This window comes from Plecotus auritus (genome assembly GCF_963455305.1).
Source record: "Plecotus auritus genome assembly, chromosome: 5".
Taxonomy (NCBI): domain Eukaryota; kingdom Metazoa; phylum Chordata; class Mammalia; order Chiroptera; family Vespertilionidae; genus Plecotus; species Plecotus auritus.
The window spans coordinates 104,543,931-104,687,751 of NC_137776.1; the positions used below are offsets into that span (position 1 = coordinate 104,543,931).

General features: G+C 46.1%; 1 protein-coding gene and 1 pseudogene across 4 annotated transcripts; one reads left to right on the top strand and one right to left on the bottom strand.

The window, feature by feature from the left end:
* Positions 1-5,458: 5,458 nt before the first annotated feature.
* On the top strand, positions 5,459-93,011 carry SPTLC1 (serine palmitoyltransferase long chain base subunit 1). Of its 3 annotated transcripts, none has more exons than XM_080670701.1 (15): positions 5,459-5,584; positions 7,976-8,083; positions 10,735-10,829; positions 24,203-24,296; positions 25,012-25,084; positions 41,566-41,698; positions 60,302-60,431; positions 65,949-66,038; positions 74,180-74,287; positions 74,770-74,865; positions 75,116-75,212; positions 76,874-76,928; positions 86,852-86,969; positions 89,423-89,496; positions 90,888-93,011. In XM_080670701.1, the coding sequence occupies exons 1-15, from the start codon at positions 5,528-5,530 to the stop codon at positions 90,979-90,981; spliced, it is 1,422 nt and encodes a 473-aa protein (XP_080526827.1). In that variant the 5' UTR covers positions 5,459-5,527; the 3' UTR covers positions 90,982-93,011. The 3 variants fall into 3 exon arrangements, 2 of the variants coding, with proteins under 2 accessions (XP_080526827.1, XP_080526828.1); XM_080670702.1 differs by having other exon boundaries at positions 5,507-5,875; XR_013960713.1 differs by lacking the exon at positions 60,302-60,431 and having other exon boundaries at positions 5,472-5,584.
* On the bottom strand, positions 20,599-22,922 carry LOC308249540 (annotated as a pseudogene). The gene is made up of 2 exons: positions 22,879-22,922; positions 20,599-22,080 (listed from the first exon to the last, which is right to left on the bottom strand). The product of its transcript is annotated as an uncharacterized misc_RNA (transcript).
* Positions 93,012-143,821: the final 50,810 nt, after the last annotated feature.

The window sequence follows — 143,821 nt, forward strand, 5'->3', positions numbered from 1 at the left end:
GTGCTGGGGTTAGGTTAGGTTTAGGGCTAGCATTAGGATTAGCATTAAGATTAGGGCTATGGAGAGAGACAAAATGGCGGCGGAATAGACGGACGTGTCCTGAGCCTTGTCCCAGAGCAAATAGAGGGAGCAGCTGAAATGAGTGGAATCCAGCCCGAATTGGCGAAGGAGGCGCAGCTGGTGAGACAGTTTGCAGCTGGGAAGGGCAGAGATGCCCCTGATAAAGGTAAAATCAAAGATCTAGGCAGTAGAATCTGCCGGACCTCTGTGCCCAGAAGGTCAGGGAAAAACTACATGGTGCCCAGCCGCGTCCCTGAGGACAGGCAAAGCGTCTGACTGAAAAAAAAAAAAAAGGGTCCACGGGACTGCGGGAGGTAGGGGATTTTAGACCTTGGAGTCTGGATTTGGGATCTGAGCTCAAAGACAGCCCTGAAGAGCTGCCAGACCGCGCAGTGCCAGCAAGAGAGGAACTTGCAGAGACTCGGTCCCTCCTCGCACTGGGGCCTGTGCCTTTCTCCACTGAACCTAGTTCGTAGGACCTTTAGGATACAGACACTTACCTGTGGCTGAGGTGCTGAAGAAGGGGTGGGGTTGGGGAATCTGGGGAGAGTAGGCAGCGGACAGTCCAGGAGAGGTGGAAGCGAGTCTGGTGCTGATTCATATCTAAGCCCCAGTCGCCATTTTCTCCTGAGAGATAGCCCCTCCCTCCAGTCTCTAGGCAACCAATATAGCCACACCCAGATCCCACCCTGAATAACACCATGGAATCTGAATACTCCCTGAGGCCATAGGATCTGCCCTAAAGAGAAATCTTTAGAAGCTAGGCACCTCAATTACACGGCTACACTGACAGGGCCCTTCAGAGTGATTCAGTGTGCCTCGCTGGCAAACTTACCGTGGGAGCTCCTGTGAGCTGCCACTGGGAGTAAGCGCCTATCCATCACAGTTGCAGCAGCGAAAGCTGAGTCTGCCCACCCCATAACTACAGAACTCTGGGCATCACAGTCACACCTTTCCAGAGTGCAGGCCCCCTGAGCCACATCACCCAGACAGACAGTTCCTTGGTGCCACTGTGAGTCCCCACTGGGCATGCGTGATTTCAATTAAGGGTGCAAGACAGCAAAAATTGGGATACTCCCCTCCACAGCTGCTGACTTCTAGACACCACAGTTGTGCCTCTCAAGCTCGCAGGCCTACATCAAGAGAACCCAAATAGCTCCAGTAGGGAGCTACACTAGATTACCAAGCCCAGGAGAACTGAGAGATTACACCAGTAGCATCATCACCAAAAGAACCTGGGTAGCAAAGCCATTGGATCTACAATTAAAACATTACAGGAAAACATGGGGAAACAAAAAAGCAACTCCAAAAGGAAAGAAAAAGAGGAATCACCAGAAAGGGAGTTAAATGAAATTGAGGCTAGCAGCTTAACAGAGAAAGAATTCAGAGTAATGGTTATAAGGATGTTTAAACGAATGGATGACAAATACACACAACTCAATTACAAATACACACAACTCAATGAGAACTATAAGGAGCTGAATGAGAATGTCACCAACATGAAAAGAAACCAAGAGGAGATGAAGAACGACATAGCTGCAATAAAGAACACATTGGAAGGCTTAAACAGTAGACTAGAAGAGGCTGAGAACCGCATCAGCGAATTAGAAGACAAGCAAGACACCCATGAAAAACACACATGGTGTCTAAATAAGACAAAGGAAAATCGTTTGGGCAAAAATAAAAAGGATCCCAAATCAATTATATAGAAAAGATTCCTTTATTAACTTTTGGTCTAGAATATGTTTATATATTTTCAGAAAACAACTCCAAGACCATGTAGATTCCTGCAACAGAGAGGAATTGACAGGTCTGCTCCAACCACGAAGACAAGAGGAGAAACAGTCCAGAGATGGAAGATGCTGACGATGCCTTGCCACGCTAGCAGTCAGCAGCTGTGCAACGCAGCAGGTTGCCTAGGACCAAACCAGAGAGGGTCGGACCTGCATTGCCACCATGTGCCCACCATCCAGATATCATTGCTGACATGTACACATAAGGAACTGTTTGACATTGAAATGGGGACTCAGAACTGTTGGACATTGAAATTGGGACTCAAACATTTTTTGCTATTATATGTTTATTTCTAGTCTGCAGAGGCAAGATTTTTTAAAGGAAAGAAATGGGGAAAAAATAGATACAGAGGCAAAGAAGCATTGAACAGACTGACAAACTACAGTGGGAAGGCAGGGGAGGTTGGGGGGGCGGGCTGTAAGAGATCAACTGAAGGACTTGTACGCATGCGTATAAGCATAACCAATGGATACAAGACACTGGGGCGGGGGGCGGGCAGGTAAAGGCATGTACTGGTGGGTAGGGGAGGCTGGGGGGAGGTCAATGGGGAAAAAAAGGAGACATGTACTACTATTTGTAATACTTCAAACAATTAAAAAAAGAATACAAAAATTAAAAAAAAATTAGGGCTATGTTCATTTTTAGGGTTAGTGTTAAGTTTAGGGCTAGAGCTAAAACTAGGGTTAGTGTTTAGGGCTAGTTTTAAGGGTAGGGCTAGGACTAGGGCTAGGGCTAGGATTAGTGTTAGGTTTTATGGTTGGATTAGGTTTAGGGTTATAGCTGGGCTTAAAGTTATGGTTAGTGTTATGTTTAGGTTAGGTATAGGGTTAATATTAGTGCTAGGGCTATTGTTATGGTTAGGGTTAGGGTTAGGGCTAGGAATAGGGTTAGAGCTAGGGCTAGGGCACCTGTTAATGAAAGGGTTAGGGTTTTGCTACATTTAGGGTTAAGTTTAGGATCAGGGTTAGTGTTTTGGTGAGGGTCAGGGCTGGGGTTAGGGCTAGGGTTAGGGTTAGAATTAGGGGTAGGGATAGGGCTTGTGTTAGGCTTAGGGCTAAGGTGAGGGATAGTGTTAGGGTCAGCATCTGGTTCCTTGTCTGCACATTGGAATCTCCTGGTGAGGTAAGGTTAGGGTTAGAGCTAGGGATAGGATTAGGGTTAGGGTTAGGTTAGTGTCAGAGTTAGGGCTAGGTTTTAGGGTTGGGTTAAGTTTAGGGTTTGCGTTGGGGTGAGGCCTAGTGTTAGGGTTAGGGTTAGTGTTATAGCTAAGACTAGCCCTAGGGTTAAGGCTAGGTTTAGGGCTAGGGTTATGATTAGGGCTACAGCTAGGGTTAAGGTTAGGTTTAGGATTAGGGTTTGGGTTTGGGCTAGGGTTAGGGTTAGAGTTAGGTTTAGGGCTAGGATTAGGGTTAGGACCAGGGTTAGGGTTAGGGTTAGGCTAGGGTTCAGGTTAAGGTTATTTTAACATTAGAATTAGGGTTAGGGTTAGGGCTAGGGTTAGGATGAGGGCGAGGTGGAGGATGAGGGCAAGAGTGAGGGCGAGGGTTATTGTTTACAATAAAAAAGTGCTGTAATCTGAACCTGACATCTTTGGAGGGGTGAGAGGGCATGTCAGGCCTTATAAACATGGTGACAGAAAGTAACCACACGGTGGTTAGTCTAGTCCCAGACATTTATCTTTTTTTTTTTATAATATATTTTTTATTGATTTTTTACATAGAGGAAGGGAGAGGAATAGAGAGTTAGAAACATCAATGAGAGAGAAACATCAATCAGCTGCCTCCTGCACACCCCGTACTGGGGATGTGCCCGCAACCAAGGTACATGCCCTTGACCGGAATCGAACCTGGGACCCTTCAGTCCGCAGGCCAATGCTCTATCCACTGAGCCAAACCGGTTAGGGCCATTTATCCTTCTTGATAACGACAAATTTTTAGCTTAAGTGAGTCCTGTCTATTCTCTTTTCATCTAGGACCGTGGTCTGCAAACTGCGGCTCACAAGCCACATGCGGCTCTTTGGCTCCTTGAGTGTGGCTCTTCCACAAAATACCACGGCCTGGGCAAGTCTATTTTGAAAAAGTGGCATTAGAAGAAGTTTAAGTTTAAAAAATTTGGCTCTCAAAAGAAATTTCAATCGTTGTACTGTTGATATTTGGCTCTCTTGACTAATGAGTTTGCCAATCACTGATCTAGGATAACAAATCTTTGAAATGTCAGTAACTTTCTTTTCTAGAGCCCTAGAAGGCACAACCATCAGCACAAGAGCACAAGTTTTCTCATTGTTACCTTGCCTGCATACCATCTCTATTTATTATTAACTCGAGGCCTGGTGCATGAAATTCGTGCACTGGGAGGGGTTGTCCTTCAGCCCAGCCTGCACCGTCTCCAATCTGGGACCCCTCGGGGGATGTCTGACTGCCGGTTTAGCCCCCTAACTGCTCCCCTGCTAGCCCAATCACCCCAACTGCCCTCCCCTGCTGGCCATCTTGTGACAATGTGGGGGCGGCCATCTTGTGATGATGTGGGGGCAGACATGGTGTGACTATGGGGGGGTGGCCATCTTGTGACATGAGGGTGTGAGGGTCAATTTGCATATTACCTCTTTATTATATAGGATTATATAGGATGCTGATTGTTAACTCCCTTCACCTACCAATGTAAAAGTATGTGTCTCCATTTTACTTTTTTTAAAATATATTTTTATTGATTTCAGAGAGGAAGGGAGAGAGATAGAAACATTAATGATGAGAGAGAATCATTGATTGGCTGCCTCCTGCAAGCCCCCCACTGGGGATCGAGCCTGCAACCTGGGCATGTGCCCCTGACTGGAATTGAACCTGGGACCCTTCAGTCCGCAAGCTGACGCTCTAACCACCGAGCCAAACCGGCTAGGGCTCCATTTTATTTTTGATCCAATCCTAGAGATTAACCCTCCTGCCTTCTCCAGTCTCAGTCATCTACAGCCAGTGGATTTCACCTAACCTTTCTCAATCCCCTTTGATTCCAATTTATAAAATGAGCGGCAAAACTGCCATCCTCTGGAACGTTTTCTCAATCTGCGAGATTGTTCTGGGCATGTCTTCAATATTTTGGCTCAAATAAACTCATAAAATTTTCTGTATGTTGGACTTTCTTTCGAGGGACACTGAAGACACTGGAAGGTTCCACACCTACTTCCATGCAATACTGCAAAGCCCTAGTCCGCGCGACACCCAGTAAGCACCATGGAAGAGTTAGCTATTTTAATTCATATTTCTGTATTTTGAATGATAATACATTCTGGGATTACTTACGTAATTTAAAAGTAAAGATCATGGTTTTCAATCACATTAGTAACACTCCTAGCACTCAAATGCATGCCGAGGGCAAGGGCCGTGTATTTAATCCCTCCGCTCGGACAGCCCAGCAAGGGGCCTGGCACGAAGCGGTGCATAGGAACCCGGGTCCCCAGAAGCAGCGTGCGGTTCCCCCTTCCCGCGGCTGCCAGACCCTAAAGCCCGCCCACCGGAGTCCAGGCCTCTCCTTCAGCAACCCCGGCCGCCCAGTGCGCACGCAGGAGGGGCGGTGCCCAGCCTCGGCCGCCCCGCCCCAGACTCTCAACGTCACTAGTCGGAGCCGCGCAGTTTGACGTCCCTGAGACCCGCCTTCCGGAAGGAAGCCCGAGCGGCTGACGATGGCGACCGCCGCGGAGCAGTGGGTCCTGGTGGAGATGGTACAGGCGCTCTACGAGGTGAGCGTGGCTGTCCGAGTGCCCGCGACACACCCGGCCCGGGAAGTGGCGACGCGTGTGGGCTTGTGGTCAGAGGCCTGGGCGGGACTGACTCGGCCTCGTCGTAACGTGGCGTCCGGGCTGGAAGGGCTCGTGGGCGCACACGGTCCAGCGGCGGAGAGAGGCGAGGAACCGAGTGCCTAGGTTTGAGCTCCGAGGGCGCGGAGCCCTCTCGGTCCTGTCCGGGCAGGACCGGAAGGCGTGGGAGGAGTCCGGGGGAGAGGTGTCCTCAGAGGCCCGAGTTGGCTCCTGGTAAGCGGAAGGGCGCAGTCTGGAAGGTCCCTGGGAAGTCAGGTCTTGGGGACTGCGGAGCAGGAAAAAGGGGGGAGAATTGTGATAAGTTGAAGTTTGTTTTTATCGGGGCATGAGGTTAGAAAAGAAGCCGAATGATTTAGGATTTAGGAATATGAAATGCACGTAGTTTGTCATTCTTTCTTATACGTCTCATTTTCTCTCTTGTCAATAGACAAGGCTAGCTATTTCAAATATGTTAGATAACGTGAAATCACAATGTCAGTCTTAGAGAATGTTTGTTCATTTGACATAAATTTAACCGAGCTTCACCGCAGTGTCCAATAGAACTTCTGTTTCTAACCATATGTGGCCATTAGACACTTGAACTGTGTCTAGTGCGACTGAGGAACTAAATTTGTTAAGTTAATTTAGATGTATCATTAAATAATTACCTGGTGACTTCGTGGCCCTGGTTTTGGACAGCACAGATCAAGACGCTGGGACTAGTGCCTTGAACAAACAGGCAAACATGTAGAGCTCAGAGTCATTTAAAGTGAATCTCAGTTTTCCTTTGACAATTTTTTGGAGCTTAACATTACTGCTTAGTGGCATGGGTGATGATGGTGTCTACCATCGCAAGGCTTATCAGGCCTTGATGAAAAGCAGTTGACAGCAGATGTGGCATAATTGATGACAAAACAGATTCATTATAGTAAAATAAGAGCTACTAAAATTTAATGTTTATTTTTGTATAAATGAATAATTTTTGTTTTCTATTTTTGCTCTCTTCTTGAAAATTGCATAACTGACCAAGAGTGACACTTGGGAGAAATCTCCCTGAATGTAACATTTCCAGGAAAGGAAGCTGCACTTGTGGATTTTATTAATTCACTAGACAATTAGTATCTCAGTTTTTCTTAGTATTCTTTCTTTGTGGAGTGGGATGTTTAGTGACTTGGGCAGATGTTTGCCTACTAGAATCCAATTACTGAGGAAACCAAACGGATATTTAGACTAGAGTCCTTATTCTTAAGAGAATTATATTAAAGGGGGATTGGCATATTTTAAAAAATCATCTTAAAGAGATTTCTGTTCTTGCTCCCAATTTCTGTATACTTGGTATGTAGAATTTGAGGAGTCTTGTGTAGTGCACCCAAAAAAGAAATAATAGTGTGTGTATGTGTACCAAAATCTATAATTTGAAAGTTATTTGTACATTGACCTGAAAATTTACAAACAAATTTTTCAGCAGTTTTCTGATCTCCACATTCTGGATTTTTTTAAACTGTGATGATTCATCATCACGTCTTTCTAATGTTTGAAAATAATTTGTGTTTACATTTCTAAATACCTCTTTTAAATTTTCCAATGACAAACTATGGGAGTAGAGCACCCTGTAACTGCCTGGGGTTTAGTTGATATGTGGACTCTTCCACATGCACTTTGTGTGTCTAGTTGGACAGCAGTTAGAAGTCACCTTGAGCTTTTTCCTGAAAAAAGGCTGACATGGATAATTTCATTAAGATATCTTTATGCCTGTTGATATGGAAAATACTACAATTTTGGGGGAACTACAATAGAAAAAAGACCTGCTATCCCTTCAAGCATTTATAAAGTCTTTTTTATTCTGCATGTTAGAAGGAGAATTTAAAGGGGCTATCAGAAGAATACAAAAAAAAAATGTAGTAAGATGTGCAGAAATGTGGAAACTGATTTCCAAATAATTTTGTTACCTCACACATGGTAGAAGGGGTTAAAGAAGGCTTGTGAAGCTGTGATATGTTTGTTACAGTCATTTCCCAGGTAAAACTTTAAATTACCTCTAGGATCTCATAATTGATGTTGTTTGACATGTTGGGATTCTGTGTCAGATTTATTTTAAAGAGTTTTTTTTCTAATGATATTTTAAAGCTATAATACTAGAGATTTTTTTTATGTGTAGAGGAAATTGCCTATTAGAAATGGGAAAAGCAATGAGTAGAAATGAAAGGAGCTTTGAAAGTAAATTTTAAAAAGTAACAGGTTAAAGGTCATAGGAGGCAGTATTTGCAGGTGCATTACATTTTATATGCAGGTTTTACAAGTGTTCATTTCACTTCTCTTTTTATTCACTCTTAGGCTCCTGCTTACCATCTTATTTTAGAAGGAATTCTCATACTCTGGATAATCAGACTTCTTTTCTCTAAAACTTACAAATTGCAAGAGCGATCTGATCTTACAGACAAGGTAAGAAATTAAATCTCTGTTTTATTATCTGATGTATGATGATAGTTGCTACATCTTTCCCGAAAGGATTTGTGGTAAAGTGTTTTCTGTGCTGCAAGAAAACCAAGGGAGATGGAATACGGGACAGGCAAACTATGAGAAAGGCAGGTGCCTACCCAGAGGAGTAGCCTGTTACAGACTTCCTTACTTACTAGGCACAAGCAGCAGCCTTAAGAGTAGGTGAGGAAAGGGAAGCACAGGTAGCTACTGGATTTTGCCGTTTCCAAATGCAGGGTTACATGAGTTGTCGGGAAAAGCCCCCCTGTTTCTGAAGTCTGTGAAAGTTTTCCCTGTGGTCTTCATAAAGAAAATTGAGTTGGAAAGAATCCTCCTCACCCCCCACTCTCCACCTCCCCACCCCACATTGAATTTTGATGTGTTCTGTATGGTAAGGGACCCAGCTCAAGCCCAAGCCAGGTGAACCTTAGAAAGCAGAAGTGCCTACACTAGAGGAACTAAGGTGCTGCCAATGCAGTCCATTGGTATGAGGGACAGGGTAGGAGCACTTAGTGACTCTGCCTCAGTGTGAGGGAGGAAGAACAGTTTTGATTGCAGCATAGTTTTTGTCACTTGGATTGTTGTGCCAGGTGCTTGGGAGGCAGGGATTGGGAGAGATGTTTTCCCACAAAAGTCTCTGAAAGTTTGGTTCACAGGAAGCATTGAGTGCAGCACAAAGATGAAGCACTGGGCCTTTCCCTACTTCCTGGAGCCTCCCAGGAGGAAATGCAGTGGGGTGGAATTGCTACAGCAATGTGCAATTGCTGCCCTGGTTTTCCTGACCAGCTGCTGCTGTCCTAATCATTCATATTAAACTGTCCCCTGGGGAACATGCAGCATATGTTTTTAGGGCAGAATGTTCTGGCAGTCTGGGTAAAGCAGAATAAAGAGATGTCTCATTGCATGATTGTAACCCTTAATATGCCGGTGCATATTTGAACCCCTATTTGGAGGAATACCCTAAACTTGACCACAGATCTCTCCCTTTCCTCCGTCCCTCTTAATGAATACTTTGTGGGATTATCATGCCACAGAACGAACACTCTTTCTATAGCATTGCAGTAAGACTAGGCCCTGCAGGCCAGAAGTCCTTCCTATGCTTTTCCCTTTGATATTTAGGAACTTCTTGTGGCCGTGAAACAGATTTCTAGCCCAACTTTTTAAAGGGTTTGATTAATCCAAATATTCTTAGTTTTAGTTTAAACATATCAATCCACACATATATACATTTTTTTTAAAAAAGAGCGATAGGTAAACATCTATAATAATAAAAGCGTAATGTGCTAATTAGACTAGATGTCCTTCCGGATGACCTTCCTGACAAAGCCGGGGCTGCGAGGGAAGCCCGGGTCCTGGGTGCCTGCCGGTGGCCGGTGGAAAGCCCGGGTCCTGGGTGCCAGAGGGAAGCCGATGCCGGCAGCTGGGGGAAGGAAGGCCTACCCTTGCATGCATTTTGTGCATCGGGCCTCTAGTAGTTTTAGAAAAATCCTCTGAAAGCAGACTTAGCAAGAACAAAATTTAGTGATCACTGACATTGGACCCTCCCAGCAGTGGGAGGAAGAAACTGAGTGCTGTGAGTGAGAAGTGTCCTTCTCAGTTGGATAGACCTACAGAGGCTCTGAATGGCAGGGCGTGGTGAGTGCATTCTCACATCTCTGCACGCAGCAAGGGGACAGTGTGCGTGGCATGTACTACACTGGGCTGCTGTTCTCTTCCAGGAGGTCATTGGCAGAAACAGATGAGACATTTATTGGTTGATTTATTCAGCCAGTATTTTTGAGTGCCTGAAAATCAGGTGAATATGCTTTTGGTCTTGCTCTGGAGTTGCTTAACAGGAGAAAAATGCACAGAAGCATTTATTGGAAATTTGAGACTAGAACTACTGGGAGAGGGTCTATTTGCGAGGCAAGGATTGCCGTGGCCACCATGTTAATTTAGGGGCCTCATCTCATTCTGTACATCCAGACACATTTTCAAAATTACCTTTTTTTCTGATTCATAAAAGGATAAGAAACACAAAATAGTCAAAATACTTATAATGCATAAAGTAACAGATACAAGGAATAAAGTAGCTTTTTATGAGAAATTCCAAACAAAATCCCATTACAATAATTACAACAGTTTTTTTTCTGTATTTTAGCTACACCTGAATCCCTGCAGATGGCTTGTAGGAACAGTGCTTGGTGATCTGGTTGATCCCTTCCCATGATGGCCACCTCCATCAGCACTTCTGGTGTGGCTTTCTGTCTTGTCTTGGGATAGAGGCTGAGCTGACCTAGCAGAAATTATGCTTCTCACCTTTGTATTGTATACTTCCTTTTTGTTCCACAATCAGAATAAGTTGTACTTTGCATGGTGAAAATTTTGACTATAGAAATAAAGTTTCTTAAATTTTTCAGTCACCCACAAAACTACTTGGAAAAAAGTATTTCGCCTATGATGTGAGGAGGTTAAGTGCCCAAAACTCAAAAGTGATTCTGTTTCATTTCTAACTACAACTAGACCTCTGGTTCTAGCAGTGTGTTCATTATGATGGTTCCATTACAACAAACAGTACTGCTGGAGTCACTGTCAGTAACTAGCATTGTGCTGTCTTAACACCTTTTCACTTGTAGGAAAAAGAAGAATTGATTGAAGAGTGGCAACCAGAACCTCTTGTTCCTCCTATCTCAAAAGACCATCCTGCTCTCAACTACAACATTGTTTCAGGGTAAATCACTTTGCTACTGTTTCTGTGGGTAAGCTCAGCAAAGTATACAGTAGTTTAATGCTATTCCTTTTTTACCTGAAATAAAACATTTAGAAATGTCTGCAGATCAGAAACTACCTGCTTTAATTCCCAATATAAAACTTTCTTTAGGAATGGTTTTGGCATTTTTTGTAGTCTCCAATTTGGGCATTACAGTTTGTCCCTTTTTCTAAAAAAAAATGTATTTTTCAAAGTAATACATGCACATGATAATATGTAAAGTGGTCAGACACACTTAAAATGAAAAGCAGCACTCCATTCTTCCCACCTGGTTTGTTTCTGATTTTAGGTCTGTTGCAGGTTTCCTCCATATAAGCTATTAACAGTATGCTGACACTACTACTACTTGATTAACGGTGGAAAACACCTATGGACTCACAGTATGAATTATGAAACTTCAGCTCACTTATCCTACCTCTCTTCTTGCTTCCAGTGTCTGATCTGTTTTTATTATTCTTCTGTTGGTTATCTTTGCTTTTTGTATGTGCTTTTCTAAATTATTTTAAAAATATAGACACATATGTATTAATCATCCAGAATTAATAGGCATTTTGCTATCTTGAAATCTATTTTTAAAAAGAAAGAAACCATTACAAATATAGCTAAAGAAACTTTCCCATATATCACTTACACTTGCCTCCCACACAATATCACCACTATCTTTTACATTAGAATGATTGTTTTATGTGTTTTTATTGCACGCTTAGGTACTTTCTCAATATCTGGTGATCCTTATCATCTTTTTTATTTTCAATATGCAGAATGTTTCATTGTAATTAATAGCATAATATAGTCTTCAAAAACCATGCACAAAACAACATGATATTTTGTTATTGATAAGTTTAGAGTTTTCAACTTATGCAATACCTCTTTACATTCAATACTGAGTTGACACAAGAGTAAGTGATTTACTTAACTTGGATAATTTTTTTAATTTTAGTAACAGCCTTATTGCAATATCCATATACCATTAAATTCACCCTTTTAAGGTACACCATTAAATGGGTTTTAGTATATTCACAGAGTTGTGCAACTATTGCCACCATCCAACTTCAGAATTTTCATCACCCCAAAAAGAAATTCCACACCCATTAGCAGTTATTCCCCATTCCCTCTACTCCTCAGCCCCTGGCAACTACTAATTTACTTTCTCTGTGGATTTGCCTATTCTGGGCATTTCATATCAAAGGAATCATTCAGTATGTGGCCTTTTGTATCTGCCTTCTTTCCTGGAGCCTAATATTTTCAAGGCTCATCCATGTTGTAGCATGTGTCAGTGTTTCATTCATTTTTATGGATAGAGAACATCCCACTCTGGATAGATCACATGGTGTTTACACATTCTTCAGTTGGTGGACATTAGGGTTGTTTCCACTTGGGAGTACATGAAAAAAGAAAATACATATAAATATATATATTTATGTTCAAATATTTGTGTATACATTTTTATGTGGACATGTTTCATTTCTCTTGGGTATATACCTAAGAGTGGAATTGTTAATCATATAGGAACTCATTTTGAGAAACCACCAAACTGTTTTCCAAACTGGCTGAATCATTTTACATCCCATCGGTAGTATATGAGAACTCCACTTTCTCCACATCCTGGCCAACCCTTATTTTCTGTCTTTTTAATTATAGCCTTCCTAGTAGGTGGGAAGTAGTATACCAAATGGCTAATGTTATTGAGTGTCTTTTCATGTGGTTATTGGCCATTTTCATGTATCTTCTTTGGGGAATAGTCTACTCAGTTATTAGTCTTTTTATCATTGAGTTGTAAGAGTTCTTTATATATTTGGGATACTAGGCCCTTATCAGATATATGACTTGTAAAATTTTTGTCCCATTCTCTAGGTTTTTGTATCTATTCTCTTCTAGTGTACTTTGAAGCACAAATGTTTTTAATTTTTTAAAGATATATTTTTATTGATTTCAGAGAGGAAGGGAGAGGGAGAGAGAGATAGAAACATCAATGATAAAAGAGAATCATTGATTGGCTGCCTCCTACTGGGATTCAAGCCTGCAACCCAGGAATGTGCCCTGACCAGGAATCGAATCGTGACCTCCTGATTCATAGGTCGACGGTCAACCACTGGGCCACACCGGCCCGACAAATGTTTTTTATTTTAATGAAGTCCAGTTTATCTCTTTATACTCTTGCTGCTTGTGCTTTTGTGTTATATCTAAAAATCTTTGCCCCGTCCAACATTATGAAGATTTACTCCTTTGCGTTTTTTAAGAGTTTATAGTTTCTGCTCTTAAATTAGGTCAGTGATTTATTTTGAGTTAATTTTTATAATGCTGTGAGGTAGGGATTCATCTCCATTCTTTTACATGTGTATACCCAGTTGTCCCAGCACCATTTGTTGAAAAGACTATTCTTTCCCTATTGAATTGTCTTGGTACTCTGATGAAAATCCATTTTTAAGACTGAGACACTGAAATGCTAATTCGAAGCCCTGTGTCAATGGGCTGGGCTTCCTGACTGATAGTGGGCATCAATTTCAATTTAGGATAATCAGACAAGGACCTGTCCATTTATTTGAGGGGATTCCAGATTCAGTATTTTCTGCTTTTCATCTCTTTGAATTTCACCACAAAGGAGTACTCCCGTGTGTTGGGATGGGGGTGGGGTGGTCTTAGGGGGTGCCCTTTATAAGCCTGATTTCCAGCCCTCTGGGAGCTGAGTTGGAGGATGGAGGAGGGCTCAGTGTCCCATTTTTATTTTGGTAAATTTATACTGATTTCTGTTTTCAGAGTGGCACTGTCCCCTCACTGGTCCTTAGGAATTTTAGTTTATATTCAGCATTTCCAGAGTAAATCTCCTGCCTTCCTGCAGGACCAGAAGGGGACCTAAGGAAATGACTCCTTATGAAGGGTTCCAAGCTGGGCTCCTGAGTCCCCCACCTGTTCTCCCCTCTCCCAGGAAGCTCTGTCCCCAGCCTGGGAGCATTTTCAGGTCTGCTGCAGGCTTTTCCCTGCCAGCACACTCATGCTCAGCTTTCGCACCCTTAGCTTTCTGTCTGGTCTCTTTGTTTTACCAAATACAACTTACCCATCTGCTCTCTAGTTTCCCACATTTTGTTACTGTCATCGCCTTTGCCTGCTCTTGGTAAGGTCAAGTATTTTAGACTTTTGTAGGCATTTCTGTGAGTGGATAGGTTTTTCTATTAGGAAGTAATCCTTACATTCCTAGAATAAATCCTATTTAAGGATGACTGTGGTTTTTATAAACTGCAGGATTTGTTTTGCTAATATTTGGGATTTTTAATGTCTATGTTGACAAATGAGTTTAGTCTCTTATCTTCTTTTCCCTTACTGTGCTGGTCCAGTTTTGGTATCAAAGATATATGTTAGTCTTATCATTTTCCTAGCAACAGTATGAATTTCATACGTATGTACTTCTGTTAAGCACAGATTTTTAATCGATTTCATTGTCTTCAAAGACTTTGTAAAGCTATTCAGGTTTCCTTCTTAAGTTTTGCTTACCATCATTTAGTCATTGTCCATTTCTTGAGTTTTCAAATGTTTTGGCATGAGTAGTTTGTAGGTTTCTTCTGGGCACATATATAAAAAATGTATTCATAACACTTTATTATACATACACTAGAGGCCCAGTGCACAACATTCGTGCACGGGACGGGGGGCGGGGGGGAGGGCGTTCCCACAGCCTGGCCTGCGCCCTCTTGCAGTCCGGGACCCCTCAGGGGATGTCCATGTGCTGGCAGTCAGACATTCCCCGAGGAGTCTTTAGTGCTGCTGCTGAGGTGGGAGAGGCTCTGCCGCTGCACTCACCAGCGGTGAGCCCAGCTTCTGGCTGAGTGGTGCTTCCCCTGTGGGAGTGCACTGACCACCAGAGGGCAGCTTCTATGTTGAGTGTCTGCCCCCTGGTGGCCAGTGTGCACCATAGCGACTGGTCGTTCCACCATTCGATGGATTTGCATATTAGGGTTTTGTTATGTAGGATAGAGAATGACACATTTGTGGGGCTCATGTCTCCACTACGAGCATTATGTGTCTCCTTCTTCCTCACTCATTCTCCAGAGGTTTACTTCTGGTTTGTTTTCTCCATGGCATGCCTTTCTTGGAGACACAGGCGTAAGTTACCCCTTTGCTCAGCTCCACTCTTGTCAGCACCCACCTGAGGCAGTGGTCTTGTTTGCTTCGTTCTCTACTTCCTCTGTCCCTGGTGTCTGCCTCCACTCTCCTCTTCACTAAGACCCCACTGTAATACTTTATCACGCTTTCTGTCAGCATTTTGGTGTGACACATTTCTGTGGTATTAAAATGATACATTTTATATTTATATTGTTGGTTTAAAACACATTTTTTTGTGTGTTTTTTTTGTTTTGACGTTTAATAATAAATCTTTATTGTTCAGATTATTACAGGTGTTCCTCTTTTTTTCCCACATAGCTCCCCTCCACCTGATTCCCCACCCCACCCCATGCCCTTACCCCCCGCCACTGTCTTCATCCATAGGTGTAAGATTTTTGTCCAATCTCTTCCCGCACCCCTCACACCCCCTTCCCCCTGAGAATTGTCAGTCCACTCCCTTTCTATGCCCTGATTCTATTATATTCACCAGTCCATTCTGTTCTTCAGATTTTTTATTCACTTGATTTTTAGATTCACTTGTTGGTAGGTATGTATTTGATGTCATTTTGTTGTTCATAATTTTTATCTTTACCTTTTTCTTCTTCTTCCTCTTCTTAAAGAATACCCTTCAGCATTTCATGTAATCCTGGTTTGGTGGTGATGAACTCCTTTAGCTTTTTCTTGTCTGTGAAGCTCTTTATCTGACCTTCAACTCTGAATGATAGCTTTGCTGGGTAGAGTAATCTTGGTTGTAGGTTCTTGCTGTTCATCACTTTGAATATTTCTTGCCACTCCCTTCTGGCCTGCATAGTTTCTGCCGAGAAATCAGCTGACAGTCATATGGGTGCTCCCTTGTAGGTAACTAACCGTTTTTCTCTTGCTGCTTTCAAGATTCTCTCTTTGTCTTTTGCCCTTGGCGTTTTAATTATGATGTGTCTTGGTGTGGTCCTCTTTGGATTCCTCTTGTATGGGGTTCTGTGTGCTTCCTGAACTTGTAAGTCTATTTCTTTCACCAGGTAGGGAAAGTTTTCTGTCATTATTTCTTCTAATAGGTTTTCAATAATTTGCTCTCTGTCTTCTTCTGGCACCCCAAAAATTCGGATGTTGGTACGCTTAAAGTTGTCCCAGAGGCTCCTTACACTATCTTCATATTTTTGGATTCTTTTTTCTTTTTGTTTTTCTGGTTGGGTGTTTTTTGTTTCCTCATATTTCAGATCTTTGGTTTGATTCTTGGGGTACGTTGATCTACAGTTGAGTTTCTGTATATTCTTTATTTCAGACAGTATATGCTTAATTTCTGACTGGTCCTTTTCCATTTTTTGGCATTCTCATTAAGATCCTTAAAGGTCTCACTAAGTTCCTCAGAGGTTTTTAGAAGATTCTTGAGTAACCTTATAAATGTGGTTCTGAACTCTATGTCGTCCAGTAGTTTGCTTTCCTCCATTTCTTTCATTCGTGACATGTTTCTTTGTCTCCGCATTTTGCTGCTTGTATTGATGGAGTGGCTTTGTGTGGTAGGTGACCTATAGGGGCCAGTAGCTCAGCCTCCCCAGTCACCTGAGGTGGACGCCTTTGGTACACCCCTTTGTGGGCTGAGTGCAAAGTCTTGGTGTAGTTAAGCCTTGATTGCTGTTGGTACACTGGGAGGAATTGACCTCCAGGCCAATTGGCTGTGAGGACCCGCTGTGTCTATAATGGAAGAACTGCTGTGCTGGAGACACACCTATGGTGCAGGACTTGTTTCAGTGGGGCTTCGGTGCTCACTGAGTCTGCCTCTTGAATGTGTCACTTATGGATGTGAGGAGTTAAAATCTGGTGTCTCACACTGACCACTAGGTACACTGGCTTCTGGATCTCCAATGGGGTGCAGGTCAGCTACTGTCTGAGGCCACCCAGCAGGCGCTACAGCGAGAACTACAGTTTTCTCCTCTTTGCTTGGGGTTTGGAGGTTTTGGAGCTGTCTGACCTGGGCTGCAAGTTTGCTAGGTTAAGTTGTGATAGGGCAGGTCATTCATATGCTAAAGCCGCTGCTTGGAGCTTTGGTGGGTTTGTAGATGGGGCGGGGCGGGGCGGGGTCTCAGGGCGTGACTAGGCTAGGGCGTGGCAAACAGGGATGGCTGCCAGTTAGCCGGCTCTGTGTCTCCCACCATGTCCCCGCGTCCCACGCCCCAGCACAGTAAACAATTATTCCTGCGCGCAGCCCTGCAAGCAAGCCACCCTCACTTTCCGACCCCAGGGCAAACAGTCCAGCTTCTCCCCATAGGAGTTTGGGTCCCCCATGTCTCCCCAGAAACTGGAGTTTGGAGTAATCGGGAGCTTGTGTCCCTTCGGGTTGAAAAAAGCAACGCTCCCAGTCGCCTGTCACCAGCCCGATTCACCCGCCTCCATACCTCAGCTTTTCAGCACTTGTGCACCTCTCAATGCTCTTTTCTCTTTCCTTCTAGTTGTAGAACTTCCACTCAGCCAGCTTTCCTGTGGTTCTGGGTGATAGACGTTTTGTCTTTTAGTTGTAGTTTTGAAATTGTTGTGCGAGGCAGCAGTTTAGGTGTTTACCTACGCTGCCATCTTGGATCCTCTCCTTAAAACACATTCTTAATGTCTTATGAATGTATGTTTTTAGTTTTGTGCTCCAGACTATTCTGACATTTTATTTTGTTTTTTGTTAATCCTCACCTGAGGATATTTTTCCACTGACTTTTAGAGAGAGTGGAAGGGAGGGGGAGAGATGGAGAGAAACATGGATGTGAGAGGGACACATCGATTGGTTGCCTCCTGCATGCACCCCGACTAGGGCTGGGGAACTTGCGACCAAGGTACATGCCCTTGACTGGAATCAAACCCAGGTGGGACCCTTCAGTCTGAGGGCTGATGCTCTATCCACTGAGCCAAAGTGGCTAGGGCTGTATTCTGACTTTTTGCAAGATTTCTGCTCAACATTTTTCAACAAATGCCTACTATGTTTAAGGAATGTGCTGAGCACATTGGTAATACAGCATTTGCTGGCATTGCGTGGTCTGAGGAAATAGGGAAGCAAGGCATACAGAGGTGGGGGTGCCGGGGTCCTTCTTGTCATTTCTTCTGACTGTTGCATCTTCTGTTGTGTATGGTAACTGAGTTCTAAAATGCCATCTTGGGGAGAAAGATGCTATAAAAAAAAGCCTGTGTTAATGTCCCCTTGCAGACCTGTTTGATCCCTCCATTGTGATCGGCCCATGGACGCTCCGCTGTGTTAGTCTATGGGGATTCAGTTTCCTCACCACCTGGGTTGGTTGCATTGGTTTATTTTGCATTTCTCTGATTATTTGAGCCTTTGAGTATTTACCAGCTGCTGGAGTTTTGCTTTTCTATGAATGCCTCTTGATACCTTTTACATCTTTCTGCTAATCTCCAGTATGTCTTTTGATTAACAAGAGTCCCATAAACTGTGTGGATTCTAATCCTTAGTCAGTTTTTTTAAAATATGTTTTTATTGATTTGAGAGAGAGAGAGGGAAGGAGAGAGAGAGAGAGAGAAACATCACCGATCGGCTGCCTCCTGCATGCCCTCCACTGGGATGGAACCCGCAACCCAGGCATGTACCCTGACCGGGAATTGAACTGGTGACCTCTTGGTTCATGGGTTGACAATCACTGAGCCACACCAACCAGGCTTTGGTCAGTTTTGATGTGGCATTTTATTTCACTGATTATAAAATGCACTTTTTTTTTTCCTTCTATTTTAAGATCTCTGAATTGGGGGTGAATCATACAGCAGCTGCAAGTCATTGTCAGCCAAGGGGGCTGGGGCGGGGGGCTGTCACTGCCTGTGTACCAGTGAACTAGGTCCTGACTGTGTTTACTGCCAGCACTGCAGTTGAGTTATGGTCAGCGCTGGTAAGTAAATCAGCTGATGGCAGGAGAAAGGGCCAAACCACTTCAAGTAGATGAACAGAGGCTACTGCAACTAAGGTTCTGAGTGTCCCTTTGTCAGACTTCTGCTGCCTTTGGGTAATAGCAGCTTACTTTCTAGAAACATGGTTCAGTTGGCAAAAGATGAAACGAGGGGTTTAGTTCATAGGAAAGTTCCAGCATTAAAATGTAGAGAATCAGTGACACCAGCTTGTCAGATAGTAGGGGAACACCTGTGAAGCAGTGCCTGGGTATTTGGTGGCAGGCAGCAGAATAGCGTGAATGGCCACAGGGTCCGTGGCTTAGCAGAGGAGAGCAGACAGTCAGAACTTGGGCAAAGAGGTTAGGAATGTCCTGACGAATTTAATTGCTAGTATTTTCCTTTTCATAAGTTCAAAAGAGTGTAACAAAAGTCTGTCTAGAGTGCCCAACAGATCTTTTCATTAAATATAGTCTAAAAAATTCTAGATGACAAGCAAACATCCTGACCTTCCAATCGGCAGTGTTTTCCTCTGTAGTGGCCGATAAAAGACAGTTGGTGCCCTCTTAGATTCAGTGAAATACAATCAATCTCTTTATTACACACCTGTTAACTTCATCTTTGGTGTCTTTATTGAACCAAAAGTCTTAATTTTGACTTGATCAGTTTCATCCCTTTTGGCTTCATGGTTTGCATATTTTGAGACTTGCTTCAGAGATAATTTCCTACTCCAAGGTCACAAAGACATTCTTCTACGTTTTCTTTCATTCTCTTTTTTGAAATTTCTTTTTGGTTAGTGACATGTCTGGAATTCACCTTTGTACCTGATTATACAACTTTATTTTTTTCCATAGAGAAATATCTATGTGTAACTTAGTCATTTGTGGGGCAGATGCTATCGTTTGCCAGGTACTCACGTATACACAGCTCTCTTGAGTTCCAGATTCACTCACTGGTCTAGTTGTCTATTCTCACCAGTGCCAAACCTGATGTTGCTGGAGTCTGTAATGGTTGTTTCTCTCGGGTAGAGCACCCTTCTCCCTGTTTCTAAGTTCACTGAGCCATTTATGGACCTTCGTTCATCCAGGTAACCTAACGGTGAGGCTGTGGTTTTGGGTGGGAAGGTTTTCTTTTCCTTCCTCCCATTCTCTGAGGCCTTGACTGTGGAGCTGTCTTTCTAGATTGAGTTTACTTACTTCTGCAAGGTGGCCCTGAAGGGTCTTGCTCTCCAGGATCGCTGTGTCTGGTCCCTGCATAGGGCACGGGTGTGAGCCCCCTGTTGCTCACTGGAAGCTGTTTTCCCTCCTTGTCCAGGTGCTGGACGAAAACCAGGTCCCCTCGCCCTGGTGTCGTGCTGCCGCTTGCCTGTGCTCAGGGCTTTGGGTGTGCTCGTTCTTGATAGTTTGATTTCTCCGTGGCACGGTTTTTGTGGAATGGCCTTGACTTTCACAGCAGCAACTATTACTACAGGCTTGTCTATAGTGTTTTGTTTTCTCATCTTTTTGTGAGTGCCAAAACCTCCACACTAGGGAGGACTGGGGAAAATTTAAGCCCTGAGAAGGATCAAACTATATAACATGATGGATTCACAATCCCAGCGGGTGAAAAGAGAAGAAGCCTTGAAGCCATAGGGAAGAAGGAAGATAATATTTAGAGAGCACCTCTGTGGCACTTTTATTATTTTTATTTTTTTCTCCATCAGCAGGGCCATTTACTCGTGTCCAAGGCTCTCCCCGCCTCGGTGGCTTCTTTTCCTCCGCATCCTTTATCCCTTCCTCTCCTGCCGCCTCCTGGGGGTCCGGCTCCTCGGAGACCCACTGCCTTTCCGGCCACGGGGTGGGGGGCGCTGCGAGAGGCCCAGCCACTGGCCCAGGACCACCCGGCACAGCCCCTTGCCTCGGTGGCTCCCCCAGTGCCCCACAAGGGCCTCCCTCTCCCCACAGCAGAGGTCGCAGACAGGGCAGCGGTATCCCTGCTCCCCGTGGGCCTGCTGGTGGCGGAGCAGCCCCGAGGGCCAGCGGAAGGACTGGCCGCAGCAGCGGCAGCGGTGGGCCTCCTGGTGCCGGGCGCGAGAGGCCTGCGCGCCGAGGGCAAGGGGGCCGGGAGGGCAGGGTGAGGCCCTGCGTCCCGGTGGCTCTGGCTGGGAAGCCCGGGGCCTGGTGCTCGGGCCGCGGGGTCCCGGCGCTGGGGCTGTGGCTGTGGGGGCCTGAGCTCTCACCACGCGCACCGGGCTCCTGCCTGCGGGCGGCCATGGCCCAGCTGCAGGGCCCGGCCCTCGGCTCTACGCGGCTTCCTGGGCCCCGGCCGCTGGCTTGTGGCTCCCCCGCTGGCCCCGGGGCCACGTGTGTCCGCTGGTGGCGCTTGAACTCGGACTGGTCGCGGAAGCTCTTGCCACAGCGCGGGCATCAGTGGGGCCGGTAGCCCAGGTGCACGCGGCGGTGGTGGCTCAGGCCCTAGGCGTTGCAGTAGGTCTTGTCGCAGAGGCCGCGGCCGAAGGGCCTCTCCCCGAGGTGCATGCACTGGTGGTAGCCCAGGGTCTTGGGGCTCCAGAAGGACTTCCCGCACTGGCCGCAGTTGTTCGGCCCCTTCAGATTGTGGACAAACTGGTGGTAATGGAGGTTGGAGCGCTTGCTGAAGCACTTGCTGCAGACGTGGCAGGGGAAAGGGGGCCCAGCCCCGGACGCTGGGAGCATGGGGGTCCCGCCCAAGCGGCCCAGCTGGGAAAGAGGACGGGCCTGAGCCTCTGCCTCTGAGCTGCTCCTTGCCTCCTGCAGGGCGGCCTCCCCAAGGCGGGTGAAGGAGGGCTGCTCTCCACCTCCGCTTCTTGTTCCAGCTTCGCGACCAGATCTGGAATAGACAGGGCGGTTCTAGCTGCAGGGTGGGAAGGGAGAAGGAGCTGAGGTCCCTGGTGTGGCCCTTGCACCGAAAGGGAACAACAGGCTGCTTTTGTGTCCTTGGTGTAAGAACTAGAATCCACAGACACCAGAGTTTTGAAGATCTCGGACATGACGTCCTGGTAGAGGGCCCTCTGATGGGCGTCCAGACACGCCCACATCCTCCAAGGTGACTGGCTTCTCCACCCAGGCCTGCCAGCGGCACTCCCTCTTCACCGCTGCCCACGGGTCCTCCTGGTTGGGGTCGGGCTCCAGGGTAGGGCCAGGCGGTGCTGGGGAACAGCTTGTGCACTTCATGGTACCTCTTCCTAGCTTTAGCCACTCCCGGACTTGCCCGGGGGCTACCTACGGCCCTGAGGTGGCAGAGCCCGAGGGAGCGGCTTGCAAGGCCCTAGTTGGCTTGGCTTCCTGTGACAGACCATCTGCACAAGGGCTGCCTTCCTTCGGATCCCACAGCCTCGGCTCCAGAGCTCAGGGACCTGGCTACCCGGGCGCAGCTGCCACTGTCCAGGAATGCCAGGCTGGGGCTGGGAAGGCGCCTGCCCATTTCTCCCTGCGTCTAACCTCCGGCTTGTGCCCACCTCTGGGAGCTGCCGGGAAGAGCGCCCCGGGACTGCGCGAGCCGCTCCAGCAGTGCTCGTTCTGGGAGGCGGCAACGGGTCTCGCTCCCTCACCCGCCCGCCCACCCCGCGGCTGCCCCCGACCAGGAGCTGTGGCACTTTTATAATGACAGTTACCTTGAGAAAAAGGTTCTCTCCCCATTTTACAGATGAAGAAACTGAGGCTTACAAGCCCAGATAATGTCCACAAGTTTCTGAAGCTATCAGTAGCCACAGGGCAGATGACTGAATTTTTATCTGCTTTTGTGAATTTACTTGAAGTTGTCATTTCCTCCTCTGGTTTCCCAGCATCTTTGTTATCTTTCTCATAGAAAACCAGTTCTGTTGATACAACCAATGAGAGCAGTTTCTCAGTCTTTTTTGGCCCTAGTGCATTTTCTAGAGCAGCCCAGCATGTAGACCAGTGCAGATGTGTAACTGAAAGAAGTTTCAGGCAGTCATTTCCCTTGCTGTGGTAGTCCCATTCCATTCTATTCCAAGGTTTCCTTGAGTTAAAATAGGTTGATTGTGACTGACTCAATTTGGTCTTACAACCGGTTAGTTGCTTGTGACCTGTAGCTTGGTTTCTGAAGCATGGCCTACAGCTAGTGTTTGTCAGCAAAGGACTTGTCCTGTCCTAGCCACACTCAGATGCATGCTCGTGTGGCGCTGGCCACTCTGTTTCCTTTAATACAACGGTCTCCAATGTTTTGGACCTCTCGGACCACTGGTTGGTGACTGCTGCTTTAACATATATATACTAGTGGCCTGGTGCATGAAATTTGTGCACTGGGCGGGGGTCCCTCAGCCCAGCCTGCACCATCTCCAGTCTGGGACCCCTTGGAGGATGTCCAACTGCCGGTTTAGGCCCTGTGGGATCGGGCCTAAACCGGCAGTCGGACATCCCTCTCACAATCTGGGACTGCTGGCTCCCAACCGCTTGCCTGCCTGCCTACCTGATTACCCCTAACCGCTTCTGCCTGCCAGCCTGATCACCCCCTAACCATTCCCCTGCCAGCCTGATTGACGCCTAACTGCTCTCCTGCCGGCCCGGTCGCCCCCAACTGCCCTCCCCTGCCGGCCCGGTCGCCCCCAACTGCCCTCCCCTGCCAGCCCGGTCGCCCCAACTGCCCTCCCCTGCCATCCATCTTCTGGTGGCCAGCTTGTGACCACATGGGATGGCCATCTTGTGCGAGGGCATGATGGTCAATTTGCATATTATCTCTTTATTATATAGGATATCCATCCCAGCCGCTGTGGCTCAGTGGTTGAGTCTGAGGTACTTATTTAGCTATTCTTCTTCTTTTTTTTTAATCCTCACCTGAGGATATTTTTTCCATTGATTTCTAAAGAGAGTGGAAGGGAGGGAGAGGAGGCAGAGAGAGAGAGAGAGAGAGAGAGAGATAGAGAGAGTGTTGTGAAAGAGACACATCCATTGGTTGCCTCCCACATGCACCTCTATTGGGGCTAGGGAGCCTGCAACTAAGATACGTTCCCTTGAATGGGAATTGAACCCTTGACCCTTCGGTCCATAAGCCAGCTCTCTAACCACTGAGCAGCCAGCCAGGGCTAGCTATTCTTTCTTAAGTGAATTGTAAAATCAAAACAAAAATTTGCCATCTATCCATTTTGAAATTCTAGCTTCTTAACTGAAGTGTACAGGGTAGCCTGTTAAGAATTACTAGCCAAGTACCTGATTTTAATATACCATTGTCTAATTTTACTTTTTAAAAATAAACAGTACAGGCGCTGGAAGACCGGTGCACAAGTAGTGTAGAGTAACAACACTGTGTCCTGTCTGCTGCCACGGTAGTGTGGGAGCGTGTGTGCTGTAAAGATGTCGGCTGAGTAAACCATTCTCATCTCTCTTCCCCAGCCCTCCAAGCCATAGCATCGTGGTGAATGGAAAAGAATGTATAAACTTTGCCTCCTTTAATTTTCTTGGATTGTTGGGTAACCCTAGAGTGAAGGTAAGTAGCACCCATGCTGAAGTGAAAAGATAGCATGACTGACTTGAGAAACTGGACATAAAATCAGGGCTCTGTGAGTGTCTGCCATTACTCTTTTCCGGAAGAGCTGTGACCTGGATTTCAGAGAGGGGGGCAGGAGTGTCTGTTGTGGCTTAGTGTTGTCCGAGCCAGACCTGGTGATGGTTGGAGATGTGTTTAGGAAATGGCTCTAGTTCCTGTTAGGATTGTCAGCCAGTAAATATTTTTGAGCCCAGAGTTATATCCACAAATGCCAAAAAGTATAAACACATTGAATTAACTGGGATTTGATATTTGAGTTAATAGAACATGTCTGTTTTAAGTTATATCCTTAAATCTTTTTAAAAATATTTTTTTATTGATTTCTGAGAGGGAGAGAGAGATAGAAACATCAATGATGAGAGAGAATCATTGATCGGCTGCCTCCTGCACACCCCCTGTGGGGATCGAGCCCGCAACCTAGCATGTGCCCTTAACTGGAATCAAACCTGGGACCCTTCAGTCTGCGGGCTGACGCTCTATCCACTGAGCCAAAACAGCTAAGGCTGTCCTTAAATCTTTATGTCTGCTTTTCATTGTATCCTATTGTTAGGATGTCATAGTTCTAAGAAAGGAAGGAAAAGGGGGAGGGAGGGAGAAGTTATGGGTTAAAGACTAGGAAATGACAGTTTTGAACTCTTTCTTTCCTCCCACAAAGGCAGCAGCTTTGGCATCTCTAAAGAAGTATGGTGTGGGGACTTGCGGACCTAGAGGATTTTACGGCACATTTGGTACGTTTCTGTATTTTTCAGACTACTTTCTGATGGAATAAGGTTCCATTTTATTTCAAAACTCCTTGGGAAAGGCATCCTTAGTTAGTTGTGGTGTTAAGCTGGTGCGTGCTATTTCTTACCTCATTTTCTAGAACATTGTTGTTTGGAACCATTGGTTAAGTTGAATGTCACTTGTGGAGAAGAGCCGTAGTTACTTTAGGTATTGTAGTTCTTAGGTCAAAGCCTAAGCTGCTGTTTCATGTGCCTCTCCCTGCCCCCGCCCCCCCCCCTCCCTGCCCCCTGGCAGCGGTGTTAGGAAATAGTTCATTTCTGTGGTGCATGACAATTGTAAGGGGAAGGGTTCTGTGTGGGTGGCTCTGCCTTTCATAATTGTACAGGAACCGGGATCTTCCCTGTCTCTGCTCCAGTGTGCAGGGCACCATCCTTGTCTGCATGGCTGAAGCCAGGTGGCAAGTACGGGGAGCAGGAGTGCAGAGCAGCAGTACCCTTTTAGGCAGGCAAGTGACCCAGCACATCACTCTGCCCACATTGCATTGGTGAGACCATAACCCAGGTCATGCCTTCCTGCAAAGGGGACAGGGAAATAGCTCTAGCTGGAGAGTCACCACATGCCAGGGAGAAAGGCAAGAACAGATTGGGAGGCAATAGACTATGTAGCTCTTTTCTTTCTGGAATGAAGATGAAGGATCATTGATTTCCCTGTGTGTGGGTGACCCTGGGACAGGCTAAGTAAACATTAGGATGAGTGTGTGATTTCAAACTCTATGAACTTCCCTAACAGATTTGTTAAAGACACCCTGGCATTTTCAGGTTGTGTTTATTAAATGTATATTGTTCTTCTGAAAGCTTTGAAATGCTAAATAATTGTTCAAATGAGTATATTCCTGGAAATAACATTCTGGATTACAAAATGCCAGAGTGTGGGGAAAATAAAGCCAAGGAAGGCTCCTCCATCTTCTGTCCTCATTTCCATCTGTGTGTGTGTGTGTGTGTGTGTGTGTGTTTCCTTAACAGTTATGATATTTTAATTTAAGAGAGCACTTTCTTTATTCCTTAGCAAGTTTAGCAGTTAAATTATTTATATTAGAAACAGGTGATAGGAGTTAGTGTCCAAGAATCCTACAGCTGGAAAGGTTTTAAAAGTCGTATACTCTAGGATTCCAGCTATTCATAAGACAAATAGAAAGCCCAGAGAGGTTAAGTGACTACCTCACAGTGACACAGGTCATTAACTTCTGCCCTAAAACTGGAAACCAAGTATGCTGACTCCTAGTCTTTTTCCCCCTCATTTAATAATTCTTTTCTTAAATAATTTTTTAAAATTTTCCATTATTGACATACAGTTATATTAGTTTCAGGTGTATAACATAGATTTGTATAACTTACAAAGTGATCACCCCTGTTAGTTTAGTACTTCTCTGACTCCATGCATATCTATATATATAAAAGGCTAATATGCTAAGTGTCTGACCGGTCGCTATGACGCACACTGACCACCAGGGGGCAGATGTTCAACGTAGGAGCTGCCGTGACATGCTCAGCCATTTACAAAGAAACGGCACCGCGGACCTGGTGCCCACAAAACAACACTCTGCTTACCCCAAGTGACACAGGCCCCATGACCACCCTGGAGCAATAGCCTACCAAATCGCAGCTGATGCTGCCGAGACCCCATGGTGCAAAATGCGGCCCACAGTCCAGTCCAGCCGGAAATGGTGGCTGTGGGTGCCGGGTAATGACATCACGTAGCAACGCCCGGCTTCCTCTCCCTAGTGACAGGCCATCTATATGTATAATCCTATCTAATAAAAGAGTAATATGCAAATTAACCATCACTCCGCGACAAAAATGGCAGCCCCCATAGCCACAAGATGGCGGTGCCCAGAGTCCCGGCAGAGTAAGTGGCCTGGCAGAATGCTGCCCATAGGCCCTCCTGACCCTTTATAAAAAACAAAAACAAATTCACTCCTCATGGAGCGATCCCCTCCCAGCCCCAGCCTGGGGTCTCAGACTGGGAGGTCTATGCAGCCCCACGGAGTGATCCCATCCCAGCCCCAGCCTGGGGTCTCAGCCTGGGAGGGCCACGCAGTTTCACGAAGTGATCCCATCCCAGCCCCAGCCTTGGGTCTCAGCCACTGAGTCACACCAGCCAGGCAGATATGGAGGAATCTTAAATGTTTCTTTTTTTATATATATTTGATTGATGTTTTACAGAGAAGAAGGGAAAGGGATAGAGAGCTAGAAACATCTATGAGAGAAAAATATCAATCAGCTGCCTTCTGCACACTCCCCACTGGGTATGTGCCCCCCAACCAAGGTACATGGACTTGACCGGAATCGATCCTGGGACCCTTGAGTCTGCAGGCCGTCACTCCATCCACTGAGCCAAACCAGTTAGGGCTGTCCAATATGTTAAAGAAAAAACCCTATCTAATAAAAAGGGAATATGCAGGGGAGGGCATTTGGGGGTGACTGGGCTGTCGGGAGGGCAGTTGGGGACGATCAGGCCAGCAGGGGAGCAGTTAGGCATCGATCAGGCTGGCAGGGGGTGGTTAGGGGGTGATCATGCTGGCAGGCAGAAGCGGTTAGGGGCAATCAGGCAGGCAGGCGAGCAGTTGGGAGCCAGCAGTCCCGGATTGTGAAAGGGATGTCCGACTGCCTGTTTAGGCCTGGCAGTCAGACATCCCCCGAGGGGTCCCAGATTGGAGAGGGTGCAGGTTGGGCTGAGGGACACACACACCCGTGCATGAATTTCGTGCACTGGGCCTCTAGTCTATATATATAAAAGGCTAATATGCTGTGTCCGTCCGAATGGTAGCTATGATGTGCACTGACCACCATGGGGCAGATGCTCAACACAGGAGTTGCTGAGCTGCAGTGACTTGGTAGCGGTGGTCCTTGGGTGACGCACCACGAAACCAGAGAGGAGAAAGCCTGATTCCTCGCAGGGCTGCGCGATTCCATCTTTGGCTGTGGGTAATGTTGTTGCTGGAGCACTGTCAGCCCCAAATCTGGTTTACTGCACCCTCGCATTTGTGTTCCACACCCTGTACGACAGCAACCTGGTAGAGTGCCCTCTCGCACTCCAGGACCCCTTGGGGGATGTCCGAGACCCGGTTTCGGCCCAATCCCCGCAAGCCAGGCCAAGGGACCCCATCTGCTAGAGGGACCCTGCTCACTCCACAGACACCCTTCAAGCCATGACACCACCCCAGGTGTGGCCGGCCGGGGAGGGACTGTGGGAGGTTGGCTCCAGGATGTGTCCGGTCTGTCTCGCCCAGTTATGCTCCTCCGTTCATCTTCTAATTAATTTCCTTTCAATGTGCACAAATCCATGCACCGGGGTACTAGTTTAGTATTATTATGACTATATTCTCTATGCTATCTTTTATATCCTCTTGACTAATTTTATAACTGCCAACTTGTACTTCTTTTTTTTTTTTTTTTTTTTTAATATATTTTATTGATTTTTTACAGAGAGGAAGGGAGAGAGATAGAGAGTTAGAAACATCGATGAGAGAGAAACATCAATCAGCTGCCTCCTGCACACCCCCCACTGGGGACATGCCTGCAACCATGGTACATGCCCTTGACCGGAATCGAACCTGGGACCTTTCAGTCCGCAGGCCGACGCTCTATCCACTGAGCCAAACCGGTTTCGGCAACTTGTACTTCTTAATCCTTTCACCTTTTTTACCCATCTCCTCAACCCCTGTGCCATCTGGCAAGCATCAATTTATTCTTTGTATCTGTGAGTTTGTTTCTGTTTCGTTTGCTCTTTTATTTTGAAAACTAGAGGCCCGGTGCACAAATTTGTGCATGGGAGGGGTCCCTTGGCCTGGCTAGCTATTGGAGCCAATTGGGGCCGTCTCACCCAGTCCTGATTGGGGCTGATCTTGGCCAGCTGGCCTGCACCCTCTCGCAATCCGGGACCCCTCAGGGGATGTCCGACTGCCGGTTTACGCCGGTCTTATTAGCATATTATGCTTTTATTATTACAGACTAGAGGCCCAGTGCACGAAATTCATGCATGGGGGAGTGTCCCTCAGCTGGCCTGCGCCCTCTTGCAGTCCGGGACCCCTTGGGTAGGGTCCCTAGGCCTGGCCGGCAATCAGGGCCTATTGGGGCTTTCCTTCCCCTGGCTGCTGGCAGCTGGCCCTGCCCCCGTTGCTGCCACTGCTTGCCATCTGTGCAGCGCTGACCCCGCTCCCCCACCACCAGTCAACTCCCTCTGTGGGCAACAAGCATGGGGTGTGATCACTTGGCTGGCCTGGGCCTCCCTCTGCAGGGCAATCTCAGAGGCCCCCCCGCATCGATTGCCCTGCTGGCCAGTGGCCTGGGCCTCCTTCTGCAGGGTGATCGTGGGGGCAGGGGGAAGCCTCTGTGATTGCCCCACAGAGGGAGCAATCGCATCGCACCCGCCTTGGCTGGCCTGGCACTAGTGCGTGTCATGGCGTGGTCGTCTGGAAGGTCATCCGGATGGTGGTTCTGCTGTTCAGTCGTTCAGTTGATTTGCATGTTATGCTTTTATTATTATTATAGATATATATAGATAGATTCCACGTATAAATGAAATTATATGGTATATGCCTTTGTCACAAATGGCAAGATTCACACATGACATATCATTCACATATGATCTTCTTTAGCCATTTGTCTATTTTTATTGATGTACCCTTAGAATTTCTTTTGTGTATCTTAGCTATTGTAAATAATGCTGCAGTAAACATAGGGATGCATATATCTTTTTTAATTAGTGTTTTGGGGTTCTTTGAATAAATACCCAGAAGAGGAATTGCTGAGTTCTTTGACTCTTGTTATAGCCTTAGTTTTAAGGTCTATTTCATGTGATATAAATATTGATACTCCAGCTTTTCTTTCACATTTCCATTTGCATGAAATATCTTTTTCCATCCCTTTACATTCCATCTGTATGTCTCTTTCAATCTGAAGTGGGTCTCTTATAGACAGCATTTGTAAGGGTCTTATTCCTTCATCTATTCAGCCACCTTATGTCTGTCTGTCTGTCTGTCTCTCTCTCTCTCTCTCTCTCTCTCTCTCGATATATATATATACACACGTGTGTGTGTGTGTGTGTGTGTGTGTATTGATTTCAGAGAGGAAGGGAGAGGGAGAGAGAGATGGAAACATCAGTTATGAGAGAGAATCATTGATCAGCTGCCTCCTTCACATGCCCTACTGGGGATCGAGCCCACAACCCTGGCATGTGCCCTTGACTGGAATCGAACCCAAGATCCTTCAGTCTGTAGGCCAACGCTCTATCCACTGAGCCAAACCAGCTGGGGCACACCTTCTGTCTTCTAATTGGAGCATTTAGTCCATTTACATTTAAAGTAATTACTGATGGGTATGAGGTTATTGCCATTTTATTATTTATCTTTTTTTTCATCTCCTCCTCTTTCTCCTCCACCTCCTTCTCTTCTTCCTCATCCTTGCCTCTTTAACATTTCATGTAATATGGTTTGTGGTGATGAACACCTTTAGCTTTTTGTTGTTGTCTGGGAAGCTCTTTATCTGCCCTTCAATTCTAAATGATAGCTGTGCTGGGTAAAGTAAATTTGGTTGTAGATCCTTGCTTTTCATCACTGTGAATATTTTGTGCCAACCCTTCTGGCCTGCAAAGTTTCTGTTGAGAAATCAGCTGACAGTCTTATGGAAACTTCCTTTCTAGGTAACTAGCTGCTTTTCTCTTGCTGGTTTTAAGATTCTCTCTTTGGCATTTTAATTATGATATGTCTTAGTGTGGGCCTCTCTGGGTTCATCTTGTTTGGAACTCTGTACTTACTGGATTTATATGTCTATTTCCTTCACCAGTTTAGGGAAGTTTTCCATCATTATTTCCCCAAATTGGTTTTTAATCCATTGCTGTTTCTTCTCCTTTTGGCACCCCTGTGAGGTGAACGTTGTTACCCTTGATGTTGTCCCAGAGGCCCCTTAAACTATTTTTTCTTTCTTTTTTTTAATTCTATTTTCTTTTTGCTGTTCTGATTGGGTATTTTTATGTATGCTTATATTCCAAATCACTGATTCAATCCTCTTGTTTTATCTAATCTACTGTTGACATTCTCCAATGTATTCTTCATTTCTGACTGGTTCTTTTTTATGTTTTCTATCTCCATTTTCGTAGTTCTAATCTTTTTTCTCATTGAGATCATTGAGCATCTTTATAACCAGTGTTGTTGTTTTTTTAATATATTTTATTGATTTTTACAGAGAGGAAGGGAGAGGGATAGAGAGTTAGAAACATGGATGAGAGAGAAACATCGATCAGCTGCCTCCCACACCCCCTACTGGGGATGTGTCTGCAACCAAGGTACATGCCCTTGACCACAATCGAACCTGGGACTCTTCAGTCCACAGGCCGACACACTATCCACTGAGCCAAACCAGTTAGGGCTATAACCAGTGTTTTAAACTCTGTATCTGATAGATTGTCTCCATTTTGTTTAATTCTGGAATTTTATTTTTTTTCTTTCATTTGGGGCATGTTTCTTCTTAATTTGGCTGCCTCCTTGTGTTTGTGTCTGCGTCTCCTGGTTTTGATAGTGGTCTTATGTAGTAGGTGTCCTATGGGGCCTGGTGGTTCCACCTTCCTGGTACCCTGCCGGGGCTGACTGGCAGATCCTGAGCGATGGATGAATGATGACTCTCACATATGTTTCTGTGAAAGAGAGGGCTAAGGCACTACTTGGCTATCACCGCCAAGTAGCCCTGTTCGCCTGCCTCCTCAGGTTTTTCTTGGAACGACAGCTTGAACTAAAATTAACCTCTAGATTCAATCAGCAGGGCAAGTATCCTTGAGAAAGCACATGCTTCTACAAGATCGGGTCTTTAAAGACTAAACAGAGATTCTAGCAAAACACCCTGGGGATCAGACTTGTTTGGAAAAGTCAAGGTAGGGGCTGCCACCTTTGGCAAGGTCCCCTCAGAGGCCCCCAACCTTTCGGAGAATCCTCCTTACAGACATTCCAACCAAGTCCCGTGCTTCCCCACAGTAACCTGAGCTGAGTGCTCCAGGACTGTCCCTTGTGTGGGTTGTGTGTGCCTCCTGTTGTAGTTGAGCCTTGATTGCTGTTGGCACATCAGTGGGAGGGATTGGCCCTCAGGTTAATTGGTTGTGAGGACAGCTGTGACTACAGTGGAGGACTTGTTGTGCAGGAGCTGACCCTATGCAGCAGGATTCATTCACTTTAGTGGGGCTCTAGTGCCTGCCAAGTCCATCCTTTTCGTCTCTCGTTTGTAGAGGTGGTTGGGTGGTGCTCTGGTGTGGTCTGTAGCTGGCCACCAGGTGTGTTGGTTCTGGAGCCTCTTGGGAAGCACTCTGGTGCAGGCCAAGGTCAGCCACTGCCTCTGCCTTCTCCATGATAGGAGCTACAAAGTGATCTACAGATGGTTGCCACCTGTGCTGAGCTTGGAGGCACCTGGAATTGATGAAGCTTCAAAATGAGGCTGGCTGCAGCTAGTGCCAGACTTAGGGCTGCTTACTAAGAGGTATGGTACATGCCAAGGCCAGATGCTGCTTGTTTAGGGTTTGTGAACCTTTGAGAAATTTTGTGAAAGTCCACAGCATGAGCCAAGACTGGCTGTTTGTATGGAAAAGCTGCTAGAAGTGGCTTTGGTGGACAGCAAATTTGATGGGGCAGGAAAATAGGTAATTACAGTGGTCGCAAGGTTGATGGAGACTCAGATAAGGTACCCGCCTGCCAGTTCGGGGGTGGGAGGGTGGAGGGAAACTCAGCAAAGGACCAGTGGCCTCTGCCAGCACTTCTGTTTGGAAGAAAGCAAACCACCATGGTGCTTTTTGAGCTGCAGCTCAGAGTGAGTATCAAAATCCATGGGTGGGCTCTTCATGAGGGGTGGCTGGGATTCCAGCATCTTTGCGTCTCAGTCACAGTCTTTGCTGGTTTTCACAGCCAGAAGTTATGGGGACTTCTCTTACTGGCACTGGAACCCTGGGCTAGGTAGCCTGGTGTGGGTCTGGGACCCCTCACTCTTCAGGGGAACCTCCACAGCCTAGATATCACTTCCCATTTTTAACCTCCACACATGGGTATGAGACCAGCCCCTTCTGCATCTCTAGCCCTCCTATCTGCCTCACCGTAGCTTCTCTGTACATCCTTAGTTATAGGTTCTGTTCAGCTAGTCTTCAGGAGGTTCTCAGTGATTATTGTTCTGCAGTTTAGTGGTAATTTTGATGTGGTCATGGGAGGAGGTTTGCCTACTCTGCCATCTTGACCATTGCTGACTCCCAGTCTTAATGGCAGGATCAAAGACTTAAATGGGCTCCGAGCAGTCTCTCTCTTTGCTCTAATCTATACTGCAAACGTGGGTTGTTTGCTTGGTTCTGATTCATTGGGAATGATTTCCTTGATTAACTATTAGAAAACAAAGAAAGGCATTTTTATGGGGTTGTTAGTTGTAATCTGATTAACAAGGCTTTCTTTCTGTGCCCTGCCTACTGAGGTAAAGAAGTTGCTTTCCTAAAAGCCTCTCTTTCTCTAGAATTCTATTTGCACATGTGGCCTTGACCCCTGTTGGGAGTTCATCTGAGATGACAGATATTTATTGCTAAATCAAGTCATGAAAAACATGTTTCAAATCTTCAAGACCAGTTTTCCCAAAGCTGTAGAAATAATCCTATCTAATAAAAGAGAAACATGCAAATTGACTGTACCTCCGCTACACCCACCAGCCAATCAGGAGCGAGTATGAAAATTAACCCAACAAAGATGGCAGCAGCCACAGAGCTGGAGCAAGCAGGAGGCTTGGGTTGCCCCTAGCGATGGAGGAAGCCAAACTTCCTGCCTTCCCTGGCCGGCCCTGGCCTCCGCTCAAGGCTACAAAGTTTCAATTATAGAAGATAAATAAATCCCAGCTATCGGCCTCCACTTGGGTCGCCGGCGGGGGGGGGGAGGGTGTTGGGAGGGGTGGCTGGCCTGCAAACCACCACAGGCCCCTTGCCCAGGCTGCCCCATGCCCCAAGGGAACCCCCACCCTTATCCGGAACACCCTTCAGGGCAAACCAGCCGGCCCCACCCATGTGCCAGGCCTCTATCCTATCTAATAAAAGAGTATTATGCAAATTGACCATCACTCCAACACACAAGATGGCTGCCCCCATGTGGACACAAGATGGCCACCAGAAGATGGCCAGCAGGGGAGGGCAGTTGGGGGGACCAGACCTGCAGGGGAGGGCAGTTAGGGGTGACCAGGCTGGCAAGGGAGGGCAGTTAAGGGTGAGCAGGCCTGCACGGGAGGGCAGTTAGGGTCAATCAGGCTGGCAGGGGAGCAGTTAGGCATCAATCAGGCTGGCAGGGGAGTGGCTAGGGGGTGATCAGGCTGGCAGGCAGTGCTAGGGGCAATCAGGAAGGCAAACAGGCGAGCCAGCAGTCCTGGATTGTGAGAGGGATGTCCAATTGCCCGTTATCGGGCCTAAACCGGCAGTCGGACATCCCTCGAGGGGTTCCAGATTAGAGACGGTGCAGGCTGGGCTGAGGGACACACACCCCTGTGCATGAATTTCGTGCACCGGGCCTCTAGTATATATATATTATATATGCAAAGCAGATCCTGGGCACCAGCAATATATTTTATATATATTATATATATATAAAAGCCTAAGCGACCGTTACAACCAAACAACCAGAATGATTGAAATGATCAGTCGCTATGACGCACACTGACCACCAGGGGGCAGATGCTCAATGCAGGAGCTGCCCCCTGGTGGTCAGTGCGCTCAGCCAGAAGCCGGGCTCATAGCTCGCAGCTGCAGTGGCAGCGGAGTTGCGCCTGGCCCCAGCCGCCTGCCATTTTGGCATTGCTACATTCCCTGAGGGGTCCCAGATTTTGAGAGAGTGCAGGCCAGACTGAGGGACCCCACCAGTGCACGAATCCATGCATTGGGCCTCTAGTATATTTAGAATAGCCCAGTCATCTTGCCATTTGGCTCACCTGAAATTTATTATGCATAACAGGATGCTGTGTGCTTCTAAGCATGGGGCTTTAGAGGAATGGTTTTTTAATTTTCTTGATTGAGTAATTCAGTCCATGATATAAATTTCAATAAGTTTATAGAGTTCGAAAAGGCTTCTCTTTCCCACTACCATCCCACCACTAAAAAAGACAGCTACTATCAGGAGTTTGTCAGTTCTTCCATATGTAAACCACTTCCATACATACATATTTTCCCCCGTTTTTACAAACATGGAAGTATGCTACACATTTTCTTTACCTTTCGGTTGGAGTGACTGTTTTAAATTGGATTTGACTTTTCAGGTGTCTGAATGTGCCACCAGAAGCAGTACAGTGAGCACATTGTTGTATATAAACTCCTCTGTAAATGACTGTTGGTCACGTAGTCATCTTTTCCTAACTGTAGTTGAAGCTTCAAACAGACAGTGTCATCTAGCAAAGGTTGAAGTTAATTTGAAATGTTTTTGTGACAAGACACTAAAGCTATAGCTTGGAGTCGAGTGTAATGGTTTTTGAGTACATTGTCCTTCTGATAAACTTCCCGTTCTTTAACAGTTGCCCATGTTGACTTGTCATCCTTTTCCTTTCTTTAGATGCCTATTGTCTATATTTTTCCCTTTTTGGTTCTCTAACAGGATAGTTTCTATGCTTTGCCTATTCTGGATGTGATCACTTAAATTATTGCAGTTATATTAAATTGTCTTGAAATTTCGGTGTTAGATAAGGTCAGAGAAGCTACTTGAGGTCAGTAAGGCTAAATTTTAAACTTCTCAAATACCCTGTATGATGAACTTATCCTAAATATTTAGGATATAGTCGCTCTTTGCACTGAGTGCCAATACAAACTTGGGGACCTTTCCTCTTCTTTGTAGTTGCATGTGTATTTGTGAGGCCGAGCGTCTCTTTCTCTAGATCCCCAAAAGGTTGCCTTTAATTTTGTCTTTTTTTTTTTTTTCTTCCTGAAAGTCTCAAATTCAGGCATCTGTTTTCAAAGATGAAAATACTCCCTCTTTTAACTCTTTTTCTCAACTTTTCAGATAATAAATGTAAATCCTTGTAAAAGTACATTTCCTTATTAAAATATTCTCTATTTATTTCACATAACATATTAGATATTAGGTGATAAATACAGAAAAAGAAAAATCAAATAACAGTTGAGTCAGAATACATCTAGTTCCTTAGGCTAAGTGTTCTCCTGTGTCGTAAAGGCCTGGCAGGTAGAACTAGCCAGGTTCTTATGATAGTCTCGTAAGGACTGTGTGGTGAGTTTTCCCACCATCTCATTGTATTGTTTTGTGTATTGTAGAACTGAGCAAGTGATTTTATCAGATTGTGGAGCCTTCTTCCCCCCACCCCCTTTTTTAAAAAATATATCTTTATTGATTTCAGAGAGGAAGGGAGAGGGAGAGAGCGATAGAAACATCAGTGATGAGAGAGAATCATTGATTGGCTGCCTCCTGCACGTCCCCCATTGGGGATCAAGCCCACAACCCGGGCATGTGCCCTTGACAGGAATCGAACCTGGGACTCTTCAGTCCGCAGGCTGATGCTCTATCCACTGAGCCAAACCAGCTAGGGCCTTCTTTCCTTCTAAGGCCAGTGGAGTCCCAGTGCACTTTGATAGTTTCCCTTGTTGAGAACTTTTTTGTTTATTTTGATTAGAATACATACATATCTCATTCACTTATGGTTTATTGCTGGTGTCCAGGATCTGCTTTGCATATATAATGCCTACTTGGCTCTTTGGTCTTAAACTAGATAAAAAGGCAGTTAGTGGCAGGATTCCATGGTGAGAGAGAGAGTGGCATTTAACTGTGTTCTAAAGCCAACAGTAAACAATTGCTCATTTGTTTATTTTTAAATGTATTTTCTTTCTTTGTTTTATAGCAGTCAGCTGAACTATGACTGCATGTTTTAGTAGGAAGAGCATTGGCTCATAGAATTCCTAGATCTGCCACTCCTTCCCCGCGTCATGGGAGAGTACTTTCACAGTGTAGGAGCGAACAGTCCTTGTTTGCACTGCTCAGAACATTTTGGAAAGAATCCCATAAGATTCTGTGAAAACTTTTTGAGAAACATTAAGCACCATATTTATGTTCCAATGAGTGCATAAGTGATATTATTTTTACTTTTAAGAAAAACTGTCCAAGTCTCAGGAGATTGTAAAAAACGAACAGTGTGGAAAGCAAGCATATGGAGGCCTGAAGAGAAAACATGGTTGGTTGTTTTTTAAACTGTTCTAATGTTAATATCTGCTCTTACCAGATTAAGAGGAGATATTACATAAATGGAAAACTGAATAAGTGACTTTAATATAAGATAGTCCTTCAATATCTGGGATTTGGATAAATTAATTAGAAGACAGTGTAACTTTTTACCTTTTAAAAGAAAACCATTTTTTAATTCTAGAAATATTGGTTTAATTGAACAAACAGCCCATTTATTGTCTTTTCCATGCCAGGCTTTGTTCTGAGTTTTATAAGCATGAACTCCAGAGGTTCTCAAAACCATTTTTTGAGGCAAGTATGACTGTTACCCATTTGACAGAAGAAAGACCTGAGAAGCACAGAGCAGGTTCATACCTGTCAGGGTCCACACCTGGTGATGAGGGAGCCCAGAGCTGACACCCCCCCCTCTCCCCCCGCCGATGATTGCCACAGCCAGGCCCTGTGCTGGGCCTCCTGTACGCCTCTGCCTCCCGGCCCTTCCTTTTTGCCATGGGCAGCGCATGCTGGGAGAGACAGAGGCTTTCTGGCCGCCTCCCCCATGGCCTCTTACCTATGGTGTCGGTTCCTGGTAGTGAATTAGAGGGTGTAGTGCTTGCACTCCATGCAAACATGTGGCCCCAGCTGATGAAGTGGATCACACACACAGCCGATGGACATCAAAGTTGGCTAACAGGCCCTGACAGTTTTCCTGTTTGCTGCCGCCCAGTCCCAAGAGTTCCGTCATTGCGCAAAGTAGCTATCATACACCAGGAGAAATTATGTAGCTTATTCATATTTACCTTTGACCAAACTTGCTTTGCAGGGCTGACATCACTGTCTTTAGATAGGAGAGGACAAGGCCAGTCTTTTTTAAACTTTTAGGCCTGGGTAAGAACCAGTAACATTGATTTATTGGATAGAGATTCTTCTTACATTTTATGGCAATGACATAAAAACGATTATGAATATATATAATAATGAGAGTATTCTTGACATACAGTTTTCAGCAACTAGGTAGAAACTCTGAAACAAAGCCAAGTCTGTTTTACTGTCTCATTGCTAACAAGGAAAAGAGTTCTTTAGAGCTAAATCAGTAGTGCGACTTAAAGTCACTTTTGTAGATAGCAAAAAGTATCTGGCATCCATAGCGTGTTTTTTCTTTATGAAATAGAGATTGAGTGAAAGCAATGCACTGTAGCTTGCGTTGTCTACCTGCTAGCTAAATTGTGAATATTTGGGGTAGCTAGTCCACTTTAGGGGCAGCATTGTAATTTGAAGGAGGCCTTCCCCAGGGGACCTGCCTTCATGCCTGATGGGAAGTGAGAAGTGGCAGGTGGTGGGAACCTGCCTGTAGGGAGGCACCCAAAGAGCACTATGGAGGAGGACAAGGAAGACATGTCCAAGATCGGTTGCGTGTGGTCGCTGGTTCTCTAGTGCTTTGCTGCTTCCTTGTTCTTGCAGATTTTACCTGAGTCCTTCCATGGGTAGCATCTGGCATAGAAGGGCAAGCAGTCAGGTGCTGGGTCAGATCCTCGTGCTTGGTGGTGGTGATAGTGCAGATCTGATGCTTGAAGAGCCAAGTACCCCTTTGGTATCATTTTGATCAGATGGGATACAGGCTTCCTTGTAAAAATCCCAAATGTGTTTAATGTTAATATAATGAAAGCGTCAGTTCTATAAGATGACTATAACCAATTAGTAATGAAAATCAAATGGCTCTTATGTGTGTGTTTTTCTATAATAGCCTATAGTAGTATACATATCTTAACTGATAAATGGGAAGAACCTCCTTAATTTTTTACCATTACTTGATTGGAATAAGATAATGATTCCTAGTAGTGAATCAGAGGATGTAGTGCTTATAACATCCTATAAGAAACCTATAAATAAAGATGAGCTTCTGGATATTGCTACTGAATTTTCTAATTCCTTGCTATCTCTCTTTCCATCCAATCAGGGTTTAGTTTAGACCATCTGTGTCTTCCTGGTTTGCACCTGCCTTTGGTTCACTGTTGAGTGTTCCCTGTCTTTAGTCAGAAATCGCTCTGGGTGTGTTGTGGTTCTGAGTGTGGAAGGGGCCCAAGTGTTTCAGACCCATTGGTTGAAGGCATAGGTTAACCTTGCCCACCCTGGAGTTCTCCAGTGACAGCAGCTAGGTGACCCTCTTAGCTGTGTCACTAGCTGTGGCAGAAACCTAGTCGATCAATAAATGAATTAATTGAGAAGATTGTTGGATCTCCCTTGACTACTTTTTTTTTTTTTTAATCCTCACCCCAGGATATTTTTCCATTGATTTCTAGAGAGAGCGGAAGGGAAAGAGGAGAAAGAGAGACAGAGACAGACAGACATCTATTGGTTGTCTCCTGCACGTGCCCCTACTGGGGCTGGGGAACTTGCAACTGAGGTACATGCCCTTGACCGGATCCTTTGGTCCACAGGCTGGCACTCTAACCACTGAACAAACTGGCCAGGGCCTGACTGCTTTTTGAATGTAGTCTTTTGTGAAGTCACAACTTCTATAATTCTTAATTTTGCCTTCAACTAGTTAGATAGCTTCACAATAGATTAGCTTACCTCATAAGTCGGAGTGGGTTCACAGATTTTGCACACTTATTCAAATACTAGAGGGCCGATGCACGAAATTTGTGCAAGGGGCTCGGCCCCCACTGCCATGGAGGCCACCTCGGCCCTAGCAGCCCCGGCTTCGTCTGGAAGGACGTCTGGTCTAATTAGCATATTATGCTTTTATTATTACAGATGCTAAGAAAGTTGTTTCTTATTTCCTGTAGCTGAACTGACCTTCCTCATTTGTCCCTCCTAGAGGGTGTGAGAACCTGGCCCTCGACAGTTCACCATGTCCCTTCCAGTGGGAATATAGTCCACTCACAGTCCAGTTTTGTATCCAGCGGTTATATCGTCTCTTCTGTGTATCTCAGTTCTTCAGGTTTTGTCCCTCCCCCCTTCTCACCAAGAAAGCCCCTGAGGGGGAGGGGCATACCTGTCCCTCAGGAGTGAGGAGCTACACTTCGCCCTGGTCTTTCGAGGGAGGTGCCAGTGCCCCCTGGAGGAAGGCTGATGCTGAGGGTGGTGAGGTTTGCCAGTCTCCTGGAGTGAGGCTCCCTCTGACAGGCCTCCGCATCTGGGCCAGAGCGCTGTGTCAGCCCATCAGCCCTCTGCACCGTCCCTCTCTGGGGACCATCGAGGTCCCCTGCTGTTGCCTAGACTTCCAAGTTCCCCTCACTGGCCGTGCTGCAGTTCCCTCTTCCATGGTCTGAAAGCCTGCCTTCCCCACCTCTGACCGCCCTCCTTTCTCCCATGAAGCCCCACGGCATCCTTTCTTATCAGTTGCTGGTTCTCCTTGTGCAGAGCATGTGGGGAAGCTCTGGTCAGTTCTCCAGGCTTAGGTGCTGCTGTAGTAAAAGAGCTAAAGGGAGTTGTAAACATCCTTTTCTCTCCTGATAAGACCACTTTGAAGGTTTTAGGTTCAAGGCCAGTCAGTGGACTATTTATTCTAGACATCACTGGTTCTTCCATCCGGGGCATGCAGCCTCATGGCTCAGCCTGGGAAGGTGAAAGGCTAAAGGGAACCATGATGTAAGAAGAAAAAAAAGTTTAATCAACATTTGTTCCTATTATTACATCAGCATTCTTCCTAAGCTCTCTCAATAAAAAGACCACATTTCTCTTGGTACTTTAAATTTAGTTCCCCAGTACACTTAAAAAGGAATTTAGGCAGCAATTCAGTCCTGCAGAGTGATGGCAGGTGCTACAGTTCAGTACTGGCACCCGCTGTGGAGGAGTGACCACTGCTTAAAGCCACTGTCTTGGTGCAGAGTGCATGGGGTTCTTTTTAAATGAACCACTTTCCCCCGCTTTTCGTGTTAGAAGCTGCTTGACAATTGTCTTGGTGCTTGGTTTGGTACTTCTGCTAAAAGGCAGGAAGGCATTAGTAATGAATATCGTGCATTGATTGAGGGACTTCAAAGCTGGTAAAGTGACTGGGCCTTGAATTCTTGGACTAGAGTGGTATCAAAGCAGAACCCCAAATTGGAGCCACATTGTACGGACAGATGAGTAGCTGATTCAGTTCACAGTTTTCAGAAGTATTATTGGCCCAGAATTATCTTAATAGAGTTTATGTAATTTATAACTTGAAAACAATTACATTTTGGCCATAAGGTGACAGTATTAATAACTAAACTATTCATTTTTATTCTTTAGTTAGTGAAAAAGAGTTATATGACAGTTTAACCATTTAATTTTTTATTATTGAAATAGATGTGCACTTGGATTTGGAAGACCGCCTTGCAAAATTTATGAAGACAGAAGAAGCCATTATCTACTCGTATGGATTTGCCACCATAGCCAGTGCTATTCCCGCTTACTCTAAGAGAGGGGACATTGTGTTTGTGTGAGTAACCTTTACCTATGTTTCTAATCAAATGCCTTTGAAAATAATATTGACCTTCCTAGAAAAGTCTTTTGTTAGAGGATAGCTGCCTAAAATAATACGATTTTTTTGTTTTTAAAGAAATTCATAGTCACCCCAGCCAAGTAATTCTACAGAATTTGTGAGACAGTCATTAGAAGGATGAGTACCTAAAGGTGTTGGCACTCAGCTATCTTTCATTATGATTTTATTTATTGCTATCGAGAAGCCTGGAGGAGGCCAACCATCTCCCTTCCCTGCACAGCTCTGTGGCCATGTGGTAACCTTGTGAGACTCCACTTCTCTGTACCCCAGCCCAACCCTTGGTCTCTGCTGTCTTGCTTCATGACATGTTAAGAACACAGAAGCCATGAGTCGAGGGCTTCCTTCACTTCCTGTGTGCAAATCTGCCCCCTCATGCATGTATACTAGATGGGTTGCTCTTCGCTATGGAGAGGAAGGACAGAGAGAAGTGGGTATAGCTACACCTTCCAGAAGCCTCCAGCCCAAGCCTCTGTCGTCTTTTGAGTGGACCATTAAATGACCCTTTGAATTTTAGAAACAAATTTACTTTGAATTTAAAAATAACACAAATCTATACCCAGTCGTTGTGGCTCAGTGGTGGAGCATGGACGCATGAACCAGGAGATCATGGTTCAATTCCCAGTCGGGGTACATGGCTGGGTTGTGTGGGCTCAATCCCCTGGGGGCGGGGAGGACTTGCAGGAGGCAGCTGATCAATGATTCTCTCCCCCCCTCCCTTCCTCTCTGAAATAAAAAATATATTAAAAAATTTTTTTAACATAATTTAAAAAAGCAAAAGCAAATTTACTTTTGCCTTTTCGCTCTCTCTCTTTTTTAACACCATAGCCAGAATAATCTTTTTTTAAAATACAAATCTGATTATGTCACTCTTTTAAGAGCTTCCATTGTTCCTGAAATAATGATCCAGGTCTTTATTTTTATTTTGCATGTTCTAGACGACTATTTCAAACTCATTTTGTACCATTTTCCCTCAGGTCATCCTGCTGTAGCCTCACCAGCCTTAGATACTAGTTTCCTCTCACCTCAGGGCCTTTGCACATGCTAAGTATATTGTTCCTTATCTCATCTCCTATTTAATGCCTGCTCACCCTGCACATAATATCACTTCTGCAGGAAAGTCTTCCCCAACCTCTTAGGCCAGGTCAGGACCCATGCTGCATGTGCAGAAGAACTTAAAGCTACAGAGGTCTGGTGCCTTGTGAATCTAGGACCACATGGCACTCGCTGCCTGTCAGAGTCCCTCTGTTCCTCAGGCCTTCACATGTCCTCAGGCATGTGTAGCACACACCCCCTCTGCTCCCTGCTCATCTTGCCTCAGACTCACGGAATACAACAGTTTTAGTAGTTAATTAATTGCCTTTTCATAGTGCTCAGTAAATACCAGTTCAGTGAATGAATGAATGGAGGCTGGAGCTCAAAAGAGGGGTCGGAGCGACTGGCCTTCCCTGGCCCCTGCAGCCTCCTACTGTTTCTCACCCACTGTTGGAACTCCTGCTAGTGCAGCAAGCCCAGCCCAGGGCGCAGCATGGGCTCTGCCTGGGCATCTTGGGCCACATGCTGTGCATTCTTCCCATCACCCTGCAGCAACCTGGGAGCTCTCCAGCACATGGCCTGTGCTAGTGTTTCCCCATGTAGTTATGAGAATGAATGTTTTTACTAACTTTTTGCACAAAGTTAAAAAATCCAGTGAGACTCATCACAGACTTGAGAGCTGCTGATTTAAAGTATTTCTGGTTTTTAGTAAAAACAGTTACAGACAACTTCATGTCATACAGTATCACCTCATACAAGAACCTCACTATAGACTTTTTGAGTTTTAAGTCCAGAAAAAGTGTACAGTTACAACTGAGTTTATATTCTTCCTTTGTCACATAATAAGTACTATATTATCCTTTTGGTTTTAACTGCTAGGAAAACTAGGTTAAATTCGCTTCCAAATGTTATACCCAGTGTCTTTGAACTTCAGTTTCTAGTCAGTCATGAGACAACTTAATTTACTCTTATAATTTTAAATATTTTGCCAGAAATTCAGTAGGAATATTATAGGTAAAAATTGTGTTTAATAAATTATTTTTGATAAATTCATTATGCTTCATTTTCTTCCTTTTTTAGTAAACAGGGATAAAGCCTTGTCAATAGGAGGTCTCAGCACAGTGGTTGTTTATGTATTTAAGCCTTTCCTGGTCACTCTACTAAGTGTATGTTCATATTACTTCATATGTGTTTTTTTTTTAATGCAATCCTATATAATAAAGAGGTAATATGCAAATTGACCATCACTCCAACACAAAATGGCTGCCCCCATGTGGACACAAGATGGCCACCACAAGATGGCCAGCAGGGGAGGGCAGTTGGGAGGGACCAGGCCTGCAAGGGAGGGCAGTTGGGGGTGATCAGGCCTGCATGGGAAGGCAGTTAGGGGTGACCGGGACGGCAGAGGAGGGCTGTTGGGGGTGACCAGGCCTGTAGGAGAGGACAGTTGTGGGGGAGCCAGGCCTGCAGGGGAGGACAGTTGGGGGCAACCAGGTCAGTAGGGGAGAGCAGTTAGGGGCGACCAGGCAGGGGTGGGAAATTGGAGGGGGGGACCAGGCCTGCAGGAGAGGGCAGTTGCGGGGGACCAGGCCTGCAGGGGAGGGCAGTTGAGGGCGATCAGGCCAGCAGGGGAGGGCAATTGGGGGTGACCAGGCCTGCAGGGGAGAGCAGTTGGGGGGACTGGGCCAGCAGGGGAGGGCAGTTGCAGGGGACCAGGCCTGCAGGGGAGGACAGTTAGGGATGACCAGGCCAGCAGGGGAAGGCAGTTAGGGGTGACCAGGCCGGCAGGGGAGGGCAGTTAGGGGCAATTGGGCCGGCAGTGGAGGACAGTTAGGCGACCAGGCCTGCAGGAGAAGGCAGTTGGGGGGAACCAGGCCTGCAGGGGAGGACAGTTGGGGACGACCAGGCCACTAGGGGAGGGCAGTTGGGGGGACTGGTCCAGCAGGGGTGGGCAGTTGGGGGTGACCAGGCCTGCAGGGGAGGACAGTTAGGGGTGACCAGGCCGGCAGGGGAGGGTAGTTAGGGGCTATCGGGCCGGCAGGGGAGCAGTTAGGCGTCAATCAGGCTGGCAGGGGAGTGGTTAGGGAGTGATCAGGCTGGCAGGCAGAAGCGGTTAGGGGCAATCAGGCAGGCAGGCGACCGGTTGGGAGCCAGCAGTCCTGGATTGTGAGAGGGATGTCTGACTGCCCGTTTAGGCCTGATCCCCACTGGGATTGGGCCTAAATGGGCAGTTGGACATCCCTCAAGGGGTCCCAGATTGGAGATGGTGCAGGCTGGGCTGAGGGACACCCCCTCCCATGCATGAATTTTGTGCACTGAGCCTCTAGTATACTATATTAAGATAATTTTGGATTTACATACACTTCTAAGAAATAATACAGAGATTCTTTGTGTCTTTTACCTACTCTTTCCCAGTGGTCACCTCTTGCAAACTACAATAGAGTTTCATACTAGGATATTGACAGTGATAAAGTCAAGACACAGAACATGTCCATTACCAGAAGGATCTTCCATGTTGCCGCTCCCATGTTCCTCCCACCCTACCCACTATTTTTAATTTAAGTTTTAAGATGATGTCTATTTTATAATATATTTGATTTAAGTCAGTCTATCAAAATACTATCGTTTAACATGTAATCAACATAAGTTTTTAAGGAGTCACTTTACATTTTTTTTAGTCATTTTTTAATTTTTAAATTACAGTTGTATGAGTCTATTTCTGTTCTGCTTGTTTATTTAATTTTTTTTAGATTCAATTGTGGGGTTTTTTGTTTTTATTTTTTTATATATTTGTATTGATTTCAGAAAGGAAGGGAGAGGGAGCGAGAGAGAGAAACATCAATGATGAGTGAGAATCATTGATCAGCTGCCTCCTGCATGCCCCCTAATGTGAATCAAGCTCGCAACCCTGGCATGTGCTCTTGACCAGAATCAAACCTGGGACCCTTCAGTTCGCATGCCGACACTCTATCCACTGAGCCAAATCTGCTAGGGCAGATTCAATTGTTGATAGATACGTATTTAGTACAACTTTATTGTTTATACTAGAGGCCCGGCGCATGAAATTCGTGCATGTGTATGGTCCCTAGGCCTGGCCTGCGATCAGGGCCATCTTCCCCAGCTGCCCGCAGCCAGCTCTGTCCCCCGCTGCTACCTACCTCCAGTTCCCTGTTCGCTATCAGGTGATCGGTGCCTGATGGCCAGGGGAAGGGACTGAGAGGTCAGCCGTTCTCACCTGCTTGCTGGCCCTGCCCACATAGCAGGTGGCCATCAGGCGATTGGAGCCTGCTGGCCGGGGAAAAGGACCAAGAGGTGGTCAGTGCACCTCATAGTGACTGGTCCAGTGGTTGTTCTGCCTTTGGGGTCAATTTGCATATTACCCTTTTATTATATAGGATAGAGGCCTGGTGCACGGGTGGGGGCCAGCTGGCCTGCCCTGAAGGGAGCCCCAGATTGGGGTGGGGGTCCCTGCTGGGGTGGGGCCAGCCTGAGCGAGGGGCTGAGGGCAGTTTGCAGGCTGGCCACACCCCCGGCTTTGTCAGGAAGGACGTCTGGAAGATGTCTGGTCTAATTAGCATATTACTCTTTTATTAGTATAGATTTTTTATCTTTTTTTTTTTCTTCTTTAGCATTTCATATTACTGGTTTGGTGGTGATGAACTCTTTTTGCTTTTTTCTTGTCTGTGAAGCTCTTTAGCTGCTCTTCAATTCTGAATGCTAGCCTTGCTAGGTAGAGTAATCTTGGTTGTAGGTCCTGGCTTTTCATCACTTTGAATATTTCTTGCCAATAACATGAGCCTCTTTGGATTCATCTTATTTGGGACTCTGAACTTCCTGGAGTTGTATGTCTATTTCATTCACCAAGGTAGGGAAGTTTTCTCTCATTGTGTATTCAAATAGGTTTTTAGTTTCTTGCTCGCTCTCTTCTCCTTCCAGTATCCTCATTATGTGAATGTTGGTATGCGCTTGAAGTTGTCCCAGAGGCTCCTTACACTATCCTCACTTTTTTTGGATTTTTTTTCTTTTTGCATTCTAATTGCATGTTTTTTGCTTCCTTATATTCCAAATCGCTGATTTGATTGTTAGCTTTATATACTGTACAGTTGACTCCCTGTAAATTACTCTTCATTTCAGTTAGTGTCTCCTTTATTTCTGACTGGTCCTTTTTTAAAAAATATTTTTATTGATTTCAGAGAGGAAAGTAGAGGGAGAGAAAGATAGAAACATCAGTGATGAGAGAGAATCATTGATTGGCTGCCTCCTGCACAACCCTCCCACCCCCTACCCCCCACCCCCAGGGATTGAACCTGCAACCCCGGCATGTGCCCTGACTGGGAATCAAACTGTGACCTCCTGGTTCATAGGTCGACACTTACTGAGTCACACCAGCTGGGCCTGACTGTTCCTTTTTTATGCTGTTGAGGTTCTCACTAAGTTCATTGAGCATCCTTATAACCAGTGTTTTGAACTCTGCATCTAGTAGATTACTTGTCTTGATTTTGTCTAGTTTTTTTCCTGGAGTTTTGTTCTGTTTTATTCGGGACATGTTTCTTTGTGTCCTCATTTTGGCAGCCTCCTTGTGTTTGTTTCTATGTATTAGGTAGAGCTGCTACCTCTCCCAGGCTTGGTAGAGTGACCTACGGTAATGTAGTAGGTGTTCTGTAGGGTCAGTTGCACAGCCTCCCTGATCACAAACTGGCACTCAAGGTGTGCCACCTTTTCTCCCCCAATGTGAGCTGTATACACCTCCCTCTTGTAGTTGAGCCTTGATTGCTGTGGGCACATCGATGGCAGGGATTTAACCTCGGCCCAATCATCTGCAAGGACTGGCTGTAACCACTGACCACTGACCTCCGACCACTGTGGAGGATCAGCTGGGCAGGGACCCACCACTGCACAGAACAGGACTTACTTAGCAGGGCTTTGATGCCCACTGAGTCTGCCTCTTGAGTGCGCTGCTTGTGGAGGTGGTTGGGTGGTGGTGCTTTGACATGGTCTGAAGGTGTCCACTGAGTGGGCCTGCCAGGAGGTGCAGGCCAAGGTCAGCCACTGCCAGTGTTCTACCTGGACCACTCAGGACAAGCTATAAAGTGATCTGCAGGTGGATGCTACTTATGCTGAGCTTAGAGGTTCCCAGGAGAGACCAACCTGTGACCCAAGGCTGGCTACTGCTGCTGTCAGACCTTGGGCCTGAGGTATAGGGCATGCTGAGACCACATGCTGCTTGTTTGAGAGATTTTAGGAAAATCTAAAGCCAGCCATTCTATGGAAAAGCCATTGGAATCAGCTTAGGTGGGCCCGAAATTTGGGTGGAACAGGGCCTCAGGGGAGGGTCACAGGAAAGGAACAGTGGCCTCTTTCAGCACTTCTGTCTGGGAGAAAGCTGACAACCTTCCTCCCCGCGCCCCCCCCCCCCCCCCAGCTCTCTCCCTGATGCCAGCCAATTCAGTTCCTCCCCATATGTCTTTGATGCACTTTTCAAGCTGCTGCCCCAGCACTGGAGCTCAGAGGGAGTGAGTTCAAGTAAATTCGTATGCGGGCCCTTTAAGAGTAACTGTCTAGGACTCCAGCAGCCCTCTGTCTTACTCAGTCACAATTACTGCTGGTTTTCAAAGCCAGAAGTTATAGGGACTTTTGTTCTTGGCACTGGAACCCTGGGATACTGGGTCTGGTATGGGGCAGGGACCCCATGCTCTTCAGGGGGATCTCTGCAGCCAAGATACCCCTCCCAGTTTTATCGGCCACACTTGGGTGTGGGACCAGCTCATTCTGCAGTGTCTCGGCCCCTCTTACTAGTCTTGACGTGGCTGCTCCTTTAAATCCCTAGTTGTAGGACTTTCATTCAGCCAGATTTCAGGCAGTTCTGAATGACGGTGGTTCTGTGATTTAGTTGTAATTTTTATGTGGTTGTGGGAGGAGGTGAATACTGGGTTTACACCTACACCCCTACCCACTTCTTAATACCTGGCATCCACTAATCTGTTCTCTATTTCTATAATTCTGTCATTTTAATATTGTTGTGCAAGTGCAGTCTTACAGTAGGCAACATTTGGGGATTGGCTTTCTTCAGCATTAATTCTCTGGAGATTTATTCAAGTTCTTGTATGGAGCAAGAGTTTTGTTTTTTTGGATTGCTGAGTCATATTGCATGGTTTGGGTGCACCACAGTTTGTTGAACCACTCATCTGCTAAGGACATCTGAGTTGCTACTCTAAACATTCACTTACACATTGTTCTGTGAACATAAGTTTTCATTGCTTTGCAATAAATGCTAAGGAGTCCAGTGCTGGGTCATACAGAATTGCATATTTAGATTTTAAGAAATTGCCGAAGTCTTTTTCAGAGTGGCTGTTTCATTCTATATTGCCATTGACTGTATAAGTGATCTAGTTTCTGACATCCTCAGGATCATTTGGTATTATCACTATCATTTTATTTTAGCCATTCTGATAGGTGTATAGAGATATCTTATTGTGGTTTTAATTGTGTGGTCTTGGCATCAGAATAATACTTCATCAAGTCAATTGGAAAGTGTTACCTTCTCTTCTATTTTCTGGAGAAATTGTACAAAATTGTTAATTCTTTAAATGTTTGGTAGATTTCTCCAATAAAACCACGTGGACCTGGAGATTTATTTTTGGAAGTATTTTAATTACGAAATCAATTTTCTTAGTACTTATAAGGCTATTCAAATTATCTGTGTCATATTGGGTGAGTTTATGTTTTTCAAGGAGTTAGTCCATTTCTTTTAAGTTGTCAGATTTATATATATGACATTCTTTGTAATATTCCCTTATTATCCTTCTACTGTCTGCAGAATCTGTAGTGATATCCCATTTCATTTATGACTGGTAATTTGTGTCTACTCTCTTCTTTCTCAGTCTTCCTAGAGGTTTGTCCATTTTATTGATCTTCTCTTTGGTTTATTGACAATTTTTTCTATTCTATTTTTGTTTTTTTGACTTTTAGTATTATTTCATGCCTTCTCATTATCAGTTTATTTTGTAATGCATTAGTGCTATGAGTTTCCCTCTCAGCATTGCTTTAGTTGTGTCTAACAAATTTTGATGAGTTTATTTTCATTTTTATTTAATTCATTGTGTTTTATTTCCCTGTAGACCTTCTCTTTGACCCCTGGATTATATAGAAGTGTATTGTTTAGTTTCCAAGTGTTTAGAATATTTAAATTTGTTGTAGTTTGTTTATGGCTCATGATGTGGTCTATCTTAAACAATGTTCTATTGTCACTTTAAAAAGAATATTCTGTTGTTCATTGGAGTGTTCTATAAATGACAATTAGTTGATAGTGTTGTGGAGTTCTTCTATATCCTTGCTGATTTTCTGTCTAGTAGTTCTTTCAGCTGGTGTAGTTGTGATTTGTCAATTTCTCATTTCACTTTTATCCATTTTTGTTTTCTTTTGCAGCTCTATTATTTGTTGCATATTTATTCTAAGTTTCTAGGATAAGACCCTTGTTACCATTACTATATAATGTGCATCTTTGTCTCCGGTAATTTTCTTTCTTCCAAAGTGTACTTTATCAGATATTAACATAGGCAATGCTGCTTTTCCTTGGTGAATGTTTGCATGGTATATTTATTGTATGTAATATATATGCACTCATTACCAATATTATTGAAATAAATATATATGTGTGTGTGTGTGTGTGTGTGTGTGTGTGTGTATATATATATATATCTCCTAACTACTTTTATTATTACATTTGAAGTGAATTTCTTATAGGCAGCATATGGTTGAGTCATGCTTAATCTATTCTGTCAATCTCTAACTTTAAATTTTATGTTTTGGCCATTTTCATTTAGTGATATATGAGGCCTTAAATCTGCCATTTTGTTTGGTATTTGCTCTCTGTGTTTTTTGTTTTTCTATTTTTCTTTCCTCTTTGTTGGTTATTTGACCATGTTTGGGGATTTCATTTCTAGTTTTCTACTATTTCTCTTTGCATAGTTTTTTAAGTCATAGCTCTAAGTATGACATATATACACATAAGTGATTAACATTCTACTGCTCATTATTTTACCAGTTTTAAGTATAAAACCTTTACCTTCATTTACATCCCTTTACTCTCCTCATTTTTAATATAATTATTTAAATACTAGAGGCCCGGTGCACAGATTTGTGCACCAGTAGGGTCCCTCAGCCTGGCCTGTGGGGATCGGGCCGAAACTGGCTCTCCGACATTCCCCCAAGGGTCCCGGATTGCGAGAGGGCAGTTCTTGGGTGACGCACCCTGAAATTGGGCTCCCTTCTCTTTGGTTCTGGGTGCGTCACCCAAGAACCGCCACTGCCAAGTCAAGTCACCACAGCTCAGCAGCTCCTGCATTGAGTGTCTGCCTCCTGGCGGTCAGTGCACGTCATAGCTACCGGTCGGAGCGTCTGCCTCCTGGTGGTCATTGCATGTCATAGCTACCGGTTGGACGGTCAAACAGTTGGACAATCGCTTAGGCTTTTATATACAGGCAGTTCTCGGGTTATGTCAGACTTGACGTATGTCGTTTTGTGGTTACATTGCCATCTCCCATTTATTTATAAAAAAAGTTCTGTCATTTCGACGTATGTACATATGTGCTTTATGTTTTTTATTATTTATTTACCACAAATAAAGGTCAGGAATTGTTATCTTTCTTTTAATTTTTTTTTTAAATATATTTTATTGATATTTTTACAGAGAGGAAGGGAGAGGGATAGAAAGTTAGAAACATCGATGAGAGAGAAACATCGATCAGCTGCCTCCTGCACACCTCCTACTGGGGATGTGCCTGCAACCAAGGTACATGCCCTTGACCGGAATCGAACCTGGGACCTTTCAGTCCACAGGCCGACGCTCTATCCACTGAGCCAAACCGGTTTCGGCTCTTTTAAATTTTTTTAACTGTTTCGCTTCATTACTGCTGTGTATGTGATCCATGTGAGTGATGTAGGTGCTTACGTAGGTGGGTTCTGACTTACGGCGAAAATCGCATTACGTCGCACCGTAGGAATGGATCTCTGCTGTAACCTACTGTATATACTAGATGCCTGGTGCACGAAATTCGTGCATGGGTATGGTCCCTAGGCCTGGCTGGTGATTGAAGTGCGAGCTTCTGGAGTGGAAGGGCAGGTCCCAGTTGACCTCTGGGCCCTGGGCAGCACCTGGGCCCCCGGGGCCCCACGTGCACCCCTCCTCCTGAGTCACGGCACCTGAGTCCCCATGCAGAGATGCGGTGAGCACGGCTGGACGCTGCGGGCTGTGGTGCAATGTGGGCCTGTGGGCTGACTAATGGCGCTGCATGGAAGTTGAGCAGGCAGTGCAGTCTCTCCTGGTTGGCATCGCAGACCGGCTCCTGCGTGAAGCAATGGGGAGCCCGACCGGCCCCTGCGGTCCCAGCAGATGTGGCCCGGCTCACCTGGAAGAGGCTGCACAGGTGCGGGGTGGGCTTCTGACGGGTGTCCAGCACCTGAGCGTGGGGGCTTCCACGGTGCACAAGCCCTGGCATTCTGCGGGAGGGTAGCAGGTGAAGTGAGAGTGAGCCCGGCGGACACCCCGCATTCTCACCGCACCTCCGTCCCTGTCACCCCTGCCCCCAGGTAGCTGGCGAGAGGTCGCCACCCCTGCCTGGCGCCACAGGAGGTTGGTCGCCATGCCCCGGTGGTCAGCGTACATCATAGTGAGCGGTCAAACTCATGGTCGAACGACCGCCTGAGGGGACAATTTGCATATTAGGCTTTTATTATATAGGATAGATGTCCTGTACATACATTGAGAACTATGTCAGACAGTGTTGTAATTTTTGCTTTAACCATCTACTAGGTGTACCGGTTAATAATGCGGATTTTGTAGTCAAAGAAAACACGATAACTTCAAGAGAAACATCAAAAGTGCTTTATTCAAAGTAATGTCCATCGCTAGCTACACATTTCCCCCATCTTTCAGGTAATTTGTGGATACCATCCCTATAGAACTTTTCTTGTTTTGAGGCAAACCATTCAGAGACCCAATTTTCTACTTCATATGTTTTGAAGTGCTGCTCAGAAAGTGCGTGTGCCATCCATTGGAACAAGTGGTAATCTGAAGGATCAAGGTCCGGTGAATACAGCAGGTGGGTTAATACTTCCCAGGCAAGATCTTTTAACGTGTCTTTAACTGGTTTTGAAGTGTGTGATGGTGTGTTATCATGAAGCAAAATTACTTTGCCGTGTCTTCTGGCCCATTCTGGTCGTTTCATGATCAAAGCATGGTTCAATTTGATTATTTGTTGTTGGTAGCAATCAGTATTAACAGTTTCACCTGGTTTTAGAAGCTCATAATACACCACACATTCCTGATCCCACCAAACGCAGAGCATTGTCTCCTTTCCGAAGCGATTTGGCCTTGCAGTCGATGTTAATGGTTGACCTGGATCAACCCATGATTTTGTGCATTTGGGATTCTCAAATACACTTTTCATTGCCAGTCACAATTCGATGCAAAAAAGACTTTCTTTCGTGCTGTTGAAGCAACATTTTACTAATGACTTTTTGGTTTTCCATTTGTCTTTCATTCAGTTGATGTGGCACCCATTTTCCTTCCTTTAAAACCTTTCCCATTGCTTGTAAACAATTGGAAATATGCTCTTTTTTTGGCACGAAATTTGACATTTTTAAGCATAAAAATATCTATGATGTTAACACCTTCGGCAAATTTGACATATGAAGTTTTGAAGCTTGTTGTCAATACAACAAAATAGCATACTTATCAAATCGCATATATATCAACATATGTGTAACTCCACCTATTGAAAAAAATCCGCATTATTAACTGTACACCTAGTCTATACTAATAAAAGGGTAATAGACTAATTAGACTGGGCATCTTCCAGACATCCTTCCGGTCAAAGCCACGGTGGTGGGGGCCAAGGCAGAGGCGGTTAGGGGCAATCAGGCCGGCATGGAAGAGCAGTTAGGGTAATTAGGCTGGCAGTGGAGAGCAGTTAGGGGGATCTGGCAGGCTGGGGAGAGAGTTAGGGGGATCAGGTCGGCAGGGGAGAGCAGTTAGGGCGATCAGGGAAGGAGGGGAGGGCAGTTAGGGCTATCAGGCTGGCAGGAGAGAGCAGTTAGGGGGATCAGGCCGGCAGGGGAGGGTGGGGATCAGACCGGCAGGGGAGAGCAGTTAGGAGGATCAAGCTGGCAGGCAGAGGCGGTTAGGGGCGATCAGGCAGGCAGGGGTCCCGGATTGGAGAGGGTGCAGGCCAGGCTGAGGGACACCCCTGCCTGCTGTGTACAAATTTCATGCACCGGGCCTCTGGTATAATAATAAAAGCATAATATGCTAATTAGACCGGACAGCCGAACGACCTTCTGGACGAAGCCATGGCGGCAGGGGCCAAGGCTGAGGCAGTTAGGGGCGATCAGGCAGGCAGGCAGAGTGGTTAGGGGCAATCAGGCAGGCAGGAGAGTGGTTAGGGATGGTCAGGCAGGCAGGAGAGTGGTTAGGGGCAGTCAGGCAGGCAAAGGCAGTTAGGGGCGATCAGTAGGCAGGCAGAGTGGTTAGGGGCAATCAGGCAGGCAGGTAGGCAGGCCAGCAGTTAGGAGCCAGTGGTCCCGAATTGCAAGAGGGATGTCCAACTCCCAGTTTAGGCGCGATCCAAACTGGCAGTTGGACATTTCCTGAGGGGTCCCAGATTGCAAGAGGGTGCAGGCTGGGCTTAGGGACCCCCTCCCATGCACGAATTTCGTGCACCGGGCCTCTGGTTGTTTATAATGCTGCAACACACATAGGGGGGTGCGTATATTCTTTTGAATTAATGTTTCAGGTTTCTTTGGCTATGTCCCACAGGTGGAATCACTGGGTCAAAAAACAGTTTTGTTTTTAATTTTTTGAGGTAACTCCATGTTCTTTCCATAGTGGCTGCACCAGTGTGCATTCCACCAATAGTACATGAGGGTACCCTTCTTTTCTTCACATCCTCATGTTGTTCGTTGGTTTATTGATGATAGCCATTATGATAGGCATGAGGTGATTTCTCATTTTGGTTTTAATTTGCATCTCTCTGATGATTGGTGACATTGAGCATCTTTTCATATGTCTATTGGCCATCTGTATGTCCTCTTGGAGAAGTATCTATTCAGGTCCTTTGCCCATTTTTCAATTGGATTGTTTGTTTTCTTGGTGTTGAGTTGTATAAGTTTTTTATACATTTTGGATATTCACCCTTTATTAGATTTATCATTGGTAACTATGTTCTCCCATTCAATGCCTTTGCCCATTTTTTAATTAGCTCTTTTTTATGTTGAGTTGTATGAGTTGTATATAAATTTTGGGTATTAACCTCTTATCAGATATATCATTGATAAATATGTTCTCCTATTCTGTGGGTTGTCTTTCATTTTGTTGATGGTTTCCTTTGCTGTGCAAAAAATTTTAGTTTGATGTAGTTCCATTTGTTTATTTTTTCTTTTGTTTCCATTGCCAAAGGAGATAGAGCAGAAAAAGTATTACCTGAAAAATGTCCAAGGTTTTACTGTCTATGTCTTCTTCTAGGATTTTTATGGTATCGAGTCTTACATTTAAGTCTTTAATCCATTTTGAGTTTATTCTTGTACATGGGGAAAGAACGTGGTAGTTTAATTGTTTTTGCATGTATCTGTCCAATTTTCCCAACACCATTTATTGAATAGACTGTGTTTACCCTATTGTATGTACCTGCCTTCTTTGTCCATTTAGGTGTTGTTTTATTTCTGGACTCTGTATTGTTCCATTGAACTATATGCCTGTTGTTTTTTTTTGTGTGTGTGTTTTTATGCCAGTACCATGCTCTTTTGATTACTGTGACCTTGTAATATAGTTTGATATTGGGTAGCATGATTCTTCCAACTTTGTTCTTCTTTCGCAAGATTTCTCTGGCTATTTGAGGTTTTTTGTGGTTCCATATAAATTTTTTGATTATTTGTTCTAGTTCTGTGAAATACGCCATTGGTATTTTGATAGTTAATTTAGTTGAATCTGTAGATTGCTTTCGATAGTATGGACATTTTAACAGTGTTAATTCTCCTTATCCATGAGCACAGTATATGCTTTCATTTATTTTTAACTTCTTCAGTTTATTGCTTTGGTGTCCTACAGTTGACCAGTACAGATCTTTTACTTCCTTGGTTCTATCAGTTCCAGTAGTTTTATTGTGGGACCTTTAAGGTTCCTTGCATACAGTATCATGTCATCTGCAAATAATGACAGGTTTACCTCTTACTTTCCAATTGGATGCCTTTTATTTCTTCTTCTTGCCTGATCGCTGTGGCTAGACTACCAGTACTGTGTTGAATAAGAGTGGTGAAAGCAGATATCCCTGTCTTGTTCCTAATCTTAAAGGAAATGCTTTTAGTTTTTCCTCATTGAGTATGATGTTAGCTGTGTGTCATAAATGGCCTTTATTATGTTGCGATATGCTCCCTCTATTTGTACTTTGCTGAGAGTTTTTATCCTAAATGTGTGCTGGATTTTGTTAAATGCTTTTTCTGCATCTATTGATAGGATTATATGACTTTTATTCTGCATTGTTTATATGGTGTATCACATTAATTGATTTGTGGATATTGTACAAACCTTGCATCCCAGGAATAAATCCTACTTGATCAAGGTGTATGATCTTTTTTATGTATTGCTGGATTTGGTTTGCTAATATTTTGTTGAAGATTTTAGCATCTATGTTCATTAGGGATCTTGGCCTATAATTTTCTTTCTGTGTAGTATCTTCATCTGGTTTTGGAGTTAGGATACTCTGGCCTCATAAAATGAGCTTGGCAGTCTTCCCTCCTCTTGAGTTTTTTTGGGATAGCTTGAGAACAGTAGGTATAAGCTTTTCTTGAATTCTTGGTAAAATTCACCTGTGAAACCATCTGGTCCAGGAGTTTTGTTTGTTGGAAGTTTTTTGATTACTGCTTTAATTTCATTAATTGTAATCGGTCTGTTCAGATTTTCTTTTTCTTCTTGATTCAGTTTTGGGAGATTGTATGTTTCTAGGAATTTAACCATTTCTACCAGATTGTCCAATTTGTTGGCATATAGTTGTTCATAATATTTTCTTAAAATCTTTTGTATACCTTTGGTGTCAGTTGTTGCTTCTCTTTCATTTCTGATTTTATCTTTCAACTCTTTGTTTTCTTGATGAGTGTGCTTAAAGGTCTGTCAATCTTGTTTTTCTTTTCAAAGAACTGGCTCTTGATTTTATTGGAAACATTTTTTTATTGGCATATAATTGACATACAATATCTTATTAGTTTCAGATGCACACTACAGTCAATCCCTGTTTCTCAAATGTCTCCCATCTTGAACAGTTAGGTTCTGGACCAAGTTGTTCACAGAAAAAAATACCTCGGTTGTTGATCAAACCTTCAGTTTTCCACCTGACAGACAATTCTTTTATGCTGATACCTCAGCATGACAGAAAGTATCTCTCAGGGAACAGAGGCGAGAATGCTTTTGTTGATAGAAATCTATGATTAGTACAATTTTTAAAAAAGAAACCATCAAGAGTGCTAATGTTACTAAGGGTGTGAAAGTGTTCACAAAACAATCACAGACAATTGAATAGGTAGAAAAACTGTTGTTGAGCGGATAAAAGGAAAAGCTGTTAGCCAGTGATACCATTTCCCAGGCAGTGATATATGAAAAAATTGTTTAAAGCTAGTAGGGGGTGGTTTTATAAATCTAAGAAGTGTTTATTTCTAGATCAAACAGTACATTAGATGTTCTGTATTTAAGAAAGGTTAAAACAAGGAATAAGTTGAGGGTCTGAAATGTATTAATTCAATTTACATTATTTCTAATGGGAAAAAATGATTCTGTTTTCGAACAAATTGCTTCTCAAACAGCCTTTTGGAACAAATTAAGTTCAAGAACTGAGGTTCCACTGTATAGTGATTTGATACTTGTATATGTACATATGAAATGATCCCCTAGTAAGTCTAATTACCATCTGTCACCATACAAAGTTATTACAGTATTATCCCTATATTGTACATCACATCCCCATTGATTTATTTAAATTTTTATGATGGGAAATTTGTACTTCTTAATCTCCTTCACCAATTTTCCCCAGCTCCCTGAATGGGTACTCCACGCCCTCTGGTAATCACCAGTTTGTTTCCTCTATCTATGAGTGTGTTTCTGCTTTGATTTTTGGGGGTTTATTTGTGTGTGTGTGTTTTTAGTTCCACATATAAGTGCAGTTATATTGAAACCAAAATGTGGGGTGTTTGAGTCCGAGTTCGTTGTCTCCAGAAATTGAAGAATGAAGCCACAGACAAAAAACGATTAGTGGAACTGAAGTTTTTTGGGAGAAAACAGTCCTGGAAAAGGTGCAGCAGGGGTTCCAGAGCAGCCAGCGTCCAGGCTTCCTTTCCATGTGACAGTCAGGTGTTAAAGTCTATTAGTCCATGTGTAGAGTCCCAGTGGCCATCAGCCATGTGGGCACAGGGGTGTGCTCCCCACACAGGAACATCAAGAACCCATTGTGCCCTGAGGGAGGCAAGAGGGAGTGCACGCTTTTTAATTGAGGGGGTGGATACAGCCTTGCTAGCTCCTGATTGGTCTTTTCAAAGAATTCTGCTTAGCAATATCCTTGGGATTGGTTTATATGCCTCGCTGCCTTATGATTGGTTATTTGCATGCTGCCTGTCTTAGCAATAACCATACATTTTAAAGTTCATGCCTCTCTCAGGCGCCTGTCCTTCCCTGCCCAATTGGGGTGTCTTTGTAACCCTGCCTAGTTGGATTCCTGGTTTTACGTCCTCCTCCCATGGTCCCGATTCTGACTACCTAGCTTCCTCTGTCTCCTCAAAGTGGTATTTATCTTTCTCTGTCTGACTTTTTTCACTCAGCATAATATTCTTTAATATTTCATTCTTTTTATACCGAGTGATATTCCATTGTATATTTGTACCACAACTTTTTTATCTACTTGTCTACTAATGGGCACTTGGGGTGCTTTCATATCTTGGCTATTGTAAATAATGCTGCAATGAACATAACGGTGCATATGTCTTTTGAATTATTGTTTACATTTTCTTTGGATAAATACCCAGAAGTAAAATCGCTGGATCATTTAATAGGTCTCTTTTCTGTTTTTGGAGGAAATATTTTCGCCATGATTGCTCTAAAGTTATCAGAAGTCCTGACATCCCTATCACCTCAGGATTGACATTTGTTAGCTGTTTTCTTTCATTCTGTTTAAGACTCCTGGTTCTTGGTAGGACAAGTGATAGTTGACTGAAAGCTGGACATTTTCATATTATGCTGTATTCTTTTATGCTTTATTTCAACAACTGTTTTCACTGGCTTTCTCTGACACTCTTCTAGCAGGAATGGGGGCACGGCTGCCTCACTGTTGCCAGGCGGAGGTCCCCCTGAGCCTCTGTTGACCCTGAGGGGTGTTTTCTCGCCCTCAGTCTCCTGTGCTTCCTCTGATACAGGCCACATTCAGGAGAGAGAAGTTGCCCCTAACGGCAGGGTGGGTGGGACTTGGCACGCTCTCCATTGTCTCACTGACACCACAGTTGGAGCCCCTTATTACCCGTTGGCATAGATCAATGTCTCAGCTCCCTTATCCAGCACCACCTGGGGATGTTGAGGTGCCTTGCTATAGTCTCACCAGGCTCAGAGGCTAAGCCCTCCCCCTCAGCATCTGCTGGTTCGGTGGGGTGGGCCCCAGTATTCCTGTGGTGTGGCTGCAATGGAGCTGTTATTGTCGGTTGGGAACCCTCTTTCCTCTCCCTTTGGCTACAGAACACAGGCTTCTGTTAGAGTTTTTCTGTCTGTGTCCATGGCATTTCCAGGTGGCCAACTTCATCAGCCTTCAGACTGGGAAATCCAGGAAACTGGTGTCATGCCATTTCTCAGGTCCCTAGCTGGTCTGACTTTTCTCTCCATCTTTCAGTCTTCTTAGACTTATTTTATATATAATGTTAGGGGTTTGGTTGCACCTAGTCAGAAAAATAGGGAAAATGTGTCTACTTCATCTTCCCAGACGTAGAAATCTTGCATATACTTTTAATTAATATACAACTTACTTTAAAAATATATTTCCTCCTAATGAGCCCAGTTTAGAAGATCTCATGGAAGTTTAATCTGCAAGTTTCAGAATTCTACCCGGTAATGTGGATAGTCAGCTCTCCAGGATTGCTTCTCTTGCGTGTGGCATTCCAACCAGAGGTGCCGCTGTGGTGAAGTGCGAGTGTTCATGCATTTCTTAGAGAGCGTTGCTGAGAGTAAACCAAGAGCCCATGCACAATAAGGCCTTAGCATGCTGAAGCCGAGGTGAAAATACGGAAGAGTGCTGCTTAGAACAGAACCAGGATGTAGTTTCGTGGAAAGCACTTGCAGGGGGAAGTGCAAACAGTGATGTATAAGTGTTCAGGTGTGCTTTATTTATTTGTCATGTTCACATTAACAAGTGAATGTAGGTCACCTGCTCACATGCTAAGAATATTGACAAGGCCCTTTAAACCCCAGTTTGGTTGTACTCTTCCTTACAGAGATAGAGCTGCCTGCTTTGCTATTCAGAAAGGATTACAGGCATCACGTAGTAACATTAAGTTATTTGAGCATAATGATATGGCTGACCTGGAGCGACTGCTAAAAGAACAAGAGATCGAAGATCAAAAGGTAGGATTCTTTTGAAGAAAATTATGCAGTTCTTTTGTACTCTCTAACCAGCTAAATTATATATGAAATGATAATTTGTCATAAAAACTTGCCTGTGGATCACATTTGGATATTAAGGATGTTCCTGCTTATTAAGTGTACTTCATGTTGTAGAGCCAAGTCTGATGTAATTGCCTCATTACTGCCAAAATTATATATGGCAAATTTGGGGAAGGTAATCAGGCAGCTTTCTAAAAAGGAGAGAGAGCAGAGCTGGTTTGGCTCAGTGGATAGGGTGTCGGCCTGCGGACTGGCGGGTCCCAGGTTCTGTTCCGGTCCAGGGCACATGCCAGGGTTGCAGGCTCGATCCCCAGGAGGGGGCGTGCAGGAGGCAGCCAATCAATGTCTCATCATTAATATTTCTCTCCCCCTCCCCCTCCTCCTCCCTCTCCTTCTCTCCCTCTCCTTCCCTTCCTCTCTGAAAGCAATAAAAATATTAAAATTTTTTAAAAAGAAAAACAGCCTGCACTGTGGGCGGGGGTGTATACTTTCAGCTCTGCAGGAATAGCTCCAGGTTCACTAGGGTGTTCACGAAATGTACCAGTTGGATTCAAAATAGATTAATTCATATTAGAATCAGTTAAGTGGAAGAAACAATAACATCAGATCTGAATTTACAAATTTATGAACAAAGTGAGACTCTTTCTCCCCACCCCACCGTCATGTGCCTCTGAGCAGCTGCTACCTGTGAGAAACAACAGCCCCAAAGTGGGTTTCCTGCTTTCTTGCCACCCATTTACCCTTTTCTTCCCCTTGAGGGAATGGTCTTGTTCCTCCGTGTTCCCAGGGGAGTGTGGCAGAGGAAATGTGTTCAGAGCATCACTGTTAGAATTATCATTTATTTTCTTCTGATGATGTGAATGAAGAAAGTAGCTCTGGTCTGCGATTCTATGGGAAACGTTATGTATAGACTAAACTAGGAACCTGGTCACCACAGCCTGTCTCAGTGTCACTTCCAAGAGGACTGTTAAAAATGCCCATCACATTCCTCATTTTTGTGTCAATTTTTGTTTTTATTTTTATTTTTTAAAAATATATTTTATTGATTTTTTTTTACAGAGAGGAAGGGAGAGGGATAGAGAGTTAGAAACATTGTTGAGAGAGAAACATCAATCAGCTGCCTCCTGCACACTTCCTACTAGGTATATGCCTGCAACCAAGGTACATGCCTTTGATCGAAATTGAACCTGGGACCCTTGAGTCTGCAGGCCGACACTCTATCCACTGAGCCAAACCGGTTAGGGCCTATTTTACTGAGCCAAACCGGTTAGGGCCAATTTTTGTGTGTGTGTGTGTGTTTTTTAATATTTGCATTATTCCTCTAGGATTCTGTTTTCTTTGTTAGGAGACAGCAGTTCTTACTGAGTACATAGACTCTCTGATAAACTTCCTCTGTGATGCATGTGTTGTAGCAGTACAACTAGGAAATCTCTCTTTTTTTTTAAATATACTTTTTAGTGATTTCAGAGAGGAAGGGAAAGGGAGAGAGAGAAAGAAACATCAATGATGAGAATCATTGATGGGCTGCCCCTTGCACGGCCCCTACTGGGGAATGAGCCCACAACTGGGGCATGTGGCATGTGCCCTGACCAGGATTAGAACCGTGACCTCCTGGTTCATAGGTCAACCCTCAGCCACTGACCCACACCGGCTGGGCACAACTAGGAAATCTTAACATTGAAACTATTCCATTGATTACTTTCTACAAATCATAAAAAGATGTCCCTTGTTCTGACGAGGAATATGAAAGATGTCCTTTGTTCTCCCTAGTAATAGCACGCTACCAGACTGAAGAACATTGCCTTGGGGAATATGGCCAATGACCAGTCTGCTGTATAGAGTTTATTTTGCCAAATTAGTATTGTACAAATCTGGAAAACATGATATTCAAGTTTCTGTGTGTGTGTGTGTGTGTGTGTGTGTGTGTGTGTGTGTGTGTGTGTTTTACCAGATTTATTTTACTTGTGAACTTTTTTTATAATAACAAAAAATAAAATTATCTCGAAAATGTATTTCCATGTTATAGTTTTTACTAATTAATTTATACTGTGTTTTCCTGCCAAGAGTAGGTTTTCTAAATTACTCTACATTTTTATTTTTAAATAGGATTCTTTTTCAGTTTTATATAAATACTAAATTTTTGAATATTTTCTACTTAGATGCTTATCTTTTCTTTGAAACTGAATTAAAATATTATAGTGTAGTCCAGGTATGGATCAAATTTTTGGGGGGTGGTGTTAATTTCCCAAGATGTTTCTTGTTCCTTTTCCTACAGGGTTTTCTTGTCACATGTTCTTTAAAAATAAATAAATACACTGAGTGGCCAGATTATTATGATCTCAGAACGCATAATAATCTGGCTACTTGGTATATGTATGAATTCAGTGGATGCCTGAATATATGCATGAATTCATGCATGGGTGGGGTCCTGCCAGCCTGGCCAGGGGGAGGGGACATGGGCAGTTGGCCGGCCTGCCTGCTGGTCGAACTCCTGGTCAAGGGGACAATTTGCATATTAGCCTTTTATTATATAGGATATACACTGAGTGGCCAGATTATTATGCATTCAGAGATCATCATAATCTGGCCACTCAGTGTAAATCAAGGATAGTAGATAAAAACAGCATTTTATGGAAGAAATACAAATAACTGAGCATGTGAAAAATAATCTGGCTTCACTAATAATTAGAGAAAGTAGGATAGCAGTTTTGGCCTGCCCAATTAGGGAACATTTTTTAATCATAATAATCAGTGTCAACACAGATATGTGTGATGAGACAGAGGGCCCTCTGGGAACCCTGGGGGTTTCATTGGCACAGCCTTTAGACACAGTTACATTCCAGTATTCTTAAGTAGCTGTACCCTTGGAACTGGGATCTGGGGTGCTATTATTAGAAGATAATCAGAAGTGGTGTCAGAAATTGAAAGATATTTACGATTCTATGTAAAAAAGCAAAACGAGGGAAACAGCCTAAATGGAACACTGGGAGAATTGTTAATTTATTGTAAACCTACAAGGTAGAATATTATTTCTCCCCTAAAATCATGTTTTAAATAATATTAAATAATGTGGAAATGCTCATAACATACTATATAATAAAAGGTTAATATGCAAATTGACCGAACTGCAGAATGATCGGTCACTATGATGTGCACTGACCACCAGGGGGCAGATGCTCAACACAGGAGCTGCCCCTGGTGGTCAGTGTGCTCCCACAAGGGGAGTGCCGCTCAGCCAGAAGCCCTGAGCCTGGCTCATGGCTGGCAAGTGCAGCAGCTCCATGGCAGCACTAAGGATGTCCAACTGATGGCTTAGGCCTGCTCCGTGGGGAGCGGGCCTAAGCCGACAGGCAGACATCCCCTGAGGGCTCCCGAACTGTGAGAGGGCGCAAGCCAGGCCGAGGGACACCCCCCCGCTCAGTGCATGAATGTCATGCACCAGGCCTCTAGTCCATACATAAAAGCCTAAGCAACCGCCCAACTGGCCAGTAGCTATGGTGTACACTGACCATCGGGGGCAGATGCTCAGCGCAGGAGCTGCTGAGCGATAGCAGCTTTGCAGAGTGCCCTCTTGCACTACGGGACCCCTCAGGGGATGTTGGACTGCCGGTTTTGGCCTGATTCCCACAGGCCAGGCTGAGGGACCCCACCTGCCAGAGGGACCCTGCTCACTCTGCAGATGCCCTTCATGTCCCAGTGCCGCCCCAGGTGTGGCCAGCCTGGGAGGGACCACAGGAGGTTGGCTCCAGGGTGTGTCTGGCCCGTCTTGCCCTGTCCCGCCCTGCTGGACACCTTCTAATTAATTTCCTTTCAATGTACATGAATCTGTGCACCAGGCCTCTAGTAATATCATAAAATCCATGTCCTAAAACTATTGCAGTAAAATCCTGATTTGAATAATGTAATTTCTAAAGATATTAGAGGCCCTGTGCACAAAATTTGTGCACTTTGGGCGGGGGTCCCTCAGCCCAGCCTGCAGCGTCTTGCAGTCCGGGAGCCCTCGGGGGATGTCTGACTGACGGCTTAGTGCTGCCACAGAGCCGCTGTGCTCACCAGTCATGAGCCCGGCTCAGGGCTTCTGGCTGAGTGGCGCTCCCCCTGTGGGAGCACACTGACTATCAGAGGGCAGCTCCTGCATTGAGTGTCTGCCCCCTGGTGGTCAGTGTGCATTACAGCAACTGGTAATTCCGCAGTTCAGTCGATTTGCATATTAGCCTTTTATTATATAGGATACTTTTTACAAGAAAGACAAAAGTTATTAATGTGTGGTTGTGAAGAGTGAATTTGTTAAATTGTTTTTTGTACTTTTTTTTATTTCCTAAGAGTTTTACATTGAATATTTTCAAATCCTAAATAAGCTACTTGGTTTTTAAAAGGCAGGGAGAGGCAGGATGCCCCCATGTCTTCACCTAGGACCCCCAGCAGGCCTGTGGCCTTGAAGTTTGTGTTAATGGCAGAATAGAGATGACCAAGCAAACTCAGTGGTGGATACTTCAGATACTGTGACAACTTTCGGAGTGTCCCAGCCTTGGGTTCTAAACACCCCTTAAAGCAGATCTCTGGCATTGGAGTTTTAGATATCAATCAGACAGAAGCTTAGAGGCAAGAAACTTTGAGTAGGAAGGTTGTGGTAAACTGTCTGTGGGTCTCAAGAGTTTTCAGCCTGGCACGTAGGAAGCATCTACACATTTGGCAGAGGGACTTGGAATCACTGGGGGGCAGGGCAGGTATGTGCTGTCTGAAAAAAATTCCTCCACACCACTACCTTCCAACGTCACTGGATGAGGTCATAGTCAGGTTTCCCTGACACTGTAGTGTGGAGTAAGGAAAGGGGTTTCATCCGTTTTTTGGTAAATGAAGTATAAAGCAGGCTTTGTCTGTGTTTTTATTATGGAAAATTCTGGGCACTTTCAAAGGGAACAAAATAATATAATGAAGTCCTTATACTGTTCTCCCAGCTTGTTATCAACATTCTGCCATTCTTTTATCCTCTGAACCACAATCTAATTCCCCACTATGTCTCTATGATGATGATTGATATTGTTATAGTTTATATTTTAGGTAAAATTTACAGATACTGAAACACACAAATCCTAGCCTTTTTACCAATGGTTACCATATAACCCAAGTATCATGGCCTCTATCATGACATCAAACATCCTGTCATCCCAGAAAGTTCCCTGGGCACCTTCCCAGTCATTCTGAGCTTGGAGAAATTTGTTTGTGTAATAATATTCTCAGAGTGCCTCAACCGCGCGCACGTGTGTGTGTGTGTGTGTGTGTGTGTGTGTGTGTGTGTGTGTGTGTGTGTGTCAGGTCTCCTAGTTGATTGCAGGAGCTGAAAACCATGTCTGAGAGGAGAAAGCACTGTTCTTCCTCTCATAGTAGCACCATCTCAAATGTGATGAATAAATCTTGTAAGCGATATTTGTATTTGGAGTTACTAAAATTTTAAATGTCTGTGGTTTTCTTTTAAAGAATCCTCGCAAGGCACGTGTAACTCGACGTTTCATTGTAGTCGAAGGCTTGTACATGAATACTGGCACCATTTGTCCCCTTCCAGAATTGGTAAGCAACCATGACTGCATTATCCTAGTATTTGGACTCTTTGGCAGTTTGCCTTTTGTTTATGACCACTTTTAATGTATAACATCCACACTGCTCTGCACAATAAGGTCACAAGCATACTCTAATCATACCAGGGAACTAGAGTAGCATGGAATGCCTACCCTGGCCTTTAAAGAGTTATCTAGACTCACCTTTTTAAAACCAACTTCATCAAGGTGTAATCCTATATGATAAAAGCCTAATATGCTAAGTGTCTGATCATTTGTTTGACCAGTCGCTATGACATGCACTGACCACCAGGAGCAGATGCTCCGACCAGTAGGTTACCTTGCTGCTGGGGTCCAGCCAATCAGGACTGGGTGAGACGGGCCAAACACGCCCTGGAGCCAACCTCCTCTGGTCCCTCCCCGGCCAACCAATCTCTGTCGGTCCCTCCCCAGCCTCTAAAATATTTCTTCTGCCCTAACTGGTTTGGCTCAGTGGATAGAGCATCAGCCTGCGGACTGAAGGGTCCCAGGTTTGATTCCGGTCAAGGGCACATCCCCAATGGGGGTTGTGCAGGAGGCAGCTGATCGATGTTTCTCGCTCATTAATGTTTCTAACTCTTTATCCCTCTCCCTTCCTCTCTGTAAAAAAATCAATAAAAATATTTAAAAATAAATAAATAAAATAAAATATTTCTTCTAATTAATTGCCTTTCAATGTGCATGAAAATGTGCACCAGGCCTCTAGTTGACATATAATAAAATACAGAGAAAATGTTCAGTCTCGTTTTGACAGGTGTATACACTCCTATCACTGCCCCCATAGTTGAGATACAGATCTATTACTCTGGAATGTTCCCTCACGCCCCTTCCTCATCAGTACACCCAAACCTGGCCCAAGGCCACTTTTGTTCCTATAGTTTTGCCTTTTGTGTAGCACTTCATCTAAATAAAATAATATGGTATGTATTTTGTAAAACTTAGCTTTTTTTTTTTTTTTTAATATATTTTATTGATTTTTTACAGAGAGGAAGGGAGAGGGAGAGAGAGCGAGAGCCAGAAACATCAATGAGAGAGAAACATCCATCAGCTGCCTCTTGCACACCTCCTACTGGATGTGCCCGCAACCAAAGTACATGCCCCCGACCGGAATCGAACCTGGGACCCTTCAGTCCGCAGGCCGATGCTCTATCCACTGAGCCAAACCGGTCAGGGCAAAAACTTAGCTTTTTAACATGGAAAGTAATATACTGTTTTTAGAAATCATGACTATTGAGATTTTTTAAAATTGAGGTGAAATTTACATAACAGAATTAGCTGCTTTTTTTTTTCAACTTCCAGTATCATTTTTAGTTTTTCAATTTTACTGAAATGAGAATTCACACTTACGAATACTGAGGAAGTTTAAAGAACCTAAAATGAGGCTTAAATAGTATTGAGCACTGTCTTGCTACAGTTAATGTTATCCAGATTCTAGGAAAAATAAATGATACTGGAAGTTGGTTAAATTAGCTAAAGTATCCAACTTAGTGGCATTTAGTACATGCACAGTGTGTGCACCTTCAATTCTCTCCTTCTAATTACTTGTCATCGCTCCCAGAGAAGGCCTGTGCCATCACACAGTCACTACTCATTCCCCCTCCCTCAGCCCTGAACAACCACCAGTCTGCTTTCTGTGTGGGTTTACTTATTCTGGGTATGGAATCATCCTAATATATATCAGGTACAGTAGTCCCCCCTTATCTGCATGGGTCACCTTCCAAGACCCTCAGTGGATGCCTGAAACTGCAGATGGTATATGTTTTCCCTATAAATGCATATCCTCCTATATAATAAAGAGGTAATATGCAAATTGGCCCTCATACCCTCACAAGATGGCTGTCCCCCACATTGTCACAAGATGGTCAGCAGGGGAGGGCAGTTTGCGGGGGGGGGGGGGGGACCAGGCCTGCAGGGGAGGGCAGTTGGGGGCAATTGGGCTGGCAGGGGAGGGCAGGGGTGGGGGCGATCGGGCTGGCAGGGGAGCAGTTAGGTGTCAGTCAGGCTGGCAGGGAGCGATTAGGGAGTGATCAGGCTGACAGGCAGAAGCGGGTTAGGGGCAATCAGGCAAGCAGGCTGGCGAGTGGTTAGGAGCCAGCAGTCCTGGATTGTAAGAGGGATGTCCGACAGCCAGTTTAAGCCCGATCCTGCAGGGGTCCTAGATTGAAGAGGGTGCAGGCTGGGCTGAGGGACACCCCCCCCCCGCCCCATGCACGAATTTCGTGCACCAGGCCTCTAGTATACGATAAAGAGTAATTTACAAATTAGGCACAGAAATGGTTAACAACTAATGATAAAATTGGACAATTATAACAGTCCTATATAATAAAAGCCTAATATGCTAAGTGTCCGGTCATCCAGTTGTCTGTTCAACCAATCAAAGGGTAATATGCTAATGATATGCTAAGGCTGCTTAACTGCTTGCTATGATGTGCACTGACCACCAGGGGGCAGATGCTCTGACTGGTAGGTTAGTTTGCTGCTGGGGTCTGGCCATTCGGGACTGAGCAAGATGGGCCGGACACACCCTGGAGCCCTCCCGTGGTCCTTCCCCAGCTGGTCAACCTCCTGCGTCCCTCCCTGGCCCCGATTGTGCACTGGTGGGATTCCTCAGCCTGGCCTGCGCCCTCTCATAATCTGAGCTGAAGGACCTCCACCTCAAGCGCACGAATTTCATGCACCAGGCCTCTAGTATTCTATAATAAAAGTTACATGAATGTGGTCACTTGTTTCAGGGATCCCTGGCTGAAGTTTTCATGGAGCAGCATGTTGCCATCAATTGGAACATGTTTTCTGTTCAAGTCTTCCACCTGCAAATTTAACGTATTTTCTGTCTTAACTAAGCACTTACACACTGTGGCCGTAAGTTTTGCAGTTTGAGATGCAATAGCAAAACTAGCATAGATTTCTTTCTTTTAAATCCTCACTCATTTTCCCATTGATTTTTTTTTTTTTTTTTTAGGGAGAGTGAAAGAGAGAGGAAAAGATAAAGAGAAACATCGATGTGAGAGAAACATCGATTGGTTGCCTCCTGCACGTGCCCAGGCCAGGGAGGAGCCTGCAACCGAGGTATTTGCCCTTGACCGGAATCGAACCCGGGACCTTTCAGTCTGCGGACTGATGTCCTATCCACTGAACCAAACTGGCTAGGGCAGTGGTCGGCAAACCGCGACTCGCGAGCCACATGTGGCTCTTTGGCCCCTTGAGTGTGGCTGTTCCACAAAATACCACGGCCTGGGCGAGTCTATTTTGAAGAAGTGGCGTTAGAAGAAGTTTAAGTTTAAAAAATTTGGCTCTCAAAAGAAATTTCAATCGTTGTACTGTTGATATTTGGCTCTGTTGACTAATGAGTTTGCCGACCACTGGGCTAGGGCATCTTTTTCTTCCTTCACAAATTCACAGATAGAAGATCATAGATCTTAGCAATCTAAGCATATGATTTTTTTTCCTAAAGTCAAGAGCTTTCACTATTTCACATAAAGGAAGCGCTTTACCGTTTCTCTTTGGCCTGTCACGATAGTCAGCACCACTGCTCTAGCACTGCGGGGCACAAGCACTGCGACACCTCCACAGTCGATTCGGTAACAGATGGCTGCTGCGTGTCCAATACTACATGGGCACCCTGGACAAAGGATGGTGCATGTCCTGGGCAGGCGGAGGGTGGTGCGAGACTTCACCACACTACTCAGGAAGGCACGGACTGTTTATTGAATTGTTTATTTCTGGGTCTTTCTAGTTAATCTGTTCAGACCACAGTTGACTGTGGGTGATGAAACCATGAAATGTAAACTAAGCTGAGAGGAGACTATTCACCACATGACCTTGGTGTGTGGCTTCATTCCCTGAGTTCCATGTTCTCCTAGTCCTTCCACTTGTGGCATGGACCAGCACTTCATTCCTCCATAGTGCTAAGTAACACTGCAGTCCATGGATACACTGCATTTTGTTTTTCTGCTGATGAGTATTTGGGTTGCTTCCACCTTCTGGCTATTGTGAATAGTGCTGCTATGAACATTTGTGTACAAGTATTTGTTTGAATCCACTTTCAGAATTTGTGTCCAAATGTGTAGCCATGTAATTGCTAGATCACATGGTAGTTTTATGTTTAACTTACTGAGGAACAGTGGCTGTACTATGCTATTAATATGGTATATTACGTTGATTGATTTTCCTGTGTTGAACCACCCTTGCATTTGACCATGGAAATTCGAATCTATGAGTCCATCACTTTGAATAAGGGTTTCATAGCTTATTTTTGAAGTTTTTGCTATGTTTTGAGGAAATACAGGTACATCCTAAATATCAATGGAAGTTTTATCTTTGTTTTCCTCTCCTTGTTTTCATGAGTATCAAAGACTGATAGAATAATGAGGGGGACAAGGGGCCAGAAGAGGTTAGAACGTCTGTTGTAGGACTAGGATCCCAGAGCAGTGCAGATGGGCAAGTGTCAGCCAGCATGGAAGCAAGACCACAAGTGCAGGGAGAGGTCAGGATGTGCCAGGACAGAGTACAGAAAGGTTACAGGACACAAAATAGGGTTTGACTGTGGGATTCCTCTTTCACTGATTTGTTTATTTGCGTACCAGTACTGTCATAATGTTATTAAACTAGGGGCCTAGTGCATGAATTTGTACACCTTGAAAGAAACTGTGGACCATGAGGCTGCAGTGGGCACGGGTGAGTCTCGGCCCATCCTCCGGGCCCCTGCCTGGCCCTTCCTGTTGCAGCCCCTGGTCCCCTCTCTGCCTGCAGCCCTGCTCCCCTCTCTGCCAGCAGCCCTGCTCGCACTACCGCCGCTCCCATGCGCTGATGGTGTCAGCCCAGCTCACACCCGTTGTTGGCACGGAGCGATTGAGGCTGGTGCCAGCAGCGGGGGTGAGCAGCAGCTGCTGCCCCGATCGCCCCTCAGGAGCAGGGGGAGGTGGAGAAGCCCTCAGGGGTGATCAGGGCTGGCAGCCGCCGCTCACACCTGCTGATGGAGCTGTGCGACCGGGACCGGTGCCCGGTGCCAGCAATTGGTGGGAGCGACGGCTCCAGCACTAGCAGCAGGTGCAAGAGGCGGCTGCGGGCCCCAATCGCCTCTCAGGAGTATGGGGAGGTGGATAAGCCCTGAGGGTCAATCAGGGCCGGTGCCGGCAATGGGTGCGAGTGGCAGCTCCGGTGCCGGCAGCAGGTGTAAGTGCCCGGCGGGACCGCGGTGTGCGGGAGCATAGAATTTTCAGTAACTACCAGAGGCTTGCCCTGATGACAGCGACCGGTGCCCCGCCTTGGTCTGGCGCTCCCACTCACCTGCTCCACCATCCCACCACAGCCAACACCTGCCATGTTCTGCGCGTGCCCCCTGGGGGTCAGCGCACGTCATAGCGACTGTTTGTTTGGTTGTTCCACTGTTTGGTCTATTTGCATATTAGCCTTTTATTATATAGGATATACTCTAAAATGAGATTTTTAGAAACTTTCTCATTCATATCAATGAATGGAAAAGAGTGTTGAAAAGATGTAATTCTCCCCAAATAAGTTTATTAATTTTTAATTAAAATCCAGCAAAAAGCTCAGTGCCCACCACCCCCCCCCCCCGAATTTGATATTGATTAGCAAGATTAGCCAATAAAATCTGGATTGAAAAATAAATTATCACCCAGGCCAGAGTGGCTGAGTTGGTTGGACGTCAAGTCGTCCCGTGCACTACAAGATTCTGGTTCAGTTTCTGGTCAGGGCACATGCCTGCCTATTTGATCCCCGGTCAGGCCACCAAAAGGCAAAGGCAACCAATCTCTCTCTCTCTCTCTCTCTCCCTTTCCCCCTCTCCCTCCCTCCTTCCCTTTTCCTCTCTCTCTAAAAATCAATAAAATGTTTAAAAAAAATAAAAATCAATAAATTATCTGTGACTTGGGACACATTTTATACATTATTCCTATAGTTTTAATGTAAAAAGATCTTTTATTTTTTTTAAATCTGTTTTTATTGATTTGAGAGAGAGAAGAAGTGAGAGGGAGATAGAGAGAAACATCGATCGGCTGCCTCCTGCACACTCTTTATTGGGGGGTTAAGCCCATAACCTGGGCATGTGCCCTGACTGGGAATCGAACCTGTGATCTCCTGGTGCATGGGACAACGCTCACCAAATTGAGCCACACTGGCCAGACAGTGCAAAAATATCTCAAAATTAAATCTTTAGTAATCAAAATACATGAGTCATGGGAATATTTGAGAGGTCAAACTTCTCATATCATATATATAAAAATTTAGTGGTTAATAATCGCTGTATTTTAATTCAGTTGTGAAATTGATCCTGTACATATCATATGGGGTAATTAAACTCTAGGGCAGTGGTTCTCAACCTTTCTAATGCCGCGACCCTTTAATACAGTTCCTCATCTTGTGGTGACCCCCAACCATAAAATTGTTTTTGTTGCTACTTCATAACTGTAATTTTGCTACTGTTAGGAATCGTAATGTAAATATCTGTGTTTTCCGATGGTCTCTTAGGTGACCCTGCTGCGGTTCTCAACCTGTGGGTCGCACCCACAGGTTGAGAACCACTGCTGTAGAGCCTAAGACCATCGGAAAACACAGATATTTACATTACGATTCCTAACAGTAGCAAAATTACAGTTATGAAGTAGCAACAAAAACAATTTTATGGTTGGGGGTCACCACAACATGAGGAACTGTATTAAAGGGTCACGGCATTAGAAAGGTTGATAAACCACTGCTCTAGGGGATAAAAACAAACCTATAAACACCTAATCAATGGATACAGACAATAGGTGGGTGAGAGCATGAGTGGGGGGGGGGAAATGGGGGGATAAGGATGCATGTAATAACTTAATCAATAAAGAAATTTAAAAAAACACCTATAAACAAACATGCACATGTCCAACTTCCCACAGTGTAAACAAAACTATAAAAGACATGAAATGCTTAGAAGAACATGCAGATCAATAAGCATCCGAACCTTGATGGGAAAGGACTTTCTTCTAAGCCTGAAAGTAAAGGAGAAAACATAATGAAAATGTTTTCTGCATTAAAAAATGACATGGATCCAAAATTAAAACACAATGCCACTGAGGGAGGGAAGAGTGAGTAGTTTCCCCAGGAGTTTTTGTGTGATCAGACCTGTATTTAACAGATAGGTTACATGATTATACTCATAATGGCTCACCTTGTACTTCTTTAGAAATTAGCAATGCTGTCTGTATTATTGAGTTAAAGTAAACATTTTGAAGCATCAGAAGTTCAGTTGATTGTTGTTATTCACGGTACTTAGGTTCTGTAAACCTGCTGCAGATACTGAATTACAGATTGTGAGCTGTTGCTCCTCCTGGGCAGACACAAAGATAGTTTTCAGCAAGCCACTGGTCACCACCTTCTCATCAGTCCTTGAGTCACAACCTCATTTTGTGTGTTTCTGTTTAAAGACACCTTCTTTAATTGATAGTGTTGATTCACCAGCGTTGAGCTCACAGCTGACAGCGCTGTGACTCCCGCCTGCAGGAAACTCGTCTAGCTCACGTGTTTTCTCCACGAGGTACATCATAGCCTCTCGCTTAAGAACAGCACTCAGCACTACATCTGGGACCACTTTAGACAACAGGGTCACCAACAGAAATCACAAAATATAAGAAAATGTGGCAATGAATAGACTGTGCAAAGAACACTTGCTTACAGTATGTGCTGAAGCCGCTCCTGTGCAGCACAGCTGGGACCGCTTGTTAGGTGACTGCCCTGGGCCTGGAGGGGACTGTGTTGGGGTTCCAGCTCCATTTCAGCAAGTGGGCAGTTCCCAGATAAGAATCTGCCTGTGCTGAGGAGCAGCTGCTGCTTTTTCTCCCTTGTCATGTTAGACCAGTGGTCGGCAAACTCATTAGTCAACAGAGCCAAATACCAACAGTACAACGATTGAAGTTTCTTTTGAGAGCCAAATTTTTTAAACTTAAACTTCTTCTAACGCCACTTCTTCAAAATAGACTCGCCCAGGCCGTGGTATTTTGTGAAAGAGCCACACTCAAGGGGCCAAAGAGCCGCATGTGGCTCGCGGGCCGCAGTTTGCCGACCACTGTGTTAGGGTAATTTGTTCTTCCTAATCAGACTTGTAAAGCTCTGTCTTGTTAACAGGTTCAGTTAAAATACAAATACAAAGCCAGGATCTTTCTAGAGGAGAGCCTTTCGTTTGGAGTGCTGGGGGAACATGGCCGAGGAGTCACCGAGCATTTTGGAATCAATGTAAGTTCTCTTTTTTTGGAACATGCCTCATACCAGAAATTCACGGTCCCATCCTGCTGGGCAGGTTCACAGCACAGGCAGTGCTTGCACGGGCAGTGCCCGCCGCTCTGGTGTCTTGTCTCCCCAAGGGTCGGGTCCCTGCAGGCTGCCAGGTCAAGGCGCATCATAGAGTCTGTGCTGTGTTCACATGGTAGCATTGGATCCGGGTTCCGTGTCTGCTCTAGGAACAGTTGCATTTGCCTCACATTGTGTATAGATTGTTCATGATAATGAAGTGGCAAAGGGATAAAGTGAGGCACTTGTGGGAGTGCTTTGGACCGTCTGTTCTTTTAATGATAGATTGTGTGTGTTCGTCCTCTATTTTCACATACGTAGCTTGTAGAGCCCAGGTGTTGGCATGATTAGTGCTGAAATGTCGCTAGGCTTGAAATTGGTCTGGTTTTAATTGGGGAGTAATTGACAAGGTCCCTCTTTTCTGGCAGATCGATGATATTGATCTCATCAGTGCTAACATGGAGAACGCACTTGCTTCCATTGGGGGCTTCTGCTGTGGCCGCTCTTTCGTAATCGACCATCAGGTAGGTTCTTTCTAAAATAGGCTCCTGCTCCTTGGTCACCTCGAAATGTGACTTGCAAGGAACAAAATTCCATGCAGAGTTAATCACAATTTTTGTTGTTGTTGTTTTGTTTCGTTAATCCTCATCTGAGGTTATTTTCTCCATTGATATTTAGAGACAGTGGAAGGAAGGGCCAAAGGGGAGAGAGATGAGGGGGCAGGGAGGGAGGGAGGAAGGAACGTATTTATGTTTTTAACTTGTTTCTTCTCAGCGCCTTTCCGGTCAGGGATACTGCTTCTCTGCCTCGTTGCCACCCTTGTTAGCTGCTGCTGCCATTGAGGCCCTCAACATCATGGAAGAGAATCCAGGTATAATCCTCGAACCCAGGAAGTCAGACTGCAGGTTACATTAGCCATGGTCCTATGCACTTTTTGGAGGAATTAGCTAGAGGAGATGATGTGCCAGACAGCTCTGGGCTGAGTCTCACTCTCCGGCCTGGCTGGAGAGCAGAGCAGGGCAGCGCACTCCGGCGTCTGCCGTCCTGGAGCTGAGCTGGAGCGGAGCGCTGCTTCCTGTGTGGGCGGGCATGGTGCTGGGCCAGTGTCGTTTGTTTATTACTTTTTTTTAGAAATTAGCCCAAGTGTGCTACTAATTTTTGTTACATATAATTTTATAACTGTCTAATTTCCCTTCCACTTTTAAATCATCAGTTGGTATCTAGTTTACGACCATTAAAATCAACTGAATTGGCTTTGGTTGTGATCATGTTTCCTCACCAAAGCCTTTGAACAGAATTTGAGAAATAGGCATAACCTGGTATTACTCGAATTTCAAATTTTCTAAGTTTCTAAATTTTCAACTTTGGTTTTTAATTCAGAGAATTGGGCATCATGAGTGTTTTCTGGGCATTTTCCCACACCTGCCCGGCAGGTGTCCTGGCCCTCCAGCCTCCTGCTTGGGGAGTTTAGTTTTTCAATTTTTTTTCTTGAGGAAACGGAAAATATCAAGGAAAAGATCATAAACATTATTACATGCAGTCTCTATTTTTTACCAGATTGTTTACCAGTTTGATATTTCTGTAACAAACATCTTGGTACCCTTTTATCCTTAGCCAAATTATTTGTAGAATTTTGATAAGAACAAGAGCCATTGTTTTGCTGTGGAAAACGTCATCCCAGATTTGCTCAAAAGGATGAAAAGGTATCAGTATGTGCCAAGGATGAAAGCTTGGGCCTCCAGAAGGATGAAAGCTCTGGCCGCCTGTCTGTGTGTTGTTAATATATGGAAGGATTGGCAGCATTTTAAATTGATGAAATGGATCTTTTTTTAAAAAATATATTTCTTTTATTGATTTCAGAGAGGAAGGGAGAGGGAGAGAGAGATAGAAACATCACTGATGAGAGAGAATCATTGATTGGCTGCTCCTGCCCACCCCCCACTGGGAATCAAGCCCACAACCCAGGCATGTGCTCTTGGCCGGAATCAAACCTGGGACCCTTCAGTCCGCAGGCTGACGCTCTATCCACTGATCCAAACCGGGTAGGGCTTGAAATGGATCTTTAAAAAATATTTTTGGATTAGTAATACCAGGTTTTCCAAATATGTATTTGACCCTTGGACAACACGGGTTTGAACTTCCCAGGTCCATGTGTATGCGATGTTTTTCAATAAATACCTGCACCATCTTCCATTGATTTGAGGATGCTGAGGTCCTACTGTGTGCATTGATCTAAGTCAGAAGTTAAACTCAGCCTGGCCAGTGTGGCTCAGTGGTTGAGTGTCAGTCTATGAACCAAGAGGTCAAGGTTCGATTCCCAGTCAGGGCACATGCTCGGGTTGCGGGCTCGATCCTTGGTGAGGTTAGGGTGTGCAGGAGGCAGCCAATCAATGATTCTCTCTCATCATGGATGTTTCTCTCTCTCTCTCTGAAATGAAGTAAAAATATATATTATAGAAATTTTTAACTCGGATTTTCTAAGCCTTGCATTGTCCAAGGGTCAACTACACTAAGGAATGTTTTTTTCACCAGGTATTTTTGCAGTGTTGAAGGAAAAGTGCAAACGAATTCATAAAGCTTTACAAGGGTAAGTTTTCTATGTTTTCAACCAGCTTAAAGTTTACCTGCTCCACATATAAACAATAAATGAAAATTTTCAATGTCGTCTCTTTAGTTTGGGGTATATTTGATAGGCTCGGGTCAGTTTGACTGAATTGCAACTAAGAAACCAAAACCTCGGTTCCCTCAGATTTGTCTGTCTGCATGAAACCAGAGCATCCGCTATGTCGTTATGTTAAGGAATCATGATTGTTTTTCTAGAGTGATACACGCTCAATAATAAAATATGCTAGCAGTGCACAAAATCAAAACAGCGCATGCCCTAGTGCACAGCCACCAGAGTGGTCAGCATGAGCTCTGGGCACACCACGCCTGCAGGAGCAAGAGGCCGGCACGTGCTGCTCATTGGTGACCGTGCACGTACTGTCCACAGGCCTTAAGAATTACTAAGTTGTATTCCAAGTTAATATGAGAAAAAGAAACAAGTGACATTGGAGTGAACCTGATGAGTGTTTATTTGTTTTCACGATACAAGAGAACTTCAAGATTCCTTGAGTGAGAAAATGGAGGTTGGTGACAGTTTCAGGCCAGTTTCTGGTCTTACAGAAAATGACCTCACATTGCCCAGGGCGTTTCTTTCTGCCTTTTCTAAGGTGAAACCTGCCTTTTTGGTGATGTAAGGTATCTCTCTATTGCCAGATATGGAAACTAGAAACTTTTGTAAAAGAAAAGGCCATGTGAAAAGCGAGCAGCTCACAGCTGTGCCAGGTAAAGGAGGGGCAGAAGTGATCCAGTTCTGGGTCTGTCTGCCTAAGCATAACAGCAGTTCTTGCATGATTTATGGTGGAGAGGCACAGAGAGTACACTTCTAGTCGCGCTGGTGATGAAATGTGAATGTACAGCACAGCCCCGCCGTGCGTCGCCGTCAGCCCAGGAGCAGGTGCCTTCCCGCTGCTGGCAGGGTGCTGTGCTTCGTTTACAAGGCTGACCCTCCACTTTCCCCAGCTCTTGCCCACCTTTCATCTCTCCAGTGTGTTTAACCCTCTGTCTGTCCATCTGCGTTGAGCTGCAACCATGCCTCCTGCTCTCACTGGAAACTCCGTCATCTCTCCTAACAAACCCGTGCACTTTGGGCCTCTGAACCATCTCCCCTTGTGTTATAGCCAAAGAAATGTTCTCCAGCCATCACAGCTCTCTTTCTAAAGACGGGGGGTGGTTTTGGTTGTGCCTCCTCTTTGTCATGGGTCTCTCCCCGTCCTGAGTCGTGTGATTAGCATTCAGCTACACTGTCCTCTCTGTAGTGTACATTCCTTTCCCTGACTCCCCTTCACCTCCAGCAGCTAGCCCGCTCTGCTTCTCCAGTAGCTCACCTTCTCCACATCCTCGCCCCTCATCTGCACTTGAAACTCCTGAATCTGCCTCTGCTCTCACGCTTCTCCCAGACGGTGCCCGCGGAGGCCACGCTCACTGCCTTGTTGCTGCATCCAGCAGTCTTCTGCGCCCCTCTTTCCTCTGGTACCTCCTTGGAGGATTGTGTTCTTCCATCCTGGAGCTTCCATCGTGACCCCTTTATGTGGGCAAATCACAGATTTGCATCTCCAATGTGTCCCACTCTTTAGGGTTCCAGGTCTCACGTCCGGGGCTTATTACTGAGTAGGTCTACGTGGAGGACTCCACAGGTACCTCAGACCGACCCGCAGTAAGGCAGGTGTGGGAGCACATCACACAGGTACCCAGATATTTAGAGGTGATAGGAGACAAAACAGTGAGGACGCCAGTGTGGCAAGAGGGAAGAAAGGCCAGGGCATGCAGGGCTCGGAGGCCGTGACAAGAACCTGGCTCAGATAGGAAGCTGTGGCCTGGTTCAGAGCAAAAGGTGGCAGGACATGACTGAATGGCATCTTAGCAAAGCCACTCTTGTGCTGTGTGAAGAAGTAGATAATACTCTGGTAGCAAGTACCGAGGCAAGGACACCAGTGAGGAGGTGGTGCGGTGACTTTGACCTTCCTACCAGAGTGGATTTTGGATGGAGTTTGAAGCTGGATTTGCCATAAGTTCATATTCCAGTGATTGAAAAAGAGAAGATGCAAGCTTGAGCTTAAGGTTTTTGGTCTGAGTAACTAGACAGAGTTGCTAGTCAGCGAGATGGTTAGAACTGCTGGGGGCAGTGTGTTGGGCATGGTCAGTGTGGCTGTGTTAAGCTCAAAATGCCATCAGACGTCTGGGAGATGTAGCCGCTTAAGTTTAAGGGAGAGGCCTCAGGGGTCAATTGCATATAAATAGTATTTCAAGCATTTCAATGTGAAGTGGTCAGGAGCCAGGAGGAGACTGAGAAAGAATGAGGAGAGTCTAGTGAAGAAAATGGTGCAGGCCACGTGTACCCGCTGCTGCAAGCTGGGCCTTCGTTTCCCGCCTGGAGGCTGAGCAGAGTCAGGAGCAGCAGGTGCAAAGGCCTGACAGAAGCAGGGTCCGGAGAGACCGGGAAGAAGAGAAGGGACACAGTCGCATGACAATTTTGAGGAGTTTGGCTGTTCAGAGAGAGAGAGAAAGGATGGTGACTGGAGGAAGAAAATGAGTCAAGAGAAGGAAGTTTGTTTTGATGCTAGCACAGTCAGTTTATAAAAACACCACCTCCTTTCTTTACTGGTTGGTCTCTGTCATATACCAGTTTCCCAGTTGTAGCTGAATCTGGTTTTTAGCCGTCTTTTCTCCTTCATTGGTTTACTTGTTCAATCCTTAGACTGTTTTAAATACCATCTGTTTTTATCACTGTATAACTTTTGGCATATGTGCTGCCAAAGTGAGCACAGATCACCATATAAGTTTTGCAATAAGTTCAAGTTTCACCAAAAATATTACTAGAATTTTAATTGTAATTGCATTAAATGTTTTGATGAATGTGGAGTGAATTTGTATCCACTTATTTGTATTTTCCTTTGTGTCTTTTAACGGAAATTTAAAATTTTTCTCTAAAGCTCTTTTATGGGCCTTTAAAGGTTATTTGTAGGTATCGTATAGATTTTATTTCTATTATGAATAGCATTGTTTTTTCTTCTATATTTTCTTTTTAATTCTCACCCGAGGATATTTTTCCATTGATTTTTAAAAAGTAGAAGAGAGAGGGAAAGACAGAAATAACGATGTGAGAGAAACACATCGATTGGTTGCCTCCTGCACACGCCCCAACCAGGGCCCAGGCTGGGAGGAGCCTGCAACCGAGGTACATGCCCTTGACTGGAATCGAACCTGGGACCCTTCATTCCGCAGGCCGACACTCTATCCACTGAGCCAAACCGGCTAGGGCTATATTTTCTAATTATTGCTGACTTACAAGAATGGTCTTGTTTTCTCTAAACTAATCTTACATTCAGCAGTAGTTCCTTTCTCTAACTGATCGTACATTCCAATAGTTCTTTTCAGTCTGTTGTGATGATGCACATAGAAATCCTATTATCTGCTCTAATGTTTTTCTCTTCCTTCTTAATTCTTAAATAATTTTAATTATTTTTCTTCTTTTATTGCATTGCTCTGGGTCTCTAATAGTCTACTGAACAGGCAGTCGTAGCAAACATCCTTCTCATTCCTAATATAAAAGTGTTTTCTTTATTCAATAAAAAAATCATACAATAGGGTTTTGGAGGGTGGCCTTTATCAAATTATTCCTTGATATGGAGATTTTTAAAAAATTATAAATTTGTCTCATGCTAAATTGCACTGATATATATATATATATTGTTGTTGACAGTATTACAGATGTCTCCCTTTTCCTCCCTCTTTGCCCCCTCCCATACAGCCCTGCTCCACCCCAGGGCTTCCCCATGCTATAGTTTCTGATGTTAGGCCACCCTTGCATTTCTGACTAAACTCCTACTCGATTACAGTAAGTTTCTATGCTAATATATTTAGTTAGCTTGTATTTTAATTTGAATTTTTATATCCATAATTATAATTTAAATGGACCTGGGGAATATTATGCTAAGTGAAATAACCCAGTTAGAGAAAGGCAAGTACCATATGATATCACTTATATGTGAATCTAATGAACAAAATAAACTAACAAAGTGGAGACAGACCCATGGATACAGAGTATAGACTGACAGCTGTCAAGGGGTAGGGAATAGGGGACCGGGTGAGAAGGGTGCAGGGGTTAAGCAAAAAAAAAAGAAAGACTCATGGACACAGACATCAGTAAAGTGACAGAGGGAAAGGAGGTGGGGGTAGGTAGAAGGGAGTAAAGGGGAGATAAGTGGTGGTAGAAGGAGACTTGACGGGGGGTGGAGAAAACAATCCTATCTAATAAAAGAGTAATATGCAGATTGACCATCACTCCAACACACAAGATGGCTGCCCCCATATGGTCAAAGATCCTGCCCCGTGTGGACACAAGATGGCCAGCAGGGGAGGGCAGTTGGGAGGGACCAGGGCTGCAAGGGAGGGCAGTTGTGGGCGATCAGGCCTGCAGGGGAGGGCAGTTGGGAGGGACCAGGCCTGCAAGGGAGGGCAGTTGGGGGCGATCAAGCCTGCAGGGGAGGGCAGTTAGGGGTGACCAGGCTGGCAGAGGAGGGAAGTTGGGGACGACCGGCCCTGCAAGGAAGGGCAGTTGGGGTGGACCCAGGCCTGCAGGGGAGAGCAGTTGGGGGGGACCAGGCCTGCAGGGGAGGGCAGTTAGGGATAACCAGGCCTGCAGGGGAGGGCAGTTAGGGGTGACGAGGCCTGCAGGGGAGGGCAGTTAGGGGCAAACAGGCTGGCAGGGGAGTGGTTAGGGGGTGATCAGGCTGGCAGGCAGAAACGGTTAGGGGCAATCAGGAAAGCAGGCAGGTGAGCATTTGGGAGCCAGCAGTCCTGGATTGTGAGAGGGATCCCGGTGGGATCAGGACTAAACGGGCAGTAGGACATCCCTCGAGGTGTCCCAGATTGGAGAGGGTACAGGCTGGGCTGAGGAACACCCCCCCGTGCATGAATTTTGTGCACCGGGCCTCTAGTCCTATATAATAAGAGATAAATATGCAAATTAGGCTGGGACATAACGACCAGCTCAGGAGGCTGTGTCACAACCAGCTCAGAGCACGCCCCAAGCCCCAGCAAACACACACCACACACCAGGGCTGGGGGTGGGCTCCGAGCAGCCATGGCACGGCTCGGAGCCTGCCCCCAACGCCACCCAGCTCCCAGGCCACTCCCGCCGGGGGTTCTTGGGCAGGCACATTGTGCAGCCTGCCCTGGAAGCCTTCCTGCCCTGGGAGTAAGGCCCCCGGCAGGAGTGCAGCACTGCCCAGCCACTCCCGTGGGGGTTCACGGGCAGGCACGCCGCACCGCCTGCCCTGGGAGCCTTCCTGCCCTGGAAGCAAGGCCCCCGGCGGGAGTGCGGCGCCACCCAGCTCCGAGGCCACTCCCTCCAGGGGTTCGCAGGCAGGCACGCCCCGCTGCCTGCCCTGGGAGCAAGGCCCCCAGAGGACCCACGGACCTGCCCATGGGGGCATGCTCTGAGCTGCCGCGGCCCACAGGGAGCGGGCTTAAGCCTTCAGTAGGACATCCCTGCAGGGCTTCCAGACTGTGAGGGGGCGGGCTGGGCTGAGGGACACCCACCCAGTGCACAAATTTCGTGCACTGGGCCTCTAGTACAATATATAGATGATGTTTTATAGAATTGTATGCTTGAAACTAATTTTATTAACCAATGTCACCCCAATAATATAAATAAATAAATAAATAAATAGTCCTATTATCTTTTTTGTACCAACCTTATGTAACCCAGGAATCAGTGTTGTGGTAGCCTCAGTAAATGATGGAGCAGTGTTTCCACCTTTTCTGTGTTTTGAAGCCACTGTGTAAGATCAGGTCCCCCCTCCCCTCAAGGTTCTCCAGCCTTGGGCCTTTGTTATCTCTGTGTTTGCATTATTTCCTCATTATACTTCGTTTTTCTTTCTTTTGCATTTTTATAGTAAACTTTCCAGAAATTTGCCTAGTTCATTATCTTTAAATTTAATTTTGTTTCTGTTTTTATCATACTTCCTTTTTTTTTCATTGATTTCTTTCTTGTTATTTTGCCTTGTTGGAATTTATTCTTACCCTTTTTTTAGCTTCTTGCATTTAGGTTTTATTTCTTATTTTCCAGTAAAGACAAACAATATCTAAGGCAGTGATCAGGGGTCACTTGCACGTAATTTTGTGAGTCCCCTCTAATCGGTGATCCTCCTCCTCATCTCAGAGGCTGGCCTGGGAGAAGGCAGCAGCCTGTGCTTGTCTGATGCTGGGACAGGAGCACCTGTGTTCCAGCAGACACTGTGTCCAGCCCTCCCCAGGCTGGGGTCATGCAACGGGCCTCATCTGAATGGTTGACTGCTCTGTCCTGGCACCCAGCCAGTGCTTAGTATTTAAACATTTTGTCTAATATGCTTTCCAGAATTTTATTTAAAAAGTTTAATAGGCCCTGAAACAAGCTTTTAAGCTTCTGAACTCAAGCTATAATTCTGTGTCCACTTGGTTTTAATTACACTTTCACCTGCTCTTCAGTTGTGGCGGCCAGAGAGAGGGCATTGCGTTTCCTTCTCCCAGCAGCCTGCCTACCTGCTGGGTGAGCGAGCCCCTTTGTTTGAAGCATGGGCTCAGGTGGGCTATAGGTGTCCTGTGTGTATTATAGAAAACCCAGGTCTTTTAATTAATATGAAATGCTATTTGGAAAGCAATTTTTTAAAGTCTCCCCTGAGAGTACATGACCTAAAGACAGTTGGTACGTTCTTATGTGCAAGTTTAACACATCCGGAGTCCACATAGGATATGGGTTTTGAATGCATATTATTTTGCTTGTACATTAATAAAACTAATCTAGAAGGTTCTCCACACTCCAGAAGTCCTGGATTCTAACACTCCATGGTTCCATTTTGCAGCCTGGCTTATTGAAAGATCATAGCTTGGCATGTGATATTCAAAGAAAGGAGGCAGTTTAATAATGTGCAGGGAGGTTTGAGGCCGGCAAGGTTCCTTCCAGCAGGACGCATGCTGCTTGGTGTGTGGTAGATAGGCTACTAGTAAAAGTTGTGGAGTCCTAATCTATCTGAGGAATCAGGCATGCTACAGGCGCTTTCTGTGCTCACTTTATTCTGAGGGAAGGATAAGTCTTTTCAGGTGAAACAAAATAAAAGAGCAATCCAAGGGGCTTAGCCTAATCTATAATAATAAAAGCATAATATGCTAATTAGACTGGATAGCCGAATGACCTTCTGGCTGTCATTCCGGACCTCCTTCCTGACGAAGCTGAGGCGGTGGGGGCTGAGGCAGAGGCGGTTAGGGGCGATTAGGCAGGCAAGTGGTTAGGGGCAATCAGGCAGGCAGGCAAGCAGTTAGGGGCGATCAGGCAGGCAGAGTGGTTAGGGGCTATCAGTCCAACAGGCAGAATGGTTAGGGGCGGTCAAGCAGGCAGGCGAGCAGTTAGGGACAATCAGGAAGGCAGGCAGAGTGGTTAGGGGCCATCAAGCAGGCAGGCAAATGAGTGACCAGGCAGGCAGGCAGGCAAAGTGGTTAGGGGCAATCAGGCAGGCGAGCGGTTAGGAGCTAGCAGTCTCGGATTGCAAGAGGGATGTCCGAGTGCCAGCTTAGGCCCAATCCCTGGGGCCTAAACCCGAGGGGTCCTGGATTGCGAGAGGGTGCAGGCCTGGCTGATAGTCCCCCTCCCCCGTGCACAAATTTCGTGCACCGGGTATCTAGTGTCACATAAACATGCATTACCATTGGGTGCTGGGAGATGGGTCAAAATCACCCTTAAAACCTTTCTCCCTGAGAGTTAGGTTTCCTAAGTAGGAGGAACATAAGTGTTAAGTAAAATTTAAAATTAAACATACAAGTAAGAAGGACACTTTTTAATCAAAACATATTGCTGGTAGTCAGATTATACCGTCAATGTCAGCAGTTCTTCCTGTAATTTATGAGAAGATGAGATACAGACTAAAGAGTTAGATGATAAGCAAGGACACAGTGTTACCAGTGGTGATGCTCAGTCAGTGGAGGGAAGGAGACAGTAGTGTAGACCATGCATGTCAAACTCAAAGCCTACCATGGACTAAATAAACAAGGTGTAAGTTTATGTGACCGCAAAAAAAACAAAAGCTTCAATCTTCATAGAAATGTAGGTTTATTTCAATAGAGACATGCTGAATACAAAGGGCTGAAATAAATGAGTACTCATTAACAAAATAACATTTTTATAAAAATTGATATTTTTTCTTGAACATTAACTTACCAGACACTGAATAACTGCACAAATTAATAAGCGTAACACAAATAAACCTATTTTTCTTGCTCTCTGAAAGCAAAATATTTCCTGTTCCGCACACCAAACAAGTCAATCTAAGACTAATGACGTGGCCATCGGCTGCTAAAATATTCGCTGCTAGATTTAGTGGAGAGAAATGGTGCGCCTGTGCATAAGGCACGTAAGGGAAATGAATGCAACACAATTATATAATCAGTCATTAGCGAACGTTGTAGTTCGTTATTAATAACTAGAGGCCCGGTGCATGAAATTCGTGCACGGGGTGGGGGGAGGGGTGTCCCTCAGCCCAGCCTGCACCATCTCCAATTTGGGACCCCTCAAGGGATGTCCTACTGCCCGTTTAGGCCTGATCACAACAGGACTGCTGGCTCCCAACCGCTTGCCTGCCTGCCTGCCTGATTGCCCCTAACTGCTTCTGCCTGCCAGCCTGATCACCCCCTAACCACTCTCCTGCCATCCTGATAGACGCCTAACTGCTCCCCTGCCAGCCCAATTTCCCCCAACTGCCCTCCCCTGCCAGCTTGGTCACCCCTAACTGCCCTCCCCTGCCAGCCTGATTGCCTCTAACTGCCCGCCCCTACCAGCCTGGTCACCCCTAACTGCCCTCCCCTGCCAGCCTGGTCACCCCTAACTGCCCTCCCCTGCCATCCTGGTCACCCCCAACTGTCCTCCCCTGCAGGTCTGGTCACCCCTAACTGCCCTCCCCTGCAGGCCTGGTTGCCCCCAACTGCCCTCCCCTGCAGGCCTGGTCACCCCAACTGCCCTCCCCTGCTGGTCTGGTCACCCACAACTGCCCTCTCCTGCCGGCCATCTTGTGGCAGCCATCTTGTATCCACATGGGGTGGCCATTTTTGACCACATGGGGGCGGCAATCTTGTGTGTTGGAGTGATGGTCAATTTGCATATTACCTCCTTATTATATAGGATTATGTATAACAGGATATTGTAAAAATTAAGTTACGAAATTTTTATTAAAACATTCTTACATACCGTTATATTGGCTGGGCCACAAAAATATTTATTGTGGGCTGCATGTGGCCCGTGGGCCACGAGTTTGACATGCTTGCTGTAGAGCATGATGGTGCAGCCCCTCCCTGCAGTGGGAGTGACAGCTGAGACCAGGGGCGACCAGCACTGGCCACCAGAGGGTGGGAGAGAGCAGGTGAGGAGAGGAAACAGCAGGGCAGAGGCCGAGGGGCTGAGGACCCGTGAGGAGCCACCTGAGGAGGGGCCACCTGAGCCTGTGACGTGACCCAGCAGCCGGGCCCTTCCTCCCAGCCCTCTCATAGGAGCACAAGGTGGGGTCCTGGACTGAGCACTGCCTAGCAGCCGTGGGCAAACTACGGCCCGCAGGCCGGATCCGGCTGTTCTATCCGGTTCTCTTGCTCTCCCCTCCGCTCCTTTACTTTGAATTTATATTAGTTCACACAAACACTCCATCCATGCTTTTGTTCCGGCCCTCCGGTCCAGTTTAAGAACCCATTGTGGCCCTCGAGTCAAAAAGTTTGCCCACCCCTGGCCTAGAGCGTGCATTTGACTGTGGTCGGAACCGGAATTCCACCTCCGGATGTTCCTGTAGAAGTCGGTGTGAGTGGCGTGCGCTAATGCAGACTGTGTACAGTTATTTGTGTGGAGACGCCAAGCCGGCAGGGGGGCTCTGACTGTGCGTGTCTCCCCTCCAGCATTTCTGGGCTGAAAGTGGTGGGGGAGGCCCTGTCCCCAGCCTTCCACCTGCAGCTGGAAGCCAGCACTGGGTCCCGCGAGCAGGACACCAAGCTGCTGCAGGAGATTGTCCGTCAGGTGAGTGCCAGCCCTCCCAGCGGTTCTGCTTGCCCCACACCTCCCCTGACCCGAGCAGCCTTTTCTGTCATTTCATAGCTCTCTTCGCCCCGGGGTAGGGGGGATGGAAGTGCGTGGTCCCCCTCATGGAATGGTGCTCGTGCCCAGTTGAGTCTAGCATGTCTGACGGACAGCTCACATGGCTAGTGGTTCCAGCTTGCGCTGAGGGCGCTGTGTTCTGGGCCACGTGGTGTTCACATGAAAATACTCTTCTTCTACTGAGTAACTAACCTTCCAGAAAACCCTTTTGCTTACCATGTACACCTCCAGGCTTTCTTACACGTGGTGGGGGCCGCATGGTGTGTAGTGGCCCGGGCAGCCCTGGACAGCTGACTGTCAGGGCGAATCCCAGCACAGCTAGAAACAGGCATGGTGACCTTGTAACGGAGGCCACTTTGCAGCCATGCCTAAGTTGGATGTCAGTATATTTAATGTCTGAGAGTCAGTTTACCACTAACTGTCACTCGGTTATTAACCAAGAGGAGACCCCTGGGGAAGACCACTTGCCCTTTTCTGTTCAGTGGCCCCTTGCCCCCACTTCCCTCCATGCTGCTCCCCCCAGAAGTGCCCAGGGGCTCTGCGGCTCCGGAGCCTGCACTTCCATCGGGAGCACACACGGGAGTGAAAAGGGCTGCACACTGTTCCTCCACCTGCTCTCTCCGAGTCCCTCTGCTCCGCATCAGGGAGTGTGATGGCTGCCGCCTGCCATGTGGCTGCTCAGGATGGGCGCAGTGTGTGGCCACCTCTGGCTCACAGCTTGCCTCAGATGTCCTGTGTCCTGCGGTGTGTGCACCGCATCGCCTGGAACCACAGGCTCCTGGACAGCTTCATGCAATCTGGCCATCTGGGGTCAGTCCTCTTACAAAAACAGTATCGCCAGATGCAGAACGTGAGATCCCTGATTAAGCTGGGGTGCTCTCACCTTGCAGAGGGAGGCAATGGCACAGCTGTCCCCTCCGGTCAGGTTCTGCAGACATGAAAAAGACAGGCTCTTAAGGGATCAGCATCCTGTCAGCCAGTTACTGCCTTGGTGTTTTTGTAAGTGTACAGACAGGAGGAGTGACAGCACCCTTCAGATCCGCGTTTATACAGACGTGATACCAAAGCAGCTTCTCGCTGAAACACCAGCTGAAGGGACAAACCAGGTGGTCAGTGTGATCACAGGGCCTTCCTCTGTGGAGAGTTTGCTTCCTGGGCAGGAGTGGCCGCTGCAGAGCAGGCCTGGAACCGCGTTGGGGTTCATGGCACCGGTCTCTGCACATGTGTGTGTGCGGGACACGGGCCTTCCCTTGGGCCGGGGCCAGAGCCCAGCTCCGGCCATGCGTCTCACTGCATGGCAGCAGCAGTGTATCTCGCTGTCCCTGAGAGACAAGACGGGGGGGGGGGGGGGGGGGGGGGGGTGGGCGCGATCGCCCTCTAGCAGAGAGCCTGGCGGCCGAGTGAGCAGGGCAGGCTTTGGGTCAGCACTGTTTGCCACGCACATGTGGGAGGTGGAGAGAGCTCTCAACGTGTGGGTGCCTCGCCACAGGTTCCACCTCAGAGCCGGTGGTCCCACCCTCCCCACTCTTCCCAGTGCCTGAGGGACAGGAGAACCAGAGCTGTGAGCCTTAAGCTTTGTAGAACTGAAAGAGTTTGTTGAGTTGCTTGACAGAACGTCGTCTGTACACACTGAGGTGGGTTGGATGCTTCTTACTAGCCAGGCTGGGGGCAGCCAGGCCGGCATCCACTTCTGGACGCAGATCAGCCCGTGCCATCGCCAGGTGCCTGTCCTTGCCCCTCAGAAACCCTGCCCTGCCACTTACAGAATGCCCTCCTGCGGCTATGCACAGGGCTAACTCCTTGTGCCACTACGTGCTCCTTTTTACAAGTATAACTCGACTCCAAACAACTGTCGTCACCCTAGAGAAGAAACCACGGTAACTCGCTCCCTTCCTTTGATTCGTTATGCATTCGTTTTGATAGAGTATGTTTCCAGTTCCACCTGTCAGCAGGTGGCACAGGCCTGGGAGAGCCAGCCTCAGATGTGTGCAGCCGCCTGGCGGGCTGGGCTGGGCGCTGGCCACGGGGAGAGGGCGGTCAGAGGCAGCCAAGCTCCAGGCCCTTTCTAGACGCTCTGTTGGCACCAGGCCCAGTCCAGCTCGTGGGCCGCCTGTGGGCTTTGCTGGCATTGCCCATGTCCCAACTCTGCTTTGTCTGAAATGACTACCAGCTACTGTGGCCGATTACATGTCAATGAAGTCGACCTAACGCTCTGTCTCTAAGTCCTGCTGGCCATGCAGGCTCCCGCCGTGGTGGCCAGCTCTGTGTATCCTGCTGCTCTTACTGGTCTCCAGCCATCGGCATTGGACCGGGCGTTAGACCTGCCACAGGGGTGCCCCATGCGCCTGCTGTGGCTGACTGCCCTCTTCTTGCAGTGCATGGACCGGAGCATCGCCCTCACCCAGGCACGCTACCTGGAGAGAGAAGAGAAGTGCCTCCCGCCTCCAAGGTTGGTAGACATTGAAGTATGGCCTCACTTTTTGTTCCTTCTCTAAAATCTGGGTGAGATGTGTCATGGTTTGAAGTTTTTGAAAGGCTATCACAGGGCAAGGAAGAATGTTTATCATTGAAATAGAGTACATCAACTGTTGTCTGTTTTCAAACTAGATGTTTTCACATTTTAACTGAAAAGCCCCCAGGACTCACAGTGTCTTCCTAGTTGACTGAAGAAATGTCTGAGGTTCCAAGAACTGAGATGGCCGACACCCCCGCCCCTCACAGCGTACGGTGTGCGGCATTGTCCACAAACCCTTACAGAACCCCAGGGAACCAGCAGAGGGGGGATCGCAGGGGCAGGAGCCAGCGTGGGGATGTGCCTGGACTCCTGGTTTAACATACTGGCCCCCCTCTGCCCGCGTCCAGTGCAGTTGAAGGAGGGAGACCCTGAGGCATGGTTTGCAGGGCCACTGCATGGGGTCAGCGAGGTCACAGAGGAGTAGCCTGGGAGGGACTCGGGCTTCCGAGAGCAGCTGACATGTAAGCTGAGCCCAGAAAATCGAATATGTCAGGCGACCTGGTAAGCATGGAGGCCTTCCAGAAGGGAGTAGAGTGCGTGGCATGGTGACCCCGGGTGCAGGTGGGAGCCAGAGCCCAAGCGTGAAAGGCAGCAGCAAGAGCGAGCTTGGAGACGACCTGGAGGACCTCATACATGGGATCTAGAGACGGGACGCTGGTCTGCAGGCCCCTAGTAACAGCTTGTGAGCACCCTTAGGACGCTGCCCTCCTTCCTCGCTGCGCCCAGGCAGAGGTGTGACTAGTGTCAGGACAGGGGCCGCGGTGGCTTCCTGCCCTGGGCTCCATGCCCAGCACAGTGCAGCTCAGCAAATGTGTCCAGTCAATACAATAGGTGTTTTTAGGGGACAGAGGCAGAACTGCTCTGAGGAGCTGATATTTGTCTTCAGTTTTCTGCAAACTTGAAAATGTTTGCCTTACTGCAAAATACTGTAGAGCTTCCACATGACTTACTGAATTACAGACAGGAGCAACTAGACAGTTCATTAATTGGAGACATTGGAGCTTTGGCCTGGGGTCTGGAACTGCTGAAGCAGTAGTTTATGTAAAAGACCCAGTTTCCTGGCGTCCCTGGGCGGAGCCCCCTGCCAGGTCATGTCGAGTAGGCACACACTAACCATCCATGCAGGAGCCACGAGCTCCTGAGACAGGTGGTGTCAGATGTTGGGGCCTGCAGGACAGAGGGCCCTGTCCCACCCTCACCTGCTGTCGTGGTGAGAACAGCTGCAGGCCTCAGCTTGCTGCTGGCGGCCGCGCTCAGGGGAGCTGATGCACAAAGCAGACGGCAGGCTGAGCAGCGGATGTTTTGTGTCCTTCCTCATCTCTCAGCATTAGGGTGGTGGTCACCGTAGAGCAGACGGAAGAGGAGCTGGAGAAGGCTGCGTCCACGATCAAGGAGGTAGCCCAGGCGGTCCTGGTCTAATCCCGCAGGCTCAGGGCTGGGCCACCCGGCACACAGCCTCGCTGCGGCACATCGGAGATCTGCACCGACTGACTGGTCACCGGGCACGGTGACTGCAGCTTTGGCATGACCATGCGAAGGATGCTGGTTATTTTTACAAAGAAAACACATCTAAAAGCCCAGGAATTGGTGGTTGTTTTTTAAGGAAAACTGGTGAAAGCATACAACTGTATGAAATCATGCTGTTTAGTGCTATCTAAATGTTCATTATACCAATATTTTATATTCTTCCATTTGTTGTTGTCATTGTTTAAAAATGGAGCTTCAGTTACCATCTCTCCCTCCGAGTGAAGACTGGGCACTCCTCAGGGCTTCCACGGGAGTGCTCAGTGCGCCTGGAGAAACCGACTGAAGGTCTGGCTCAGCCCTCGCTGCAGCTGTGCCGTGGGAGCTCAGTGTGGCTAACATACAAAGGAACACTTTTTTGTGCAGTTATTATAAACTTTCATTCCATTTACAAACACTAAGGATTGCTGTTACACCATTTCTGACAGCTAGTCTTAGCCTCTCTACCCAGAGAATAGCCATTAGACTTCCTGTATGCGAATTTAAATCAGATCCTATTCTGTTTCACAATTGACCTTTCCATTTATTACGTGTAGACCTAATCTGCTTTAGGAAGAGGGTTATTGTGCTGATCCCAAAATATGAATCATGTCCTCGATGTTCTAGAATATCTTGAATGGATTCCTAGGGACATAGAACTGCAGGCTTTTTCTAAGCTAAGGAAAATTAGAAGTTTTTTCTTTTCAGTTTATTGATTCCAAATATCCAAAAATAATATAAAGCACTAAAAATTAAATTATGAAGCTGTACCTCAGCTGTTTTCCCTTAGCAAACCCAGTGAGGTGGTGGGAATATTTGTTACGGGCACCCATGTTGCATAAGTATTACACCTTTTTTTCGTCTTACTAATGGTGAAGGAATAAAATTGTAGAAATATCATTTTTATAACCTGTGTTCACCATCCTTTAAAATAACACCTTTTTAAAATGTGGTTTTGATTTTGCTTGAGGTACTTCGTCCATACGACCTTGTGGCTGCTGCTGCTGCTCACAGGTGCAGGGCTCTTCGCAGGGTGAATCTGTTTTTTAACGAAAATAAAGTTACATTCCTGATAATGAGTCTATTTTTGTATGTAACATATTCAACAGAACACTCTCTTGATTTTACTTTTCTACAAATCTACGATGTTATTTTTGTGGGAGTTGGGTGAGGTAGAAAAATGTTAATTTCTTAGTACTGTGAAAAGTGTCAGATGTTTGGTGCCTGCATAATTTCAATAATGTATCTGAAATTTCCTAGCTTCCTACTAATTTAAGCCTTGGCCACATAGAACTACAAACATACAAGAACCATTAGTTTATAAATGGTGAGGATAGTAACTTTTAAACTGTTTTGTACTTTGCAAGTCAAAATTGTAACAGCTGTGTTTATTGCTACTTCTAAAAAGTGATTGTAAATTCCCGGGTAAGATGGTAGAGCACATTATTTAACTTCAATCCTCAAAAAAATGCCAACATTTTAAACAAAAATAATGTTTTTAATTATTTCTGTAAAATGACCACAATCCAGTAATGTAAATACCAAAACATGTCAGCTAGGCAGAATGCTGAGGAAAACACATCTGGTGCAGGTTCCGAGTTCCTCCCAGAAACGCAAGGTTCTAAAGTGCTTGGGAAGGACCCTCTGTTGAGACAGGCAGCGGCTGTGACATGGGGAGCCCATGTCCACTGGGCATAGGGCCAGGGTTGGCACCATGCGCTGCCCTTCCTATTGTCTGCAGTGAGGGTGCACTCAGGGAAACGGCCAACGCAAGTCGGACAAAGAGATAGCAGCATGCCAGCTGTGTGCTGCCAGCTGGACCAGGTGCGCTGATGTGCGCTGCTGTCTGTGATACGCCACCAGGTATAAGACGCAGTTCAGTGTCAGGTAATGTGGATGGGGAAAAGTGCATCTTCAAACCTGTGAAATAAACAATAATATTCTGATGTGTGGGCCTGTTGCCATCTTTCCTGTGGACGTGAAACCTTAGTCCCAGAAATAGAAGTGTTTGAGGATGCTGATAGCCACCTAAATCTGATTATCTCCATCCGAACTATTCTTATGAAGACAGCAAATAAAACCATCCATAGCCACACCTACTCTATGGATTATGTTGTGGAGAATACTTACACTTTATTTCCCTACTTACTGTCTGACAAAGAGAATGCACTGGGAGGCTTAAGGAAGACGAAACACAGATAAATTTTAAAAATTCAACAGCAGTATACAAGGCAAAACAAAAGTGAAGCAGCATTTTGAAGAGATTCAATGCAAAAAAAAAAAAATGAATGTGAATCAAGGACTTTATATCCAGAAAAGCTATCTTTCAAGTAACATGTTTATAGAAAAAACAAAATTAGAGCTCAACCAGGCTGGAGTGGGTCAGTGGTTGAGCGTCGACCTATGAACCAGGAGGTCAAGGTTCAGCCCCTAGTCAGGGTGCATATGGGAGGCAGCCAATCTCTTTTTCTAAAATCAATAAATATATCTTCCAGTGAATTTTTTTTTTAAAGAATTATAATGGGAAATTTCAGCAAAAGGACAAATAGGAGCAATGGCTATATTTAATTAGACTAAAGATGTGACAAGTAGAAAATATATAAATATTCTGACAAAGTAGAAAGAAGTGTTATAAAATATGGAAGGAAAACTTCGAATAAGCTCATTGTGTAGATACAAGAGACAAACCTAAACTCATGATTCAGAAAAGCTGAACATAAAAGAAAATGGAGCCCTTGCTGGTTTGCTCAGTGGTTAGCATGTCAGCCCACAGACTGAAAGATTGCGGGTTCCATTCCAGTCAAGGGCACGTACCTCGGTTGCAGACTCGATCCCCAGTCTCAGTTGGGACATGTGCAGGAAGCAACCAATCAATGTGTCTCATATCGATGTTTCTCTCTGTCTCCCCCCTCCCCTCCTTTCTACTCTTTCTAAAAAAATCAATGGAGAAAGTGTCCTAAGGTGAGGATTAACAAACAAACAAAAGCAGAAATGATCATCCTGATAGCACAAGGTAGAATTCAAGCCAATAGACATTAAGTATCTATTGCTAAAGGGCACAATTTAAAATAATGATATATCATTTACAAATAATTCTGCACTAAATATCACAACCCACACCCAAAGCATATACTATATAGATTCAACGGAAAATAGAAATACACTTAAGAGTAGGAGGTTTGAACTTTTAGTCCAAGGGAAGTCAAGTGGGAAAAAGGGCCATGGAAAACCTAAGTAATCGTAATATATAAAAAGCCAGGGGCCATCACAACTGAAACAACTGGACGGATGACCAAACAGCAGGCTGTGTGGGGTGACAAGGCTGGCAGGGGGATTAGTGAGGGACGACCAAATGATTGAATAGGCTGTGGGGTGACCAGGCTGGTGCGGGGGGCGGGGGGGCAGTTGAGGGCAACCAGGCCAGCAGGAGGGGCAGTTAGGGGCGATCAGGCATGTAGGGACAGTTAGGGGCAATCAGACCGGTAGGCAGAGGCACTTAAGGGTGATCAGGCTGGCAGGGGAGGCAGTTAGGGGCAATCAGGCAGGTGAGCAGTTAGGAGCCAGCGGTCCTGGATTGTGAGAGGGTTGTCCTGGATTGGAGAGCGTGCAGGCTGGGCTGAGGGGATATCTCCCACCCCCACCCCCGTGCACAAATTTCATGCACTGGGCCTCTAGTATAATATATAGATCATATAGCAATACCAAGCTTTATACCTGCAGAATAGAGAAAAAGCTTATTCTCAAACACATGCAATTCACAGGTATTGATCATGCATGAGAAAGCATGGATTAATTTCATAGATTACTAGGTTTGCAAAGAAATGAAGTGTGACTATACTCAGAGGGAAATAAAGCAGCCAGTAGAAGCTATCTTGATCATCCCCATATGATGCATTTTGTAAAGATTTCAAGGCAGTTAAAAGTATAGGAAATCATGTTTATAAAAAGTAAGTGAAATTATAAATAATCACAAAGAAAAGTTGTTTTAAAAGACTAACATGGAAATTCTGGAGTCGAAAAATAAGAAAACGTAAAAAAAATAAATAAATCACTAAGAGGGCCATCACAGAGGATCAGTAACTTGAAGATAGATAAGTAGGAAACAACAACCTGAAGAAAAGAGAACATAATGATGTTTTTAAAATATTTTTTATTGATTTCAGAGTGGAAAGGAAAGGGAGAGATAGAAACATCAATGATGAGAGAGAATCATTGACTGGCTGCCTCCTGCGTGCCCCACACGGGAACAAGCCTGCAATCCAGGCATGTGCCCTGACTAGGAATCAAACTGTTGACCTCCTGTTTCATAGGTCAATGTTCAACCACTGACCACACCAGCCAGGCTCACATTTTATTTATTTTTTTTAATGAACCTACATATTGAAAAAGTTCACAAAGATAAAGTAAACACTGATTCACATCCAGACACATCATAGTGAAAATGTTGAAAGACAAAAAGAATCTTGAAAGCAGCAAGAGAAAGGCGACTCACGGAAATGCAAAGGGGCAGCATGATTAACGCTGGTGTCTCTGGGATAACAGAAGCCAGAATGCAGAGCAGACATTCAAGGTCCTAGAAGAAGAAACCCACCAACCAAGAATTCAGTATCAGCAAAATAATCCTTCAAAAATAAAAGTGAAGAAAGACATTCCTAGGAGAACTAAGAGAATTCATTGCTAACACGTGCCTCACAAGAAATACTAAAGGAAATTCTTCAGGATGAAAAGAAGTGACAGCAGACAGGAAGTCACATCTGCAGGAAGAAATGAAGATCTCCAGAAATGGTAAATCTGTGGGTAAGTTTTTTAGACTATAAATATATTTCCCATTTCTTCCCTCTTACTCTTTTAAATGATATGAGTGAGCCCTAACTGATTTTGCTCAGTGGATAGAGCTTTGGCCTATGGACTGAAGGGTCCTGGGTTCAGTTCCATTCAAGGGCCCATGCCCAGGTTGCCGGCTTGATCCCCAGTAGGGGGTGTGCAAGATGCAGACAATCAGTGATTCTCTCTCATCACTGATGTTTCTGTCACTCCCTCTCCTCAGAAATCAATAAAAGTATATATTTTTTAAAAAGATACGAGTGTAACCTCAGCCTTTCTCGGAGTAGAGAGTCTGCTTGTAACGTGAATTCAGGGCTCTTTCTCCTAGCATGGAACCAGGCATGACCTCCCTAAACTGGCTACTTGCAACAGACTTTCTTCAGAGATTTCTCCAAAGGCTTTAAAATATTCCAAACTTGGAAACAAGATGCTGGCGTAGATAAATGACTGTACTCACCACCTCCCACAACCACATCAAGATTACAACTAAAGTACAGAACAACCATCACCCAGAAGTGCCTGAAAGCTGGCTAAATGGAAGTCCTACAACTAGAGAAGTAAAAAAGCACACTGAAACTGATAGGAGGGTGGAGGCGCAGAACAGGCTGGTCCGGCATCCATGTGTGCCTCCCCCCTTTTTTTAAATTTCTTTATTGATTAAGGTGTTACATATGTGTCCTTATTCCCCCATTACCCTCCCATCCCCCCACTCATGCCCTCACCCCCTGTTGTCTGTGTCCATTGGTTAGGCCCATATGCATGCATACAAATCCTTTGGTTGATCTCTCCCCCTTACCCCCACCCTTCCCTACCTTCCCTCTGAGGTTTGATGGTCTGATCGATGTTTCTCTGTCTCTGGATCTGTTTTTTTTAAATCAGTTTATGTTGTTCATTATATTCCACAAATGAGTGAGATCATGTGATATTTATCTTTCTCTGACTGGCTTATTTCACTTAGCATAATGCTCTCCAGTTCCATCCATGTTGTTGCAAATGGTAGGAATTCCTTCTTTTTTAGCACAGCGTAGTATTCCATTGTGTAGATGTACCAGTTTTATCCACTCATCTGCTGATGGGCATTTAGGCAGTTTCCAGATCTTAGCTATGGTAAATTGTGCTGCTATGAACATAGGGATGCATATATCTTTTCTGATTGATGTTTCTAGCTTCTTGGGATATACTCCTAGAAGTGGTATTACTGGGTCAAATGGGAGTTCTATTTTTAGTTTTTTGAGGAAACTCCATACTGTTCTCCACAGTGTCTGCACAAATCTGCATTCCCACCAGCAGTGCACCAGGGTTCCTTTTTCTCCGCATCCTCTCCAATATTTGTCATTTATTGATTTGTTGATGATAGCCATTCTGACAGGTGTGAGATGGTACCGCATTGTCGTTTTGATTTGCATCTCTTGGATAATTAGTGACTTTGAGCATGTTTTCATATGTCTCTTGGCCTTCCTTCTGTCTTCTTTCGAAAAGTTTCTATTTAGGTCTGTTGCCCATTTCTTGATTGGATTGTTTATCTTCCTTTTGTTAAGTTGTATGAGTTCCCTGTAAGTGTTGGAGATTAAACCCTTATCGTTGATATCATTGGCAAATATGTTCTCCCATGCACTGGGCTTTCTTGTTGTTTTATTGATGGTTTCTTTTGCTGTGCAAAAGCTTTTTATTTTGATGTAGTCCCATTTGTTTATTTTCTCTTTAGTTTCCATTGCCCTAGGAGCAGTATCAGTGAAGAAGTTCCTTCAGCATATGTCTGAGATTTTGCTGCCTGTGGATTCCTCTAGTATTTTTATGGTTTCCCGTCTTATGTTTAAGTCCTTTATTCATTTTGACTTTATTCTTGTGTATGGTGTAAGTTGGTGGTCTAGTTTCATTTTTTTTTTTGCATGTATCTGTCCAATTTTCCCAACACCATTTATTGAAGAGACTGTCTTGATTCCATTGTATGCTCTTGCCTCCTTAGTCAAATATTAATTGAGCATAGTGGTTTGGGTTGATTTCTGGGTTCTCTATTCTATTACATTGGTCTATATGTCTGTTCTTGTGCCAGTACCAGGCTGTTTTGAGAACAGTGGCTTTGTAATACAGCTTGATTGTGTGCCCCTTTTTTAATTGGGAGGGAGATTGTCTCTGCGGAGGTTGCCGTGAGGAGCCAGGGGTCCCAGCCCCACACCAGACCTCCCCCACCGCAAGCCCAGGCTCTCAGAGCTGAGAGGTCCCCATAACATCAGGCTGTAAAAACCAGCAGGTATTGGGATTGTGGCTGAGTGACATGGAGCTGCTGGAGTCCCAGGTGTCCCTCCAGCAGCGGACCTTCATTTTTTTCTCCTGGAGTGTGGTGGAAAAGCCCTAGATCACCTTTTTGGATTCTTATACCCAAGTTACTAAGAATATTACCAGTGGCAAACAGGGATCTTAGCCAATGAGCGGTCAGAAAAGGTGTTTCCTCTGTAGTTCACACCAATCGCCTCTGATCTCTGGCTCCGACCCTGCCAAGGCCTAAACAAGCCTCCCGGCCTGGGCAGGGGCCCCCCTGCTCCCTCTGATTGCCTGGCTCCACCCCTTCTCAGGCCCCAAGCCTCTGACCCAGGCTTGAGGCCTGGACAGGGGACCCCCAGCTCCCTCTGATCACCCGGCTCCGCCCCTGCCCAGGCCCCAAGACTCTGGCCCGGGCTTGGGGCCTGGACAGGGGACCCCCCCAGCTCCCTTGGATTGCCAGCTTCACCCCTGCCAGGCCTATAGCCTCCGGGCCTGGGCAGGGGCCCCACAGATCCCTCCAATCGCCCGGCTCTGCCCCTGCCTAGGCCCCAAGTCTCTTGCCCAGGCTTGGGGCCTGGGCAGGGAACCCCCAGCTCCTTCCAATCACCCGATCGCCCAGCTCCACCCCTGCCCAGGCCCCAAGCCTCTGGCTGGGGCTTGGGGCCTGGGCAGGGGACCCCAGCTCCCTCCAATCGCCTGGCTCTGCCCCTGCCCAGGAGCCCCCTGGCTCAGGCCCTTCCCAGGTTGCTCAGGACCCACCAGGGGCCTACCTTGGAGTGACCTGGGTGCTGAGAAAGTTCCTGGGACTCAGGCTGCTGGGCGCCTGTGTATGCAAATTAACCTCCATCTTTGTTGGGTTAATTTGCATACTCACTCTGATTGGCTGTGGGCGTAGTGGAGGTACAGTCAATTTACATGTTTGTCTATTAGGTATGATAATTGAAACTTTGTAGCCTTGAGTGGAGTCCAGGGCCTGCCAGAGTGTGCGGGGAAGCTTGGCTTCCTCCATTGCCAGGGAAACCCAAGCCTCCTGCTCACTCCGTGGCTGCAGCCATCTTGGTTGGGTTAATTTGCATACTCGCTCCTGATTGGCTGGTGGGTGTGGCTTGTGAGTGTAGCGGAGGTATGGTCAATTTGCATGTTACTCCTTTATTAGATAGGCTATGCATTGCCCATGGACACAGACAGTGTGGGGAAGGCCTGGGTTGATGTGGGGGCTGAGTGGAGAGAGGCAAAGAGGTAGAGGGGAGGAAATGGGGGACATCTGTAATAATGTCAATAATTTTTTTAAAGGATTATGCCTTGGCTGGGGTGGCTCAGTTGGTTGGCGTGTCATCCTGTACACCGAAAGGTAGTGAGTTCGATTCCCAGTCAGGGCATATACTTACATTGTTGATCCCTAGTACGGGCATGTAGAGAAGGCAACCAATTGATGTTTTTCTCTCACATTGGTGTTTCTCTCTCTCTCTCTTTCTCTCTCTCTCTCCCATCCTCTTTAAAAATCAATGCAATTAAAAAGAAATTTTAAGGAATTATAAGGGAGTAGTAGAAACACATTTATGCCTACCAATTAGGCAGTTTAAATGACAAAGAAATTCCAAGAAAGACAAAGATTATCAAAACAAACAAATAGAAAATCTGAACATAACAAGTAAGAAAATTGAATTAATAATTTAAAATCTTCCCATAAATATGTCCAGGTCACTATGACTTCACTAGTAAATTCTACCAAATATTTAAAGATGAAATCATACAAATAACTTTCCAAAAATAACAGAGGACATGGGGACATCTCTCAATTCATTTTATGAGGTTAATATTACCTTAATACCAAAGCCAGACTAATTACCAGAGGAGTAATTTCTCTAATGGACATGGGTAAAAAAAGCCTTAACTTCTATTCAGAATTTTACTGGAGAATCTAGCCTGTGCAATAAGGCTTAAAAAGAAAATTAAAGGCATCCAGATTGGAAAAAGTAAAAAACACCCTTATTTGCAGATGATATGATACTATTCAGGAAATCCTAAGGCAATAAATATGTTTAGCAAGATCAGAAGATACAAGATCAATATACAAAAGTGAATTGTATTTTTATATACTACCAACAAACAATCTGAAATGAAATTAAGAAAACAATTTCATTCATAATAGCATTAAAAAGAATAAGATAATAGAAATAAATTTACCAAGTGTAAGACTTGTACACTGAAAACTATGAAATATGAGAAATTAAACAAAGAAATAAGTGGGGAGACATAACATATTTATAGGTTGGAAGATTCCCCAAATTGATTTATAGATTCAATGAAGTTCCTATAAAAATTCCAGCAGATTTTTATGCAGAAATCAACAAGTGAATCCTAAAATTTAGATGAAAGTACAAAGCAATTTTGTTTTTGTTCTCACTGGAGGACATTTTTTCCATTGATTTTTAAAAGAGAATGGGAGGGGGAGAGAGGGAGAGAGAGAGAGAGAGAAACATTGATGTGAGACACATCAATTGATTGCCTCCCACATGCTCCCTGATTGGGGCCAGGGATTGAGCCTGCAACAAAGGTATGTGCCCTTGACCAGAATCAAACCTTCGATCCTTCAGTCTGTGGGCCAACGTTCTAACCACTGAGCCAAACTGATTAGAGTGCCAAAGCAATTTTAAAAAAAGAGAACAAAGTGGGATGACTCAAACTACCTGATTTAAAGCACTACAATACTCCAGCTAGCAAGACAGTATGGCAGCAATTCAAGGATACATCGATAAAATAGAACTGAGAGTTGAGAAATAAACCCTCAGATTTATGGTCAGTTCATTTGCGACAAAGTGCCAAGACTATTCACTGGGGAAAGAATAGTCATCAACAAATGTTGCTGAGAATTGGATATTGAATTCCCATTAGTAGATTGAATAATAACCCCCCAAAGAATCAAGTAATCCCTGGACTTCATGCCTGTTACCTGATCTGGAAAAAGGGGTCTGTGTGGCTGCGAGTAAGTTTAGGGGATAAAGGTGAGGTTGCCCTGAATGGTATCCATGGGCCTTAAATGCCATCTCAGCCGTCCTTATAAGATAGAGGCAGAAGGAGAAGGCAGGGTCAAGACAGGGCGAGGGTAGAGCAAAGCCGCTGCTTGCCAGGTGCAGCACCTTTGGAGGCTGGACGAGGCAGCGCTGGGAACGAGGCAGCCCAGGCAAATCTGACAACAGACAACGCGGGAGAGCAGGCATCTGGTCCCAGCTTTTACTCAGCAGCTGCGAGGCCTTGGGTCAGACCTTGCTCCTCACTGGTCAAGTCTCACCTGTGAAATAGAGGGCCGAGCGGACAGTATTTGTCATAGTTACCTGAATCCTCGTAGTGTTCTCCCAGGCCCACTTGGAAATTTTTATTTAGCTCAACAGACCCGTCTCAGAGAAAGAGCTCCCATGCCCACCTTTCTCAAGGACAGGAAGAGCCCTTTGATTCTCTCACACCACCCACGGCCCACTTCTGATGACAGTGCATCAGCTAGAAAGGGTGCAATACTGGGCTGCATTCCCACAACGGTCACTACTGATCAGCAAAGTGTCTCTGCCCCCATCCCCCCCCCCCACGTAATGGCCTCCCTCAGTTTCTCGGAGGCACCCTCCCTGCTGTGATAGCCAGGACCCTCATTTGTTCCACATTCTCTGTGACGTCCCCAGAGGCCCCTGAAGGCTCATCAAACACAGAGTTCCGGCCCAGGGACAGGTCGCCTGGCGAGAACCCACATTACCACCTACTGTCCCTGTGGCCTCAACAGCAGCTTAAACCTGTTGGGCCTCGTTTCCTCCTCTGCACATGCAGAATGATCATGTCCACGCCCACAAGCCGTTGTGAGAATTAGGTGAAATTATACAAGCCAACACTTAAAATTGTACCAGATGCCCCCAAATACATATGTTGTTGTTTTTTTAAATTATATATAAATCTTTATTGTTCAGATTATTACAGTTGTTCCTCTTTTTTCCCCCCATAGCTCCCCTCCACCCGGTTCCCACCCCACCCTCTACCCTTACCCACCCCCCCGCACTGTCCTCACCCATAGGTGTACGATTTTTGTACAGTCTCTTCCCACATCCCCCACACCCTTTCCCCCCAAGAATTGTCAGTCCACTCCCTTTCTATGCCTCTGATCCTATTATATTCACCAGTTTATTTTGTTCATCAGATTTTTTATTCACTTGAGTTTTAGATTCACTTGTCGATAGATATGTATTTGTTGTTCATAATTTTTATCTTTACCTTTTTCTTCTTCCTCTTCTTAAAGAATACCTTTCAGCATTCTATATAATACTGGTTTGGTGGTGATGAACTCCTTTAGCTTTTTCTTATCTGTGAAGCTCTTTATATGACCTTCAATTCTGAATGATAGCTTTGCTGGGTAAAGTAATCTTGGTTGTAGGTTCTTGCTATTCATCATTTTGAATATTTCTTGCCACTCCCTTCTGGTCTGCATAGTTTCTGTTGAGAAATCAGCTGACAATCGTATGGGTACTCCCTTGTCGGTAACTAACTGTTTTTCTCTTGCTGCTTTTAAGATTCTCTCTTTGTCTTTAACCCTTGGCATTTTAATTACAATGTGTCTTGGTGTGGTCCTCTTTGGATTCCTTTTGTTTGGGGCTCTCTGCACTTCCTGGACTTGTAAGTCTATTTCTTTTACCAGGTGGGGGAAGTTTTCTGTCATTATTTCTTCAAATAGGTTTTCAATATCTTGCTGTCTCTCTTCTTCTGGCACCCCCATAATTCGGATGTTGGTACGCTTGAAGTTGTCCCAGAGGCTTCTTACACTATCTTCATATTTTTGGATTCTTTTTTCTTTTTGCTTTTCCAGTTGGGTGTTTTTTGCTTATTCATATTTTAAATCTTTGACTTGATTCTTGCGACCCTCTAGTATGCTGTTGGATCTCTGTATATTATTCTTTATTTCAGTCATTGTGTGCTTAATTTCTAGTTGGTCCTTTTTCATATCCTCAAGGGTCTCACTAAATTTATCGGCTGTTTCTAGAAAATTCTTGAAAAACCTTATAACCTTGGTTTTGAACTCTATATCCAGTGGTTTGCTTTCCTCCATTTCTGTCATTTCTGACCTGTTTCTTTGTCTCCACATTTTGGCTGCTTCCCTGAGTTGATGGAGTGGCTTTGTGTGCTAGGTGCCCTATAGGGCCCAGTGGCTCAGCCTCCCCAGTTACCTGAGGTGGACACTCTGGGTGCACCCCTTTGTGGGCTGTGTGCACAGTCTTGTTATAATTAAGCCTTGATTGTTGTTGGTATCACTGGGAGGAATTGACCTCTAGGCCAATTGGCTGTGAGAATCAGCTGTGTCTATGATGGGAGAACTTCTGTGCTGGAGACACCCTTATGAGACAAGACTTGCTTCAGTGGGGCTTTGGTGCTCACTGAGTCTGCCCCCTGAGTGTGTCTCTTATGGATCTGAGAAGTTGTAATCTGGATGGTCCCACTCTGACCACTGGGTACACTGGCTCTTGGATCTCTAAGGAGGTGCTAATTTAGCCTCTGCCTGAGGCCACCCAGCAGGAGCTACGGAGAGATCTGCAGATTCCTCTTCTCTGTTTGGGGTTTGGAGGTGCCCAGATGAGGCCCAGCTGTGAAGCAATGCAAGCTGTTACAGGGCCTTGGGCCTTCTTTTGGATGTTCTGGGTCTCTCTGACCCAACTACAATTTGTTAGGTAATTTTAGATTACAAAGGGGCAGGCCATTCATATGCAAAAGCCTCTGCACACAGCTTGGGGGGGGGGGGTCTCAGGGAATCCACAGGGCAGAGCAAACAGCAATGGCTTCCCATCAGCCCTGCCCTAAGAGGCCCCTGGGTCTCAGTGTCCCTCGGTAATCACTGCAAGCACCTCTGAGAGATCGCCGCCCTGGAGTTCCGCCCGATGCCAGACAGTCCAGTTTCTCCCCGAATGAGTCTGGGTCCCCAGAGTCTTGCCCGGAACTGGAGTTCAGAGCAGTCGGGAGCTTGTGTCCCCCTCCCGATTGAAAAAGACAGCCACGTACTCAGTTGCCAGCCCTCTCTGTGCCTGCACCTCCGTACCTCTGCACTTTACTTCTGCAGCTCCTCTGAGTCTCAGTGTGCTTTTCTTTTTCCTTCTAGTTGTAGAATTTCCACTCAGCCAGCCTTCCTGTGGTTCTGGATGATGTCTGTTTTGTCCTTTAGTTGTAGTTTTGAAGTGGTTGTGGGAGGCAGCAATTTCAGGTGTTTACCTATGCCGCTATCTTGCTTTCTCCCTAAAATATGTTTTTATTCATTTCAGAGAGGAAGCAAGAGGGAAAGATATAGAAGCATCAAGGATGCGAGAGAATCATTGATCGGCTGCCTCCTCCATGCCCACCCTGAGGATCGAGCCCACAACCCAGACATGTGCCCTGACAGGACTTGAACTGTGACCTCCTGGTTCATGGATCAACGCTCAACCACTGTGCCCTGCCAGCTGGGCTATATGTTATTATTTGTAATGATAATTACATAACTGAGACAAATTGGCAAAACAAACTCCATACAGAAGTGCAGATCTCTTACCTCCTACGGGACCCAGAAGGAGGGCACTCAGAAGGACTGTGGCTCCAGGATCCGGCTCCGATTCCCCTGTGTGCTTCCCAGACTCCAAGGAAAAGGAGTGTTTCTGTCCCCTTTCACTCACACGCAGCCTTGGAACCAGCCTCCAGTTGTTGTTGAGAATGCAGGTCTGCTGGCAGTGAATTCCAAGGCCACCCCCGTGTCCCACACATGACCAAAAGAAAGCGGAGGGTCTGAGTGTTCCCCAGAGGCCAGAGCGGCAGCCCCCAGGGAGAGGCCTCTGTCCACACCCTGGCAATGTCCTCAGACACCAGAGTGTCACCAGCAGATGAAAGGGAAAGAAGGAAAAGTGTGCTGTTGACCACTTCCCCAGCTCTTTCCAGTGGCTCAGCCCGGCCTCAGCACACCAGGTCTGGGAAGGGAGGTCTGGATGCCAGGACTCTGGGAGGCTCCTCCCTGTGAAGGGCCTGGGCCCATCACAGATAGCTGTGTGGGCAGCCTGGCACTGCACAGCATGGGCTAGACTGGTACCTCCACACAGCACGGGCCAGACCGGGACCTCCACACAGCGTGACCTAGAAGGGGATGACTGCACAGCGTGACCTACAACAGGATGACTGTGCAGCACGGCCTAGAACGGGATGACTGCGCAGTGTGGCCCAGAACCCAACCAAGCCACCTTTCCGGGCCTCAGATCTGTGGGTAAGAAACCTTATCATGGCTATCATGTTGCCACCTTCAAATTTAAGATTTTTGTTATTGTTCACATTCGTCCCGATGCAGAAGACCCACATCTTTGAGTGAAGGGGCTGTGTGTGTCCTCACCCCATGTATACAGTAAGAGGTAGAATTGGCTCCACGTCCAGGCGTCTGTCCACCACACTACGAGCCTCGGATGCCAGGCCACATTTTCACTGTGCAGTCTCTCTGCTAATTAGTAGCTGAGAGTCTGGAGGACATATGCATCGCTCTGGTATACAGCTCTCTCCAAAGTAAGGTGTGTAGAGTGATGTTCATCGAAAGATAATAGAGGTTATTTCCAAGTGCTTGAATTTTGGGAAATGGTAGCTTCTTTATCATTTTCTAGCATTACTTGAACATTCATTAAATACTTCAGTTTTAGAAAAATAAAATTCATATTCAAAAGGAAAATGCTTTGGACGCTATAATGTACTTTAGAAATTTAAGCACTCTCACTTTTGCACTTTGTGTCTTGCATTCTCGATCTAATTTTTCTGTTTAATGTGGTCTTATATTATAATTTGCTAAAAATATCTTATAGAGTAAAATGGAATATATTTAATTGCTATATGATTTATAAGATCTGTTTCTAATTGTCAAATAAACACTTATCCTTACCTATTGGAATCCTTCTATTTTGCAAATAATATGTTGCCATCATTTTTTGAATAATATTTTAAAATTTTCATTCTGATGCAACCTTTTTCAGTATGCAATTGACCCTTGAACAACACGGGGTTAGGGGTGCCCACACTCTTGAAGTCCCAAATCCTTGCATAACTACAGCTGGCCCTAATCTGTAGATTCACATCGGAGGATTCCCAACTGCGATGGAAAATATGGTTGGGGCCTTTAAGTGGACCCTTGCAGTTCAAACCTATGTTGTTCAAGGATCAATTGTAATTATGATTATCTGGGCGACTCAAGTTCTTTTAACTTTTTGAAAGATAGGGATAAGGCTATTTAACATTAGTGCTTTTTCTTTTAAAATCTAAAAATGTCAGCAAAGTAATACATGCAAATAGTTTTAAAAAATCAAATTGTATTGAAGGATTTCCACCCCAATTGTTTCCACCTTCAGTCACAAACCTCAATAGGCAACGATGGAAACTGTTTTCTCTTTATTTCTTCTGGAGAACCAAACAATTTTCTAAATAATATTATGCCCTGATTTCCTCATTTATCAACCTTAAGCAGTAATTAGGATCTCTTATTTTAAAAATATTTTGTACATATCATTTCCCTGCTTTTCTATTTGAATGCCACCCTTTCACTGCTCATTCTTCTAGTAGGGCCTGGATTACACTGGGTGGTAGCCCCTTACTTATACTTTCATGCAATCGCACTGTTAAATCTGTATCTTAGTTGTCTCATTGAATAGAAGCCTGAATTGTGATGTAAGGAAAGCCATTGATTTTTTTTCTACTATTTGTGCTTTAAGGTTTTTGTTTTTGTTTTTTTTGTGTGTTTTTTTTTTAATGGTAAAATTTGTTTTCATCTTTATTGTTGAAAATATTACATATGTCCCCTTTTTCCCCCCATTGACCTCTCTCAGCCCGCCTCCAACCCCCACCCCTGGCCTCCACTACCCTATAAAATGGTAATGTGGTGTTTTTTTTTTAATGGAATGATAGTGTTTATTTTTGCTAAATCCAGGCTTGGGGATCTGGCTTCTTCATTCATGCCCCCCACCCCCAGCTGCCCTCAGCACTATAGTACATCAGCTTTCCTTCATGTTCGAATATTTCTCCAGAACTCATTTGCAAAAGAGTCGAAGCAATATTAAACACCACATCCAAACCTCTTTTAAACACACAAAGAAATAGGGAAACACATCGGAACTAGACCATTGAGAAAATCCTCCTTTCAAATTTACTGTCTGCTTCACATGCTAGTATGAAATAGCCCACAAAGTCCCGTTTGTGATCCATTTGAAACAATCTTGATTTGCTTAAATTGTCACATTCTTCTTGCACATTTCTTCTAAATGCAAAAATGGTAAAGAATTCTCCTTCCTCTTCATTATGAAAATGCAGAATTTCTGGCTTGTTTATTCCTAATGGAACACTGAGTCAATTAGAGTCCGATCCTGCGGCATCTCTCCTGCGCTGCAAGTCACATACCGCTGTTCTCCAATTGCACTGTTTTGACGAGGATTCTCAACACCTAAAGTCAAATGTACCAGGTAGCTCAGGCATTCCTTCCTTTTAATTAGATGCAAAGGATGGCTTTTCTGGTTTGGAGGTGGGTGAGGAGTGCGGAATCTAAGATGTTCTCTATTTCCCCAGGTAGAAAAAAAGTTCCTTGTTTCCCACTTCCATGAGATAGCCTCAGTCTTCTCAAAACTCTCAATACTTCACAATAATGAGAAACCATATGCTTACATTCCTGGAGGTCAGAAAATGGAAATCAGTTCACTGTCTTCCTTCTGGAGGCCTATTTCCTTGCTTTTTCTAGTTTTTAGAGGCTGTTTCGTGCCTTGGCCCATGGCCCTTTATCACACAGCCATTTCTCTTCCTCTGTGCTTTAAGGTTTTGTTTAAGGACTTTCCAGCACTCTTAGCTCTCCATTGATTCCAGGTCTTTACCTTTCACATGGAAGTCTCTAACCATCTAGAGCAGGGCTGGGGAACCTTCCTTCCACCAGGGGCCATTTCGATATTTATAACATCATTCGCAGCCATACATAATTATCAACTTAAACACTAGCCTGCTGTATTTGGCCAAACATTTAATTAACTCATCCCTCATGCCTTGGCAGGGCCAGACCAAATGATTTCACAGGACTTCGTGGGCCAGACATTCCTCACCCCTGATCTAGAGTCTACTCCTATATCTGGGATTAGGTAGGTATCCAATTTTATTTTTATTCTTCATATAGTGAGACTTCTTCCAAATTATTCACTAAACAATGTTATTTCCCATCAATTTATTTTTAGACTTTATCTTACATTAAGACTCAAACAAATGTGGGTCAGTCTCTAAGCTATCATGTTTCCTTGGTCTATTCGTCTGTTCTTGTGCCAATTTCACTCTTTTTAATTAAAATATGTCCTTGTAGCATGTCTTAAATCTCCAGGACAAACCCACCCTTTATTTTCTCTAAAAGTGACTTCACTTTTCATAGATTTTTATTTCTTTTTATATTTTTTTAATAAATTTAGTGAGTTCCTGAAAAAAATCCAACTGGAATTTTGACTGGTATTACATTTCATTTATAAATTAATTTAGGAAGAATCAAATGCAAAAATAGTAAAGAATTCTCCTCCCTCTTAATTATGAAAATGCAGAATTTCTGGCTTGTTTATGAAAATGCAGAATTTCTGGCTTCTTGTGGGCACAGAAGTCCCAGATGCATCCCCAAATTATATTACATTGTTCTATCTAAGAGTATGGGTGTCTTTGTGTTTATTCAGATTTTTATCTCTTTTGTTAGATTTTTAAAGTTTGCCAATAGTGGGATTTTGGATTCTTGAACAATTCCTAGATTTTATAGTTTTAATTATTATAATTTGTACCTTATTTTTATTATATTTATTATCAGTGTTGCAGGTATAGAGATAGGCTATTGATATTTGTTAAGTTGATCTGGAAAACTTGTTGAACTCTTGTATGTGTTCTAATAGTTTGTTAGTTCTTTTGTGTGTGTTTTTCTAGGTAAATGTTCATTGTACCACTTCTTTTTCTTTTGTTACAAAGTAATCCAGGATCTCAATATTAAATGGTGGCAGTGGTAGTGTGAGAAACGTTCATCTGTCTAAATTCAAATAACAGGCTCTCTCTAGAGACAGAAGTAGGGTGAAAACGAGACTTTTAATACGTTCTTGTAAGAGTGGGTGTCCGGTGGAACAGGCACACACAGAACAGCAATCATGGGCTGTTTATCCCTAGGGTGTGAGAGCCCCTCCTCTGGTTCCTCATTGGCTGAGTACTATGGGGTTAATATTTTCGTCATATATCATCAAGGTCTCATTGTTTCCCACTGGGTCATTAAAAAAAAAAAAATGGCTGAGACCTTTTCTAGTTGTCCCCACCTCCCCGTCTAGTTGAGGAGGGCACGAGGTGTTTCATCCCAGGCACGTGTGTGTGTGTGTGTGTGTGTGTGTATGTGTGTGTGTGTGTGTGTGGTGCGGGGGGCTCCCACTGTAATGTTGGTTCATGTACACAGTTCTTTGTTCCTACATCCTCTTCCCTCCTCCCTACATTCTGTTTGCCCTGGGGAAATTCAGTAACCGTTTCCATTCAACATTGACTATGGTGGAGATGGATCACAGAGGCCTATTTCCTACAAATTTCCTCCTCTTCTTACATTAAGTGATCCTATCTTCATTAGCTGTTCTAAAACCTGTTGGCTTTCTTAGAAGAAGGGTGAGGGAGAGAGAGTCTACACAGGTTCCTCCATTGCCAGCTTCAGAGTAATATTCCTTGTCCCTGGTTCAGGGACTGTCCCCCCAGAACCTCCACATTCTCCCCAATGGACTGTATGGAGGAATGTCTAAGGGAGCCTTCTTGGTTCCACTTTCCTTGGTTTCCCTAGGCCTATAATTCTTGTTTTCCATCCTCAGCAAGTCCCTGTGACTATTCTATGCGCTCAACCCCCTTACTGGAGATTTCTTGCACTGCGCTCAACCCCCTTACTGGAGATTTCTTGCACACCCTGCGAGTCCCTGTGACTATTCTATGCGCTCAACCCCCTTACTGGAGATTTCTTGCACTGCGCTCAACCCCCCTTACTGGAGATTTCTTGCACACCCTGCGAGTCCCTGTGACTATTCTATGCACTCAACCCCCTTACTGGAGGATTTTTGTGCACCCTGAGATCTGCTTCATCCTTCTCTGGCCATTTCCCTCAAGGGAGAACAGAACCGCAAATTAGGATTCCGCACTCTCTTTGTGTGCAGAACATGTCTCAGTCACACACACTCGACCTCCAAGGATACCCACCCACCAAGGCAGTACTTATGGTATAGTTCAATGTTTCCTCCCTTGGCCCACACATGTGGTTGCCTGGTTGCTGCGGGTGCCAGTCTTTTGTCCCCTGTGTCGGTTTTGCCGTCTTCTGAAAAGAAAAGCAGTTTCGGTCTTAACTATGGCTTCCACAAAAAGACAGGGCCCAGGCAGAGTAGGCCGCCCAAAACTGGGTGCGACACATATCACCCTCAGCTGGGGCCCCATTCTACGTGGGCACAGAAGTCCCAGATGCATCCCCAAATTATGAGAAATGCTTACCGGTCCAAGTTCAAATAATGGACTTGAAGACAGAAGTAGGGTGAAAACAAGACTTTCAATACATTCTTGCAAGAGTGGGTGTCCTGTGGAACAGGCACACACAGAACAGCAATTATGGGCTGTTTATCCCTAGGGTGCAAGAGTCCCTCCTCTGGTTCCTCATTGGCTTAGTACTATGAGGTTAATAGTTTTCCTGATAAGTCATATAGGTCTCATTGTCTCCCATTGGGCCATTAAAAAAAAAAAAAAGGGCTGAGGCCTTTTCTAGTTGTCCCCACCTCTCCCAGTCCAGTTGAGGAGGATATGAGGTGTTTTCTCCTGGGTGTGTTGGGGTTGGGGTGGGGAGTTTCCACCATGATACTGACTTACATACACAATTCTTTGTTCTTGTACCCTCTACCCTCCTCCCCACATTCTGTTTGCCCTGGGGAAATTCAGTAACCATTTCCATTAAAAGTTGTCTATGTTGAGTTCAGCTGGCGTGGCTCAGTGGTTGAGCATTGACCTATGAACCAGGAGGTCACGGTTCAATTCCCGCTCAGGGCACATGTCTGGGTTGTGGGCTCAATCCCCAGTGTGGGGGTGCAAGAGGCAGCCAATCAATGATTCTCTCTCATCATTGATGTTTCTACTTCTCTCTCCCTTTCCCTTCCTCTCTGAAATCAATAAATATATATATTTTTAAAAAGTTAACTATGTTGAAGATAGATCACAGAGGCCTATTTGCTACAGGTAGTAGGCATCTTTACCTTGTAAGTAACCATAAAGAAAATCCACCCCAAATGTGCCTATTACATTTCTCTAATTAGGTTGCTATGGGATATTTGGTAGTGGCCATTAGCAAGTGAATGAAGTTTGGGTCCTCTCTGAGGCAGAAAACAAGCAGAAATAGACATGCTAGTGATTTGACCTATTGATATGGTGATTACATTGGCCATTTTTGAATGGTGAACTACCCTTGCATCCCTGAAATAAGCCCCAGCTGGTCTTGATGTATAATTTTTTTTTGCTGGATTCAATTTGCTAATATTTTGTTGAAGATTTTTGCATCTAAGTTCAGGCAAGATATCGATGTATAGTTTTGTTGTCTTTTTTTAATTTACTGTCTTTGTCTGGGTTTGGTATCCAATAATAATAAAATGAGCTGGGAAGTATTCTCTCCTCCTCTCTTTAATGGAAGAGATTTTGTAAAGTTAGTGCTAATTCTTTAAATGTTTGGAGAAATTTTCTATTTGAAAACATCAGGAACCTGGAGATTTCTTTTTTGGGAACATTTAAAAAAAGATTTTTCATTGATTTTTTTAGAGAAAAAGAAAGGGAGAGGGAAAGAGAGAGAGAAACATCAATTTGAGAATGAAACATAGATCAGCTGCTTCCTACATGTCACCTTCCACGGATCCAGCCCACAACCCAGACAGGTACCCTGACCAGGACAATGCCCCACCAACTAAACCACAACCACCAGGGCATTTCAGGAGCATTTTATTTTTTATTTTTTAAGTCTTTATTGTTGGGAGTATTACAGTGTGCCTTCTATTTCCCCTTAATACCCCCCTCTACCTGGCTACTGCCCCATCCCAGGCCTTCACCACCCTACTGTCTCTGTCCATAGATAATGCATGTCCTATATAATAAAAGCCTAATATGCTAAGTGTCCAGTCGTCCATTCAACCAATCAAAGAGTAATATGCTAATGATATGCTAAGGCCACTCAACTGCTCACTATGACATGCACTGACCACCAGGGGGCAGACAGTTGACTGGTTGACCAGTCGCTATGACATTCACTGACCATCGGGGCAGATGCTCCGACTGGTAGGTTAGCTTGCTGCTGGGGTCCGGCCAATCAGGACTGAGTGAGATGGGCCAGACACGTCCTGGAGCCCTCCCGCAGTCCCTCCCCAGCTGGCCAACCTCCCACGTCCCTCCCCGGCCCCGATTGTGCACCAGTGGAGTCCCTCAGTCTGGCCTGCACCCTCTCATAATCTGGGTTGAGGGACCCCCTCCCAAGTGCATGAATTTCGCGTACCAGGCCTCTAGCATGCATATAAGATCTTTGGTTAATCTTTTCCCTTCCCTCTGAGATTCGTTATTCTGTTCCATGTTTCCATGCTGGTTCTATTTTATTCATCAGTTTATTAGATTCCTTGTTCATTTATTTTGATTTGTAGAGACAATTGTAGATAGACATGTATTTATTGTTCATATTTTTTCTCCTCCTTCTCTTCCTCCTCCTCCTCCTCCTCCTTCTCTTCTTCAAGAATACCCTTCAACATTTCATGTAATACTGGTTTGGTGGTTAGCTTTTTCTTGTCTGTGAAGCTCTTTATCTGACCTTTAATTCTAAATGATAGCTTTGCTGGGTAGAGTAATCTTGGTTGTAGGCCCTTGCTATTCATCACTTTGGATATTTCTTGCCACTCCCTCTGGCCTGCATAGTTTCTGTTAAGAAATCAGCTGACAGTATTATGGGAGCTCCCTTGTAGGTAACTAACTGCTTTTCTCTTGCTGCTTTTAAGATTCTCTCTTTGTCTTTAACCCTTGGCATTTTAATTATAATGTGTCTTGGTGTAGGCCTCTTTGGGTTCCTCTTGTTTGAGACTCTCTTTATTTCCTGGATTGTAAGTATATTTCTTTTACCCAGTAGGGGAAGTTCTGTCATTATTGCTTCAAATAGGTTTTCAATAGCTTGTTCTCTCTCTCCTACTTCTGGCACCCCAATAATGCGAATGTTGGTACGCTTGAAGTTGTCCCAGAGGCTCCTAACATTATCTTCATACTTTTGGATTCTTTTTTCTCTTCTGATTGGTTGTTTTTTCCTTCCTCATATTCCAAATTGTTGATTTGATTCTCAGGATACTCTACTGTTGACTCCCTGTAAATTATTCTTTATTTTAGTTAGTGTATGCTTCATTTCTGACTGGTCCTTTCTTGTGTTGTTGATGTTCTCACTAATTTCCTTGAAATTCTCACTAAAATCCTTGAAAGTCTAACTAAGTCCCCTGAAGCTCTTATTAAGATCTTTGAGCATCCTTATAACCATTGTTTCGAACTTTGTATCTAGTAGTTTGCTTGCTTCCATTTTTTTTTTTTTCCTGGAGATTTCTTTTGTTCTTTCATTTGTGACATGTTTCTTTGTCTCCACATTTTGGCTGCTTCCCTGTGTTTGTTTCTATGTATTAGGTAGAGCTGCTATGTCTCTTGGAATTGGTAGTAGGTGTCCTGTAGGCCCCAGTGGCTCAGCCTCCCCAGTCACCTGAGCTGGGCACTCCAGGTGCACCCTTGTGTGGGCTGTGTGCACAGTCTTATAGTTGAGCCTTGATTGCTGTTGACGTCATTGGGAGGAATTGACCTCCAGGCCAATTGGCTGTGAACACCAGCTGCAACTACACCCCTATGGAGCAGGACTTGCTTTAGTGCTCACTCAGTCTTCCCCTTGAAAGTGTCGTTTGTGGATGTGTTGTAATTTGGTGTGGTCTAAAGATGTCCACTGGGTGCACTGGCTCTTGGGCCTCCAGGAGATACAAAGTCAGCTACAGCCTGGGGCCACCCAGCAGGAGATACCAAGAATCTGCAGATGTCTTCTGTTTGTATTAGTCTTGGAAGTGCCCATTCAAGACCAAAATGTGAAGTAAGGCAGACTGGTGCTAGTGCCAGGTTTTGGGCCTTTTATTAATAGGTTTGGGGCATGCTGACACCAGCTGCTACTTGTTGAAGAGATTTTAGGAAAGTCTGAAGCCTGAGCCAGGACAGGCCATTTATATGGAAAACCTGCTGCAAACAGCTTGGGTGGGGCTGCAAGTGGATGGAGTGGGGTGTCAGGGAATCATCAGTGCGGAGCAAACAGTGTGAGCCAGGCTGATGGAAACTCAGATATGGTACCTGCTAGTCAGCCTTGTGACAGGGGAGGTCCCTGCACAGGAACAGTGACCCCTGCAAGCACCCCTGTCTGGGAGAAAGCTGCCCCCAAGTTCTTGCCCTGATGCCAGACAATTCAGTTCCCCCCCGTATGTCTCTGGTTCCCGAAATGCCACCACCCAGCGCTGAGCTCAGAGGCATCATGTCTGAGTAAGTCCATGTGCCAGCCCTTTAAGAGGGACTGCCTGGGACTCTAGCAGCCTCCGTGTCACTCAGCCACAATCCTCACTGGTTTTTACAGCCTGAAGTTATGGGGACTTCTCTTCCCAGCTCTGGAACCTGAACTAGGGGTCTGGTGTGGGGGTGGGACCCCTTGATTCTCAAAGGAGGCCTTCACAGCAGAGATATCCCTCCTGATTAAAAACACATCACACATGGGTATCAGACCATCCTGTTCCCCACCTCCTCCTCTCCTACTAGTCTCCATGTGCTTTCTTCTTTACTTCTCTAGTTGTAGGACTTCCATTCATCCAGGTTTCAGGTGGTTCTGAATGATGGTGGTTCTGTACTTTAGTTGTAATTTTGATGTGGTTGTGAGAGGTGGCAAGTACTGGCATTTACCTGCACCACCATTTTGGTTCTCCGCATTTCAGGAAGATTTTAATTACAAAGTCTATTTATTTAATGTTATAGGACTGTTTATGTATCTATTTTTCTTATTGACTTGTGGTAGTTTGTGATTTTAAAGAAACTGGTCCATTTCTTCTAAGTTGTCGAATGTATGAGCATGGAGTTTTTTGTAGTATTTACCTGTTATTTTAATGGGCGAGGGATCCATTGTAGATTCCCATCTTTTAATTTGACATTTATTTATATCTTCTCTCTTTTTATCTTTTCAGTAGTCGTTTGTCAAGTTTATTGACTTTTTTGTCAAACAAATTTTTGTTTTATTAATTTTCTGTCTTGTTTTCATTTTCATTGATTTCTGCTTTTATTTTTTTTTTCATTAATTCTGCTTGCTTCATTGTTGTAGAAACCTTACTTTCATTTAGATCCCCTTTTCCAGTCTTTTGAGCTGGGAACTTAGATACTGATTGATCTATTTCTCCTTTCTAACATAAGCATTTAGTGCTATAACTCTCCCCGTCAGCACTTTGTTAGCTGAACACCACTAACTATTATATGTTGGCTTTTCCATTTCACTCATGCAATTTTTTATTCTTTAATTTCCTTTGAGACTTCTTTGTCCTATGAATCATTTAGAAGCATATTGTTTAATTTCCAATTATTTGGAGATTTTTCTGTTTTCTTGTAGTGATTTTTAACTTGATTCTCTGTTTGATTTCAGTCATTTTAAATTGGTTAAGGTTTGTTGTGTGACCTCAGGCATGGTCTTCATGGTGAATGCTCCACGACCACTTGACCAGAATGTTGGATGGAGTGTTCCATAAATGTCAGAGCTAGGAAGCCATGGTGGTGTGCATTCCTCTGTATCCTTGCGGAGTTTATCAGTTGCTCCAAGTCGGGTTTTGAAATCCCAGTTGTGAATTTGTCTGTTTCTCTTTTCATCTTTGTCAGTTTTTGCTTCATATTGCTTTGAAACCCTGCTCTGTGCTGCACACGAACTTTGGATAGTTATATCTTGATGGATTGATTCTTTATCATTATATAGTATCCACTTTTGTTCCTAATAATTTCCTCCCTCTCTGAAGTTTATTTGATGTTATTATAAGTAACTCTTGCTTTTATTCTAATTCATATCTGCATGATATACTAGTATACTTTTCATCCTTTTATTTCCTATTTACTTATTATTGTTACTTTTGAAGCCATTTTCTTATACTGCATATAACTGAGTTACACGTTATCTACTCTATTTTTTATAGTTGTAATTTTTCCCATCTTTACTGAGGAATAATTGACCTCTATCTTTTAACTGGTGTATTTATATAAATTATATTTAAATTAATTATTATTGTGTTAGAGCTTTAGTCTACCATTTTAATATTTGTTTTCTCTTTGTCGAGATTATTTTTCATTCCTCTGGGGTTGTTATTCTTGCTATCTTATGAGTTCCTTGAACATTATTGAGCATTAGGTTTTTCTTTATTTATAATTTTTACACCACTTTGTGTAGTTTGATTGGTTGTTGTTCTGGGTATTTTCTGACGCCTCTGTAATTGATCACCTCCTATGGTCTCGGTGTTTCACCCTTTGAGTGAAGTGTGGAAACCTTACTTCCATTTAGGTCCCTTTACCTTTCCCACTTTTCATATACAGTTGTCTTAAGTTTTTCCATTACATACATTACACACCATTTCAAATGGTGTTGTAATTTGAACTTCAAACACAAAGTATAATTAAAGAAACTAAAGAGGTAGCCTGGCTTGTGTGGCTCAGTGGTTGAACATTGACCTATGAACCAGGAGGTCATGGTTCAATTCCTGGTGAGGGCACAAGCCCAGGTTGCAGGCTTGATCCCCAATGGGAGGTGTGCAGGAGGCAGCCAATCGGTGATGTACTCTCATCATTTATGTTCTATCTCTCTCCCCCTCTCCCTTCCTCTCTGAAATCAATAAAAAATATATTTGAAGAAACTAAGAGGTAAAGACTAGTCTGTTATGTTCACCTCTATATTTCCTCATTCCATTGTTCTTTGCATTTCTGTATTTATCTGCTCAGGCTGCCAGAAGAAATACTCCAGACGGGCAGTCTAAACAGCAGGAAGTTATTCCTCACACGTCTGGAGCCTGGGAGACCGGGTGTGGGCAGGTTTAGTTTCTCCTGAGGCCTCGCTCCTCGGATTGCAGATGGCAGTGCGCACTGTGTCTCACAGGGCCTGGCCTTCTTTATATGCACACACACCCTGTGTCTCTTCCTCTTCTCAGAAAGACACCAGTCTTATTAGGGACTAGGGTCCCACCCTTATGACCTTTATTAACCTTAATTTTGCTACTGTTATGAATCGTAATGTGAATATCTGTGTTTTCCGATGGTCTTAGACAACCCTGCTAGCGGTTCTCAACCTGTGGGTCGCGACCCATAGGTTGAGAACCATTGCTGTAGAGCCTAAGACCACCGGAAAATACAGATATTTACATTACGATTCCTAACAGTAGCAAAATTACAGTTATGAAGTAGCAACGAAAATAATTTTATGGTTGGGGGTCACCACAACATGAGGAACTGTATTAAAGGGTCGCGGCCTTAGAAAGGTTGAGAACCACTGCCCTATAGGTAATACATCACTTCTCTTGCTCTCTTTCTCTTTTTAGCTTTTCAGAAGTTTAATGATGATGTGGTTTTCTTTGAGTTTATTCTCTTTGGGTTTCACTCACTTTCTTGAATCTATAGTTTTGTGTGTCTTGCTAAATTTAGAAAGTTATGAACCATTATTTCTTTGAATGTTTCCCGGCACACCCTCGTTCTCTTTTCCTCTGGGATGCCAGTGATAGGATGTTAGATATTTAGTTAGACATGTGTTTCACAGATCCCAGAGCTCCATTCATTTTTTTTTTTTTCTGTTTGTTCAGATTGAATAAATTCTACTGATCTGTCTTCAGGTACTTGGATTATAACCCCTGTCATGTCTACTCTACTATTGAGTCCATGGAGTGAATTTTTAAAATTTTAGTTACTATATTTTTCAGTTCTATAATTCCCATATGGCTGTTTAGTATAACTGCTACTTATTTGTTGAGATTTTCTATTTTCTTCATTTGTTTCAAGAGAAATTGTAATTGTTTATTGAAGCACTAGAGGCCCGGTGCACAGGTAGGGTCCCTAGGCTTGGCCAGCAATCAGGGCCAATCAGGTTCCCCACCTCCCCATCTCTTCCTTCCCTCACTGCCCCAGTGCCACCACCATGCGGTTCCCCCTGCCTCCGGGCTTCCCTGCCCACTGCCTCCTCCTCCTTCCCTTGCTCCCTCAGTGCCCTGCCGCTGGTCGCCCGCCAAGTTCCTCACTGCCCCCTGGTAGTCAGTGCACATCATAGCAAGCAATCGAACTCCCAGTCTCCCTGTCAAACTCCTGAGGGAGTTTGTGCACGGGTGGGGTCCCTCTGCCTGGCCAGGAATAGGGGCTGATCAGGGCCATCTTGCCCAGTCCCAATCAGGGCCAATCAGGGGAGGGACCGTGGGAGGGCTCCAGGGCGTGTCTGGCCCCATGTCGCCCAGTCCTGATTGGCTGGACCCCAGCAGCAAGCTAACCTACCAGTCGGAGCATCTGCCCCCTGGTGGTCAGTGCATATCATAGCGACCAGTCAACCACTGGGTTGGACACTTAGCATATTAGGCTTTTATATACTAGAATATAAATAGATTACAACTATTTTAAAATCCTTGTGAAATAATTTCAACATCATATTCAACATTAGTGTTGGTTGACTTTTTTCTCATTATAGGTGTGGTTTTTCTGGTTCTTGGTATAATGAGTGAATTTTTGTTATATCCTGGACATGTTTGTTATTATGTCAGGAGTCTCTTAATGCTATTCAAATCCTCCATGTTAGCAGGCAGTCGCCCCTTTTAAGTGCAGTTTCTAGGTTCTGGCCTACTTTTGTGGGCTGTGGTTCCAGTGACCGTTTAGTTTTCGGAGCCTTTGCAGTTCTGTTCTGGGTGGACTCACTCTGCTGGCATCTCGGGGCTGTCACTCGGTCCGCGCTGGTGCTGCCTGAAAGGGGAAGGCGTTTCCCAGGGCCACCTGGTGCTGCCAGTCCAGCTTCTGCCATGGGAAGTGGGAGGAGTCGAAGCCCATGGGTCTGTGTCTTCTCATGTCACTGAGTGAAGGGTGGGGAGATGCCAGGTGGGCGATGCTGCCCTCACTTGATCAGCCCCCCAGCATTGCCCAGGTGTGGAGGGGGGTGGTCAGCTCAGCAGGGCTTTGAAGGCCCATGGGCCCCCACGGTGCCCCTTGTCAAGTGGGCTCTGTCAGGGTTCCCCTTTGCCAGGCCTTTGGCCAGGCCTCTTTTTTCTTTTTTAACAAAAGGAGGGGATACACAGCTCCGGCTCCTGGGCAGCTTCACGGACTTGGCCGCCCTCTGACTGGCCAGGCCTTTCCTGTCGGTTGGTTTGTCTGTGCCCATTGGTGGTTCCAGGTTTCAGGCTCCCCTGGTGCCCACATGGGAAATAAAAGAACTCACATCATCATTCCTGGAGCCCGAGGTCTCTCACCCGTCCACCTTATTCTTCCCAGCGCTCGGGGCCCTTCCTCGTGGTCTGTTGGATTGTTTCCAGGCTGTTCAGCTGTTTTCAGGGGGAGGAGGGATGGTGGGTCTATGCTTGCTGGTTCTGGAAGGACCATTTGAGATTTTGCCAATGGAAACGAGAATGAACCATTTGCATTCCATGGTTGCCAGGCACTCCTGGGCACTGGCACATGGTGGCCATTCTGTAATAATTACTGGTTAAGTGAATGAGTGAAAGGAGTTTCCATACTTCAATGACAGTGCCCTACAGGCGGAGCGAGCCCCGCGCCCTGAGTTCTCAGCCACGGGCTTCTCAGGGCCTTTGGGCTGTGTCTTCCGGAGAAAGGACCGGGCACTGTGGCCTGCAGGGAGACTGCTGTCTCCAAAAGCTGAGGACACCGCTGCTTACATGTCTGTCTGTCCAGCTGTGCGTTTGCCTAGCCACCTGTGTTTCTGTCTGTACACTGTGTATATGTATCATCTAGTCACTTGGGGGGCATTATTATTCTCTGCTTTCCAAAAAGGAGACTGCTACTCAGTATCCAGACATACTTAGCAAAATAAATTGGGACTAGAAATCTTTAGCTGGAATCTTTCTCAGGAAAGAGGCCAGTATTTAACAGAGAAATTACAATTTTTTCTTCTATTTTGCCCTTAACAATATCAGATTAGCATGACAGAATGTCAGCATGTTTTAAAGACTTAAATGTTGAGGTTTCAGTAAGATCTCCTTCAGCTCATGCTCCGTTTTCTCTGTAAATATCACGGTGCCTCTCAGAAGCGGCTATTTAAGTGACAGCATCTTAATGAAGCAGTGAGTACCTCTCCACAAGTGTCGGCACGCAGGGCGTTCCACAGGGGCCCACACCGCAGGCTTTGTCTCTGTAAACCTGAATTCTACTCCCCGGCTGAGACCCCACATTTTGTATTCAAGAGATGAGATACATAAGGAATTCATTAAGAAATCAGTCTTTGGTGGGACAGCTTTGATTTGACACTTTTGAAATAGGATCCAGGTCACGGTGGTGAATGGCGCAAACCTTTTTTGGCAACAGCATCTGGACTTGATTATTTTAAATTAGGTTGTGGGGTGCTGGCACCCCCCCACCCCAGTGAAGCTGCTACTGCACACAGACCTTGCATCCTGAGATAACATGGGAAAGTAATATGTGCTAAATACTTAAAAATACGTTTTTATATGAATTCTCCACTTTGCTCTTTCAGTACTCCATTTTAATAAGCTTTTAGAATGTCACCTTTTATATTTGATCAGTAATGATGGCTTTCATGCTAAAGGTAAATTAAACCTGGAGCATTTTATTAGTATTTAATTTCTTCCCTCAGAAGCATAAGTGACACTAAATAGCTTCTTCAATGAATATTTATTAAATGAATGGGAATTACTCCAAAATAACCCACTGTCAATGTGTGATCGTGTTCTGGGAGGGCAACCTGTGCTGCCTGCGCCCAACCTTCATCCCCCCACCCCTCCACCCCTCCACTCCTCCACGCCCCCCCACGCCCCCCCCCCCCCGATCCCACCGCTCCGCTGCCGGTGCTGGCCCCTGCTCCACGGCCCACATCTCCACTGGGAGGACTTGAAGGTAGCCTGGCTTTCATCTCACCCTAACTGCAGGCAAACAAGGAGGTGTAAACTGGGTGGAAGCCCAGTGTTCAGCAGCTAAGATGTAGTTTTCTTATTTCAGGAATGTTTGTATTTGAAGTTATTTTTCAGGATTAGAGTCAGTTAGAAGAGAAAGAAAAAACACTTTCGTATCTAAAGAGCTTACCAACGGTCTGTACTTCCTCTTTATGTTGTTTCAGAAATAGTAACACAGACATTTCTCAAATAATTTCACAGAAACCAAATTCCAAGTGCATTCACATTCCAAAGAGGAAGAGGAATTTTGATGAGCCTTTGTGTTTGGAAAGGGTTTAATAGCCAATGTTTCGGGAAGAGATTCTGCACGAAGAAGACCCGAAAGCAGCTCTTCACTTGCACACACACCAGGCGGGAAGAGATTCTGCACGAAGAAGACCCGAAAGCAGCTCTTCACTTGCACACACACCAGGCATTTGGTCACACACTTCACCCAAGGCTGTTTACAATCCCCCATGGGTGCAGAATGTTAGCATCTGCAGTCTCATGTCTCTACTTCTCCAGGAAATTGCATCTCATTTAACCCCCCACAAAATCTCCTTACAGAAGAGAAGACAGAAACAGATACTAACCTGTGCCTGGCCCCACGGCCGGGGGTCACCCAGACCCTCTCTCCATTCCTATTCGCCTCCCTAGCTGAAGTTTCTCTTTCCCCCAGCAAACGGAAATGGGCTAAAAATAACTCTGGAGCATAAAAGCCTGGGAAAACAATAATTTCAAAGAGGGCTCTCGAATCTCTCTTGAATTCTAACCCCAGGTGACTTCCCTTTGATCCGCTCATCACCTTGTTTTAAACTGGGAATTTTTGTTTTGTTTTGTTTTGTTATTGATTTCAGAGAGGACGGGAGAGAGGGAGAGAGAGAGAAATATCGATGATGAGAGGGAATCATTGATCGACTGCCTCCTGCATGCTCCCTACAGAGGATGGAGCCAGCAATCGCAAACCTAGCGTGTGCCCTGACATGGAATCCCACCGTGACCTCCTGGTTCATGGGTCAGTGCTCAACACACTGAGCCACGCCGGCCTGGTGGGAACTTTTTCTTCTCTTATTATTATTGTGTTTTGTTTTTTTTCTTTTCTGTGTCAGAAAGGACTCTTACATCACAAAGTGAGAGAAACGAATGTAGTTGCTGGGGAGTAGGCGTGTTAGTCTTGGGAATATTAATGGTATTCCTGGGTTGTTGCTTCTGACTCTTGTTTCACCTGGTTTCCGCCCAGGCCCATAGCCTCTGCGTGGAGAGCATCCGGCGTGGGCGTGGGCAGACAGAATCCAGCAAGGCTCCCGGTTCTGAGCTGTGTGACCCACGCCATGTTCTGTTTTTTGTTTTTTAATTTTTACATTTTTTAAGTTCCAGTTTACATTCAATATCATTTTGTTTTTGCGGAGCCTCAGTTTACCTCCTGAGAAATGAGCTGAGCCGCAAAGGAGCCATCCCACTCAGGCCTGGCCACTGCAGCCCGCAGACTGGGCGAGAATGGCCTGGGCTGGGCGGGGCTGGGCGGGGCCGAGCGGGATTGCGTGCGAGCGGGGCGGGACTGCGCGGGACTGGGGCGTGCAGGCGGCTACCTGGTCTAGGCGTGTCTGCTGACGGGTGTCTGCGCCCGCTTCCTCGGAAGCGCTGGTGGAGGGTTGGTCCCAGCAGCCGCGCTGGGACGCCTCCCGGGGCCCCCTGCAGGGCAGTGGGAGGCGCTGACTTTACCAGGAGCGTGCGGGGTCCCCGTGAGCAGCTGGGCTTAGCCGTCTTGGGAGTTGGAGGCTGGCCAGTGACCCCACCCGCGCCTGCCCGGGGCGAGGCGCTGCAGCGCATTGGCGCCCTCTGCACACCGCCGGGGCCGGACCTGGAGCAGGGCCACGGGCCTGCCCGCCCCCCCCCCCCCCCCCCCCCCCCCGCTGGTGCCGGTCGGCGGGCGCTGCAGCGGCTGGTACACGTTTTGCAAAAGAGAACTCAGCATTTATGGAGGCCCAGAGTAACGGTCAGTTTCGGCAGAGACTTAAACCCAGGACTTTGCCAGCTGCTCAAGTTCAGGATCAGACAGAAGGCGGGGTTCCCCTGCACCCAGCATGGGGCCGGGCTGTCCAGGAGGGAAGGGGCTCCCTGCACCGAGCCCACCTGAAGGAGCTGGCCGCTGGCGACAAGCTTTCCCTGAAGGAGGAGCTGTTTGGGGTCCGGCCCTAGGCCCTGTCTTGCTGCTGGAACTCGCAGGCAGCGCCGCCTCCAGGGCCCTGCTTCGGAGAAAGACCTCTAGTATTGAGCGACAGAGCTGGTCCTGCCAAGCACACCAGGGGCCTCCAGGCCCAGCTCCCTCCCCGCGCAGCCAGCTTCTGAGCACCAGACTCTCACAGACAACTTACATCTTAGGAGGGACCAGAACAAATGAGCAGCCAATTTAGGTAAATTATTCACACACACACACACACACACACACACACACACACACACACACCTATGGTTGGATATCAGAAATAAAGAGAAAATTTTGAATTCATGAACTGAGAATAATCATCAGAGACCAAAACTAACCTAAATTAATTTTCTACTAGTTCAGTAGATGGGCTGGAAGATAAAGTTAAGAAAATATCAGAGAAAGAGGGATGGAGAAATGGAAAAATTTAAGAAACGAGAGAATCAGTCTAGGAGGCACAATATCTAATTAACTGAAGTTATTAGAATAAAAAAGCAGAAAAAATTAAATTAACTAAAAGCTTAACTAACCAAAATATTAGGTAGATATTGGACTTTCTAGAATGATAATGGATAAATGGCCCGGGCTTCTCACTTCTCAAAAACTAGTCCATAGGAATCTCCCGATCCGGCTGAGTGCCCGTTTTGGAGAGGCCCAGGGAACAGCTCTGACAGTGAGTGTGGAAGACCCAGCGGGGCACAGCATTAGGATCCTCACATGTCACAGCAAATGAGTTTCTGAATTGTGTTTCAGGGAGACTCTGTTAGTTATGCTACTGATTTATAACCCACATTCATAAAATGCTGGCCTTCAGCTATGTTCTCACTCGTCCTGAACCGAGGCTGGGTTAGTCCCGGGAATGAAGGCAGAGGGAGTCCCCGGGTGGGTGAGTCCCGCCAGCCTGTAGTGAGAACTGCTCTTGGCAACTTCAGGGAACAAGCCCAGTTGTCTGTATAAAGTAGTCTAAGCACGGACTATCTAATGATAAACCTACTCTAGACCAAGGTTATAAGAAAACAGTTCAAAACACCTCACACACCACCTATCTAACAGCCAGAGGTTACTTCTTTGTGAGAGTGCCTATAGGGTTGACAGGTTTGTCATGGAACATTCCCTAACCAATCTAAAGAATATTTAATGTCTAGCACTGGGCTGTTCTTTTAAAAGATAGTGGAACCTCGGTTCTCGAACTTAATTCCTTCCAGAGGCTGTTCGAGAATCGATTTGCTCAAAAACCGAATTATTTTCTCCCATCCTATCTAATAAAGAGGTAATATGCAAATTGACCATCACTCCAACACACAAGATGCCCGCCCCCATGTGGTCAAAGATGGCTGCCCCATGTGGACACAAGATGGCCTCCACAAGATGGCCAGCAGGGGAGGGCAGTTGTGGGCGATCAGGCTGGCAGGGAGGGCAGTTGGGAGTGACTAGGCCTGCAGGAGAGGGCAGTTGGGAGGCACCAGACCTGCAAGGGAGGGCAGTTGGGAGCAACTAGGCCTGCAGGGGAGGGCAGTTGTGGGCGATCAGGCTGGCAGGGGAGGGCAGTTGTGGGCGATCAGGCTGGCAGGGAGGGCAGTTGGGAGTGACCAGGCCTGCAGGAGAGGGCAGTTGGGAGGCACCAGACCTGCAGGGGAGGGCAGTTGGGAGCTACTAGGCCTGCAGGGGAGGGCAGTTAGGGGCGACCAGGCTGGCAGTGGAGGGCAGTTGGGGGCAACCAGGCTTGCAGGGGAGGGCAGTTAGGGGCGACCAGGCTGGCAAGGGAGGGCAGTTAGGGGTGACCAGGCTGGCAGGGGAGGGCAGTTGGGGGCAACCAGGCCTGCAGGGGAGGGCAGTTAGGGGCAACCAGGCCGTCAAGGTAGGGCAGTTAGGGGTGACCGGGCTGGCAGGGGAGGGCAGTTGGGGGCAACCAGGCCTGCAGGGGAGGGCAGTTGGGGGCAACCAGGCCTGCAGGGGAGGGAAGTTGGGAGCGACCAGGCCTGCAGGGGAGGGAAGTTGGGGGGGACCTGGCCAGCAGGGTGGCAGTTAGGCGTCAATCAGGCTGGCAGGGGAGTGGTTAGGGGGTGATCAGGCTGGCAGGCAGAAGCGGTTAGGGGCAATCAGGCAGGCAGGCAGGTGAGCGGTTGGGAGCCAGCAGTCCTGGATTGTGAGAGGGATGTCCGACTGCCCATTTATGGCAGAGTCTCTCCTTTCTGTGTCCAGCACAGAAAGAGAATGATCTGGTTATTTGAGTAGAGGGGCTGGGGATTGAGAGATAAAAGAGACAAGACACAGAGATAGAAGGAAAAAGCTGGGACCGGGTGGACCGCTGCCCTCTTCTGATGGAGAGACAGTGACCCAGAGTTGATGCAGCGTGTTTATTTTATACCCCAAATACCAGGAAGTTTCACCAAAAGTCAAAACAAAGGAGATCATTTGCATTCTTTTTTTTTTTTTTAAAGCTTTTTTCTTTTTTAATATATTTTATTGATATTTTACAGAGAGGAAGGGAGAGGGATAGAGAGTTAGAAACATCGATGAGAGAGAAGCATCGATCAGCTGCCTCCTGCACACCTCCCACTGGGGATGTGCCCGCAACCAAGGTACGTGCCCTTGACCGGAATCGAACCCGGGACCCCTCAGTCCGCAGGCCGACGCTCTATCCACTGAGCCAAACCGGTTTCGGCTCATTTGCATTCTTGAGTGGGCCCAAGTCCTATTCATCCTGGTGCTTGACTGGATTTACATATCAAAACCCACTCCCTGGCACCTGGGCTGAAATAAAGGTCAAGCTGACAACACACTTGCCTTTTTGGCAAAGTGTGTTCCCAGGGCGTGGCTTTGCCAATGCCACTGGGTTCAGCTGACAATAATTAAAGAATGCCCATGTGCCTTCCCAGCGGGATCGGCCCTAAACGGGCAGTTGGACATCCCTTGAGGGGTTGTGGGATCGGGCCTAAACAGGCAGTCAGACATCCCTTGAGGGGTCCCAGATTGGAGAGGGTGCAGGCTGGGCTGAGGGACACACACAGCCCCCGTGCACGAATTTCGTGCACCGGGCCTCTAGTTAGAAATAATGTAAATTGAATTAATCCATTCCAGACCCCCAAATGATTCCCTGATTTAACCTTTCTCACATACAGTGCATGTCTAATGGACTGTTTAATTTGTAAACAAACACTTCTTTTCTTAAATGTATTGAACTGCCCCCTCCTAGCCTTAAAGGAATCACTCCAGCTCAGTCCAGGGTTGCCTTTCAGGTCAGCATGCAGCCTCTGAAATTCTGTCACCTGCTCACTGCCTTTCCTTGATCCAAATCAACAACATTTTATCTGCCTCTTCAACTGTCTGGTGTCATTGTGTCTTTCACACCCTTAGCAACATTAGCACTCTTGATGGCCTCCTTATGTTTTAAAATTGTGCTAATTGTTGATTTCACCAGTAACAGAAGCATTCTATCCTTTGTTTGCTGTCTGAGACACTTCTGTCCTGCTGAGGGATCAGCTTGGAGGGTTATCAGGTCAAAAACTGAAGTCTGCCTCAACCACCCGGGACTTATTTTCTGTGAACAACTTGGTTGAGAAGTGAATTGTTTGAGATGGGAGCCATTTGAGAATGAGGTTTGACTGTACCTGTTTTAGCAGATTCTCATTCTCTCAGGGTTTTATGTGAAATGCTTTCACTTCAGGCAAATGTTTTCATCAAGGCTGAATTAAAGGATATGGGGCTTAGAGTTACCTATTTCCACCCATAACACCAGAGAGATTGATAACCCTAACCTTTCAGAGAGAGAAAAATATGGACCCTCTATTGTGACAGACACTGCCCAGGTCTGTCCACCTGCCCTTACCTCCCATTACTTCCCTGTACATTTCCCCATTCTAGTTCTTTAAACCCAGGTTGGAGGCCTGTAGTAGGGCCCTTTCCAGGAGAGGAATCAGGCCAGGCCAGGCGGGATAACTGGACTGGGGTGTGTGGCACTGCCCTCACCAAGGGCACGCAGGAAGACACCTGCAGAGCGAGGAGGGGTGCTTTAATCGTGCTCCTACTCTGCCTGTGCCCCAGGCGTGAGGTTTGCAGCTGGCAAGCCATCCTATCCCAACAAAGAGCTCACCCTAGCACCGAGGAGTGAGGGGCAGAGCTGGAGGCAGCTGCCCTGATGAGTAGGGGAGCTGCCAACCCAGCCTTGGGGTTGCTTACTCCCAGTCCTCCCTCAGACAAAGTCCATGTACTCATGATTCTTAGGTAGATATTGTGTTCTTGGAGGATCAGAACATGACACCCCAAAACAGGCCACGCTGGCCTAAGGAGTATTTGAACTGAAGGCAGTTGAGAGGCAGCAGACCCACAGGAAATGCTCTCAATCACCCCCTTTCTGCCTGAAAATGGGCATAATTTCCCTTTGCGAGGTGCCCTCTCTCCCGTGTCACTGGAGATGGAGGTGGCACCGAATTACTTTCCTAGCATTTACCTTCCTGCAGTCACTGCCTCTAGAGGCCCAAACCCCTTTCCCCTGTCCAGTTGTCTGCACAATTTATGGCCCTTTTCTAAAATGATACCTGCGCCGTCAAGCGTCACAGCTCTCCCGGGCTCTCCTCCTCACTACGCGGCTCGGTGTACACGTGAAAGTGAAACCGTGTGCCTTTTCTCTGGGCAGTGTGTCCGTGTGTCTGTGCCGGGTTAGTTCACAGCTCGCAGCTACAGAACCCGGGGCAGAGGACACGCTTTTGCTCCCTGCAGTTCCCGGCCCCCGTGTATCTTAAAGCACATGCACATCAGCAGCAGAGACTTTCAGCAGCAGCATGGGACTTGCAAGCTGGAGGAAGATCTTCGGGGCTCGGAAAGGCTATCCCTCACCTGCAGTGGAGAAGCCCATGTCCCCCTGTTCTCTTCTTGGTCCAAGGAGGGCACTTTTCTCATGGGAAACTGATGTCCTGCTTTTAGGGGGGACGGAGGGGGCAGAGGCCCTTCCTGTACCTGCTGCTTCTCAAGTCCTTTGGCTCAGAATAGCCCTTATGCCAAGCGGCCTCTTTTGGGGTGGCGTGTTCTGCTCCCTTCAGCAGGGAGGGTGTCTATTCTCCTCCACCCGCTCCCACCGCCTTCTCCGGGGCAGGGTCATTAACTTTCATTTAGCAAATAAACAGCCTGGAGATTTTAACCAGAATTATTACGATTATTCTATGCAAATAAATGCTCTGGGGACTTAGATGAGCTCTCCTATGACCAGAATTTGTGAGGCCTTAGCTTTGGTGTCCTGCTAAGATCCCCCCAGTGACAGCCCCTCCCCTGTCCCTCCAGTGGGCTACCGAACCCACCAGAATGGCTGCTTATAGCCCACGGAGTGCATGCCATCTCACCTGGAATGGGCGGCTTTATCCTAAGTGTTTATCGAATGACAATGCTTTCAAGGTTTATTTCTTAGAAAGAGTTTTCTGAATTAAACCCAATTAGGTTAAAACTCCATTCAGGTTTTTAACAGAGCATGGTGGGCAGCGCTGTCTAACGTGGTGCTGACCCGCGCTGCCTAGCGGGAACAGCCTGTTTCATTGGGCCAGCACTCGGCCACAGCACCCCCAGGTCTGAGGGCATGCAAGCAGCCCTGTTCTCAAAGCCAAAACATAAGTAACTTAAAATTCTTTACTGTATTGCGAAAATTTTAACAGATCACCTTTTTCAGGTGGTACTATTTTCAAAAAGAGAACTATGAGTCAATTTGGGTGTATTTTACAAGCTAACAAAATCGTCGCCCTACCACCATTCTAGTGTGTAAACAGCGAGTGCGTGCCCACAGGAAACCATTGTGCATTTCAGGAGCGCTGGGGGAAGCATCATCTCAGCAACAAGGTGAACCGACATCTTTTTTAGTGGGTTTAAGGGTTGCATTATAAAATATTTCAAATAAAACTTTATTAAATAAAAGAAATATGTGTTCGTTGTATAAAAGCTTTCAAAGTTCAGGAAAGTATCAAGTACAAAAATCACCTGTAACCCTGCCACAGAGGGTAAGCAACAATTTCCAGGATTTGAGAGCAGGAACCTAATCAGTGATGGTGATAGTTCACGGAGCAGAAAAACAATCTCTAAAGAAGAAACATTTGACTATGGGCCACTTGACACTTAAAAAATCACTTTACATATAAAATAACTGTGGGTAGGTGTGCTCCGGGAACCAGCCTCCGTCCTGCGTGAATCTCGCTGCATCTTTGTGGACTGTCCTCTCGAGGTGGCACTGCACCTGCATGGGGAGAATTTAACGATGATGCGTGAGCATTTAACGAGCCCCACAATTTGTCATGTGCTTATTTGATTTACTCAAAAACTAGGCAAAACCTCCTGAAATACCAAATGACTGATGCATCTAACCATTCAGTTGAGATAAATTGGCAGGAGGTCATAGTAAGATATCAGACAAGAACGCAGTGACCTCTGCCTGACCACCTGTTGCCATGGTGACCAAGGCTGCTGAGCAGCTCTGCCCTGCGCACAGGAGGGAGAGGGCCCAGGACCAGACACAAGGGGTGACAATGGGGCAGCCAGATACACTGATAGCAGTGGAGCCAAACCCTTAGGATGAAATTAATATTTGTGAGTCCACAGTGATTCAAATACAAGTTGAAAATAACTCTGTTGACTAGAGTTCATCTTTCTCACAGATGCTCCAGTGAGCAGAGGCAGAAGAAACTAGGGAAATGGAAAATCACCATTAGGCAGCACCCCCCCCCCACCCCCGCCATAACTGCTGTGGGAAGATCCGCGAATGGTGTGAGGTTTGAGGAGAAACAAGGTTTGCGTTGTCTCAAAATGTGCCCTCTATTGAAAACACTGCACAGCAGAGACCCTGGCAGACAGCCTTACCCAGGGAATGAGGGCAACCTCCGCCGAGGGTCAGCGGGACTGCGGGGCGGCCCAAGGCTGCCTACTGAGGAGGGCACGGCATCGCTGGGGGGTTCTTGTTGAATGTGCAACCTCAGTCCCATCGCGAGACAGCACCAGACAAACCCAAACCAAAAGACAGTCTCTGGAGATAACTGACAGTGACCTTCAAAAGTGTGCCAAGGCGACGAAGGACAAAGAAGACCGATAGGCTGTCCAAGAACAGAGGAGACCAAATGCGAGGAGGGCCCTGGAGCAGTGAGCGCTGGTGGGAACCGGTGTGTGTGAGCAGGCCTGCAGGTGGTGAGCAGCCTCCGAGTGGGAGGCGCTGGACCCGTGGTTTGGAAGATGCTGCGCTAGAGGAACCGGTGAGGATCTACAGGGACGGCCCGTCCTGTGGAACCTCTTTGTAAGGCTAAAATGATTCAAATAAAAAACATAAAGAAAAGGAACAATGGCCTCAGAGAGGACGGTCCTCCACTTCAGCACCAAGTCACAGGTCCCGTGGGGGCTGCTCCCCGACCACAGGCGGGATTTGTGACCCCAGGTCTGGCTGCTTCTCTGCAGGGCAGCTGGAGCAGTGCCAGGAGAACACGGCCAGGGCTTAGTCTTTTACAGAATGGGAAGATGCCAGTTTTAATAAGAGAACTGGATCTTTGTCACCAAGACTGGCATATGATCTAAGCCAGTTGAATTAAGAATTCAAAGATGTGCATACAAGTTGATAAAATATGTTACTAATTTAAAATGCATGGCATGTGCTGGCTGCCACGGTCCCCACCTCCTTAGCCATGTATGTTATTGAGGGTGGGCGGTCAGGGACCTAACCCACTGTGGAGAAGGTAGGCTGTGCCAGCCTCTTTCTCAATCACAAAGTAAAGAATGTTGGTTTAGTCTTGACTAACCAGTTCACTATAACTTTGTCACAACTTTCTCTGAGGAAAGACAGTGATGTAGGTACCAGAACTATGCAGTTCACCCTCTAACCTGCTCCTCTGCTCAGCCCCGTGTGGCCAAGGGCTGGAAGAGGAGTTACCGGGGAGTTCAAGGACAGTGTGGGCGTCCTTTTGTGTGGGAGTCATTTGTTATACTCCTCCCCAGAGCCTGTCCGTCTACGCCTCGCTCCTCACTGAGTATTTACTTGCAGTTTGTAGTACTGATCTGCGGTATAGTGTTTTGGAGTTTCTTAAACAGAAGTAGGCAAGGGAACCCGCGTGATACCGAAATACGCCTGTGTCCCCTGCATGGAAATGTGAGTGTGAGGTAAGTGGTGCTTGTATATTGCCATGGTGATCATCCTATATAATAATCCTATATAATAAAAGGGTAACATGCAAATCGATCGAATGGCGGAACGACCGGTTGCTATAATGCACACTGACCACCAGGGGCCACACGGTCAACGCAGGAGCTGCCCCCTGTGGTCAGTGTGCTCCCACGGCACTGCAGCAGTGCTAAGCATGTCCGACTGATGGCCATCCCCTGAGGGCTCCTGGACTGCGAGAGGGCGTAGGCCAGGCTGAGGGACTCCCCCAAGTGCACGAATTTTGTGCACCAGGCCTCTAGTAAGATATAAGAAGCTGGAGAGATTAAACACTAGCCCTGTGACGAAAACAATCATAAAAAAATAAAACGCACGGCATGCACCATGTTCGCAAGCTCATGCTGAGGTTTGGGGAGGGGTGTGTTGGATAACACCGTTCTCCTTCTGCGTTCTGAGCCAACTCACAGATAAGAGAGAGCCAGAGATCAAAATACCAGTTTCACTCATGTCAAAGCTGAGTGGAGAAAAGGGGTTTTCCTCCACTTTCTAAGGACTTTTCCTTACTATCCTCCAGCCCCATCCAGCCACAGTCCCCGAGGAGGCTGAAGGTCCAGGAACTACACCAGAGGAGCCTGTTACCTCAAACACCCATCAGAGAAGACTCCCCTCCCTCCGACCCCTGCCAAGAAGGGGGCGAGCTTCCTTGTTCGCAGGTGACACTCAGAGGCTGCGGAAGAGGGAATGCTTATCTGCAGCTTAGGCGAGGAAGTCTAGCAGAAGGCCACGAGCTAAGGTTGGGGGTGGGGGAGGGGGTGAAGAGTTGGTGTTGGATGGGGACAGAAAGGCGTTCTGTGGGGATCATGGTGGTGGCAGCTCACCAGTGCGAATGTCCTCGCTCCCACAGGCTGCACCTTGCAGATGGTTAGCATGGCACATTTTACATTGTATGTATTCTACCACAATTTAAAAAAAAGTGTCTTTAAAGGATATGTGAATTAACAACATGGCCAGAAACCCATTGCGATTTTACCTTAAGAGTGCTATTCAAAGTGAGACAAATGCCAGGGAAGCAGAGCATGGTCTCAGAAATGCCCTTCAGTTACCGCCTCCCAGGACGAGGCCCAGGGACAATGGAGCATGTTCCCCAGGCCTCCCGCCGCTGCAGGGCTGAGTGCGGAGAGGATGGGCGAGGCCAGCAGCGAGGAGGGGAAGGGCTGGCGGGGACTGGGGCAGAGGTAAGTCTGTGGAGACGGGGATGTGGGAGGGCTCACCATGTCTGTTGGGCGTCAGGAGCAGGGGTGCAGGGGGGCCGCAGGCGCCTGTCCTCCCTCACGGCCAGTCCTCACTCCCTGCCTCGGGAAGTGGCTGTGTGGGTTCCAGATGGAGCCTGAACCCTGACCTCTCCGCACACAGACCCGACCCCCGCCGGCCATCTGGGCCAGTAAAGCCCTCCTCCCGCCCGCCCGGCGGTGCGCGCCCATCGGCCTTAATGCAGAACACATTTCCACGGGGAGAAAGCGCCCGCGTCCAATTTACATTCCCCGTCAGCGAGACGGAGTGGAAATAAAAACCAGTTGTGCGAGTCGTTTATAACCGAGCTGCGGCTCCAGGAGGCCTTCCCTACAAGCCATGGGATAGAGGCGTGTTTGCGTCCCAGCAAAGAGGTGGGCGGCCGCAAGGAGAGGCGAGGAGCTTCCATTTAAAAAGTTAAGGAAGCGCTGACCGCAGTGTGCGCGCTCTCTCCAGACTGGGCAGATTGGAGTGATTTCAATGTTGGCCTACGCCAAGCCTTCCCTTCCGCCTGAGTCGCCGGCGGCCGTGCACCCGGGGCCCCCACTCCGCGGACGCAGGCCGACGCCGCAGTTGGGGGGCTACTCGCGCTCGCGGCCACAGCTCCTCAGCGTCGCATCCCCTGGCGCCCCGCACGGATTCGCCGCAGGAAGGGCGTCTGGCTGACCCTGCAGAAAGTACCCCAAGTGCTTGCAGACGCTGCGGTCCAACCCCGCGTCAGCCCCACGCGGAGCGCCCACGCGGGAATCGGGCTGAGACAGAGACAAGCAACGGCTCCCACCGCTCGCTAGGAAGCAGAGGAACAGGGCTGTTGGGTTCCGCCTGCGCATTTCCTGCGAGGCTGAGCAGTGGGCGTTGACTAGCAGGCACACGCCTCCTCCTGAGAGGGCGCACGCAGGTGCCAGGTCTCCTCCAACCATGTCCGAGGGCGCACGCAGGTTCGAGGTCTCCTCCAACCATGTCCGAGGGCGCACGTAGATGCCACGTCTCCTCCAACCATGTCCGAGGACGCACGCAGGTGCCAGGTCTCCTCCAACCATGTCCGAGGGCGCACGCAGGTTCGAGGTCTCCTCCAACCATGTCCGAGGGCGCACGTAGATGCCACGTCTCCTCCAACCATGTCCGAGGACGCACGCAGGTGCCAGGTCTCCTCCAACCTTGTCCGAGGGCGCACGCAGGTGCCACGTCTCCTCCAACCTTGTCGGAGTCCCACTGGTAACCACTGCTCAGTGTTTCGTATGGGCTCCTTCCCACGTTATTTCGCAACCATTCATTTACAGGCCTGTTTGCGCTGTAGACTGTCCCTCATTCGTCTGTCTCCCTGGTCCAGCTCAATGCGTGGTGTGCTGTCAGTGTTTAAGGTTTACGAAAAAATGAATACTATGGCTTCCCAGCGAAGGCGGCTCGCTCCCTCCCTCAGCATGGGCGTTTCCCATAGCCTCCTAGGAATGTGAGCTTCAACACGGAGCGATTGCTGCCTTGGACTCCGGCCACGGAGGGTGCCTCCATTGCCTCCCAGACAGAAGGAAGGGGACAGAGACCGCCCTGCCTGCGGGGCAGAGGGCTGGGCTGCAGAGGACTGCAGCTTCTGGGAGCGGCTGTTGGCTCAGCGTGGTTGAATCTCTGAGCTTCCGAACCAGGAACGCGTCTGGATACAGCTGCCTTCAAACTGCTCGCCAACATGGTTTATCAGTGCAAAGGCCTGGGCGTCCGTGGGCACCAGAATCTGTGGCTGGAATGAGAGGCTCTGGCCTCCACTGCATGGTCAGTGAAGGAAAGCAGATCTCCCGGGCCACCTTCTCTGTAGGTTCTGGCTGTGTGTATGCATATGGGGTCGTGGATGGGGTTGCTCCCATGACTTAGAGGTGGAAGAGCCCATGATCTGGCCCGAGGACCCATCTACGAAGCCATCTATAGAGATGCCTCCTCAGGAGGTTCGTCCAACCTCTACCATGTCAATGAGGATGGCTGGATCCAGTATAGCAGATCTACCCCCTGAAGGAGGGTGGATGTCGCTGATGGTGTTTCTCGGGGGTCTGTTGTTGGTGATATGGGTACAGCTCCCCATTCTATAGTGGAGGGTCCCGAATTGTATTGCTTGTTTTTTATGCTCCTGTGCATTGACCTCCATCGTTACAGTTGTTAATGAGCTGCTGCAGAGGTGATGATTGGTTTTCCTTTCTTGGATGTTAATATTACACTACTCAACCTCAAAAAAAATTAATACTCTGTCCATACACTGAATAATCATTCAAATTACATTTTTTCAATGTTTTGTTTTCCTATGATTTGCATATGGAGAAATCTATTTAAAAGCCGCCTTTAGGTATTGTAGGAATGTTGGAAGTAGAGCCTGTTTTTCAGCACCTCCAGAACCCAATTCATGACCCTACTCGAGGTTAGAACAGCAAAATACTGGTTTCTCAGACTCCCTTGCAGCCCAGTGTGCTATGGGACTAGTTATGGCCAAAGCAATGTCAGTGAAAGTCCAATGGGAGCCACCCTGTTCCCCTTCTTGTTCCACTGAAAGCCTTGCAGCTGCCTGCAGACCGGAGGCAGCGAGGGAGACTAATGCATCACCCAGGGCGGAGGAGCGGAGACAGAGGCCCGGGGTCTGGAAGCAGCCTGGAGTAGCTGACTGGCACAGCACCTGCCATCTACAAGAAATTTTTACCCCAAAGGCGGCCTAATGTCTTTCAACATTTTAAATTCAACAAGAATCATGGAGTAATTGCTCTGAGCAGAGCCCTGTGCTAGTTTGAGGGGAAATACACAGCTCAACTAAGACGAAGCACCCAAAAAGATGCTTTTTAGGATGTATAGGAAAACCCATCTGAAAACTTTGACATGTCCCCAAGTCTTATATTTTGTTTTTTCTGCTATGACCTCCCGACATAAGGTGGTTTATATATATATTTGAACCATTATAAAATAGGTTATGGCTCTCACAACACTGCCCTGAGTACTTCATCCTATACTTTCCAAGAATCAGTTTTCCTTCTCTAACACCATGATACCATTATCATCTATATAATAAAGAGGTAATATGCAAATTGTCCGTTACGGAGTCACAGCAACGAACGTTCAACAGGCTGTGTGCAGCAGGGTGACTTGCATGAGGCTTGCTTCCCTGCCCCTGGCTCTGGGCCAGGGAAGTGAGGCTGCATCCCCCACCCGGCTCCGGAGTCCTCTTTTTCTCCTGGGTGCATGGGCCCGACAAACACCCCTGAGACACCACGCCCTGCCTGGGGACTCCCCCAAACCACCACCCTTGAGGTGGGGCGTGCCGAGGGGCGACACCCACATGGCAGAAGGCCGGCTCTTGGGGTTGGCTTGGCAGACACCAACCGGGGGGTGCGAGCATCAGTGGTGACCCCAGGAGGGGTCGTGCACGCAAATCGAGAGGGTGTGGACCCAACACGAAGGAAGGTCCCCGGCGCAATGGCAGAGAGTGGACATCGAGGTAAGGCACCGGACCTGGACGGGCCTCCAGGTAAACAACGCGGGGATCCCACCGCCACAGACACACAGGGCGGTCCTGCGACGCCCGGACGCTGGTCAATCCTCCCAAGCGCACAACCTTGAAGCCTCCTCCCGCCTCGTGGCCCGGCCCTTCCACCGCGGAAGACCACACGGACCCTCACACCACAGGGAAGCCGCCCTGGCTTTCTCCAGCTGTCCATCCATTCATCTGCCCCATCCGACCTGGACAGGGGCTCGCATCCTGGGTGGAACGCGCCCCGCCCCCCCGCCCCTGCCCAGGACAAGCCGGGCTCCAACCGTGCCTGCGCAAGCACACCTGTCTGCCTGCGAATTCAGGACGGCAGCAGATGAAGAGCCGCTCAAGGCGTGGGAGCGGGCATGCCGGGGGACGGGAAAGGCATGCAATGGGAGAAAAGCCTCCTGTGCGCTCGAATGCACATGCGTGCACATGTAACGCAGCAGTCCCTACGATGGACGCCAGCCCTGGCCCGGCGGGACCCTCCCCCAACTTGGAGCGGGGAGGCAAGGGCCACGGTAGGCAAGACACAGATGCTCGGCCCCTGAAAGCTGGTGCAAGAGGGGCCCGAGTGCCCAAACAGAGGTGGCTACAGGTCCCAGAGAGGAAAGAAGTCAGTACTAAGATCGGATGAAAAGCAGAGAATTTTTAATTAGCCTGCAAAAAGAGTTAAAGAATGAGGGAGGAGGGGGGGGGATGGGGAAGAAGGGAAGGAGGGAGGGAAGAACTTTATAAAGGAGTCAGTAGAGAGCAAAGTTAAAGAAGGAAAGAGGATGTATGAGTGAACTGTAGGAGCTATAATGAAAATCAAGTATAGTTGTGTACGGGGGACAGATTTTAAAAGTAGGAGTCAGAAAAGAAAAAAGATAAATGATAGTGAATGATTAGGCAGGTAGATAGATATTAAAACAGTGGAAGTAAGTAGAAGAGAATGTATGGGAAAGGTAGGATGAGAGAGAAAGAGGGAGGGAAGAAAAGTTTTAAAGGGGAGCTGGTAGAGCTTAAAAGGAGAATGGGAAGAAGGAAGAAATGGGGCAGGGAGCAAAGAAGGTCTGAGGGAGGAAGTGAAGAAAAAAATTAAGGTGGGAAGGAAGGAAAAGGGGAGGGAGGGAAGGGTAAAGATAAAGGAAAGAAGGAATGTGGGGAGGGAGGGAGGGTAGGAGAAAGATGGGAAGAAGGATGATGGAACAGAAGTAGGAAATAAGGAGGAAAGAAAAGTTTATAAATGATGAGTCAGTAAGAAAAAGTGTTACATAAAGAAGAGAGAAAAATTGTGTGAGAGGGAGAAGCCAACAAGGAAGTCAAATACAATTGTGTGTGAAGGGGATAAGATTAAAAAAGAAAGTTAATAGGGGCGACCAGGCCGGTAGGGGAGGGCAGTTAGGGGTGACCAGGCCAGCAGGGGAGGGCAGTTAGGGGTGACCGGCCAGCAGGGCAGGGAAGTTAGGGGGATCAGGCTGGCAGGGGAGGGCAGTTAGGGGGATCAGGAAGGCAGGCAGAGTGGTTGGGGCAGGCAGGCAGGTGAGCGGTTAGGAGCCAGAGGTCCCAGATTGCGAGAGGGACTCCCGGATTGGAGAGGGTGCAGGTCGGGCTGAGGGATCCCCCCCCCCCCATGCATGAATTTTGTGCACCGGGCCTCTAGTATTTAAAATCCCCCAATATATCTAATGCCTGGCCCATATTCAGATTTCCTCAATCATCCACCCTAAATGCCTCCTATGGTTGCTTTTTTAGAACCACAACCCAAGCACTGCCTCACATTTTTATCTAAACTGCCCCTCATTTCTTCATGACTTTGGCTTGTTCAAGAGAACAAGCCAGTTGTCATTAAGTGTCTCACTTTATTTATTTTTTTTTTAAGTAAATCTTTATTCAGATTATTACAATTATTTCTCCCTTTTTCCCCCATAGCTCCCCTCCACCCATTTCCCACCCCACCTTCTGCCCTTACCTACCCCCCACCGTCCTCATCCATAGGTGTATGATTTTTGTCCAGTCTCTTCATGAACCCCCCATACCCCTTTCCCCCTGAGAATTATCAGTCCACTCCCTTTCTGTGCCCCTGATTCTATTATATTCACCAGATTATTCTGTTCCTCAGGTTTTTAATTCACTTGATTTTTAGGTTCACTTGTTGATAGATATGTATTTGTTGTTCATAATTTTTATCTTTCCTTTTTTCTTCTTCCTCTTCTTTAAGAATACCTTTCAGCATTTCATATAATACTGGTTTGGTGGTGATGAACTCCTTTAGCTTTTTCTTGTCTGTGAAACTCTTTATCTGCCCTTCAATTCTGAATGATAGCTTTGGTGGGTAGAGTAATCTTGGTTGTAGGTTCTTGCTATTCATCACATTGAAAATTTCTTGCCACTCCCGTCTGGCCTGCATAGTTTCTGTTGAAAAGACAGCTGACAGTCGTATGGGTGCTCCCTTGTAGGTAACTGTTTTTCTCTTGCTGCTTTTAATATTCTCTCTTTGTCTTTTGCTCTTGACATTTTAATTATGATGTGTCTTGGTGTAGTCCTCTTTGGATTCCTTTTGTTTGGGGTTCTGTGGGCTTCCTGGACTTGTAAGTCTATTTCTTTCACCAGGTGGGGGAAGTTTTCGGTCATTATTTCTTCAAATAGGTTTTCAGTATCTTGCTCTCTCTCTTCTTCTGGCACCCCCATAATTCTGATGTTGGTACGCTTGAAGTTGTCCCAGAGTCTTCTTACATTATCTTCAACTTTTTGGATTTTTTTTTTTTCTTTTTGCTTTTTCGGTTGAGTGTTTTTTGCTTCTTTGTATTTCAATTCTTTGACTTGATTTTTGTGTTCCTCTTGTCTGTTTTTGGGTCTCTGTATAATATTTTTTATTTCAGTCAGTGTATGTTTAATTTCTAGTTGGTCCTTTTTCATCTCTTCGAGGGTCTCGTTATATTTATCGGCCTTTTCTAGGATATTCTTAAAAAGCCTTATAACCGTGGTTTTGAATTCTATATCCAGTCGTTTGTTTTCCTCCATTTTTTTCGTTTGTGATCTGATTCTTAGACGCCGCATTTTCACTGCTTCCCTGAGTTGGTAGATTTGTGTGCTAGGTTTCCAATTTGGCCCAGTGGGTCTGCCTCCCCAGTTAACCTGAGGTGCAACTCTTGGTGCACCCCTTTGTGGACTGTGTGTACAGCCTTGTTGTAATTAACTCTTTATTGTTGTTGGTATCACTGGGAAGAATTGACCTCCAGGCCAGTTGGCTGTAAGGATCAGCTGTGTCTATGCTGGGAGAAGTCCGGTGCTGGATACAGCCTTATAGGATTAGACTTGCCAAATTGCAATAGCCTCTGTGCTCAGCTTGGATGGGGTGGAGTCTCAGTCTTGGCTTCCCGTCAGCCTTGCCCTTGCGCGCACGTGTGTGCCTTCAGTCCTCTGCCTTCCCGGCTCCCGATTCTCCGCCCGAGAGTCCAGACTCCCCCCACAAGAGCGTGGGTCTCCAGGGGCTCGCCTGGAACTGGGGTTCACTGCAGTCAGAACTGGGGCTCAGTGCCGTCAGGAGCCTCTCACTCCCTTCCACTAGGGAAAGCCTGTGGCAACCTCCGCAGCCTTTGTGCGCACTGGCGCGCGCGGACTTTCAGTCCTCCGCCTTCCCCGGCTCCTAAGTCTCCGCCCGAGAGTCCAGACTCGCCCCACAAGAGCGTGGGTCCCCAGGGGCTCGCCTGGACCTGGGGTTCACTGCAGTCAGAACTGGGGCTCACTTCAGTCAGAACTGGGGTTCAGTGCCGTCAGGAGCCTCTGACTCCCTTCCGCTAGGGAAAGCCTGTGGCAACCTCCGCAGCCTTTGTGCGCACTGGCGTGAGCGGACTTTCAGTCCTCCGCCTTCCCCGGCTCCCTAGTCTCCGCCTGAGAGTCCAGACTCCCCCCACAAGAGCGTGGGTCCCCAGGGGCTCGCCCGGAACAGGGGTTCAGTGCAGTCAGAACTGGGGTTCAGTGCGGTTGGGGGCTCCCTTCCCCCTTCCGCCAGAGAAAGTCAGCCAGGCTCTCAGCCGCCCTTCCTCTCTGCGTGCACAAAGACCCTTTGCCGTACCTCCAATTCTCTGTGAGCTTTTCTCTATCCTTCTAGTTGTAGAATTTTCACTCAGTCAGCTTTCCTGCGGTTCTGGATGGTGTCCGTTCTGTCTTTTAGTTGTAGTTTTGAAATTGTTGTGCGAGGCAGCAGTTTAGGTGTTTACCTATGCCGCCATCTTGGTTTCTCCCAAGTGTCTCACTTTACAGATTTTATCAGATCATTTCCTCTGGTGTCATTTTATTATTTCTCTGTCTCCATATTTCCAGTAACTCAAGTTCTATCTAAACGTTTGATGAGATTTGAGTTAAATATTTTTGGCAAGAATGTGGCAAGAGATCCCTGTGCTAGTTTTCATGGTTTCTTTTAGTGACATGTAGCTGGATGCCACCTCCTATGCTCAGGCGAGCTTCGCGGCCATTGGTTTTGGCCTCCTGTCCCTGTGCCAGAGCTGACCCTTGTCCTTGAAATCCTACACTCACATGCCTTTGGGTGTGCTGTGCTCTACACAGAGGTCATCTTTCTGTAGACACAGTGTGTCTCTAACTCCTGTAGTCATCTTTCTGAGGCACACACAGTGTGTCTCTAACTCCTGTAGTCATCTTTCTGAGGCTCACACAGTATGTCTCTAACTCCTGTAGTCATCTTTCTGAGGCTCACACAGTGTGTCTCTAACTCCTGTAGTCATCTTTCTCAGGCACCGTGTGTCTCTAACTCGTGTAGGTCATCTTTCTATGGCACACACAGTGTGTCTCTAACTTCTGTAATCATCTTTCTCAGGCACACACAGTGTGTCTCTAACTCCTGTAGTCATCTTTCTGAGGCACCGTGCTTCTCTAACTCCTGTAGTCATCTTTCTGAGGCACCACATGTCTCTAACTCCTGTAGTCATCTTTCTGAGGCACACACAGTGTGTCTCTAACTCCTGTAGTCATCTTTCTGAGGCACCGTGTGTCTCTAACTCCTGTAGTCATCTTTCTGAGGCACCACATGTCTCTAACTCCTGTAGTCATCTTTCTGAGGCACACACAGTGTGTCTCTAACTCCTGTAGTCATCTTTCTCAGGCACACACAGTGTGTCTCTAACTCCTGTAGGTCATCTTTCTGAGCATTGTGCGTCTCTAACTCCTGTAGTCATCTTTCTGAGGCACACACAGTGTGTCTCTAACTCCTGTAGTCATCTTTCTGAGCATTGTGCGTCTCTAACTCCTGTAGTCATCTTTCTGAGGCACACACAGTGTGTCTCTAACTCCTGTAGTCATCTTTCTGAGGCACCGTGTGTCTCTAACTCCTGTAGCCATCTTTCTGAGGCACACACAGTGTGTCTCTAACTCCTGTAGTCATCTTTCTGAGGCACAGACAGTGTGTGTCTAACTCCTGTAGTCATCTTTCTGTGACACAGTGTGTCTCTAACTCAGGTAGTCATCTTTCTGAGGCACACACAGTGTGTGTCTAACTCCTGTAGTCATCTTTCTGAGGCTCACACAGTGTGTCTCTAACTCCTGTAGGTCATCTTTCTGAGGCACAGTGTGTCTCTAAGTCTTGTATTTGTGTAGGACCTAGAACGTGCTTATGACCCGCAGACTACGGTGTAGGGGAAGGGATGTCACTCCCCTGATTGGGTATGTAGAACAGTGACACCATCTGGCCAGCAGATTCCACCTCTTCCTGATCTTGACAAAGCATACTGCCATGTTGGGAAAGTTCACAGGTAAGGAAGTGAGTGCAGCCCCCACCAACATCCAGCAAGCACTGAGGCCCCAGTCCAGTCCTCAAGCACCCGAAGCCTGCCGAGAACCATGTGCTGAGCTCAACGTGGCTCCTTCCCCATTTGAACTTTTATATGAAACCCCAGCCCTAGTAACACCTTGATTGTAGTCTCATGAGACCCTGAGCAAGATCACTCAACTAAGCTGTACCTGGATTCCCAGCTCACAGAAACAGAGGCAGTAAATGCCTGTTGTTTGAAGCTAATAAGCTTGGGGCGATTTGTTACTTAACAATAGATAATGAACACATCCCACAACTTATATTTCAAGCCTAATCAGTCTTTAAGGACCAACCGAAATACCTTAGTATCCTTAGGACCCTAATGCTCTGTGTCCCTGCTGATCCTTCATGGTCAGAACCACTCAATTCATTCTCTCAAACTGCACCCGGGCCATTAATATTACCTTCCTAACTGGACCATATGTCCTTTGCAGGCAGGAGCCACATTGAAAAGCTGTACCTCCTGAAGCACATGTTGTAAGGTAGGAGGTACTCACCGAACACTCGTTATTAACAGCAATAGCAATTATTATATTCAACAACCTGTAATAGTGTACACTCACTATAAGCCTGCCTCACCAAATGTTGAGAGCTGTATCAATAACTATAATTAAAATCTGCCTATAATAAGAAGTATTTGGCTGTGCAACCCCCCCCCACACACACACACACGATTATTTGGGAGTTCCTTTTATTTTTATTAAAAAATACAAATGGAGTGAGTTAGTGACAATGACGTTTTCCAGATGTTCTCTAGATAAGACAATAAAAATATAAACAAAAGTATTTTCTTATTTTTTCCTGAGAAAATCCTAATAATAAGCCCAGTCTTTAATCGATTGACCCTCCCCAAATTAGATTTTCTCTCTAAGCTTGGTGTGCTGAACACAGCAAGGACTTGAAGAGTCCATGTGTTCATAAAGGCACTTTAGAGTTCCAAGTTCAAGATGGTTTGCAAAGGAAACACACACAAGAAGGCTCTCAGCCACTTTCTCTCATTAAAACACTTGGAACATGCATGGAAGAGAAGGAATAAGATGAGCACATGATTACTTGGAAAGAGACAGTGAGTCAGTCTACTGTCAGCCAGGCGTGGACACTTCCACCTACACATTCTCCACGCTCCCAGAGTCCCCTTCCCTCGTGGTTCTGGGACTGATAGTGTCCACCAGGAAAGACACTGGCAAGAGATGAGGAAGACATCATTCAGAGATGGCAGTTAGAACACGTGGCCAGATGTTGAATTCAGAATACAGTCTCAGATTGCTCGACAGAACTCTCACCACATTTCTACAGAGTGAAAGCTGGAGGGAGCTTCCAGGGATCCATGAGAAAAGCAGCGGCTTCCTGAGAATCTTCTGAGAACCATTGAGTTGGAAGAATCAAGCTAAATTTTCAGGGGCTGCTTCACTTTGCTCCCCCCGCTCTATTGAACTATATTTCAATAGTTGAAGAGTCCCTTAGCAGTGGCTCACACTTGTATGTACCCAAGTGTATGTCTTTAAATTTTTTCTGCTTGGCACTTGGTGTGTTCTCTAAATGTCAAAACTTGAGT

What these genes read in the sequence shown, in the direction of transcription:
- SPTLC1 (XM_080670701.1), top strand. Translation starts at nt 5,528, where the DNA reads ATGGCGACCGCCGCGGAGCAGTGGGTCCTGGTGGAGATGGTACAGGCG. An exon ending in AGAGGGGACATTGTGTTTGT is followed by an intron (nt 41,699 to 60,301) that starts GTGAGTAACCTT and finishes TCTTCCTTACAG; the next exon opens with AGATAGAGCTGCCTGCTTTG. An exon ending in TGCAGGAGATTGTCCGTCAG is followed by an intron (nt 86,970 to 89,422) that starts GTGAGTGCCAGC and finishes CTCTTCTTGCAG; the next exon opens with TGCATGGACCGGAGCATCGC.